General features: G+C 37.6%; 2 protein-coding genes, 1 long non-coding RNA gene, 2 other non-coding genes and 1 pseudogene across 8 annotated transcripts, besides 5 other annotated features; 4 read left to right on the top strand and 2 right to left on the bottom strand.

The window, feature by feature from the left end:
• Window positions 6,126-6,175: a silencer, noted in NCBI's record as "silent region_19808". NCBI's record gives its function as "represses an Ori minimal core promoter by ATAC-STARR-seq in GM12878 lymphoblastoid cells {active_cell/tissue: GM12878}" and the evidence as "EXISTENCE:reporter gene assay evidence [ECO:0000049][PMID:35858748]".
• Window positions 23,357-128,887, top strand: MIR31HG (MIR31 host gene). Of its 4 annotated transcripts, none has more exons than NR_152877.1 (4): window positions 23,357-23,407; window positions 105,863-105,986; window positions 106,120-106,256; window positions 127,211-128,887. It is a non-coding gene; the product is annotated as an MIR31 host gene (long non-coding RNA). The 4 variants fall into 4 exon arrangements; NR_027054.2 differs by having other exon boundaries at window positions 23,357-23,666; NR_152878.1 differs by lacking the exon at window positions 106,120-106,256.
• Window positions 23,796-24,582: an enhancer, noted in NCBI's record as "NANOG-H3K27ac hESC enhancer chr9:21558572-21559358 (GRCh37/hg19 assembly coordinates)". NCBI's record gives its function as "activates a minimal SCP1, AML or CMV promoter by ChIP-STARR-seq in naive H9 embryonic stem cells {active_cell/tissue: H9 hESC(naive)}" and the evidence as "EXISTENCE:reporter gene assay evidence [ECO:0000049][PMID:30033119]".
• On the top strand, window positions 58,773-58,848 carry LOC124900282 (small nucleolar RNA SNORD55/SNORD39). The gene has a single exon (XR_007061913.1). It is a non-coding gene; the product is annotated as a small nucleolar RNA SNORD55/SNORD39 (small nucleolar RNA).
• Window positions 70,970-71,040, top strand: MIR31 (microRNA 31). The gene has a single exon (NR_029505.1). It is a non-coding gene; the product is annotated as a microRNA 31 (primary transcript).
• Window positions 77,778-78,313: an enhancer, noted in NCBI's record as "NANOG hESC enhancer chr9:21504841-21505376 (GRCh37/hg19 assembly coordinates)". NCBI's record gives its function as "activates a minimal SCP1, AML or CMV promoter by ChIP-STARR-seq in naive H9 embryonic stem cells {active_cell/tissue: H9 hESC(naive)}" and the evidence as "EXISTENCE:reporter gene assay evidence [ECO:0000049][PMID:30033119]".
• Window positions 95,286-95,875: an enhancer, noted in NCBI's record as "OCT4-NANOG-H3K27ac hESC enhancer chr9:21487279-21487868 (GRCh37/hg19 assembly coordinates)". NCBI's record gives its function as "activates a minimal SCP1, AML or CMV promoter by ChIP-STARR-seq in naive H9 embryonic stem cells {active_cell/tissue: H9 hESC(naive)}" and the evidence as "EXISTENCE:reporter gene assay evidence [ECO:0000049][PMID:30033119]".
• Window positions 100,842-102,316, top strand: IFNE (interferon epsilon). Its single transcript, NM_176891.5, has one exon. The coding sequence runs from the start codon at window positions 101,461-101,463 to the stop codon at window positions 102,085-102,087; it is 627 nt and encodes a 208-aa protein (NP_795372.1). The 5' UTR covers window positions 100,842-101,460; the 3' UTR covers window positions 102,088-102,316.
• Window positions 116,963-117,042: a silencer, noted in NCBI's record as "silent region_19807". NCBI's record gives its function as "represses an Ori minimal core promoter by ATAC-STARR-seq in GM12878 lymphoblastoid cells {active_cell/tissue: GM12878}" and the evidence as "EXISTENCE:reporter gene assay evidence [ECO:0000049][PMID:35858748]".
• IFNWP19 (interferon omega 1 pseudogene 19) lies at window positions 127,087-127,716 on the bottom strand (annotated as a pseudogene).
• A 12,951-nt stretch (window positions 128,888-141,838) lies between the features above and the next one.
• On the bottom strand, window positions 141,839-142,716 carry IFNA1 (interferon alpha 1). Its single transcript, NM_024013.3, has one exon. It carries the CDS (start codon window positions 142,645-142,647, stop codon window positions 142,078-142,080), a length of 570 nt encoding a protein of 189 aa, NP_076918.1. The 5' UTR covers window positions 142,648-142,716; the 3' UTR covers window positions 141,839-142,077.
• Window positions 142,717-144,179: the final 1,463 nt, after the last annotated feature.

Genomic DNA, 144,179 nt, shown 5'->3' with positions numbered 1-144,179 from the left:
ACAAGGTTGCAGAGAGCAAATGTGAACTTTCCCTCCAGCATCTAGAGAATAAAGGCCAAGCCAGAAGGTTTTTAAGTTTATATGAACACATTTGATTTTGCATTCTCATCTGAGAAACTTTAGATTACTGGTTTGGGAGATGTCACTATGTGTCCAGTTGGAAATGTAGTCCAATGCATGGCAAATATAAATTAATGTATGTGAAAATATAAACTAGTGACAGCAAAAAGATGTACAAAACACATGTGTTCTAGTATAATTCTATCACAGGGAGATTCTGCTTTTGTTTCATTTTCTGTTTTTATGCTTTCTAATAAGTTGTTAAAATTTTCAAATAAAGTAATAAAATGCATTCCTGGCTTATTTGGTGAACTATAGGAAGTATAATAACATGATAAGAAAGAACTAAAATTTAATTCATTAGCTCAAAGTTATTCTTAGATACCTCTTATAACCCTCCAGTAAGCAAAACAAAACAAAACAAAAATACAAAAAGCAATCCTCTGAACATTATGAAAATTTTCCCTGGGCCCAGGTGCAGTGGCTCATGCCTGAATGGAAACACTTTGTCAGGGGGTGAGAGGGGAGGATAGCTTGAGGCCAGGAGTTCAAGACCATCCTGGGCAACATAGGGACACCTTGTCTCTACAAAAAATTAGCCACGCATGGAGGTGAGCACCTATGGTCCCAGCTACTCGGGAGGCTGAGGTGGGAGGATTGCTTGAGCCTGGGAGGTCAAGGCTACATTGAGCCTTGATGGCACCACTGCGTTCCAGTCTGGGTGACAGAGCGAGATGCTGTTTTAAAAAAAATCCCTATAGTGATATAAGGTAAATAAAGTGAATGCTTTCAGTTTTTAAAATTTAGTTTCTCCAACATTTTTTGACTTTTCTATTTGTCACTTTATTTTTACTCTTTTTTCTTAAAAATACCTGCCATGCAGGGTGAAACCCCGTCTCTACTAAAAATACAAAAAATTAGCCGGGCATGGTGGCGGGCGCCTGTAGTCCCAGCTACTCGGGAGGCCGAGGCAGGAGAATGGCGTGAACCAGGGAGGCGTAGCTTGCAGTGAGCCAAGATCGCGCCACTGCATTCCAGCCTGGGCGACAGAGCGAGACTCCCTCTCAAAAAAAAAAAAAAAAAAAAAAAAAAAAAAAAAAAAAAAAAAAAAATACCTGCCATGGTCATAAATTGTAAATCATCAGGGAGAGAAGATGTGAATTAAAGGCAGTAATAGTTGGTAATATTTTTGATACTTTTCAGAATAAGCTGAAAACTGAGGGAACAAAAGGAGAAAGGTAAAAAATAAAAGGTATTTAATAAACTGTAACAAGCAAGATATTTACGTCAATCAAATTACAGCTACACTTTAGGACAGCTTCAAATTTCATAACACTCCTCTAGATCATTTCCAGTGGCTTTTTCCCCCCACACCAGGTAACTGAGCAGAATTCTGATTGTACCAAGCACTTCTATGTACACATTGTAAGGTTGAAACAAGGGTATGATCCGCCAGATACGTGCGCATGTTGGGAGGCACGTGAGTGATTGGAAAGGGTGGGAGCAGAAAATTATGATTCCTGTCCCAATGCACAATCTCAGGAGTGGTTATTGCCTTAAAGACTTAATCAGTATCGTTCATGATATCCTTTTTTTTTTTTTTTTTTTTTTTTTTTTTTTTGAGACGATGTCTCGCTCTTGTCCCCCAGGCTGGAGTGCAAATAGCGCGAACTCGGCTCACTGCAACCTCCGCCTCCCGGGTTCAAGTGATTCTCCTGCCTCAGCCTCCCGAGTAGCTGGGATTACAGGCGCCTGCTACCATGCCCGACTAATTTTTGTATTTTTAGTAGAGACGGGGTGTCACCATGTTGGCCAGGCTGGTCTCGAACTCCTGATCTCAGATGATCCACCCGCCTTGGCCTCCCAAAGTGCTGGGATTACAGGCACGAGCCACCGCACCCGGCCCGTTCATGAGATTCTTTGTGCAAGTGTTTACTTTGGCTTTTACTTGTAAAACAACAATGATCCAGCAATAAAATACCTTACGTTGCCTATGCTCAGAAGAAGCCAGGACAAGATTTCTGTCACTCTCTAGGTTTCGTTTTTAAACTTCCTACAACCCTGTCTTGAGAGAAAATTAATTTACTGGGGCAGTGATAGGGGACATTCCAAAAGATTCAGAAAATATACAAATATACACATTGATTAAAAGACATCTATATTACCCTAAGATTTCTTTTTGCTTTTCTTCATTTTTGTTTCAATTTTGTCTCTTCTTTTCTTTCTTCTCTTCCTTTATTTTCTTTTCTGTACTTTTCTTTTTCTCTCTTTTTAATTTTTGTATTCTCTTTGATCTTCTAGATATGAAAGACTTGTAAACTGGAAAGGTGGCTTTTACCAATGATTGTCCACCCATTCAGACATGCCAAATAGCTTGCAGAAAGTTATGTACACAACCAGGTTAGAAAAGAGGGGAACCTGACAAGGTAAACCATGCTGGTAAGAAAAGTGAACTGGTATTCCATAGTTCACTTAAGATGTAGTTTTTAATTGAATAGTGGTACCATAATTTGGAAACTCCAAACACTCACCCGATGTTTAAGTGGTTGGTTTCTTTAGGAATAAAGAGCCTCCAATGGAAATAATTTAATGTGCCTGAGTCAGGTCGGCTTTTGGAAATAATTAACAAAAACAATCTAAAATCTGACCTGGAGGGTCCCGAAGAAAGATTAGTCATGCACAAATTGAGATAAGTAAGAACTACCTGTTTCTCTTGCAAGTACTCTTCAAATTGGGATTTTTGTCTAGTTTATGAAAATAATTACCTTTTTAAAAAAGACTCAGCTCCATTTTTGGCAACTGACATTTTGTAGATCACAAAATATAAATTCATGTTCTACCAAGTAAAACAAATCAAGTAAGTGAGAGATAATTTTCTCTTTTGCCACTTTTCTCCAAAATCAAATTTCTCAGTTCTGCAAAGCTTTAAAATTACACATTTTAAAAATAAAATACAACTGTACAAGAAAAAATGTGAATTATAAGAGCATTAAAGCAAATTTATAAAGGTTCATTTTACTTAGTATTAGAAACAGTTTTGCTTCAAGAAACTGGGATATTTTGCAGAGTTAAGTGGTCAGTAATCTGCCTAGTTTGAGAAAGCTGAATTAGCAATTCCTTCAGGAACAAATGGCTTACTCTTGTTATTTGAATGTTCTTTTTTGAAATATTTCATCAGCATCATACATACACCATTTCTTCATCATTTAATGATACCATGGTGTGTTTTAAGAACCCTTGTATCTATACTTTGTTGGCTCAGTAAATACGTTATTTTCTCTGAATCTACTGGATCATTACATAGCACATTTGTAGAGTTTATTTCACCCATACCTCAGTGCTAAATGTGATTATTCCTTGTTTCCAGGGAAATTTAGTATTGGAGAAGCACAGCAGGCGAAGCTAAACCTAGTGGTAAAATTAGATGGACACATAATTCTGAGTGTTTACTCAAAGGGTTCCAGTACTGCTTTATCAATGCAGGAAGAAAGATTTAATCTTCTCTGTATGATCAGCGTCTTTCACAATACCAGCCATACGTTTGATTCTTGAGAATGTTTGTTGGATAAACGAATAATATAAAAATTCAGTCATTATATGTTTTTTTCCATTCAGATATCAGTCTGGCATGCTACTGAGGTTAACACCAGTGTAGGGTGCTTGCATTCTGGTGAACACATGTTATTTCTCAGGAACCACAGAGTCTTTCGTGGCCTGACACAGGAGGTTGAGGTGGAGTAGAGTCTGGCATTAGGTGTCTTCTGTGTGCCAGTACCAGCTCAGTACTTTACCTTTGCTTTGTGATTAGCTGGACAAAAGCACTTCAAGGAGAGCATGATTATTCCCACTTTACAGATGGTTCAGGACTGTTTGGTCCCAAAGTCCTTGCTAAGGAGAATTTGTTTAAGAATAGAATTTAAACAAACGTTATAACAAGTTAACATTATTTGGCAGTGGCTGAGAAGTTATCAAGCACCAGAGAAGAAAGAATTATGTGAATCTTATTAATTTCCTCTCCAGACTCCATTTAACAAAATGCACACACACACACACACACACACACACACACACACATACACACATGCACAATATTAAAACAAGTCTTGGAATTCAGCCTTTGCAGGCCCCAACTCATACCTCCAATTACATTTATAAGCCCTTTTTATTACAGAAAATGCATTTAAGAGGAATTATGTAAGATTTATTTAAGGCGAAACCCATGAAAACTTTTTTTCTTTTCTACTTTTGTTTTCAAGCTCAGGTCAAACTGAAAGAGAAAGTAAATCAGGCAAAGAAACCTCTTTATTTTTCATTACAGTAGCACTCAAATGGTATATGTAAAATAAGCTAAATTTTTAAGGCTTCTTTGTAATTTTTAAAAATCACAAACAATATTAAAATTCCAAGTAGATTGGGATGCATACTCACTTATAAGAGTTATGACAAAATGAGGATTAAAATATTTATATACAAAAGGATTACACAAATTTAGAAGAAAATCAGTAAGACCATCCTGCATAAGAAAGATGAGAACTGACAGTTAACAATAAAGAAAGATAAATGGCTTAATAAACATTGTAAAATCTTTAACATCACTAACAATTAAAAACAAAAGTGAAGACAATAATGCAGTTATATTTTCTCCAATTAAGCAGCAAGGTTAATTTTTTATTTTTATTTTTTTAATGCACAATACAGGTAGAAGTGTAAATTAGCCAACAAGTTTTGTAAAGCAGTGTATAAATATGTATCAAAGAAGCTTTAAATATGTTTCTAGAGTGCTAATCTAAGGAAATACTCTGAAATGCAAGTAAATATTTAAATATAAAGGTATTCTTTGAAAATATTCTTTTATAAAGTAAAAAACCAGGAAATTCAATGTCCTCAAATAAGAAGCACATATGAAAACCATTTAATATGCTGGAAAATAAATTCTTGTGACCTAATAATAATAGTTATAAAACAGGCTATATAAAACTACATGACAGTATGATTTCAACCATGGAAAATGATACTTAGTGAAAGATGTCAATAGCAGTGATAACAATGGTTATCTATGCTTATTTCAATTATTTTTACTTGCTTCACTTTGTTTTTCTGTATTTTCCAAGTTTGCTGTCATCATTAGAAAAAAATTATAGAAGAAAAGAGAAAAACCAGAACAAAAGCAAAACTCTCATCATATAGGCTCAATTAGATGCAGAAAGAGAAGAGAAACTTAATGCTGGGCATCTCAAGTTGACGTGAGTTTCCTTTGTGGTCCAGCTTCTGTATAGCATATCTAGCATCAAAAATCCAACCCAAACCAGGTATTGATTTTAGTCGACCACCAGATCTATCTGATACAAAACAGAATGACAAAGTGACCATCCAAGTAAATACATCATTAGGATGCATCAATCTAATGTCCAGAACAAAGGAGGTGATGGCTCAGCCTACTGTGGACTCACCAGCCCCTGTCTGGATGGTATGGTTAGCGCTGTGCACCTGAAACAGAATGGTGAATAACTACAGTCTGTCCAGAAGAGGGTAGCCATAATGGCAAAATGTCTTGAAACCCTATGACATTGCTGCTTAAAACTCCTCCCTGTTTTTTTATTATTTTTGGAAAAATGTCCCTAAGTCTACAAAACCCAGCTTCATCTGGGAAGACCCTCCCTGACTCAAAAGTCTATTCATGCAGTTTTTGTTTCAATTCCTTCTATAGATCAAGTTACTCCTCACTTCAAAACTTAGAATCCCCTGGCTCGTACTTTGAATTATTTTTTGAATGAAGGAATGAATTCTGTAAAGCCTGTCTGTATATTTTTATGATCACCCTCCCCTTCTACATCTTAATTTCTACATAATGTTTAGAAAATGAGATTCTAAATCTGAAAAAGAGAAAACAGGTGGGAGAGGAGGGGATATGATTCCTTCTGTTTAACTCCATTAACTAGAATTAAGATTAATTACAGTTCTAAAACCATAAGGAAGAACGTTCTAAAAACTACATTTAAAAACTAGTATTGGTGCAAGGAACTCCCCTGTATGAAGTGTGTGCAAGTCATATTTGAGCATAAGCATGGGTTGGAGTTATCATAAAGGGGATTTTTCTGTCAGGTAGCTGAGTTTCATTACTCTCAAGAAATTACTTCAAAGTACGTGATTCTGTGACTTAGCAATCTCTTTGGCTATAGAGGCACTACATAAGGAAGAGAAGATTTAAGATGACAGGAGGCATAGAGCTAAACAAAGAAAAGCTTGGGGAAAAAAAGGAAATGTAACACTGTCTCAAAACATTTGATCTCATCATTTCGAGCCTTCTCTGAGGCTAGGGTTGGCAGGCCTCCCAGAGAAACCAAAACAAAGCAACGTAACAGGGCACCACAAAACAAAAGGGGACCTAAGCTGGGCAATGAGAAGATGAAAGCACTGTGTCCAGATTCACTGAAGAGAGAGACGAGATATGAAAGGCAGCCTTTCTCTTTAGGGTCCTTTTCAATTCACTTAAAAGCACACCTTTGAAATGAATGTCCTCAGCAGAGAGAGGGCCGTTCCCTGAATCCAGAAGTTGAGGCGTTAATTACCATGGCTAAAGGAATGTGTTGAAATGTCAGTGCAACTGCTTTCTCTATCTTCACTATCCTTAACCAAAAGTTGTGTCATCAGTCTGGAATGAGCAATGCCTGCTCAACAAACCCAGCTTTTTTCCTTCTCTTTGTATTTGCTTATTCACAGTTCAGAAATTGTCCAGTGACCTTCTTACTGTCTAACCAAGGGAATTCATATTGTTGTGGAAAGGAAAACAACTTCCATTTGGTTTGAGTGAAAGATCCACATGATGTTTCTGTTTGAGACGTGAAAGATGAAAACTGAGCTATACTGTATAGCTTAACCTTATTAAGGGGTGATTTGTTTCCCAGCTACAGTGTGGAAACTCCTTGTGAGGTAGAACACAAATGTTTTACCTTTTTTGACTGCTGCTAAAAGGTATTTATGTTTTTTGGGTGCTATGATGTTTATTGGGTTCTCACTATGTTTCAGGCAATGAGCCGAGTGATTTGTATGCATTATGTCCTAAATCCTAACAATAGCCTGGAAGTAGATCCAATTATAGCCCTTTTCACAGAAAAAGCCTAGAGCGGGTAGGTTGCTTACTTCAAGTCTACAAGCTTCTAAGAAGCAGAGCCAGTTATATATTTGAGAGTTTCATATATTTGCACATCACCTGTCCGCTGTAGTTCAGCATAAAACATTGTCATCTGCTGCTATGGACAGATAAATATCCTTCACACTTCTTGTTCATTATGACAGAAGCAGGTACAGTAAAAACAAATGATGTTCAGAGAATGGTTCATATCAACTGTATACTCTTTTTTGCTGTAAGAATTGGGAAAGGCCAAGGTGGGCGGATCGCTTGGGCCCAGGAGTTTGGGACCAGCCTAGGCAACATAGGGAGACCACAAATCTACAAAAAATTACAAAAATTAGCCTGATATTGTGCCATGTGCCTGTAGTCCCAGCTACTTGGAAGGCTGAATTAGGAGGACTGCTGGAGCCTGGGAGGTCAAGGCTTCAGTGAGCAGTAATCATACCACTGTACTCCAGCCTGGGCAACAAAGCAAGACCCTGTCTTACACACACACACACACACACACACACACACACACACACACACAAAATTGGGCAAGTATGATAGTATCAGAATTAGGAAACACATAATATTACATTTATTTTAACTTTGTTATTAAAAATTTCAAGTACATTTCAAAGTAGAGAGAATATTATAATAAAGCCCCACATATTGATCACCTAGCCTTAATAATGATAATTTTACTGTATTTCCTTTGGCTACTATCTCTTTGCTCAGTTGTTTTAAAGTAAGGTCCAGATACCATTACCTCAGCCTTTAAATTCTTTAGTATGGATCTCTAAAATTTGAAGACATTTTCTTACATACGATTCACTCCTAAGAAAATTAACAAGTTCCTTATCATGTCATACCCAGTTGGTATTTAGATTTCCCATATGTCCCCAATTTTCCACCAGTTTTTTTTTGTTTGTTTGTTGTTTTTTACAATTGTTGAAATAAGTTCTGCATGATAGTGATGAAAGGGATTTCAGAAAACTTACTTCTACAGACAAAGCAAATGTGGGATGGATTTGGAAGCAGAGAAAAATGGGATGGGTACCTGTCCAGGACTTACCACATGCAGTCTGGGAACTCAACTTAAGTCACCAACACTACTCTTAAACCCCACCTGGGTCTGAGCTTAAATGAAAAATCATAGCATGAGGATTAAAATCATAGGCTCTTTAATCAGAATGCCCAAAATTCTCCACTTACTAGCTGTGCAACCCTGGGCAAGTTAATCTCTTTGTGCCGTAGTGTTCTTCTATGTAAAATAGAAATATTAGTATTTATCTCACAGAGTTTTTGAAAAAATTAAATGAAATAATATGAAAATTAAATGACATTGAACAGTGTCTGGCATACTATATGTGCTCAATAAGTGTTAGCTGTTGTCAGCATTATCATTGTCATCATCATTGTCATCAACATCACCATGATAGTTATCATGATGGGGACTGGCTCCAGGCTAAAGACTGATCCTGCAGCTGATCAGTATACAGGAGTAATGAGAATGGAGAATGGGATCAGTGACTTCATACATTCTTTTTCCAAATTCTTTTTTATGTTGTCATATGATCCTTTTCATGAAGTTATTTTAAATCCACCTGCCTAGGGCTGGTGAAAACAAACATCCCAACAAACAACTTACTGTCTTAAGCTAGTGTCCAGCCCCTTTGCGTGGGTCTTCTCCAACCCAGCAGCCACTATCCAGGCTCTGCAGAGGAGGAATCTTTTTGTCCCATCTAAGCAAAGGTTTTCATGCACTCCATAAATGCCACCTTGGCTTACTTAGCTCTCCTAACCTCTTTAGCCTATGAACCTCAAGTATCATTTTCTACCACTTTCTAGCCTTGCCTTTTCACCCATTCATCAACTCAGTTTCTTTGAACTTGGACCATCCTCCCCTTACTCTCTTATTTCCTTACTGTATCTCAGCAGAAGCAAGTAATTCAACAAGCTGTATTGAACAATCTACTATGTGATAGGCACCATGATCATCACTGAGAATACAAAAATGGATAACACAACATTTGTACCCCTAAGGAACTCAGAGCCTGTATGCTATCACGTGGATAGCCACTTGCCTGGTCTGTTTTTGCTTCACGGGTGTGTCACAGACAACAAGATGTGAGAGTCTATATTATTGATCATCATTAGAAGAGGTAGAGTGTATTAAATTACACATTTGGTCATCAATTTAAAAAATTTTCCATTTATTGCATTCATATTTATGACTGCCATAAAATAATTTTGACAGTTTATTTTATGAGGAAAACCAAACTCAGTGTTATAGACTATTAGATTTACTGGAAGAGTAATGAAGAATTCTAAATTTGAACTGTCTAGCCATCACAAAGTAAAGGGGAGCTTTCCAATTATACATATGGCCACCAATTCTGCAGAATTCCTATAAAAATCAATTATTTCTCTTTCTTCCCAGCACTCATTTCTGAGCCTTTGTTGGTCATGCTGTTGCACAATTACTTCACCAAAGTGTACTACTGTCCATATTTTCAGCAAATGAAAAATTAAACGCAATTTAAGATGAAGTGACATCAAGAGGGAAGCAGAAAGACTAAAATTGTGCAAGCCTCAAATATTTTCTGGAAATAAATGACCCAACTCTGGATTTAGCTGGTCCCTTCCATCCCCAGATGCCTTCATTAGAGGTTTAGGACTGTCACGTGCCATCTTCCTTTCCTTCCATCTTAGGAAATTGGTTCCTTTTACCTACACTATTCACTTCTTTTATACATATTGACTGATAGTACATAAGAAGCTTCATCCAATTCCTGATTTAAGCACTAACTTCAAGAGTAGAAAAAATGATTTCAGTACTAGCCTCACAGGTAGAAAGGATGATTCATTCATTAAGCAGGGGTCCAGCAGAGGTACCAAAAAATGAAGAGAGAAAGCAAATGCAGAGACTGAAGAGTTCTAGAGTGGGCAAAATAGGATGTACAGAGAACATGAGACAGGTCAAGTAGAACCCACAGGGTGTCAATCAAAGGTTTTAGTTCCCAAGAATGGGCTGGCTGGAGCTGGTGGTATAAATTCTGTCTCTAGAACATCCAAACTGTGTTTTTGGCCCTTAATTTAATTTAGTTCATTTAATTTTAAAACTCAGACCAAGCAGAATATGTTGACTTATGGGTACTATCCCTGGAACAGACTGCCTACATTTGTGACCCTTTCTAGTTGGTGGCTTTAGATAAACTATTTACATGTCTGTGCCTCAATTTCCTCATCTGAAAATGGACATGACAGATGTACCAACTGCATGGAGTTGTTGTGAGCATTACTTTTGAGAATGAGTACAGGTACTCAGGGTAAAGCTCTTAACTACAGTGAGGGCTCGTTAATTAGCTGTTAAAATCTGAAAGAATATAAACTTGCAGTCTGCAACCATACTTTCCATCACAAGGAGAAAGTCATTCTGTAGTAGGAAAGAATAAAGTCAACACACAGAGATGAAGAGAGAGAGAGGAAGTCTACATTTGAGGAGTCCTTGGCCTTAGTTACTTCTGATGTTCACTCTACTCCTGCCCATGCAATTTGCCTACATGAAACAATACATTTTTAAAAATTTTTATTAGGATATCTTCAGTTGGGTTTCTGTAAATTGCAGCCAAAGAATTCTGACTTATAAAACCTAGTTTGTGACAGATGCAGAGCTATGTTTTAAATGTATATTTCATCTTACAATTCTCAAATGAGCCTGTTATGGGCAGGGAAACTGCAACTCAGAGAACCCTCTGCTCCACTGCTGCCCATTTTAAGTAGAAAAGCAGCATCAAATAGTGCTTAGAGGACACTCTGGAGCCAGAGCTACTGGCTCTATTGCTTACTAGCTGGATAATCTTGGGTAAGTTACTTAACCCCTAAGGGCATTCATTTTCTCATCTGTTAAAGGGGAGATATTAATAGGACCTACTTCATAGCATAATGTGAGGATTTAAAGGCAATTATATGTAAAGCACTTAGGATATACTGAGAACTCTAAAAATATTAGCTATTATTATCATGGAGACTTTTCATAATACCTTTTATAAAACTTTGTCATTCTCTGACTGCTCATCCAGCTTTTTCTTCCCAGATGTATTACACTTGACACAGTAAATATTTATGTACATGTATGTCATTGTCCCTTTACAAAAATGTAAGTTTTTGTTCGCCACTTTCCTAGCACTTAAAAAAGTAGCTGAGATATAGTAAGTGCTATCATAAGTACAAGTTGAGAATGAATAATCAACTTGTCAAAATTCTATAGCTAATTAGTAGCTGAGCTGAACAGGATTCCAGTTCAGGGCTGATTAGCTCCAACTTAAGCACTTTCTACTATAACATAATCTGAAATTTCCAAGTTTGTAGGTTATTAATATGTAAAGTGTCATTTTAAGTAGGAAAATACTGCAAGGAGAAACAGTATGGTGTAAAGGTAAGAACATGGAGTCTGTAGACATCGGGTTTTATCAGAAATGAGTTATGTGACTATAAGTTGTTATATCTCATTAGACTTTATTTCCTCATCTGTAAAATGAGAAGGTTAGATAAAATCATTTCTATGATTTCTCTCAGTTCAATTTTCCTGACTTGATTCCACAGTTAAGTAAACCAAATTTGTTAGCAAATAGTTTTTTACCATGGTATATTTTTATATTCAAAGCATCTCTCTCTGTATTTTCTCCTGCTACAGTGAATAAAGAGAGAAGCTACAAAATAAATTACAAAGAGAATTTGGTAACAGCTAGCAATCTAATTGTGCTGTAAGCTACATTGATTTTTGTCCTTGAAATCATCTTCTAAAATCAGAGTTATTCCAGAGAAATCACTTTCTGCTATGACACGGGCCCAAATGCTAAGGGAGTATTATCACCAGTGACAGAGAGAGGTGTCCGGGGGCAAAGCCGAGTAGGAACCTAACCTTCTAGCAAAGGTTGCCAGTCTTCTTAGCTCACTCCACTCAACTCCTCTTATTCTTCAGATCTTTAACACAAAAGAGAATACGATAAACCATTGTTTACCTAGTTAAGTGTGTTCTCCACCTAGAAGCAAAGTTATTGTGAGGTCCTAGCTTGCATTTTTGTATTCTTAGCCAGTGTTTAGTAGAAGGCAGGATACATATTAGATACCTAGTGAGTAATGAATTACTAATGAATTGTTTTCATCTCTGGAGTTCTATATGATCTGCCAATTGAACACCACTCTCCTAGTCTCCTCCATTCCACTTTCAATGATGTTTCTTTTTATTATCATCTCCTTTGCCTTTTACTTTATGTATGGCTCTAAACGAAGTTCATTCCTCTGGTCCTGACCACCTCTCATGTTCCTACAGAATAATCTCACCCCTTGTTACTGGCAGTATTGTGCTTGTTTCTATCTTTTAAATTCTGATTTTCTAAAGGTAAATATTGTACATTCCAGATATTTTTTGGTGGAGGTGGGAGGGTGGCTTGAGTATTAGCAGTGGTAAAGAGATAAACACTGAACAACATAAGGTGAAACGCAATACTATTTAAACAGACTTGCCTTTCTATTTCTCAGTCCACTGCTTGGATTTTCTTCCATTCTCTTACTTTGTCATTGAAAAGCTAAGCAATCCTCTTATTTGCTCATTTCGTATCGTATCAGTAAAAGGTTTATTTCTCCAAAAACACAGGAAGAATGTATGCATAAAGAATAAACGTGAAGTAATATTTTGATTATACTTACTAAAAGTAATCTGAAAAGCAGACAAGAAAATGAAAAAGACATCCCACTTGTGAGCTCTATTAGAATTCACGATAATTTTTTAAAAAATTAAATATACAAAGAAATAGAGGAAAATGACATTGTTCTCTACAGAGGTAACTTATTTTGGCAAGAGTTTGGCCTTTAGATAGCCTGCTTGGGCCCATTCCATCTCCAGTTTTCTGCAATTCCCCCTTAAAGTTCTTTAATGTTGAACTTGTATTATAAATGTATCTTAAAATATTTTGTTTAAAATAATCTGACAAACCAAAGTATGAAAACAACGCATTTCTGAGAAGGCACTTAGAAAACCAGAATTTGTACACCAGTGGAGAAAAAGAATGATGTCATATTAATTTAGCAAGCTACAGTTCTCTTAAATGCCAGAAAGAGCAATATCTTAACAAGTGAAGAATGTGTTAAGAGTTGGTGGACTAATATCAAATCCAGTGATTTAATCTAGTTTGAGCAAAGCTTTAATATATTAATTCCAAGATATTTTTTAAAAATAAAAAACACTTTCATTATGATTCAATAATTGCTTTCATATTTTTATTGCTTAGATGCATTTAAAATGAGAAAACTAAAACTAAAACTAATTTGGTTAGAAGATATATTTCATTCCAAAAACTCTCATCGTTTTTCTTCACAAATGTTAATATGGACTAAGACAGAAAAATTATTCCTCTAGAAATGCATATAACTTAATGAATGTATATCCAGTTTTCTCCTAAAATATTTTGGAAGTATGATGGGTATTTACACATAATCACATTAGTATACATAAATCTTGAGAGCTTAATTACAGGAAAATAAGAAATGTTAGAAACTAGTGGATACCATCAGCCTTGTGCTTTGCTGCTCTTAGTGTTTCCTCTGTTGTTATTCTTAAAGCTAGAAATCTCCCCCAAATATCTCTAGGTTCCATCATAGCTCATTTTATGAATTAAACTAAATTACTTTTCAATTTATCTCATTTTCCAGGCTGCACTTACTGCAGTGTTTAAGCCTTCAAGAGTTTACAACCTTATGTGCAAAGAAAAACATCTTCCCATCTATCTTAAAAACCACAATAAATGCTGGTTTGCATAGTGTTCAATAAAAGCGCATTTATTCAGTATTCTGTTAACTGGAACTCATTAATAAGCACTTATGTCCATGTAGGGTACCAAAATATTCAATTGTCAAAATGACACCTCTATGGTATTTGGCATTTTAGAAGAGTTAGATTATACTTAACATAAATTATTCTTTAAAAACTGGTAAATTTTACATATTATAATTATTATCACACTTGTATATTCATTCCTGATTTTACCCACAAATAGCTTTTTCTGTTGTTCTTTATAATTTCATGGATTCTAGGATTCAGAGAACAAATCTCTACCCTTTGTAATTTTATACATTTCAATCATCTTGCTGTTCCTACTATTTGCTCCCATTATCTTCTTAGATCTTTTTATGCCAGAGTGCATACTTTATGACTGCTATACAAACTGTGTATTAACACATTTATATATGCACACACTTTTTTATCTTTGTTCGTTCTCATAAAAGTTTTCATTTTCTGTTTTTATATCCTGCTTTTATTTCCGCATGTCAAGCTCTCATCATATTTAAGGATATTGTCCAAAGTGATGTGCAGGGAAGAGGAAAAAGCTGAAGAAACAATGTCGGGGAGGAAAGAGAATAAGCCTGCTTGGCAAACAGTCCACTTTTTAACCTATGAGTGTATACATATGTCTATAAATTTAGTACTGATTCTTAAGAGAAACTTGAACAAGCAAACAAAGTAGTCTTGTGTTAAGTTTGCATATTGTATTGTTTTGGACGAAAAAGACTCGATTGCTTTGAATTCACATTAGGCAATAAAAGTTTATTTTGATATTAGAAATACAATATATAATGGATTATACTAGCCTTTTAAAGAAGCTTTGACATTTGTTTTCTGTACATTAGGTTCTGTTTCAACTTTAAAACACACTCAGGTGAATGATGGCTTGTAACCTAATAGTTACATAGAAAACTGGTTATTTTGTGTATCGAATCTGAATTTTCTTCTTCTCCTGAGTTTTTCAATGAGCAGTTAGGTGAGATGGTACTTTACATGGTGATGTAAGAGACTTTAAGGAAATGCAATTAATTTGTTGGGAAAGATCGACTTAGTAGTTCCTTGACTTAGAGCCTTATGAGCTGGAGTCAAGTGCTGATTTTGCCATGTGCCATGTGTCATCTTTGTCAGCTACCTAATTTAGCTGAACCTCAATTTCCTCATTAAAATGGAGATTATGATTCCAACTTAAAGCATTTTTGTGAGGTTTACATGTGAATGGAGCTTGAACCCTGCCTGGAAGAAGAAACTCAGTGATGAGCTTTTCCTTTTGAAATCTTCCAGAGTGATGTGGGTTGAGTTTCAAAGTATATTTCAAATGATGAAAATAAATTTTCAAATAACCAAGTTTTATATAAGCAATAACTGTTTTCGTTACTTCAAAGCAAACAGGATACAAATTCATTATTTTTTAATACCCTGAATAGGAAAGAAAGACACTTTCCTGTATTATTATTCTATCTTTTAAATTGAAGATGAGTTCAGGAAACAATTTCCCCATGATTTCCAAGGTTATGTTAATTAAACATTCAATAAAAACATGCTAACAGAGTGTTTAGCAAAGATGGTTCTGAAAGTGGGAAAATGCCTTCCAAAGACAAAGAGGAGTCAAAACATTCTAATGATGTCACAGCACTCCTCCTTGTCCTCAGCAACGTTTTCTTTTGCTTCCATTCCCAAGTTGAACCTCTCTTTCCCTTACTTTTCCTTTTTACCCACTGCCTAAAACCTAATTACAGACTAGGGTTGATGTTTAAGTTAGATAAACAGAAAAAAGTCACAACTGCATCTTGATTTACCTCTTGATCACCTAATGTTCAATAATGTAGAGAATTTATTTGATACTAGGATAAAAATCTTGCTCTTCGACCTGTCTTCAGGGCCTAGTATAATGCCAGGCACATGGGAGGGATTCAACAAAAAGTTATTGAATCTAAGGGTGACATACATCTGGCATGCACTGATATGACTAGGTATGTAAAATATTGGTACTGTTCTGTATATATTGTTATATATCTTTATTGATATAGTTCTGCATAAACAGCTACTGCCCCACGGACCCTCCAGTGCCCCTCTTGCTTTCCTGGCCCCTTACCTGGGACACTCCTGTTCCTTGAGTCAGTAGCTTCTGACAGATCAGGGGTTTCTAGACCTCACTCAAGAGTTCTGGCTGCCTTTAGCTCTAGGTGACCAGCATCTGTACCATTCTAGCTGTGATGTATTTTTAATATCATCTTTACTATAATGAGTGTTAGTTTAGCATTATCCACTAGCCCTGATGTAACAAAATGGGGGAAAAGTAGTGGTCTGAAGAGTATAAAAGGAGGAGAAGTGAAAACAGGGAAGGCAGGAGAGGTAGGGAAGGTAGAAAAGAAGCAGGAGGAAAACCTGGTATAAAAGATCACCACCTGCAGGAATTTGATTCATACAATCACTTTTCTCATTTGCTATCCATTGTCCAAACCATCTTCCCAGAATGCTACAGAAAGCTTTTTGAAAAGTATAGGGTACCTGTCTAGAACCAGAGTTGTAATTACTGAGTTTACTATGCTGATACCATTGCCTGGAAAAATATTATGCCAAATATTTCCCTTCTTTTGCCCTTTGTGTTGGCTTACTTTGGGTAAAATAACATTAGTCAGATTCTTATCCAACCCAGGTGAAATCCTCGTACAAAATACTACCAGGGAGTGTCCAAATTATTTCATTGTACTGGGATTCCGTTGAATTAAATGTTGTTAAAAATCTAGTATTGTGAATCTTTTGGTTACACGGAGATTTCTGTTTTGTCAAAATGCTATTACACTCTGTAATTTAGAAAGCATTAAAGAACCATTGCTGAATGTTTGGACTGCTTTTGTTTGTACTAGGGCTGTGTTTTGCAAACTGTGCCCTGCTACACTCTAAAAAATGTGGGAGTGGGTTTTGATGGTCAAAAATGTTTGAGAAATACAATGCATGTTAGCCTATTAATGGGTCTGAGGTTTAAGCCCAAGATTTCTTGAACATCTCTCTGTCTCTCTTTTTTTTTTTTTCATGGAACACTTCATATGGGATACCAAGTCTGATAAATGCAAATGTTGGATCAGAGTATTCATTTCTGCATTTATCGAGGACCTGCCATGTGTTTGGAAATGGGTCAGGCTGACAAAACAAAGAAAAATAAAGCATAGTACTTGCCGCTGAAAGGCTAGCAGAGGAGATGCAATGCAAAGGATATTACAGAGTTGTCTTGTTTTGTTTTTTTAATATGGGAAAACAGCAGACAAAGCAACTGAGCATGGGAGGATGGGGGTGAGGGCTATGTCTAGGAAAACTTCCCCAGGGAGAAAGTCTCACCGTAAGAATATATCTGTGCAAGTATCAGGCACAAGAGATTTACAAAAAACAAACAAAAAACCCAGCAGGGAGAAAAGGACCCTCTCACATATCCTAGCCACACAAATGCCTTCTACCTCAGTGTATTGGATATATCAACATGTCTCCCTTATGACTGCCAGTTCTCATTTCAGATAGTTTCATGGAAGGTGAGTCGTGGCCATAAAGATAATCTGCATTTTTTTCTTTAAAACACACACATGCACACGTTCATAATTTGGGTCTCAATTGGACATCTGCTTAGATTTTAGCTCTCTTTCCATAGCTGGACAGGGATTTAAGAAGTATGCCTTGGCTGTAAACTTGTTTTTTCTTGTATTCAACATGCACAGGGGCATGACTTTTTAACTAGTCATTCATCGGATGGGGAGTGGGAATGGATTGGAATCCTTGATGTGGTTCCAAACATTGCTGGCTTTTTCAGCCTTAAAACCAACAGCCCAGAGACATTTGACGGTCTTTGATGTGTTCTATACTGAACACACTAGGTGTGCAGCAACACCATTACAAAGGAAGGGAAATGGAACTGGTGTTTCTCTCAAGTCTCTCTCTCTCTCTCTCTCTCTCTCTCTGTCTCTCTCCTTTTAAACATAAATGGTGTGCCCTGCACTCTGCTAACAAATTTATAAATATTATTTTGTTTAATTTTTACAGTACCATATGAGCTATACATTACAATATTTTTACTATTTTTACTGGTATGCAAATGGAGGGACAAAGATTTTGGAAATTTAATGAAGGTAAGTGTCAGAGAGGAGAGTAAAAATGAGATGCACTTCATTCCAAAGCCTGAATACATTTTCCACTGCACTCACTAAAATGCCAGAAAAAGGATTACTGACACGTGTCTTGTACCACTCTAAAATAACACTATTGCATTCTAATTTAGTGTGCTAGCTTAATGACAAGAGTCCTTTACTTTAAGCAGGATGCCCTAGCACTTTCTTTTCCTGATGGAAGTACCTGGCCATTGTTCAAAATGTGTCAAAACAGAGTCCATCATTTATTTACTTTTCTCCTTTTATCTAATAAATGCATTCCTTGAAGGAATAAGTCCAATTTCGAGTAAAGAATGGATGGCTGGGATTTAGGGTGCTATTCAGAACTCTTCAGCAGCTGACCTGCTATCTTTGAGAAAGACCAATGTTTTCTTTACCTTTTGTTTTCTCTAAGTCCTTTCTCTCTCTCTCTTCTTAAAATGCAGATTCTGATTTAGTAGGTCTGGGGTATCATCTAGGGTTTTGCATTTTAAATGGTCTTGCTGATGCTGATCCTCTATGGAGTCTTACTGAGCAGTAAGACCCTAGTAGTAGTTCCAATTCTATATCTCTACCACAAAGCACTTTAGAGCAGCCCCTCCCAGAATCCTGTCAGATAGATCCTTTCCATACTCCATCTCACCACTCAGCTAAAGCCTAAACCCACACAATGAGGAAGCCATCACCAGGTTGACAGGTAAGAGGGAGTAAACTGACTTTTTTCCTTAGAATAAAACTATTAGTGATGGGGGGTTGGTATTATATAGTCCTCTATCTACTTAACATGTTGTGCGTCTCTATAAATTGTAAGGTGGGTTACAAATAATGAGTATGAATAATTTATCTCTTTACATTAGAGCAAACTTAAAGTTGTTAAAAAACATTGCTTTCACTTTCTTTCAAGAGAGGAGAAAGAGATAAAATCAGAGTTAGCAAGAACTAAGCATTGTACTATAACAATCTAATAATTGTTTGGAAGCCCGTGTAGATATATCCATATCATCCTAGTGTGTTGGAGTTGAGAACCACCACTCTTCCTCATAGAGACCTCTGAAATCCTTTGATTCTTCAAAATATGGATGATTCAAAGATGAACAAGGCCATTGATAAGGAAGACTTATTTCTGAGCCAGAGATTAACTTTCTGTATGTTAACAGCTCATGAGGGATTTTTTTTTTTAAGCAGCTAGTGTTGTTGCCTGTATTTTCAATTAAGACAAGCTTCATGACGGTTCCTAAAATGAGGGCTGAATGGGCAAGGTTGAAAAATTCTGGAAACCGATTTAGCATTCAATAAATTTATGCATACCTAAAGACAACTGTACAATCCAATACTATGTCATTTCATTTTTAAGGGAAAACTATGGCTTTCTCTAAATGTTCTTATAAAAAATCATACCAGGAATAAAACAGAATATGGCTCATATTTTCATATTCAGTTTTTTCAATAATTTAAATATTTCTTTTCCTACTTCTACTTTACAGAAGTTAGGTGAAATAAAATGTGTGTTTGACTAAACGTTTAAAGAAAATAATACTACCAGGCAAAATAACATTCTAAACTTAGCATGGAATAAAGATACAATGACGTAATATTTTCAGCTTGTTCCTGTTTTACCTACAATATTTATTTTGAAAAGCATGACACTGTCTCTTTTAGAAAAATTAATTTTCACCTTTCTACATGTACCAAAAATGCTTCCTTCTCACCTCGCTCTTCACAGTGAGAACTGTATTATTCAAAAGTAGCAGGCATGAGATTGTAGCTACAAAAAAAAAAAAGGCTACAAATGGAAGATAATCCATTTAAATGCTTTAACGTGCTAAAGGTTATATAAGGATAAATGGGGAATCACAAATATTTTTAAAATAATTTCAATATTTCATTTACCGTTGTTATATATTCTTATTTCAACTTTTATTCTTAATTATGAAACATTTCAAAATGATGCCAGATATTCATACACCCACCATCTAGTTTGAACAGATAATAACATTTGCATAGATATTTATAGTGTTGTCTTTTTAGCAAGTTTTTCTACGTAAAGAACTATAAAATACTTTTTAGCAAGTTTTCTGTATATAAACTTTTTATATATAAAGTTTTTCTATAACATGTCTACTATAAAGAAGACATTAAAATATTTGTCGATGTCATCAGTCAAATCACTTAAACTGAAATTATCTGCTAACTTCCACATAAAAGCTTATTAGAACTTCAAAAAATGCCAGAGAGACCGCTAAGAAATTCTTTCCAATGCTTCTTGCACCACCTCATTGTTCAAAAACAATACTAATAATAATCACCAGAATTTGGGTTTGCTTACATGCAAAAACATTTCTAAATAAGTAAACTAAAAATGAAATGGAAAGCACACTTTGTATACTTTCTGTTAATAATTTATTTTATAATTATTATAAATATTTATTTTGGAAAAAGATTGTTTTGGCATTTCTGTTCCCATTTGTCCTGTACTTCATGTGTGTGGGTGCATTTTATATTTATATTTATATATATATATATACACACACACACATACATATGTATACACACACATACACATATGTATCTTAAATACATATATTTAAACTTTAAATAAAATAAAGATTGTATTCTACTCTCTTCTGAAAGTCCTTGATTACCAGTGGATGTATAAAGACGTGATAACTAATACAGAACAAGTTTTATGGTACAGAAATTATTAATCACTAAAATAATACATTAAGCTTTGTAAGTAATATATTTAGAAATAATTTAAATGCCAGTAGAAACTTTGACTTATTTATTCATTTTAGGGTACAACTAGAAAATGAGTAGTGGTTCATCTTTTACTTGCAGGTAAAGGTTGAGGAGGAAATTCTCACATTCAAGATGATGCTGTCATTATAATGAAGTAAGATGGAACAAAAAGTTGTATGTGAAGTACCCTGGGCAAGCCCCTTTGATAGTTTTAGCTACAGATGCCTGTGTGTTTGCAATGTGGGCCTCTTATGGCTGTATTCTATTAGCTCTGGGTTTACTGTGATATTATGTATATTTGTCTTGGGCCAAACAGCTTGCTTGCCTCAGTTGAAGTCTAAAAGATACTATGGGCTTAAGACACTTTTTGTTTATTTGCTATTTGAGGTGAATTATTCCTTCTTTGCTTCTTTGCTATTCATAATATTATGATATATAATTTTGGCTATGCAATTGTGTAATCTTTTCTATAATATTATTTTGGGCTTCTGTATAAAAGCTTAAAAATATGTTCCACGAATGAGATGCTTATGCTTGTTTATTCAATATTTTTTTCTGTTGGACTTTGGACAAAGTCTTGCCTAGTGGGATTCACATATAAGGAAAGCTTTTTTTTCTTGTTACTCACAGAATTACGATGTTTAAAATAGCTATTTGAGTTCAATGATACTATACTTTCCATAATAAATTTAGAGTACTTTTTTCACTTCAAAGAATGCTTTTGAGTTTTCCATGAATAGGTTTCACTAACTACATTTTTAAAAAGACCTTAGCTCTGAGGTTTATCCTCTTTTACATCTTAAGGTACATTTTTCATGATTTCTAAAATATTTGCTTTTTAAAAATACTAGGACTGTTAATTTTAAAAATTCATTTTTCAAAATTTTCAGAAATTTTAATATTAAGAATCTGTTTAATTTTTTTTATTTCTTGGTCAAGGCAGTCATATGGTTTGAGATTTCTCAGTTCTTTAAAATGGGAGTTCATAAATTCAACCTGTTCTAAGCTAACTGTAGTGATTCCTAGCTGTCGTTTACTTAACACTATTAACCATTAAACACTACTGACATCTCAACTCAAAACATACACTTAGGTATAGGAAATAGTATACAAACATTTTATTTAACCATATCGTATGCAGAAAATTTAAAATTTGAATCTTTCTTATAGTCCTTGGACTCAAATCTTCATGCAAATACAATTTATATAATCAATTATATTTGACTTGTGTTTTTTAAAGTGGCTAAGGAAATGAGTACCAACTTATTAGGGAATATTTGATGAATATTTTTCGTTTTGGTTGAACAAATGACTACGTAGAGTTATATTTACTTCAAAATCAATAAAATACCACTATTAACCTTGCTCTGACGCTCCCACCCCCACCCTTCAACTCGTAGAATATTTTTTGGTGGTAACTAGACTGACCTTTGCCAAAATGTAATTACATTCAGAGAGAAATACAATTTTCCCCTTCAAATCCAGGTGAAAGGCTACCATGCTGGGCTTGCGGAGGGCATAGTTGAGTAGGACAGCCAGAACTTCTGGCTAGGTCATCGGGTCGGATTACCCTGCCATGTACCCCTCAGTATTTACTTCCAGAGATGGGCAACTTACTATAGTCTTCATGTTTAAGGAATTCAAACCCAAATGAAAAGTGTTGTGAAAGCATAAATATCTCTGCTTGTATACTACAGTACTGAATATGAAACCACATATTGCAATAAAAATAACTAACGATGGCCCATGCATTTCACAAGGCGCTCTCATACACCTGAAGGGGCAGTGGAAAGGTTCAGAGCACCCAGGCTGTCCCAAAGAGGGCGGAATCAAATCTGGGCGCAGGTGGGTACCCGGAAAAAATTCTTGGTGGAGATGGCATCTGAGAGAGGCGTCGAAGGACACGGAGGGTTGAGGATAGGAGAGAGGCCACTCCAGATGGAAAAACACCCTCGTTTTCCAAATGCCAGTTATACCACGGGGCCTGTGATAGCCGCCACGTTTCTAGAAGACCCCTAGAAGAGCAGGGGTCCGACCAAGGAAGTACTTCCGCTGTTCAATTTGCTAAGTTTGCATTCGGAGAGTACAAGGGCGAGCTCTGGCTCTTGCAGGTGGACTCCCTCTCCCTTAGCTCTGACTGCGAGAAGCTCCCACCCGCAAAGGGCTACTGTGCCAAAAGCGAGCGTAGTGGCCGCCGCTTCCCCCACAAAATTCCGTCACTCGGGAGCTGCGTTGCAGTGGAGAAACCTGGGTCCCGTCCGGGCCCAAGGGAGGAGGCTCAGCACGGCCGCTCCCGCAGCCCCGTCCAGGCGCCTCTTCCCTCCCCCTCCTTTCCGCGGCGGTCGCGGCGGCGGCTGGAGCGGGAGCCGGGGGCGGCGAGGGGCGGAGCCGGGGCGGAGCCACGGCGCTGGCGGCCCCGGCGGCGGCGGCAGGTGTGGATGGGGCGAAGGTGCGGGAACGTCCACTCCCGCGCGCCCCTCTCGGGGACCAGGGCGGCCTCCCAGGAGGAGCTTGGTGAGCAGCTGCGACCTGTGCATAACTTGGGGCGCCGCCAGGGGCTCGCAGGTTCCACGTCCGGCGCCTGGAGAAGGAAGACGCGCGTCCCCGGCCGCGGCGCCGAAGCCGGCTGGGGGACCGCCTGGTCCCGGGCCAGAGCTGGGAGGCGGTGTTCCGTGAGCCGCCTGGTCTGGGGTGCGGGGGGCGGGAAGCGGCCCCTTCGTGTGCGCTTGGGCGAGGCCGGGCGGCGCTTCTGTCCTCCTACTCGGACCCGCAGGTAAGCTGGGAGAGCCTTGGTCCCGCTGCGCGCTGAGCTGGCTAGGGAGGCGCCCCTCAAGGAGTTGAGGAGGCTTCGGGGCCTGGGCACACGGCAGTGGGCACACGGCAGTCGACACCCGGGTCCGAGGACCGCCGGCGCCCGTTGGCGCCCAAACGAGGATGCGCCGCGGGGTCCGGCGCATCCCGGAGCGCCGGCCGCCCTTGGCTCTTCGCGGAACCGCCGCCTCCTCTTGTCCAAATCTCAGGTCGTCATCCTGGCCCGAAGTCACAGGTTCGCTCTCTGTCCCTAAACCTCGAGGAAGGAGTTGTGTGTGTCCATGAGCGTGTTGGCGGAGAGCGCTTTCATACAGCGATGTTTGAGTTGAGCTCATTTTACCACCTAAAATTACTGTCACTTTAAAACTTAACTAAGCTTTCCCTTCTTAGAAGAGAAATTAGGCTTGTGGTTTACACCCATGGCTAGTAGGATTAAAGTTTGTTTTTGCCCTGTACAGCTGAGAAAATGTTTTGTAAAATCCTGAATTTTCCAACAGTACTTCTAAAAGAGCCTCCGATTCTCCAGCGAGACAATGGCAGTCATTAAAAAAAACACAGCGGAAATGTTCACTTAGAGCGGCTTCACTAGGAGAGAAGTTAAGGAAACCTTAGGCAAAAGTGACCCCTTAATTGACACCTTACAGGACCGTTTTTTTGACCTTGTATTAGTGGTAATAGGACTAAGAATGACAGCTCAAGAACTATACCTGGTTTGGAACTGAGGCTGTGGCCAGACGCCCCTCACTTTCCGGGGACCTCTAGTTTCTGGAATCGGGCCTTTGAACTTCCTTATTGAAATCCTGGCAGCTTTGAAGTGAAATTAGGAAAATGATCCTATTTATTCGCTGGAGTTTATTAACTCTGCATTAAAGTGTTTATCTCCTGGGCCAAAATTGAAACAATATTGTATTTTGCATTTTGTTTTAAATAAATTTTTACCAATTCAGGTAAAAATTGGATTTGAAAATGACAGTTAAGTCTAGGTTTATTTGTTGTCGAGTTTTGTATGAGGGGGCTGACTTTTAAGTTGTTTTTTAAAGTCCAATCCTGGTTATTTTTCATTGTCTTCAGAGGTTAATCTTTAGGTGAGAACTTTATCTTGATTTTAAGGCAAAAAAAGTAAAAAAGGCAGTGATTTAAGTCACCCAAAGAACTATAGTTCCTCCTTTCTCTTTTTTTCCTTAACTTGAGACAGAGCTTCCTGAAAATTGGGCAGCTGCTTTAATCTTATCATATAAAAAATGTTTCAAGTTGAATTTGGGGCCCTAAAATGGAAAATTTTGATTTGTGTTTGTTTTAATAGAATCATTAGACCTTATGGAATTATCAGCTTGGAGTGTTTATTTTCTATTTATACCATATTACTACTTTGTTGTACATGTTAATATTGCTTAGATGATAGGTAAATGTTTAGAGAAACCAGACTTTAATAAAGTACAGAATTATTCATTGGATGAAATTTTATAATTTTTCAGTCTTATAAATTCTGAAAAGTGTATAACAGAGACAAAGTGTTTAACCTATAATGTGGATTGTTGGCCCTTTTTGGAATTTTAAACGAGAAGGGAGGTATGAAATGCTTTATTCTATATTTAAGCATCTTTTTAGAAGTGGAAATAAATTGGAGGATCACTTTTATGTACAGTGTAATGGCTAGATAGCTATTCTAGAAACTACAACAAATGCTTGAGGAAGTAAAATTAGAAGGTAGTATAAAATTGTGTATTATATTTTTACAATTTCAAGGAGATTGCATACTTATAAATTTCATATCCTCAAGTGAAGAGTGTTGAACTGAATAAAATAGAATTTTTCTACATACCATGTTTTTCTCAGATTAAAAAAAATAGTCATCTTGGTTTGCCTAAAAAACTAAGCTGTAGTTAAATTTGGTTGGTACGTATTTGGGATAATTAAAAATACTTTAATTCATGTACTTTAACAGTTCTTTTCTTCAGTAACAGGTTTTTATAAGAAATGTTTTACTTGAAACATTGACATTTAATGACAGATGTCATTATATTTTTCATATAATTGCCACAGTTTTTCTTCATTGTGTGTATCTAGGTAGCTTTGGCATATAAACATCGGGGGGGCTCTAAACAAATTTTAACTGTAAAAAAGCAAGAGATGCAATCCCAGATTATTAACATTTGAGGAATGAAATCCAGCTTTAAGATAAAATGGCTTTTTGAAGACACTTTAAAATACATATAATGATAGGATTCTTAGAGAGTAATGTTTTTGGTAGTTCTTTTAATCATAAAATGAATTAACAAAAGAATTGATGCTTAAGTTTGAACAGCTTCTTGGTTTCACAACTATTTCCTTAGAAATAATCTCCCAAGTGATTCAGAAATTTTTATGGAAGTGAGGAAAAAAAACAGCAACTTTTGTTGGATCTAGGGTAGGTCAATCTTAACTAAGAAACAGCGAAATTTGATCTTTGTGTTATAAACTGTAGTTTCACTGAGGACTTCTTAACTATGTCATCTTTTTAAATACAATTAAGTGTTTAGAAAGTAAGTCAGTTATTTTATTTGTACAATATAAGTGCTTGCTGTATTTATGGATATTGAGGCTTTTTTATCCACATCTTATGTGAGAAGGCAGTCCAGGAAATTATTAAAATAATTTTGGTAAGAGTCTAGATGAAGGGGAAAAATCGATTGTATATATGTGTGCTGGTTTGCAGTATGGAGGGGAGTAAAAAGAGTCTGAGAACAAAACTTACTTTCGGACTTCCTAGAAGTTTCTGCTTTATTATGTAATTGAATTTTTTTGTCAGGATGTAGTTATTGGTTGTACTAAAATACAGCAGACAACAGAAAAAATAAATCTCATTTGAAAATCCTTAATCATGGCTTTATCGAATACACAGCTTACTCTATTTTGTCTAAATACCAGCTTCCAAGCTGTCAGCATTAATTTAGAAGCCAATTTCTAAATTAAATGTGTTATTAAGTAATTTCCATTTAAGAGCAATGTCCAAATAGCACTGATTCTTTAAGTAAAATAATAATTATATTAATAAAAATTATACTTTTGGGCAAATGGCAGGGGAAAAATGCCATTTTTATTGGCCTTGGAAACATTTATGCTAAGCAGTTTGTGGCCCAGTTTCCATTTCTGTGATTGTGCTGCCTCTGACAAAGGATCGACTACTGAGCGGTGAAAGATTGTATAGGGAAAATTAATAAAACCTGCTACGTGGGTTGATCATAGTTCTGCCTGATAAGCCTGAGTCCATATGAATCTGAGCCAGTTAAGAAGTTCTGAGTCTTAATTCCCCACAGCTCTTTCACATTGATTCCTGTGAGTTAGCAGTAGTGAAGGAGTCCCCTTCTCTGCCATTTGCAAAGCCAACTTCATGATCCGCAGCAAATCAAACCCACGAAATGTTTTGGTCTTGTCCAATTCAGCTTTACTTCCTTGCCAGGGGCATAACAGTTGAAGTTAAAAGACTTAGACCCAAATGGGAAAATTAGTGCCATTTGTGTATAGGCAGTAGCCTTGTTCATACTACTTTCAACCTAATTAGAAAGAAATAAAGTATGATTTGATTGTAAGTCCGCCAGGGTAGGTAGCATATAGGGGAGTGTGGCTCAAGAATCTAAGTTTTTCACTTATTTTGAATTATTAAGAGTTTGCGTTATAGTTCTCTTTTTTGTTTTACTTCTATAGAGTGCTTCTACAATTTGGAAGAGGGGAAAAGTACAATAAAATGGCAAATATTAAAGTGACCAAGAAGGCATAGCATTGGTTACAGAAAAGTTCTTTCACTTCTCCTTAGGTAATTCTGTGTTGGATTTTCTTCTTTGTATTTTAAATCTAGGTTCTTTGCTTAGAGGTAATTTTGATTCTGAGGAGGGTAGCAGGAAAGGAAAATGAACTGCATCTAAAAACCAGTGTAATCCGACAACTGACGTCTTATTTCTGCCAAATTTCAGGTGGACTTGGGCCACGTTAGTAAATTGGATATGTATAAAATAAGATAAAGAAATCATCTCAGAAAGTCCTGCTCTAGAAGCTTCTAGTATGTGAGGTGAGACTATTTTAGAGTCCAAGGTTTGAATACAAGCAAAGGATTGATTTCCCCAAAAGTCAAACTGGTACGATCTTACTATCTAAAATAACTTGAGATTTTTGAGTTATAGCACATGTTGAAGTAGAAATTCCAGTCATAAAGTCATTATTGAATGATTATCCTGGGGAGTTTTGCCTCACTGATCAAACCTTTTACTGATTATCTCAACTTCATTAACTAAATAAAAAATTTCATATAAGAAGCAGTGGACTAAAGCACTAAAAGTGTGAGTTCTCTGAAGTAAAATCCACATAAAGTAAATGAAGCCTTAAAAATTAGGATTTAAGTAGCTTTTAACTAGAGTGGTTTTTGAAGTAAAAACTGGTAATATTGTCACTTGACATTTTCTTTTCATATTCTGTGCCGTGACTCAAAACTCATTTCCTTTTTATAGGTGAGAATGGAAGTAGATAAAATTTGAAAACAAATACACAAACCCCAGCTTTTTTGCAGCTGGACTTTAATAATTTTATAACATGGCTGCATGTTTCCTAGCACGTTAACAGTGATAAAATTTTACATTGCTTTTTATGCTTTTGGAATTGGGATTAGGATGATATAACAGAATGAAAACTGCAACATTAATTCACTTTTCAAATGAATATGTTTATGCAAATTAAATGGAGGTCTTGAAAAACAGTAGTTTGAATTGTAATTCAAAGTAAAAATTACAGGTTAATACCTGGACTGATATGTGTTAAGTAGCTTTCTAATTGCTTCTAATAATCGAATAATTAGAATTTTATCATAACTTTTTAATCTCTGGAAATAAATTTCTAGTTTTTATATGAGGAAAAATTTAATGACATATTAATGTTATTAAGTATTAAATAATATAAGCTAAAAGATATTTTCTTTCAATACCCAGAAATGACTGAAAATATTTTTGTAGACAAAAGAAGACTGTATGGAAAGGTAACGGAAAGAGATATAAAAGACTACCCAACTAGATGGTTTTTTGAATAATAAATCTTTAATATAAATTTTATTTTTGCTGCTAAGAGGTTTTCAAATTCTGGAGAAATAGCCATAAATCTTATGAACTGACAAAGATGATCAAAACATTTTAAAGATTCAGCTTCCTTTTAAAATAAATGTATTTATCAATTGGTCAAAGCTAATGTTCTGTATTTCCTTTTGTAAATTAACACACTGTCAAAAGGAAATATAAAAATGGAGAGCTAGTTATAGCCCAGTTAAGAATAATTTAAAAAACAGATTTATTTGAAAAGTAAATTTTCCTTTTGAAGATGTTCGTTATGCTAATCGTAAGTGTTGGTGGCCTTTTTGTTTTGCAAAATTTATTGAAGTAGAAATGATAAGACCACATATTTCAGAATAATGGGCAAGTTACTATGTGTTAGATAGTTCTATTAGCTAAGCTATAAACATAAATTTTACTGGAAATATTAAAATATAAATGGAAATAAATTATTAAAATATAAACAGAGCCACATAATTGACTGTTGTCTACTTTTATTTCAGATCACATCTAAAATACTAACTAGAACTAACACAAAACTGTTTTCTAAAACTGCCAGGGTGTCAGCTTCATCCAAATATTTTGTTCAAAAGTAAATATTAAAATAAAATGCATCCAACTCTTCTGATTGTCAAAGCAGTGATAACAATTATAGCGCTTTCTGTTGATCATTTCCTGGGTTCCATGCTTTACTTATATTACCGCAGATAAGCTTCAAATAACCCTCCCATCTAAGCGCCATGATTGTTCCTATTTTACAGAGAAGAAAACTGGCCTAGTGAGATTAAAGGGGTCAGACAGCTAATAAATGGTGTAGTACTGGGACTCCAATCCAAGTCTTTCCTATTTCTATGTCTCTGCTCTTAATTACTTTGTTATATATCACATTAATTAAGCAGAATATCTGTGGAACTCTTCTTGAAACCTGTTTGGGAGTCATTTGTACAGCATTTTGGATGTCCTCAGCTATAGCACATATTTTAATTTTTATTTTTAGAACTAATTCAAAGTCCTTCATGTCCAAGTCTGGCAAAAGACACAGATGGTATAGGTAGTAATTAATGTTTATGACCAAAAGAGGCAGATAGTGTCTTTAAAGTACTAAATCTGATATTTAAATTTTCTCTGAAGACCATACTAAAGGAACCATATAGATCATTGTTTTTAGAGCCATGGCACTGGAATTGGAATATAAGTATAGTCTTCGAGGCACCTAACCCAAAATTGGTGTTCATTGAACATTTATTAAAACAATGAATGAGACAATGAATAAAAGGATAATATGTCTTTGCCTATGAAAATTATAATATGTGCTTGCAAAGTATAGTAACAAGTGTGGGTAGCTTATCATTAAAAATGATAATTCCCTCTTCATTATTATCACACCTGACCTTTGGCGTGGATATATAGATCTTGTGTGTGGGTATAAAGTCTGTTGAAGTTGTGGACTTGAGACAGAACTGTCAGAGCCAGCCATAATTAAGATGTGTGCTGAAACAAGATTTCATAGAACTAAATTCACAAGAGAAAAAGTAAAAGCCAAAGAATAAGGTGGAAATGTTGCTTTGCTAGTATTAGCAAATAGTATTCACAAATAGTATTAGCAAATAGTATTTGCAAATAGTATTTGCTAGTATCCTACTATTAGAGGAAGGGATCTGGGTTGCCATGCTGAATCTCTAGTGTTTACTCCCATGTGGCTTTGGGTGAGTTGCCTGGGCTATCAGTGTGTAAACTGAGGACCCACTTCAGGGCTGCCTAAGAGTTTTTAAAATCTTCAAGGTCTCCTTGCTAAGTTTCACGTGACTGCTGTTACTGTAACTCTTCTAGGGAACTTATGGGAACTCCACATGCAAGGACACTACCATTCCATACACACACACACATCCATATCCAGGTGAAGCACTACCGGGACCTATGCTTTCCCTTTGGCTCTAGTCTACCTTCCCTCTCAGAGCTTCCCCACTGCTTTCTATCCCTGATGGCAGAGGAAGTTGGAACTAGTTTTTATTTTGTGGTGGTTAATGATCCTGCACTCCTGAATAGGGTAAATGCAAAGGCCCTTTTCAGGGCTCACATTTTGCAGTGTCTGAAATTCAGCATGGGGACACAATAAAAGAACCAAAACAGAGGACTAAGCAGTGAACGGAGTCAGTTTGCAAATGAAACAAAACAGTGATTAAAATGCAAAGAAACAAAAGGAGCTTTAATAGCAAAAACATTGATAACAGGGTATGTTCAAAGGTCAAAGCAAAAAGGTTAAAGACAAAACTAGACAAATTTATATGATAAATTTTATAATGGAAAATGGCTTTTAAATAGTAAAAGTAATTAAAGCTTTAGATTTTTAAAATCAGAATTTTTCTTTTGAGGCTCACCAGAGCAGAGTGGTTATATTCTAGGAAAGCAAAGCTTGTGCATGGGGGGAGAGGTTGAGAGCGGGATGATGTAAACCATCATTCTGGGACACCACCAAAGACAACCAAACCTCAACATTTTGAAAGAGATTCTGAACAAAAGAATATTCTAAAGCAGTTTGAAAAGAGGAAGCCATTGTCTCTTTTTGTGTCTGGAAATGAAAAACAGGGACTACATTTAAATTCATCTGAAACATAAGGTTTCGAAAGAAAAAAAGACAAACAAGTTTGTCATCAGAAATAGAGTTAGTGGAACCTATGGAATTCTAGAAAATGACACTAGTTTATGCATAGTCATGTATGAGAGTGAACAATGAGGAAATGAGCAGATGTTGCTTATCAGTTACCACGGCCTGTTCAATCTAAGCAGTACCTGGGTTAAGAGGGTTGCTGAGGACAGAAGAGTCTTAGCATACACCTTGGTTTCTCCCTCCCTGACCCCAAGATTACAGATGCCATGCAGAGTCATGAAATGGGTATGGACTTTAATGGATTAAAAGAAAGGATAACCTATATGTACACTGGCTATTCTTCCAGAGTAAAAGATTCCAGTTATACAATTTAAAATATCTTAAGGTTGTAATATGAAGAAATCGTGCCCTGGACAATACGAGGCATACTCATTTCACTTTGTATCCCAGAAAAGTACATCTCTGTCATGCATGGAGGATTCAGGCCAAACTTTTACCAGTGCACTCAGGGAGGAAGAGTATAGTGAATGACAAATAGTACACATACCCTGCAGTTTAAATACCTTCCTGGCCCCTGTCAATGATGGCTGAACAATAAGGTGGTATAAAACACTTACTTGGAAACCCAAACGAAAAGATAAATGTTTATATTTCATTTTTAAATTTTATTTTGTATTTTGCTGTTGTGCATTTGACTTATCAAAAATGGCAATAACTGAGATGACTCTGCTCCCATTGGTCTTTGTTTAAACTGTCAGCACTCACGGGATGTCTGATATATGTGCATTTTCCTCCCCAAATAGAGTTTTAGTTCCTTGAGGTAGCAATCCTTTCTTGCCGTATTCTGTGCTGATTTTATTTAGCACCTAAAAGATAATTGAGGAGATAATACTGGTCTACACTTTAGGTAGTTGAGATTTTTAAAAAATTGCACCATATTGTTCTTTGCTAGTTTTGCTTTCTGTTTAAAAAGTTAGACTGCATTTGCAAAAACACAACAGATAAGGCTAGTTTTTATATCATGTTCCTCTTGATTTCCCACATTGGATATTTGAGCTTCCTTAGTAACAGGAATTTGGGGAGCATAATTATCCTGGGAATTGTCATAGCTCTTCATTTTGCTTGACCCTGGTGTCCTTGACATCTGACAGTGCATGTCTTTGAGGTCTGCAGTGATATGCTACAACCAGGAGCATCAGAGAAGCTGAGACTTTCTGATCTGGAAGGGCTTTTTTTTTTTTTTGCGTTGGTGATCACTGAGGCCAAGGAAAGTCAAGGGCCTTACCCAGCTTCATGGCAGATAAGTGATAGACTCAAGAGCTGAATCCTGTTTATAGAGTCTCAGTATATGCCCTTTCACCACACCGGCCTTTCCCTAAAAGTGTTCAGTCCTGCAAGATTCTGCATAGGATTCTTTGGTCAGATCAATGTGAAATTCTCCATGTCCTATATTTTTTGCTTATTAGAGATTCCAAGCATTTACACAACAAAGAAACTTGTCTGATTTTAACCTACCATTTTCCAACTTTATTTTAACACAGAATCCTCTTTCACCCCGAGAATTCACCTAATAAAGGGTCATGCCGCATGGTGGTAAGCTTTGATGATGATGATGCTGGTGGTGATAAGAGTGACATTTATTTAGCACCTACTTATGTCATAGGCGTAGTTTTAAATGCTTTACATAAATCAGACTCAATCCTCACAACAACACAATGAAGAGGCACTATAATCATCTTTATTTTACAGATGAGGAGACAGGATCAGAGAGGCAGCTGGAGTATAGTAGTTGTGTTGTCCACGAAATATTATTGCACTGAAAACCAGGGTTTCTCAACCTTGGTACTACTGACATTTTGCCCATATAATGTCTTGTTATGGGGGGCTGTCCTGTGCATTGTGGGATGTTTAGCAGCATCCCTGTCTTTTACCCAGTAGTGTCAGCCAAAAATGTCTCCAGACATTGCCAAATGTTCCCTAAATTGTTCCTGGTTGAGAACTAAAGTTATAACAAAAATATGCTTTTTTTGAACAACCTTCTTAGTAACTTTTACAGTGACTCATGGTCATGATTGGGCAAATTACACATTGCAGGTTTTGTGACTACGTCAAGCAGCGTACACTTGTGTGGGGGTGCATGTGAGTTAAACCTGACCCGTACTGTTCTTTTCCGCTCCATTTCCTTACACTACTTCTGCTGAGAGCCAAAAGGCCAAAATTGTTGATTCTGCCTTCAAAGTCTTTTAACTGCCCGATGCACACACCCCCAATTTATATTGTTTCCATTTTTTATTTCCTCTTGGACATGAGCAATATAAACACACACACACACACACACACACGCATACACACGAGAGAGAGTCTTGTTTTTTCTCTGTGTAATAGAGGACTTAACGTATCTGAATTACTCTACAGTAAGAACTTATGTCGGAGCCAAGATTAACAGCTGCCAAGAAAAACATACCCAGCAGTGAATAACTCACAAAGATTTGGCAAAGAAAAAGTAAAGTTATGTGATGAAGTATATTACTAAGTTATAGGGTTTTATTTTTCCAACACGATAACTTGTTAACAATTCACACACTTCAAATGGGTTTGAGGCTTCTGGTCATTGTTTCTTTGTAATTTAAATGCCATTTTTAAGAGCAGCTGAGGTATAATAAAGAGCAATGAAATACCTAGTTTAAAATCCTGGCTCTGCCAAGCATTTACTAATTGTGTGACCTCACTTCTTTTTTCCAAGTGTTTGGTTTCCCACCAGTAAAATGGGTTGATGATATGAAACTAAATAGATTGTTGAAGGGTTGAAATAAGAAAATACATGCACTAATATCCAGTCCATGTTTTGGCAGGTCCTTCTTTCCAGTTATCAAGGGACTCTATCATGATTTGTAATCTTTTTTGGTAATTCCTTAAGTGTAAACTAATTGTTTTTGAAAATAACAGAGGCACCATCAAGTAGCCTAGTACAGGTAACTGTTATTAAAAGGTGGAGTTTGGAGAGCAGGGACGGTACATACAGTACTCAAAGTGATTGAATTTTGAAAGCTTTATATTTAAAGATAGCAAAGTAGCCAAAAGATGGAGTGCAAGGAGCTACAGAGGGCCTTCAGAAACCGAAGCTTACCCTCTGATCTTCTTAGTGGTCGTTTACTGATTCACCTCTTAGTGGTTATTTGAGTGCCCGCTCTGTTCTGGATGCTCTGCAAGCACTGGGGGTACAAACAGTGCAAAATAATAAAAATAGCTACTCTGTCCCTGCACTTTGTCCTCTTAAAACTTAGGTGGTGACTGTGTCCCAACTATAGTTGATACTCGCTGCCTGGAATGCTTGTTTGAAATGGGTTCTGAAGCTTAGCTGAACTTGCTGGGAAGAATGCTGGGATTTATGAATAATATGCCATGGGCAAGAAGATTTGATAGTCTTCTGGTATAATGTTTTTCAAAATGTGGATCTGATTCATTAGTGTATCATGAAATCAGTTTTGTGGGTCACCATGAGCATTACTTAAGAAGTTAAATAGAAATAGAGAAATATCATAGTGCATTGCACATAGCGGTAAGTCTTGCTTTGTAAAAGTTTTGTTTTAGTTATGTATGTATTGTGTACCAGGTCATGATGTAAAATGCATATCCTACAATGGTTCATGTAAAAAATGTGAGTCTAGTGGCTATATGAACTCCTACTCCTTTCTCTCTACATTCAAACTTTTTTGCTTTTTCTGAAATGACATGACACATTTCATAGTTTGAGCCCTATTAATCCAAACTATAGGATGACATATTCATTCTAGTAGCATTCTTCAATATGCAATATGTTTATCCTTTGAGTCTACTTTTATTTGAGTCTTTATAGTTTGTCTGGGATGGTTAATAATTATATTTATAGTCAGTTCTGGTGGGAGGCAAAAATATTCAAGTATTTAGAAACTTAGGTGCTGGAGTAACACTTGCTTTCCAATATAGACCATACCACTTTAGAGTGATGCTTTTTTACTGCATGGCCGGATGATCATATACACGTGGCAGAATTTGTAGAAACAGCATTAAACACAGAAAGTAAAAATGTATGTATATTGCAGGTGTTGGGAGCATGTCCACTGTGAATGGTTAGGAACTGCAAGCCCTATTTTATTACTTGATCTTTATTATAGATTTTGTATTTCTTGTAGGGTAAGAGGTCTCACTGAAGACTTGTTTTTATACTTTTCTGAATTGGTTAAATGAAGCTATTAGACTATCCCGTCTAGTTTAATAAAGGTTCCATCCAAATTTTCATATCCTATGACTCAATGGTTCTTTCTTCAATTGGATTATGATCTTCAGTGTCCCTCTTAACTTTTCTTCTAATGTATTATCTTGAAGGCTTTTCTGCTTCCAGTTGGCTTGAGTGGTAACTATACTTCCAATTAAAACATGAGCAAAAATAGATGCTCTGTTCCTGACACTTTTAATCCCTACCTCCTAAAATCAGTGGCTGTAGGGAGATCCCTTGTCTGTTTCCTCAAGAACTGCTGAAAGTAGGACTTCTTTTTGAGAAGTAATTCACAAAGTGCCAAGTGACAAGCCATACTTGCATGTGAACACAAAGCGATGTTTATCTTTGTCCAAACAAGTACCTGTTATGGCATGCACTTTATAAAAACAGCCAGAAAAATGCACCTCAGTTAATGGGCACTTTAAAAGAGCATTCATTCATTTGGGTTACTGAGAAGGACCAACTCAGAAATGACCCTGCTTGCCTAAGAGAAATATGCCACACCATGATTTCTCTAACCATTTCAAGAGTTTGCTGCCCTTGATCCCTGAATGATTTTGATGTGTATTTTCTGTTCCATTCCTCTGTAGGTTGGCGTTAACCTGTCTAACCACTCATAGCTCTGCTGGACTTTTTATATGAGAGTTTTCTGCTTGGTTAGTTATGAGTTTAAAAGACTTGAGAATACTGGTTTTAGGGGAAGGTTTTGAAATTGCCACCTTGCATATTGTAGAACACTTTATCACCACAGTTAAAATTGTAGGGGTTACTAATTGAGGAATAATACAAATTATATTTCAGTAACACAGAAGATAGCAATTTATTATCTTCCTGGACTTGGGGATACTTTTATCAATTAATTTCAAACTGCGGTGTTTCAAATTATTGAAATTTATGAATATTTAATTTTACCTTTTAAGAGTTACTAATTCAGAAGCATGATCTTTTAATACATATGATATGAAATGTTTACAGATTTACTGGCAAAATACTGTAATTATGAGTCCCAATGGAGTAAATGCTTTTAAAAATTGTATTCACTTAAATTAGCCAGCTGTGTTCTGCCTTTATACTGTTAATATTATTTTTCTCAGATTGTTATAAGCAATGAGCTTTCATTAAATCTTTGGACACTAGATTATAAATTTAGGAATACCCTGCAAGATACAGAAAAGACTAAATAAATAATAGTATGCAAAAATCAAAATTATTATTTAAATAGACCTACTAAAAATTAATGGTGTTTTAATTTATTTTAAAGTTGTTGGCTCATCCTTTAAAATGTTTTAAAAAAATGTTTGACATTCATTATCAGAATGAGGGAAAATTTAAACAATTCCGTTTCTTCTTTTGCTAGTAGGCATATTATGCTAATAAAATTACTAAATTAAAAGTGTGTCAAGGATTTGACAAACTGCCATTTTTCTCCAGAAGTCAAGCCCCTAAGTGATTGTCTAGAGGCAAGAATTTTCTGATATGTTGTCTCAACAATGCTTCTCACTTCGTCTTCAGGTGCCCCAACCCGCAAGTACACATACTATGTACTCACTTGAAAATGTAAAAAAAAAAAAAAAAAAAAAAGTGCTTTAAGGAAAGGCCACACAGTACAAAGGCTTATTAGTAGGCAGAAATAATGGGGGTGCAGGGTGGGTGGGCATCCAACCTCAGGCTTAACCGTGGGTTATAATTTCCAGCAAGGAAATCACTAGGTTCTTCTAAATTCTTAGAATTAAGTTCTCACTACTAGATGCACCAAGGATTTTGTCTTTTGAGAGATCTACTATTTAAAGTTTTTAAAATTGTTAATAATTATATAAATCAAATTTCCATTGTCAATCTGAATCATGCTTTTTGATGATAGAATAAAAGAACTGATTTCCAACACTTGGTTATTTTAGGTAGCACAGATAGTGTTGAAGCTCAGTAGAGTCTGCTTAGAGGATGTAGTCCACCTCTCCTCTCCTTTATAGTTATTGGAATTGTGGTCACTATCACACCAAGCCTATCTGGTCCATTTCTGTCTCACTGCTTTTAAATGCAGTGCCTCTTTGATGCATTTAAAACATGCATGATGTACTTAGGGCCTAAAAGTTGTGAAGAGCAAAATGTGTGAAAATAAGTGCATTTGTTTTTTCATACATGCTTGTATGTACTTAGGGCCTAAAAGTTGTGGAGAGCAAAACGTGGTGTGAAAAGTGCATTTGTGTTTTGTTTGTTTGTTTGTTTGGCTTTGCATTTACTTGAAAGAAAATACAGACAATATTCGTACATCTACACTGCCTCCTGACTTTGGGGGATATTAGATAAAAAAAAATCACAAAAAAATTATAGAATGGCAACTTCTTGTGATTTTATTTTTATTTTAAGAATAATTATTACTCGACATTTTATTTTATCCTCAAAGTGCTTGGTCAATGTTAATTTACTTTTTACGACTTTAAAGGAACTCAACTCAGCTTCCTTTTTCATAGTGGCCCATTGAAGTCAAGTGGTATAAGATTGAGCTATAGTAGAATTAACAAAATATTCTTTTAGGATGCCTGGGATTCAAAAAACAGAGATCTAACTGGAGGAAAGTAATGTGCATCTAAGAAAGTAATTTGGTTCATGCTGAAGAAAAACTGAATTTATTGTCTTGGCCAAATAAATTCACGGCCAAATAAAATGTCTTAATGGTGAAAAAATTGCACTGGGTATAAATTTGATTTCTGTACTATTCAGGAGACTGTAGAGTGACACTTGACCTAATATCTGCATTAACCATTTGTAGATTTTGGCTCACATAGACATATTAAAGAATTACATTTTTCAGTGTAATATATATACACCATGGAATACTACTCAGCCATAAAAAAGAATGAAATAATGTCTTTTGCAGCAATGTGGATGGATTTTGAGGCCGTTATTCTAAGTGAAATAACTCAGAAATGGAAAACCAAATATTGTATATTCTCACTTATAAGGGAGAACTAAGCTATGTGTACACAGTGGCATACAGAGTGGTATAATGGACTTTGGAGGCTCAAGAGGGAGTGGGAGGCAGTGGGGGGTGAGAGATTTAAAAAATACGTATCGGGTGCAGTGTATACTGCTCTGATGACAGTGCACTAAAATCTCATAGTTCACCACTATACAGTTCATCCATGTACCAAAAACCACTCGTACCTTAAAAGCTATTGAAATAAAAAAAAAGAAAAGAGAAAAAGGAAACTAGGTGAGTTCATCTGAAGTGGTAAATTCTTTATAATTGAAACATGAATAACCTTACCAAGTTAATGATACTTAACTTCCCAGTTATGCCTTCACTGATTGTATAAGTCTGTTTTCATGCCGCTGATAAAGACATACCTGAGACTGGACAATTTACAAAAGAAAGAGGTTTAATGCACTTACAGTTCCACATGGCTAGGGAAGCCTCACAATCATGGCAGAAGGTGAAAGGCAAGTCTGACGTGGCAGCAGACAAGAGAAGAGAGCTTGTGCAGGGAAACTCCCCTTCTTAAAACCGTGAGATCTCGTGAGACCTATTCACAAGCACAGGAATAGCATGGGAAAGACCTGCCCCCATGATTCAATTACCTCCCACCAAGTTCTTCCCATAACATGTGGAAATTCAAGATGAGATTTGGGTGGGGACACAACTAAACCATATTACTGACATTGTCATAATTAAACCCAACCAAAAGATAAAAAAAGAATTATGGTTTTCATAGTTAACTTGAGAAGTAGCAAAAAATAATCCCAGAATTAACCCCTTGTAATAAAATAAATGATTGAAAATGCCTACCATTGAAAAATATTTTCAAAACAATAAATGCAAAAGTTTAGAACATTCTACAATTTTAAAGTAATTTAATTCCCATATTGAACTTCTGAAAGATTTGCTTTCATTGAAGGTTTTACTTTTAAGGTGATTATTCCAGTATAGCACTCATTATTTCCTGATTAATTGCTCACCAAACTGCAGATATTTTTGCAATACTTCATTTCCACCTGCGCCTAAACCCACCCACCCACACATGTACATACATGTTGGACAGGTATCAGCATGAGTTAATATTTAACTCCTGTGGCAATGAGGAAGTGCGCTAGTAGGTAAATCCAAAACCTTGAACACCACCAATTTATCTTAATCCTTTCTATGTAATGAGAACAACTGATAGAATACGATAATAGCATATATACATGAGAATACTATGTAGATAAAGTAACTAACCACCCATCAGGGTGTAAATTCCAGGAATATCTAAGAGGGTTCTTACTTACCGGAGCCTCAGTTTTCTCATTTCCTCCATTAAAGACAAAACAAAATACTAGCTCAATTTTTGTCACTTAGAATGTTTTTCATAAATGCTTATTCCTTCCAGTCAAAGTCAAGATCCTTGCAAGTTTCTATTTTAGGAGAAAGAAAGCAGAGCTAAATCTGTTTAGTTCCTGGCTGTTTCATGCTCGAGAACATTTGCATGGGGGTGTTTCTTTCCTAGAAAAGCTTCATCCTGCCATATCTGGTTTTTGAACTCCTGTTTAGCCTTCAGAATCCTGCTCAGTCATCACTTCCTCTGTGAAGCTTTCCATGACCTCCTTCCAGAAAAAAAATTTATGTCTTTTCCCTGTATTTTTGTATCTTTAGATATTTCTGGTTTTGCTTGTATCATAGTGATTCATTATTTTTTTATCTGACAACCATCTCCACTTGGTTGTCAGGTCAGTGATGCCGAACTGCTTCAAGTTCATCTCTGTTCTCTATTCCCTGATATATCAAGGTAAAGTAGTAAATCTTTGTTCTGAAGAAGTGAAAATGCTTTAGCACAGTAACTAAAAGATTTTTAAGATTCAGTTTAAAATGTAGCAGCTTTTTTTTTACTGTGCTCCATTTTTAAAAAGTAATGTTATCTTTGCTATAAAATACATCAGTTTAATGGCAGAAATTTTGGAAAACATACATTTGTAAAGAAGAAAATTAAATTATTATTCCACTACTCATAAACATTAGTATTAGCATTTTGATATAGTTCCTCAGTCTATTTACTTAAAGATGTAAATATATGTATACATACATATTTAAATAAAATTGAGATTGTACAGCCTATGATATTTTGTAACTGCTCTGCTTTTTGCTAAGTAGTTTGTATCTTCACAAATGAGTAAATACTTGTCCAAGACATTTTTTTATGCTTCATTGCATTCTATGATATGAACCTTTATGGTTTATGATAAATAATAATTTATTATTGAAAATATATTTTTTCCAGTTTTGTTTGCTGTTATGTCATTCTGCATAAGGATTATTATTTGTAGGATTGACTGTCAGCCAGTTTAGCCACACTGGTTGTTAAAATACTGAAATATTTCCATATTGATGAGAAAACAGTCATATCCTGTGTTTCCCCGCCTCCCTCTCCTGGACTGCTGATGATCCAGTAAGCTAAGGGCACATAGCAGGTGGTATAGGTAGCATCCTTTCCTATTAGTCCTGATTGTGATATATCTGTCCAAAGTCGTTAATAACACCCCTGAAATTTTGCGTGCATCTCGTTATTTCTTTAAATACCTAGAAGTAGAAATCCTTTTTTTTTTTATTATACTTTAAGTTTTAGGGTACATGTGCACATTGTGCAGGTTAGTTACATATGTATACATGTGCCATGCTGGTGCGCTGCACCCACTAACTCGTCATCTAGCATTAGGTATATCTCCCAATGCTATCCCTCCTCCCTCCCCCCACCCCACCACAGTCCCCAGAGTGTGATATTCCCCCTCCTGTGTCCATGTGATCTCATTGTTCAATTCCCACCTATGAGTGAGAATTTGCGGTGTTTCGTTTTTTGTTCTTGTGATAGTTTACTGAGAATGATGATTTCCAATTTCATCCATGTCCCTACAAAGGACATGAACTCATCATTTTTTATGGCTGCATAGTATTCCATGGTGTATATGTGCCACATTTTCTTAATCCAGTCTATCATTGTTGGACATTTGGGTTGGTTCCAAGTCTTTGCTATTGTGAATAATGCCGCAATAAACATATGTGTGCATGTGTCTTTATAGCAGCATGATTTATAGTCCTTTGGGTATATACCCAGTAATGAGATGGCTGGGTCAAATGGTATTTCTAGTTCTAGATCCCTGAGGAATCGCCACACTGACTTCCACAATGGTTGAACTAGTTTACAGTCCCACCAACAGTGTAAAAGTGTTCCTATTTCTCCACATCCTCTCCAGCACCTGTTGTTTCCTGACTTTTTAATGATTGCCATTCTAACTGGTGTGAGATGGTATCTCATTGTGGTTTTGATTTGCATTTCTCTGATGGCCAGTGATGATGAGCATTTTTTCATGTGTTTTTTGGCTGCATAAATGTCTTCTTTTGAGAAGTGTCTGTTCATGTCCTTCGCCCACTTTTGGATGGGGTTGTTTGTTTTTTTCTTGTAAATTTGTTTGAGTTCATTGTAGATTCTGGATATTAGCCCTTTGTCAGATGAGTAGGTTGCGAAAATTTTCTCCCATTTTGTAGGTTGCCTGTTCACTCTGATGGTAGTTTCTTTTGCTGTGCAGAAGCTCTTTAGTTTAATTAGATCCCATTTGTCAATTTTGGCTTTTGTTGCCATTGCTTTTGGTGTTTTGGACATGAAGTCCTCGCCCATGCCTGTGTCCTGAATGGTAATGCCTAGGTTTTCTTCTAGGGTTTTTATGGTTTTAGGTCTAACCTTTAAATCTTTAATCCATCTTGAATTGATTTTTGTATAAGGTGTAAGGAAGGGATCCAGTTTCAGCTTTCTACATATGGCTAGCCAGTTTTCCCAGCACCATTTATTAAATAGGGAATCCTTTCCCCATTGCTTGTTTTTCTCAGGTTTATCAAAGATCAGATAGTTGTAGATATGCGGCGTTATTTCTGAGGGCTCTGTTCTGTTCCATTGAGCTATATCTCTGTTTTGGTACCAGTACCATGCTGTTTTGGTTACTGTAGCCTTGTAGTATAGTTTGAAGTCAGGTAGTGTGATGCCTCCAGCTTTGTTCTTTTGGCTTAGGATTGACTTGGTGATGCGGGCTCTTTTTTGGTTCCATATGAACTTTAAAGTAGTTTTTTCCAATTCTGTGAAGAAAGTCATTGGTAGCTTGATGGGGATGGCATTGAATCTGTAAATTACCTTGGGCAGTATGGCCATTTTCACGATATTGATTCTTCCTACCCATGAGCATGGAATGTTCTTCCATTTGTTTGTATCCTCTTTTATTTCGTTGAGCAGTGGTTTGTAGTTCTCCTTGAAGAGGTCCTTCACATCCCTTGTAAGTTGGATTCCTAGGTATTTTATTCTCTTTGAAGCAATTGTGAATGGGAGTTCACTCATGATTTGGCTCTCTGTTTTTCTGTTGTTGGTGTATAAGAATGCTTGTGATTTTTGTACATTGATTTTGTACCCTGAGACTTTGCTGAAGTTGCTTATCAGCTTAAGGAGATTTTGGGCTGAGACAATGGGGTTTTCTAGATATACAATCATGTCGTCTGCAAACAGGGACAATTTGACTTCCTCTTTTCCTAATTGAATACCCTTTATTTCCTTCTCCTGCCTAATTGCCCTGGCCAGAACTTCCAACACTATGTTGAATAGGAGTGGTGAGAGAGGGCATCCCTGTCTTGTGCCAGTTTTCAAAGGGAATGCTTCCAGTTTTTGCCCATTCAGTATGATATTGGCTGTGGGTTTGTCATAGATAGCTCTTATTGTTTTGAAATACGTCCCATCAATACCTAATTTATTGAGAGTTTTTAGCATGAAGGGTTGTTGAATTTTGTCAAAGGCTTTTTCTGCATCTATTGAGATAATCATGTGGTTTTTGTCTTTGGCTCTGTTTATATGCTGGATTACATTTATTGATTTGCGTATATTGAACCAGCCTTGCATCCCAGGGATGAAGCCCTCTTGATCATGGTGGATAAGCTGTTTGATGTGCTGCTGGATTCGTTTTGCCAGTATTTTATTGAGGATTTTTGCATCAATGTTCATCAAGGATATTGGTCTAAAATTCTCTTTTTTGGTTGTGTCTCTGCCCAGCTTTGGTATCAGAATGATGCTGGCCTCATAAAATGAGTTAGAGAGGATTCCCTCTTTTTCTATTGATTGGAATAGTTTCAGAAGGAATGGTACCAGTTCCTCCTTGTACCTCTGGTAGAATTCGGCTGTGAATCCATCTGGTCCTGGACTCTTTTTGGTTGGTAAACTATTGATTATTGTCACAATTTCAGCTCCTGTTATTGGTCTATTCAGAGATTCAACTTCTTCCTGGTTTGGTCTTGGGAGAGTGTATGTGTCAAGGAATTTATCCATTTCTTCTAGATTTTCTAGTTTATTTGCGTAGAAGTGTTTGTAGTATTCTCTGATGGTAGTTTGTATTTCTGTGGGATTGGTGGTGATATCCTCTTTATCAATTTTTATTGTGTCTATTTGATTCTTCTCTCTTTTTTTCTTTATTAGTCTGGCTAGCGGTCTATCAGTTTTGTTGATCCTTTCAAAAAACCAGCTCCTGGATTCATTGATTTTTTGAAGGGTTTTTTGTGCCTCTATTTCCTTCAGTTCTGCTCTGATTTTAGTTATTTCTTGCCTTCTGCTAGCTTTTGAATGTGTTTGCTCTTGCTTTTCTAGTTCTTTTAATTGTGATGTTAGGGTGTCAATTTTGGATCTTTCCTGCTTTCTCTTGTGGGCATTTAGTGCTATAAATTGCCCTCTACACAGTGCTTTGAATGTGTCCCAGAGATTCTGGTATGTTGTGTCTTTGTTCTCGTTGGTTTCAAAGAACATGTTTATTTCTGCCTTCAATTCGTTATGTACCCAGTGGTCATTCAGGAGCAGGTTGTTCAGTTTCCATGTATTTGAGCGGCTTTGAGTGAGATTCTTAATCCTGAGTTCTAGTTTGATTGCACTGTGGTCTGAGAGATAGTTTGTTATAATTTCTGTTCTTTTACATTTGCTGAGGAGAGCTTTACTTCCAACTATGTGGTCAATTTTGGAATAGGTGTGGTGTGGTGCTGAAAAAAGTGTATATTCTGTTGATTTGGGGTGGAGAGTTCTGTAGATGTCTATTAGGTCCACTTGGTGCAGAGTTGAGTTCAATTCCTGGGTATCCTTGTTGACTTTCTGTCTCATTGATCTGTCTAATGTTGACAGTGGGGTGTTAAAGTCTCCCATTATTAATGTGTGGGAGTCTAAGTCTCTTTGTAGGTCACTCAGGACTTGCTTTATGAATCTGGGTGCTCCTGTATTGGGTGCATATATATTTAGGATAGTTAGCTCTTCTTGTTGAATTGATCCCTTTACCATTATGTAATGGACTTGTCTCTTTTGATCTTTGTTGGTTTAAAGTCTGTTTTATCAGAGACTAGGATTGCAACCCCTGCCTTTTTTTGTTTTCCATTTGCTTGGTAGATCTTCCTCCATCCTTTTATTTTGAGCCTATGTGTGTCTCTGCACGTGAGATGGGTTTCCTGAATACAGCACACTGATGGGTCTTGACTCTTTATCCAATTTGCCAGTCTGTGTCTTTTAATTGGAGCATTTAGTCCATTTACATTTAAAGTTAATATTGTTATGTGTGAATTTGATCCTGTCATTATGATGTTAGCTGGTGATTTTGCTCGTTAGTTGATGCAGTTTCTTCCTAGTCTCGATGGTCTTTACATTTTGGCATGATTTTGCAGCGGCTGGTACCGGTTGTTCCTTTCCATGTTTAGTGCTTCCTTCAGGAGCTCTTTTAGGGCAGGCCTGGTGGTGACAAAATCTCTCAGCATTTGCTTGTCTGTAAAGTATTTTATTTCTCCTTCACTTATGAAGCTTAGTTTGGCTGGATATGAAATTCTGGGTTGAAAATTCTTTTCTTTAAGAATGTTGAATATTGGCCCCCACTCTCTTCTGGCTTGTAGGGTTTCTGCCGAGAGATCCGCTGTTAGTCTGATGGGCTTCCCTTTGAGGGTAACCCGACCTTTCTCTCTGGCTGCCCTTAACATTTTTTCCTTCATTTCAACTTTGGTGAATCTGACAATTATGTGTCTTGGAGTTGCTCTTCTCGAGGAGTATCTTTGTGGTGTTCTCTGTATTTCCTGAATCTGAACATTGGCCTGCCTTGCTAGATTGGGGAAGTTCTCCTGGATAATATCCTGCAGAGTGTTTTCCAACTTGGTTCCATTCTCCCCATCACTTTCAGGTACACCAATGAGACGTAGATTTGGTCTTTTCACATAGTCCCATATTTCTTGGAGGCTTTGCTCATTTCTTTTTATTCTTTTTTCTCTAAACTTCCCTTCTCGCTTCATTTCATTCATTTCATCTTCCATTGCTGATACCCTTTCTTCCAGTTGATGGCATCGGCTCCTGAGGCTTCTGCATTCTTCACGTAGTTCTCGAGCGTTGGTTTTCAGCTCCATCAGCTCCTTTAAGCACTTCTCTGTATTGGTTATTCTAGTTATACATTCTTCTAAATTTTTTTAAAAGTTTTTAACTTCTTTGCCTTTGGTTTGAATGTCCTCCCATAGCTCAGAGTAATTTGATCGTCTGAAGCCTTCTTCTCTCAGCTCGTCAAAGTCATTCTCCATCCAGCTTTGTTCTGTTTTTGGTGAGGAACTGTGTTCCTTTGGAGGAGGAGAGGCGCTCTGCGTTTTAGAGTTTCCAGTTTTTCGATTCTGTTTTTTCCCCATCTTTGTGGTTTTATGTACTTTTGGTCTTTGATGATGGTGATGTACAGATGGGTTTTTGGTGTGGATGTCCTTTCTGTTTGTTAGTTTTCCTTCTAACAGACAGGACCCTCAGCTGTAGGTCTCAGATGGAAATGCAGAAATCACCTGTCTTCTGCGTCGCTCACGCTGGGAGCTGTAGACCGGAGCTGTTCCTATTCGGCCATCTTGGCTCCTCCGTAGAAATCCTTGATTAACAAATATGTGTCAGGTATCAGGAGTCTATCAGAAAATGGCTCATTAAAATTAGGATAATTCATGGAAGGTTCAATAAAGGAACTATTTAAAAGCAAAGAGTAGAGTGTGAGCAACCCTGATAAAAGCCAAGATGGTTTTCACCAGTTGGCATAAATGTGATGGGGGGAGTAATTACTGCAACCTGCAAGGAGACAGCCACTTTGAGAAGAATGGAGAATTCCAGTTGAAGGTCACAGTCAATCTGTGGCAGCCCCACCAGGAGTAAGCCCAGAAAATGGGTATACCAGCTTCCCTCCTTTCCTATCCTCTGGTTTCCTGTCAGGGCTCCTCCTTGCTGGCCCTGACGGGAAGTCAGAGGACTGGGGAATCTGCTTCTGTCATCCCCTGCAAGTCAGCCTCCTATGGTGGAAGGTTCATTTGGATGAGTAAACTCAACAGAGAGCTGGCACACATTTATCCTCTTTATTCCATAGTGAAAATTTGTCTCCAGAAAAATGTTTTAGAGCCTCAAATGTACTCTGTAATCTCAATGTGAGTTGACATTTACTTTACAGGTAATCAGAATTGACCTGTAAGGGGGTGTAGTCAGGTGCAGTGTTAAGAGGGAAAAATCACAGCAGTTATTGAGTACCTGACAGATAAAAGGAGAGGGAAGAGCCACTGTGTTTGTAGGTGGACCTTGGATAAAAGCCTTCTGCCCACAAAATAAACCAGTGGGAAGAGTAACTGCGGAGAGCAAGCATCATTGTGATTGTCTTAAGTTCTTTTCTATGTAGGCCTGGTGGGCCAGTTCCAGATATTTATGGGATGTTGCAAAATTATCTCAGAAGAGACCTTAAAGAACATCTAGATCGGCTGTATTCAAACTGGTTTTGGCCACAGAACTCTTTCATGAAGTGAAGTTTCACACAGAAGCCTAACATATAAAACAAATACAGGTATGGCTGCCTTGGTTGGGAGTGGTGGGCCCTCCACCCTCCTTTCTCCCTCAGTTCTGTACCCCGGGGACTTAGATGACTTGCCTGAACTCATACAGCTTGCTGGTTATGAAGTCATCCCCAGGACTTACAGTCTCCTGACTATTGACTCCATCTTCTTATATCTATAGATAGAGCCTTCTCCAGTAGTTATCACTTCATCATGGAAACTTACCCTCATTTTTCTTCCACTCAACCCTGTTGGTTCACCACCATGTCAACAATAATAAGCTGACTATATGTAACATCCATCCATCTCAAAGCCTTATATATGTGTGGTCTCTTCCCCAGCAGCACATTAGAATTCTGTGGGAAGCTTTTATAAACATAACAATGCTCAGGCCCTATTTCTAGAGATTCTGATTTGTTAAGCTGTGGTGTCAGGGTCCAAGCATCAGTAGGTTTTAAAAGCCGAAAGGGTTCTAGGAAGCAGCAAGGGCTGAGAACCCCTGTTTTGGCAGAGTTCTAGCAAGCATTAGTATTCCCAGAAAGAAGAAAAGATTGCTTACTTCCAACCCCAGGCAGCAGCTTATACTCTCAGCAATTCCATCTCAACCCTGTGGTCACTGATCGTGAATTTAGAGGTAAATGAAAAGTAAGCTTCTTGTATTGAAGAAGGATTGGAGTCTGATTTTATGACATGGAAATTGGGACTAAATTGATCCCAATTATGTTGTTTTTAAGACATTTTATTTATTGGAAATAATCTGAGTAATAAAACTCTAGTGAGAGGCCAATATCCATGCTTACAATGTGTGATTGGAGATAAAGAGTCCTATTTCTCCAGATTCATCCATTGATATCCCGTCATACACTTTAAGTGATTACTGTGTGTGTGTATATTGCTTGTACAAAAATAAATGTAGTTCTTAAAATTGAAGTTTTTTGGGGGAAAGTATACATTTTAACTAGGGGTGGTCATATTTTTAATATTTCTAAAATGGCTCCGTAGAATTAAGTTACAGAGTAGATTTTTAGTAGGATTTCTGGGCATCATTTAAAGAGAGTAGTATTTCTAAAAATATAAATTTTCCCCTTATAAATAAATATTGTGAAGGTTTAAATATGAAACTATTACATGACATTTCTATAATTTGTTACTTAATGTTTTAAATAAATGAGCAGTAAGTTCTATTTTTTTGTTTACATTTTCTTTTTACCAGCAATAGTTATGAAATCTATGCATTCTTAATTTTATGTTAACCATCCCATTGTGTTTGAAAAGTGCCTTACTACCTGTTAGCTTCTTCAAGTGTGGTCCACTCTTGATTCTTTATTTCAGGCGTTTAAACAGCCATTGTCCTTAGAGTAGTAGATGTTTTGCAGTGTAATCAATGGAAGTTTGCATTTTCTTCTGGATATCAAACCTGATAGAACCAAAGTTGAACTTTTACTTTTTAAGGATTTTTTTTTTCTTACTCAAAGTCCAATACAAGTTAGAGCTCCAGAAGAGAAAACTAATTATAAATTAATTAGGAAAGGATTTTTTCTCTATTTCTGTTGTAAAAGTGTAACATGTTTATTTGTCTTAGAATGCCATGTGTTAATGTCTGTCATGAGGAAATGAAATAGTTTTTCTTTTGGGCTTCTTGGTAAAAGATAATTCCTCTCAATACAGGCAGAAACAAACTAATTAAGAATATATAAATGGCTCTTCACTGTAAGAAAAACAGATTTGTGATAATATGTTCAGTTCTATGGCAGACAAAATTCCAAAGGGCAGGGACTTCCTCACCGTATGGGGGAATAAGCACTTTTTCCTTGTGATTATATCAGATTACCAAATGCTGGTAGAAAGATTAACATAAAAGGCTAGTGATGACAATTTGAGTATGAGATTGCTACTGTGGCCCAGAGGGCAGCCCCGTCAACACCCTGCCAATTCACATTGTTGTTTGGACTTTACTTCTCTTCGCTGAAGTTGGACTTGGGGCTTTTAGGTTTTCAAGTCTTCTTTCAGTCTTCTTGTTTCCTCTCTCCTGTTTCTTGAGTTATTTGAGCTGCTCGTGGGTGTTTTTAGGGAAATGATTTATAAACTTTAAGAGGTATTTCCAGAGCAGCTTAGCTGTTTAGAGGAACTATCTAAAAATGCACACTTTTACTTTAATTCTTGTTTAACATGTATTGATATTTTATCTCTAGGTGGGACTTTGGAGATACATTTACTGAAAGGGGAGCACAACTGGAGCAGGTACAAATGAAAAAACTTGGTATTATTTTGTTTTTGAACAACAGAGAATTCCCTTTCATGAATCAGATTTGGGTTATGAATCAAAATCTGTATCAGATTTGGGTTACAAAGTATCATTTCTGTACATTCTATATAAAGAGAATAAAATGAGAATGAAGATGCTTACCTTGCAGTGCTTCAGGGAGGATTGGAAATAATTCAGTAATGCCTGCATAGAGCAGAAACACTGACAGCTGTCACTGTTGTTGTTGTTGTTACAACTTTTGTTTTCTCCTCCAGACTGTCCATCCCTCCACTCCCAACCCTAGATTACTTGTAACCTGTGCACTCTGACTTTGACTCGGCTCCTTAATGTAGTCAGACCATATTTCTTCCTGAAACTTCCTCTAATATCTAGCTCTTCTTGGAGCCTTAGTGGTCTTGGATCTGAAAACTGTCCTGTCATCATTAGTGGCTCAGGGCATTAGATTTTAATTAGAACAATAGCCTCTGCAAAAATGTACAGTGATTGGGCCCAGTTTGCTAATGTGCCTTCATCAGCAACACCAAAGTGACCTGCAAGGGAAAGTTGAAACAAAAAACAAACATCTAGTAAATATAATTTATCATTCCTTATCTAGTCTATTCCTTTGTTGGAATAAGGCGTTTGTCATCATCATCATTATATTTGTATGTTTGGAATGCTGTCACAAAATAGTATAAACTGGGTGGCTTAAGCAACATTAATTTATTTTCTCATGGTTCCAAAGTGGCTTAAGCAACATTAATTTATTTCCTCATGGCACCTAAAGCAAGGTGCCAGCTGATTTGGTTTCTCCTGTCCTGGCTTGCAGATGACCACTTTCTTACTATGTCCTCACGTTGCCTATCCTCAGTGTGTGCATGTGGAAGGAGAGAGAGCAGAAGCTCTCTGGTGTCTCTTCTTATAAGGCCACCAATCTTATTAGAGCCAGGGTCCCACCCTTATGAGCTTATTTAACCCTAATCACTTCCTTAGAGGCCCCATCTGTAAATACAGTTATACTTGGGGTTAGGGCTTCAAAATGTTGATTTTGGGGAGACATACACATCCAGTCCAAAATGATCATATTTATCATCATTATCATTTATTTGATGACTTTTATCATTCAGAAGAATGGAAAAGGATAAAATAGATTGCATTTTAGGTTGTATTGAAGATCTGCTAGATGCTAACTGCTGTGGCAAACTCGTACGTACATTATTTTGTTTAATTCTTACATCATTTTATTCTCACAACCCTATGAAGTAGGTATTATTTTCCCGATTTGGTAGATAGAAAAGCAAGACTCAGGTAAATTAAGTAATTTGGTTATTATACATTGTGCAAGTATGTATAAGGGCTGAGATGAGAATATATCTTCTGTCATTCAGCCTGTACTCTAAACCACCACATCACAGAATTATTATGAAGACACTTAAGAGGGGTGGGATGACTTTGATTCATCTGGGGTGGAGACCTTATATATTTATAGCTGTTTGACTTTATTCTCCAATGTAAGGTTCGTAGTTGACTCCCAGTTGGCTTAAATCACCTCTCCAGTCCAGCCTCTGAGGGGAATTACCTGTATAGCATTTTACCAAGACTCCCAAGGTAGGGAAAACTTCCAGGATAGCTGGGAATCTCTGCCAAGATATTAATTGAACCTCTCCAAGGCAGCCACAAAACCACCTCCACTTTTTTCTTCCTCTCAGTTTTATATCAATCCAAAATCTCAGCGGTAGATTTTATTGGATGTAGAAACTGACTTTTTGATTCCCTCCACCAAAGCAAATTGGGAAACTCAGATGTAGGTCACACACTAAAAAAATACTAGGGAAAGCTCTGATTGCTATGAAGAGAGAAATTAGGGAAGGAGGAGGAGACTCAGTTGGCACAAGGTTAATGTAATTACATTGATAATGGTCAACTTCATGTTCCTGAATTGTCAAATAGCTTGTTTATTAGATTTAAAAAACAACATATTTTTAACTTTATTCTTTGCTTAATAATTTGATGTACTATTTTTGAGTAGATGAAAAGGAGAAAGGAATGAGAACACAAAGTATTGCTATTAGAAATAATCCTAGCCAGAAATCCACAAAGGTTTAGACACAGAAGAATTTGTCATCATAATGTTATTTCCACAGGGCCCCTAGTCTCCACTTGGTTTCTCATTTTTGATTTGTGCTACCTTAATTTTTTTTGTGGATTCACCACTTGAGATTTTTTGCTTTCTTTTCTGTTTCACATCCTCCCATAGTTTCTACAGAAGGTTCTGCTGCCTGTGTAGAATTTAGCATACCCTGCCACAATGGTTTGCATAGCAAGAGAGCTATATTAGCACAGCCTTTCTGGTGAGTGCTGACCATCATCTTCCTTGAAAATAGGCTTAGCTGTGAATAAACATAACAGGCACACTTTGTTTTATTGTGCTTCACTTTATTGCACTTCACAGATATTGTGCTTTTTACAAATTGCAAGTTTGTGGCAACCTTGCATCCAGTAAATTTATCAGAACCATTTTCCCAACAGCATGTGCTCACTGGGTATCTCTATCGCATTTTGTTAATTCTCACAGTATTTCATACTTTATTTTTATTATTATTATATCTGCTATGGTGATCTGTAATCTTTGATGTTACTATTGCAGTTGTTTTGGGTGCCATGAACCATACCCATATAAGACAGGGGACTTAATTGACAAATGTGTGTGTTCTCACTACGCCACTGACCACCTGTTTCCCTGTCTTCTTCCTCTCCTTGGGCCTCCCTATTCTTTGACACACAAGGATATTGAAATTGGGCCAGTTACTAACCCAACAGTGGCCTCTTAAGTGTTCAAGTAGAAGAAAAAGTCACACATCTGTCACTTTAACTCAAAAGGTAGAAATGATTAAGCTTAATGAGGAAGGCATCTCTAACACTAAGATGGGCTGAAAGCTGGGCCTCTTGTACCAAATAATCAAGCTTTTAGTATAAAGAAAAAGTTCTTGAAGTAAATTAAAATTGCTACTCCGGTGAACACACAAATGATAAGAAAGCAAAACAGCTTTATTGTGATATGTAGAAAGTTTTAGGGGTTAAACTGTTCTTGTAAAATTTCATTTAATAAAGGATTATATTTATTTGACAAAAAAAAGAGAAAGTTTTAGGGGTCTGGATGGAAGATCAGACCAACCAGCCATAACTTTCCCTTACGCCAAAGCCTAATCCAGAACAAGGCCCTAACTCTCTTCAATTCTGTCAAGTCTTAGAGGTAAGGAAGCTGCAGGAGAAAAGTTTGAAGCTAGCAGAGGTTGCTTCATGAGAAGGAGCCTAATGTAAAAGTGCATGGTGAAGCAGCAGGTGCTTGTGTAGAAGCTGCAATAAGTTATCTAGAAGATATAGCTAAGATAATTTATGAAGGTGGCTGCACTAAACAGCAGATTTTCAGTGTAGACAAAACAGCCTTCTATTGGAAGAGGATGCCATCTAGGAATTTCATAGCTAGAGAGGAGAAGTCAATACGTGGTTTCAAAGTTTCAAAGGACAAGGTGATTCTTTTGTTAGGGGCTAATACAGCCAGTAACTTTAAGTTGAAGCCAGTGCTCATTTACCATTCTAGAAATCCTAGGGCCCTTAAATATTATGCTAAGTTGACTCTGCCTGTGCTCTATCAATGGAACAACAATGTGTCTGGATGACAGCACATCTGTTTACAGCATCATTTACTGAGTATTTTAAGCCCACTGTTGAGAGCTGCTCAGAAAAAAAGATTTCTTTTAAAATACTACTGCTCATTGATAATGTACCTGATCACCCAAGAGCTCCGATGGAGATGTACTAGGAGATGAATGTTGTTTTCCTGGCTGCCAACACAACACCGTTGCTGTAGCCCATGGATCAATGTTTAATTTTGACTTTCAAGTGTTGCTATTTAAGAACTACATTTTATAAGGCTATAGATGCCATAGATAGTGACTTCTCTGGTGGATCTGGGTTGCATAAATAGAAAGTCGTCTGGAAATGACTTATCATTCTAGATGTCATTAAGAACATTTATGATTCATGGGGGAGGGTCAAAATATCAACATTAACAGGAGTTTGGAAAAAGTTTATTCCAGCCCTTATGGATGACTTTGAGTCGTTCAAGACTTCAGTGGAATAAGTAACTGCAGATGTGGTGTGAACAGCAAAATTTGAATTAGAAGTGGAGCCTGAAGATGTGACTGAATTGCTGCAGTCGTATAATAAAACTTTAATAGATAAGGAGTTGATTCTTATAGGTGATCAAGAAAGTGGTTTCTTGAGGTGGAACAACTCCTTGTGAAGATGCCGTGAATATTGTTGGAATGACAATAAAGGATTTAGAATATTCCATAAACTTAGTTGATAAAGCAGTTGCAGTGTTTGAGAAGATTGACTCCAGTTTTGAAGGAAATCTTACTATGGGCAAAATGCTAAATGGCATCCCATGCTATTTCTTTAAAGGAGAGTTGATTAATGCTGTTTTAGTTAAGAAATTGCAGGGAGAGAGCAAGATGGCCAACCAGATGGACCCAGGAAGAACAGCTACCACTGATGGACCAAGACACTGGCGCACACTCCTAACAGATATTCAGAGGGAAGGCACCGAGAGTAGATGGAAGGAAGACACAGAAGCTGGGCTGAAGTGGGAGGAAGCTTGGAATTCTGCACAGGATTACCATGCACCGGGACTCATTCCTGGCCCTTAAAGACTCCAGGGGAACTGGTGAGTTGAACTGGCAAGGAGCAAGCCACTTTCACCACGGGCCTCTGGCTGCTTAGAGAAGTGGTAGGAGCCTCATGCCAGCTGAAGTGGAGCCCAGAGCTCTTGGTGTGGGAGTGTCTGTAGTAGAGCACTGCCAGGGAAGCCCATCTCCCTAGGCTCGACTTGCTCCCATAGGAGACCTTAGCCCTAGGGGAACTGTTGGACCTGAACTCTGCAGGGTGGTCTTACCCACCATATGGCGCCAGTCTGATCTGAGCACCACTTGGTGTGCTGGCCTCTCCTAGGTCCCAGCCTGGCCACACCTACTTGCAGGGCAGCCTCGGGTACCCTGGGGGCCCACATCATAGCTTCTGCACTGGTGGACCCTGCCTGACTAGTGGAGAGCTCCAGCAGAGCAACCCCCACAGCCACACACCAGCCCACCCACACCCTCCCCGCACAGCCACTTCCCCAGGGCCCAAAGCAACCTCCCACATTGCTTTGCCAGCACGTGTGTATGGGAGCAGGTTTTGCCACCTTTGTTCTGTCAGTGTGCCTGTGTGCGTGCACCCTCCTCTGCCACTGCCGCAGTGGGGTTGCACTCTGCTCTTTCTTCCCCTGCCAGACCACCATTGCAGTCAGAGTGTTGGTGGACCCATGGAAAATCAGCCCCACTCCCACTAGCACCACATCCTTGCACCAACACTGACACAGAAGTGAAACTAGGCACAGAGAACAGCAGACCCTCCCCTACCCTGAGAAACCACCCCTTCATGCAGTTCACAGAGAATGCATACAGACCTGTACCCACCAGCACCCTGCCCCTATGCATCCCCAAGACAGCACAATCATGTGTAATAATCACCAGCAGGGGTCCCCAACCTCTGGAACCCTGCTGTCTCCACCACTGTGGTGAACACCTGCACGGAGGCAGGCACCCAGTAACCCACTGGTACCCTGTCACAGCTGATGAGCATGTACCCTGCTGCGCTGTCACTGCTGCTGGCATATGCAAATGAGGAAGAATGCTGCTGCCACTGCACTATGAGCACACAGTCCTGAGGTTGGGAGCTGAGTGTTGGCCCCCTAAAACCTTCCAGAAACAAACCAGTAGACTAAATCCACCTTATACCACAAACTCTCAAGGTCATCAAGTAAGATAAAAGGAAAATAAAAACATCCAACAGTCAGCAACTTCAAAGATTGAAGAAGCACCAGCTCATAAAAATGAGAAAGAACCAGCAGAAGAGCACTGACAACTCAAAAGCCAGAGTACCTTCTTTCCTATAAACAACTGCAAGTGTTCTGAACTGGGCTGAGATAGCTGAAATGACAGAAATAAAATTCAAAATATGGATAGGAACAAAGATCACTGGGCTTCAGGGCACATTGAAACCCAATCCAAGGAAGCTAAGAATCACAGTAAAACAGTGCAGGAGCTGACAGACACAATGGCCAGTGTAGAAAAGAACATAACCACCCTAATAGAGCTGAAAAACACACTACAAGAATTTCATGGTGCAGTCACAATTATTAATAGCAGAGCAGAACAAGAGGAGGAAAGAATCAGAGCTTGAAGACTGGCTTTCTGAAATAAGACAGTCAGACAAGAATAGAGAATAAAGAATGGAAATGAATGAACAAAACCTCTGAAAAATATGGAGTTCTGTAAAGAGACCAAATCTGTGACCCATTGATGTCCCTGATTGGAAAGAGATGAGGAGAGTATGAGCAACTTGTAAAATGTATTTCAGGATATCATCCATGGAAACACTTCCAACCTAGGTAGGGAAGCCAACATTCAAATTCAGGAAGTGCAGAGAACCCTAGTAAGGTACTTCACAAGAAGATCATCCCCAAGACACATAATTATCAGATTCTCCAAGGTCAAAATGAAAGAGCAAATGTTAAAGGCAGCTAGAAAGAAAGGTCAGGTCACCTACATAGGGAAGCCTATCACACTAAGAGCAGATCTCTCAGCAGAAACCCTACAAACCAAAAGAGATTGGGGACCAATATTCAACATTCCTAAAAAAATTCTAACCCAGAATTTCATATCTTGTCAAACGAGTCTTCATAAGCAAAGGAGAAATAAGATCCTTTCCAATCAAGCAAATGCTGATGGAATTCATTACCTCCCAACCTGCCTTACAAGAGCTTCTCAAGGAAGCTCTAAATATGGAAAAAGAGTTATCAGCCACTAAAAAACACACGGAAGTACACAGACCAGTGACGCTATAAAGCAACCACACAAACAAGTCTGCATGATAACCAGCTAACATCATAATGACAGGATCAAACCCACACATATAAATACTAACCTTGAATGTAAATGGGCTAAATGCGTTTGCAGAAGGTTAAAACTGGACCCCCCTCCTTATACCATATAGAAAAGTTAAGATGGATTAAATGTAAAATCAAAAACTGTAAAAACCCCGGAAGACAACCTAGGCAGTACCATTCAGGACATAGGCATGGGCAAAGATTTCATGCCAAAAGCAGTTGCAACAAAATAAAAAATTCACAGATGGGATCTAATAAAATGAAAGAGCTTCTGCACAGCACAAGAAACTATCAACAGAGTAAACAGACAACCTACACAATGGGAGAAAATTTCTGTAAACTATGCATTTGACAGCGGTCTAATATCCAGCATCTATAAGGAACTTAAACAAATTTGCAAGAAAAAAACAACCCCATTAAAAAGTGGGCAAAGGACATGAACAAACACTTTTCAAAACGAGACATACATATAGCCCACAATCATGAAAAATGCTGAACATCACTGATCATTAGAAAAATGCAAATCAAAACCACAGTGAGATATAATTCTCAATCAGAATGACTATTATTAAAATGTCAAAAAAATAACAGATGCTGGCAAGGTTGTGGAGACAAAGGGATGCATATACACTGTTGATGGGTGTATAAATTAGTTCAACCATTGTGGAAGAGAGTGTGGTGATTCCTCAAAGACCTAAAACCAAATACCATTTGACCCAGCAATCCCATTACCAGGTATATACTGGAAGGAAGATAAATAATTCTGTCATAAAGACACAGGCATATGTATGTTCATTGCAGCACTATTCGCAATAGCAAAGACATGGAATCAACCTAAATGTCCATCAATAATAGACTCGATAGAGAAAATGTACATATACACCATGGAATACTGTGCAGCCATAAAAAAGAATGAAATCATGTCCTTTGCAAAAATGTGGATGGAGCTGAGACCATTATTTTTAGCAAACTAACACAAGAACAGAAAACCAAATACTGCATATTCTCACTTATAAATTGGAGCTGAATGGTGAGAACACATGGACACATAGAGGGGAACAAGTCACACTTGGACCTACTGGAGGATGGAGGGTATGCGAAAATAGAGGATCAGGAAAAATAACTAATGAATACTAGCTTAATACCGGTGTGATGAAATAATCTGTACAACAAACCCCCGTGATACAAGTTTACCTATGTAACAAACCTGCCCGTGTACTTCTGAAGTTAAAAGTAAAAAATAAAAGGAATTATAAGAAATATTTAACACAAAAAAGATTTTAAAAAATGGGTGAAATGCCCCAATTAAGAGGCACATAGTGGCAAGCTGGATTAGGAACCAAGACTCATTGGTACGTTGTCTTCAAGAGACCCATCTCACATGCAGTGAGACCCATAGGCCCAAAATAAAGGGCCAGAGAAAAATCTACCAAGCAAACAGAAAACAGAAAAATCCTAATTTCAGACAAAAGAGACTTTAAACCAGCAAAGATTACAAAAAGGATATCACATAATGGTAAAGGCTTCAATTCAACAAGAAGACCTAACTAATCTAAATATATATGCACCCAACAGAGGAGCATCCAGATTCATAAAGCAAGTTCTTAGAGACCTATGAAGAGACTTAGATAACCACAAAATAATAGTGAGAGACTTCAACACCACACTGACAATATTAGACAGATCATCAAGGCAGAAAATTAACAAGGATATTCAGGACCTGAACTCAGCACTGGACCAGATGTACCTGATAGACATCTGCAGACATCTCCATCCAAAAGCAACAGAGTATACATTATTCTCACTGCCACATGGTACATACTCTAAAATCAATGACATAATCGGACACAAAACATTCCTCACCAAATGCTGTATAATGAGTACTAGGCTCATTATAATAACCACCCTCTCAGACCACACCACAATCAAATTAGAAAACAAGACTAAGAAATCCACTTAAAACCATATATTTAAATGGAAATAGAATAACCTACTCCTGAATGACTTTTGGGTAAATAGTAAAATTAAGGCAGAAATCAAGTTCTTTGAAACTATTGAGAACAAAGATGCAACATACCACTCGAGTGTGCAGTGGGGAAGCCAACCTTGGACAGCTGAGCATGTGAGAAAAAAAAAAAGATGCAACATACCAGAATCTGTGGGACACAGCTAAGGCAGTGTTAAGCAGGAAATTTATAGCACTAAATGCTCACATCAAAAGTTAGAAATACCTCAGTTTAACAAGCTGACATCACAACCAAAAGGACTAGAGAACCAATAGCAAACAAACCTCAAAGTTAGCAGAAGACAAGAAATACCCAAAATCAGAGCTGAACTGAGATTGAGACATGAAAAAAAACATTCAAAATATCAATGAATTCAGGAGTGGGTTTTTGAAAAAATTACTAAAATAGGTAGACTGCTAGCTAGACTAATAAGAAAAACTAGAAGATCCAAATAAACACAATTAGAAATGTCAAAGAGGATATTACTGCTGACCCTACAGAAATACAGATAACCATCAGAGAACATTATGCACATAAACTGGAAAATCTCAAAGAAATGGATAAATTCCTGGAGACATACATCCTCCCAAGACTGAGCCAAGAAGAAATTGAAACCCCGAACAGACCAATAATGAGCTCCAAAATTGAATTAGTAATAAATAGCCTACCAACCAAACAGAACTAGAGCCAAATTCTACCATATGTACAAAGAAGAGCTAATACCATTCCTACTGAAACTATTGCAAAAATTGAGGAGGGACTCCTCCCTAACTCATCCTATGAGGCCAACATCATTCTGATAACAAAACCTGGCAGAGACACAACAACAACAAAAAAACTTGAGGCCAGTATCCTTGATGAATATCAGTGCAAAAATCCTCAACAAAATACTGGTAAACCAAATCCAGCAGCACATCAAAAAGCTTATCCACCACAATCAAGTAGGCTTTATCCCTGGTATACAAGTTGGTTCAACATACACAATTCAATAAATGTGATTCATCACATAAATGGAGCTAAAGACAAAAACCATATGATTATCTCAGTAGATACAGAAAAGGCTTTTGATAAAATTCAACACCCCTGCATGTTAAAATCTTTCAATAAACTAGGTATTGAAGGAACACACCTCAAAATAATGAGAGCCATCTATAGCAAACCCACAGCCAACATCATACTGAGTGGGCAAAAGCTGGAACCATCTCTCTTGAAAACGGACACAAGACAAGGATGCTGTCTCTCACACCTCCTATTCAACATAGTATTGGATGTCCTGTCCAGAGCAATAGGCAAGAGAAATAAAGGGCATCCAAATAGGAAGAGAGGAAGTCAAACTATTTCTGTTTGCAGACAACATGATCCTAAATCTAGAAAACCTCATATTCTTGGTTCAAAAGCTCCTTCAGCTGATAAACAACTTCAGAGTCCAAGGATACAAAATCAGGGTACAAAAATCACTAGCATTACTTTAGACCAACGACAGTAACTAAACTAGAAATGCTTTATACCAGTTTGGCCAAGAGCCAAATCAAGAGCACAATCCCGTTCACAATTGCTACAAAAGAATAAAGTACCTAGGAATACAGCTAACCAGGGTGGTGAAAGCTCTCTTCAAGGAGGACTACAAAACACTTTTCAAAGAAATCAGAGGTAACAGAAACAAATGGAAAAATATTCCATGCTAACGGATAGGAAGAATCAATATTGTCAAAATGGCCATACTGCTCAAAGCAATTTATAGATTCAGTGTTATTCCTATCAAATGACCAATGACGTTCTTCACAGAACTAGAAAAAAAACTATGTAAAAATTCATATGGAACCAAAAAAGAGCCCAAAACGCAAGAAGATCCTAAGCGAAAAGAACAAAGCTCAGGGCATCATGCTACCTGACTTCAGACCATACTCTAGGGCTATAATAACCAAAACAGCATGGTGCTGGTACAAAAACAGACACATAAACCATTGGAACAGAATAGAGAGCCCAGAAATAAGGCCTTGCACCTACAACTATCTGACCTTTGATGAAATTGACAAGAATAAGCAATGGGGAAAGGACTCCATATTCAATAAATGGTGCTGGGATAACTGGCTAGCCATATGCAGAAGACTGAAACTGGACCCCTTCCTTATACCATATACAGAAATCACCTAAAGATGGATTAAAGACTAAATGTAAAACCCAAACCTATAAAAACCCTGTAAGACAACCTAAGCAATTCCATTCTGGACATAGGCAAAGATTTTATGATGAAGACACCAAAAGCAATTTCAACAAAAGCAAAAATTGGCAAATGGGATCTAATTAAAGAGTTTCTGTGCAGCAAAAGAAACTATCAACAGAGTAAACAGACAACCTACAGAAAGGGAGAAAAATTTTGCAAACTATGCTTCTGAGAAAGGTGTAATATCCAGCATCTATGAGAAACTTAAACCAATTTACAAGAAAAAAAAACCCCATTAAAAAGTGGGCACAGGATAAAAAGGAATGAGTTCCTGTCCTTTGCAGGGACATGGATGGAGCTGGAAGCCATTATCCTCAGCAAAGTAACGCAGGAACAGAAAACCAAACACCACATGATCTTATAAATGGGAGCTGAACAAGGAGAATGCATGGAAATGGAGGGGAACAACACACACTGGGGGCTGTCAAGGTGAGGTCAGGAGGAGGGAGCCATCAGGAAAAATAGCTAATGCATGCTAAGCTTAATACTTAGAAGATGGGTTGATAGGTGCAGCAAACCACCACGACACACATTTACATAACAAACCTGTGCATCCTTCACATGTGCCCTGTAACAAAAAAAAAAAGTGGGTGAATGATGTGAACAGACACTTTTCAAAAGGAGACATACACACAGCCAACAGGCATATGAAAAAAAGCTGAACATCACTGATCATTAGAGAAATGCAAATCAAAACAGTGAGATACTGTCTCACACCAGTCAGAATGGCTTTTATTAAAAATTCAAGAAATAGCAGATGCTGGCAAGGTTGTGGAGAAAAAGGAATGCTTATTCACTGTTGGTAGAAATGTAAATTTGTTCAACCATTGTGGAAGACAGATACCTCAAAAACCTAAAAACAGAAATACCATTCAACCCAGCAATCCCATTACTAGGATATAAATCATTCTGTCATAAAGGAATATAAACCATGCTGTTATAAAGGAATATAAGTCATTCTGTCATAAAGACACATGCACGTGTATGTTCATTGTGGCACTATTCACAATAACAAAGACATGGAATTAACCAAAATGTACATCACTGATAGACTGGATAAAGAAAAAGTGATACAGCTAAATCCTGGAATACTATGTAGCCATAAAAAAGAACACGTAGGAACATGGATGGAGCTGGAGGCCATTTATCCTTAGCAAACTGACACATGAACAGAAAACCAAATACCAGGTATTTTCACTTATAAGTGGGAGCTAAATGATGAGAACACATGGACACATAGAAGGGAACAACAGACACTGGGGCTTACAAGAGGGTGAAGGTTGGGAGGAGGGAGAAGATCAGGAAACATAACTAATGAGTACGAGGCTTAATACTTTGGTGACTAAATAATATGTACAACAAACCCCCATGACACAAGTTTACCAATATAACAAAGCTGCACATATACTCCTGAGCTTAAAATAAATGTTAAAAAAAAAAGTGAGAAAAAAAAAATTGCCAGAGTCGCCCCAGCCTTCAGCTGACACCACTGTATGATCAGCCAGTAGCCATCAAGATCAAGATAAGACCTTCCACCAGTAAAAAGGTTACAACTTGCTGGAGGCTCAGCTGATCATTAGCGTTTTTTAGCAATATTTTAAAAATAAGATATGTACTTTTATTTAGACATAATGCTAGTGCACAGTTTATAGACTACAGTGTAATATAACTTCTATATGCACTGGAAAGCAAATTTGTGTCACTTGCTGTATTGTGATATTCACTTTATTGTGGTGGTCTGGAACAGACCCACAATATCTCCAAGATATGCCTGTAGAAGCTTCTCTAGACCTTTGATATTTGGCTGGATATTATAAAAATAAACACACCCCATTCCTGAATCCAGAAGTTTTTCAATCACAGTGTCAATATCTGTAGGTCATGAGCGTGCCCATTCAGCATTTATTGGGCTTAATGTATGTGCAGATTCTTTGGTGGGCCTTGGGATAAAAAGTTTAAGAAGACATGTCCATGCCCACAAAGAGCTCAAAAGCTAGTGGGAGAGGTATGTGTACAGTGAGAATAGGGACTCTACATCAAGGTGTGTGGTGGAAGTGGAGAGACACAAGCAAAGAAGGGGGCACTACCTAACCATTGTCTTAAAGGATTAATTCTGGTTTGCCAGGTAGACCAAGCGGCATGTTCAGGGAGTGTTACAGAGTTAGGGAACAACACTTGGAAAGGGCTCAAGACTTAGCATTCTAAGGGAATGCCACTTGTGGGTGATGGAAATATCTGGAAGCCCTTGACTTTTGGATTAGTTGGGAAATTCCTCTGAAATGTGTGCATTATGTCTGACTTTGGTCTTAGTTGGGTCACAGGCAACCATTAGCCTGATAATATAAATGTTTTGTATTTTATGTGTTTCGACAGTATTCTGAAGCTTATTGACAAACCAGAAAACGGAGTCATTTATAGTTTTGTTGTGAATCAACATGGTGAATCATTGTTTAGTTTTGTTTTGTTTTGAGCTCAGAATGCTTCCTTTTGGAATGATGAAGCAGAATGACCATTTGAGGAATATTTCAGGGGCAGAAGAAATGGCAGGAACAAAGTGGGAATAGTATGCCAGGGGGTAGTGAGGAGATGATTCCAGCCCCAAAGAAAAGCCCCATTGGTCCGTAGAAAATAAGGGTGGTAATGTTGGAAGTTAGTTTGGGGGCACAGATAGAATGCAGACTCTGAGGGAAGACATGCTGAATTCAGATTCTAACATTAACTAGCACTGTGATTGTGAACTAATGACTTAACCTTTCTGAGGTTTAGTTTTCTCAGCTATATAGTATAAAATGGAAAAAAATTCTTCAACAGCTTTTCAGTTTGGAGTTAGGATTTAATAAAAGAATAGATGTACAGCTCTTGACAATGTATTCTAAATACATCTTACCTTTGGTTCAGACTTTGGAGGATATAGAATATGAATTTAATGTGTAAATCAACCATTACAAATATTTTATTTTTTAAAGATATGCACATGTCATAGTCCATTTGTGCTGCTATAACAAAATACCACAGGCTAGGTAATTTATAAATAAGAGAAATTTATTTTTCACAGTACTGGAGGCAGGGAGATCAAGGCACTGGCAGGTTTTGTGTTTGCTGAGAGCCAGGTCTTCACTTCAAAGATGGTGCCTTTTTGCTGCCTCTCTCTGAGAGGATGGACACTGTGTAGTCACATGGCCAGAAGGTGGAAGGGCAAGAGAGTGCTCCCTTCAACCTCCAGCCCTTTTATAAGGATTCGAATCTCATCCACGAGGGTGGAATCCTCATGACCTAATCACTTTTCAGAGGCCACGCCTCTTAATCCTGTTGCGTTGGGGATTGTCTTAACATAAATTTTGGAGGGGCACCATTTTTCAAACTAAAGCAGCACTGTACTAAATCTTTATGGGTGGTGGCTATACAGTAATGAAAAAGTCCTTTTGAAATGTCTTTTTTTGATGAAAAAGTGCTTGCCTGGGCCTTAGGAAGCACCATATAAATACTGGTAAGTCACTGAGCTCCTCGTGTCACTCATAATGGTCCCAAATTCTCTACATTTCCACACATGAAAACGTTGTTCACCCACTTTCAGAATGCTTTGGTTTCTTTCCAGAAGTGTTGATGGGTTTGCATGGATCTCTCCCTACTTTCACCACCCTCGTTCCTTTAATGTCAATAGCACACATTTTTTAGGTGACTGACTAGGATTTGGGTGGCAGTCCATGGCCATGAAATCCAGAGAAAGTAGAATGGCTCATACTTAAAGACAGAAATGGCTCTAGTAGAGAATAAACATTTGAATTAACTAATGTGATAAGGTACATGTTCTAAAGTCTAGTTCAATTTTTAGATTCATGGAAAATTCGTGAAGCAGGAAAGAACTCATCCTCAGTCTCTAAAGCTGATTTTAAATTAGGCATGTATACTCTTTCCTTCTTAGGCTTAGTTTCCTTAGAAGGTTCAATATAGTTCAAGAAGTTTCCACAGTGGGGCTGTATTTTGCCATCTAGCAAAGGTTCAGCAGAGCCTTCCTTCAGGTCACTTCAGCTACATAAGGCAAATGAAGTTTTCTAGTGCAACAGGGAATGATTTAGTGTTCAAGGAATATCATTCTTCACATAAATTGATGTCACAGATTCTTTGAATAGATGTTCCCAGTGGTGGCCTTAGACTAGGATTAACTCAGAGTCTCTCTGAGTCTGCATTTTTAAAGTATCTGTTGTGTTTTTGAGCTCCCTATCAGTGAAAGTCACCACTGCTCATGTAGGAGCATAGAGCAGAAAACTGTTTTTTTTCTTGGTTCTTCCATTTTCTTAGGCCCTCAAGCCTCAAGCAAATTTTTCTCTTCTGCTTTCCAAATATATCTTGAATCTGTGTGCTTTCTTTTTCTAATCCAAGGTTACACCATCTCTGCACAGACAGCCTTGGTGGCTCCTAGATGGTTTCTGTGCATCCGTTCTGGCCCCTCCTGTCCGTTTACCCCTATAGAGCAGCCAAAGTAATCTTGTCAAACACAAATCTTGTTGTTTGGCTTCCTTACAGCCCTTTAGTGGTTTCCCATCCATCTTAATAAGGTAATCCAAATTCATAGTACTTTCTCATGTAACCAGTACTGACTGATCTCTCTATAAGTCTCTTTCATCACAGTGTATGCTGGGTGCACAGAGATAAGTAAGGCTTTCCTCCTACTCTTAAGGAACCTATAGTCTAGCAAAACAGTTAATCAATGTTTACTCATTTATCCATAAATGTTCATTGAAATCCTATCATTTACCAGCACAGTGCAGAATAAGGAGTTGGTGACTTTGTTGTTGTGCATGTGATGAAATGGGTGACTTGAATTCACATGGCCTATTTGCTGTTCTAATGACAATTTTGACCTGGTTAGCCTAAATCCAAAGCATGTGGTTTTAATCATTATACTTATATCAGTTATTTTCTACAATAATACTGCATAGCAAACAACTAAAAATCCTCAAATAAGTTCAGCAGTGTTTACTGCTTACACATCTGGGGTGGGTCACCTAAGCAGCTCTATTAATTTTGGTTGGCTTTGCTCACATGTTGGGGTTGGCTTGCTTTTGGCTGATCTAGATGGGCCTTGGCTGGGGGGATAACTAGGGAGACTTGGCCATGTTCTTTGCGCCTTATTCTTTAGTAGAGTAGTCTGGGTATACGCTCATGATGACAAAGGATCAAGAGAGCAGGCAGGCCTAGTCTCACCAGTGCTTTTTAAGCTCTGTTTGCATCATGTCTTGCTCACATCACAAGCTGACCAAGACAAATTATACAGCTAACTCCAGAGTCAGAATATGTACTGCAAAGTCACATGGCCACGATTTGGATTCAGGGAGAATTCAGCCATCATTGTAATCCATCATGATGCTGTATTTGTTCTTATTATAGCTAGTGTATAATTTGATGATAGGATTTACCAAATTATGTGAAAATATATACTGTCACCTCCCACTTGGAAACCCATTATAGGTAAAGGCCCTGTCTTCAGCACGATGCCTGGCATATAATAGAAGACCAACAAATGTTAAATTAATGGAATTATTAGTAGGTTGATGACTTTGAGATGTTTACTCTAGATAAACTTTTTCAGCCTCAGCTTAGTCAATTATAAATAGGCGATAATAATATCTACCACTGCCAGTTTTCTGAGGATTAAGTATGGGAAAAATGTAAAAGTATATACTGCTTACTCAAAAAAGATAGTTACTTCTCCCCTCATCCCCCACCTTCCCTTTTCAGTGGGTTTTTATGAATTTTGGAAAATAGGAAATGCTTTAATTTTGGCCCATTTTAAGCAAGGGGTTATAGAATAGAGAGCTCTGAATTCAAAATATCTTCCATATTTTCTACTAATTGCTAGTTTAGTATAATACTTGTCTCCTAAAAATTGGGATCCTTTTGGATGCTTAAGCTTATTAACAATTTGCAGTTTGTCTTGAATCCTTATAATGTAGGGGTAGATTTCCTCTTCCTCATTCCTATAGACAACATATGTGAAGAGGAAATGGGAATTTAGAAGGGTAGTGGAGTGGAATTTTGGGAAATAGGGCATTTTGTGGGAGGACAAGCCTGGTGTAGGTACTGTGGTGTGTCTGTATATTGGGGGGTGTGGGAAGTTGGATAGGCAGAGGGAAGAGAGTGTGAGGTCTTCCAGCAGGCAAGACAGGGCTGGTGGGGCAGAGAATAAAAACCTAACTCCTTTTTGTCAGTTTTTCTATACTTTGTAGTTGCCCTGGGGATCGTTTCTGATACCTGATAGAGATATTCAGTTGTATTTTATTAGTATTCCTAAATTTAAAAGAGTTATATTCTGTCTTTGGTGGTGTTCTTCCATAAAAAAGATTATATAAAAATTAAAATTACGTATGCTATATATGTGTATACACACACATGTATACATATACAGGCTTGCTAATGTAAAGACACTTCAAAAATCTTTGATTTTATAAATTCTTTTCTTAGCCATTCCTATAAGCTGCCTTTTTTTACTCTAAAAGTATCTGTAATTATTTCAGTATTTCTCCTCAATAATACTATAGATGACTGTTTAAGCACAAATAAATAAAATATTTTCTATTGTAATTGTTTTTTCCCTCATTGGTACTTTTTTGTGCGATATGGATAGTGATCAAGTGTACAATGAATGGCATTAATACATGGAACCCTCCATAGGTTTTGAGTCCTTCCAGGGGCCATAATGTTGTCTTTGCCAATTTATAAGAGATTATATTTATTCATTCATTTGAATATATATATATGTATTTATTTATTTTGAATATATGTATATATAATTGTACTCCTTTCTTCCTGCAAACCACTCCCCACAGATGTAGGGCAGAGACACATATGGCTTCTATCAATTTAGGGAGTAGCTTTGAGCACATCCTATTAAATTGTCTATTCCCAAAGGCAATACCAACACATTCAGTGAATGTTATTTTTTCCTACAGTTATATTCTTGATTGGACCACAAAGTTTTTCATAATACTGTACATGAAAAATAGGACATTCTAACTTTTTATACATAATCAACCCCTACCCCAACCCCTTTTTAGAAAACACTTTTTTAAAAATGAGGCGTTAAGTAGATTGTATTTCAGCTCTGAAAAGCCACAGTGAGTGTTAGTTACTCCATTTTTTTCAGTTACTGTGATTGAGTTCTTATTCTTTATGTCTGTGTATTAATTGGGGTTGGTATAGCTAATTCCCCCTTGCCCTTCATATGTCTGGAACATGCTAGATTTGCTGCCAGAATACTTTTATATCAGTTATTTAGAAGTAAAGTCACCTTATTAATTTTAAATGAATTTAAAGTTAGAATAATTTGAAGAATCCTAGACTTTGAACTTTATTTTGTTAGTTACAATACTAAAAGTTTGAAATGTAAAAGAAAATTTTTTCTTTTAGGAAAAAAATTATAAATGGGCCCTGCATTCTCTCCAGGGCATTTTTTTGTCAGCATTTTTCAAGGTTTAACCTTAACTGCTAAGGCCTATAATCAGGTATATATATATATACCTGATTTGTTTTCCCATTGTAACAATTCCTGGTTAGGTTAGAGTTTTGCAAGAAATTTGTTTAAGGTATATGTGGTGAGGGTGTGGGTTTTACCAGTAACCTGGTGAAAGCCATGATTCTCAGGATATATTAGAGAAATTAAAGAAAGCACCTCAGTTTCAACAGCAACAGCTTCTTCAAAAGAGTACAGTTTTTTTCTAGACTTTTCAATTACACATTGAGAAATTATTTGATAACCTAAAAAGTAAGTTTTCTTCCTCCTTTTAAATATTCAGGTATCTGCTACATCTGACTGGTAAATCAGATAGTTGCTGTTATTCAATTTTCTTTACAAAATGAATCTGAATTTTTTTTTGAGAAAAACCTCGCTCTGTCATCCATGCTGGAGTACAGTACTACAGCCTCAAACTCCTGTGCTCAAGCAATCCTCATGTCTCATTCTCCCAAGTAGCTAGGACTACAGGTGCATGCCACCACAGCTGGCTAATTTATTTTTATTTTTAGTAGAGATGGAATCTTGCTATATTTCTCTGGCTGATCTTGATCTCCTGGCCTCAAGTGATCCTTCCACCTTGGCCTTCAAAAGTTCTGAGATGTACTCAAGACCATGCCTGGCCTTGAATCTGAAATTTTTATGTGCAAAATGGAACTGAAAAAAGTCACAAGAAATTACTGTTTTCAAATATGTACCATATACCTTCTAAAATGATGCAGCTTGTACCTGCCTCTTAATTATGAATATCAGATATTAGTAATATTTTTTAAAATAATGAGTTTATTGGAGAAGCTTTATTCAGTTAAATCTTCTCAATTCAGAATTTTGTTACCTAACCTGTTTTGCATTTGCCATTAATTTTGATTCAATGCTCTGTACTTAATGATCCCCAAATTCCTAAATACCCTTACATTAATAGATCATGCAATTAAGTTGAATTGTATCCTAGGAAGTCAATTAGTACCTCTTCCACAAGTTACCTAGCCTCAGGACAAGATGTTACAGGCTTTTGTGCAATAGAACACTCATAAGTTCCTACCCTCACAAGAACAGACACCACATACTGTATATGCGTGGGTGACTGCATATGTGTATATCTAGTACCAGGCTTAGGTAATGCTGGACTTTTGTTTCTGGCAAAGGCAATTGATACTAGAATCATATTTAAAAGAGTATGCTTCTTCCTTATCTATACCTTGGTAGCACTATATAACAAAATGTTTTACCTTTATAGGTTACCTTACACTCCATTTTGGGTAAATAATACGTATTACTTACTAGTTTTTTAATAGAGACATATTAAAGAGGAAAGCAAACATAATTTATAATCCTATCCAATTTTTTTATTTAAAATAATAAATTGCTCATTTATCCTTTAATAAAAAACATGTATGTATGCCCTCCAGGTATGTGTCTGTGTATACATTTTCACTTGCACAAAAGTTATACATAATGTCATTATTCTTATGCCTTACTGTTTTGTAAGGACCACCAAATATTCTGTTGTATAACTATATTATTTATTTAGCCTGTATCAATCATACTGATGAGTGTTCAAGTTGTCTCCAATCTTTTACTATTAAAAACAGTGTTGCAGTGAACATCCTTGGACCTAGAACTTAGTGGTACTTTTGCAAATGTACTTGTGAAATAAGTTTCTAGCTGGGAATTTTTGGCTCAAAAGAGCATTATTTTTGGCAGGGCATGGTGGCTCATGCCTGTAATCCAAACACTTTGGGAAGTGGAGGCAGGAGTATGGCTTGAGTTTAAGGGTTTGAGACCAGCCTGGGCAACATAGCGAGACCTTGTCTCTACTAAAAATACAAAAAAAAAAAAAAAGAGTGATGGCACACACCTGTAGTCCCAGTTGCTTGAGAGGCTAGGGTGGGAGGATTCACCTGAGCCTGGGAGATTGAGGCTGCAGTGAGCTATGGTCGCACCACTGCACTGTATCCTGGATGACAGAGCAAGAATGTCTTTAAAAAAATCCAAAAATAACATTATTTTTAAGAGCACATAAAGCAGTGAACTAACTACACACTGCTGAGCCACAGTTTGTTATTGTTTAAATACATCTGAGTGGCAGAAATTGACCAAGTAAAGTTATTAGAGTAAAAATAAAATTGTACTGAGAGTCACTGGGATATTTTGTGGACTATAAATATGGTGGTAATAGCCTATAATTAACTGTCATCAACTTTAGACATTATTGATTTAATAAAATTTTTGTCACAATTTCATCCCTGTGGTTTCACAAGTAGTCCATAAACATTCTCGAGGTTCATTTTAGATCAAAGACCATTAAAAAAATGGAACTACCCACAAACCTCCTGTGCCTAACTACATCTTCAAAAGCGGACACTCTAAGGAAGACTATGTTGTTATGATCAGAAATAAGTGCGCTTTCAATTAATGAGTGTGTTTTCCCTCCCTCAGGTGAAAGGAAAAATTTTGGAAAAGTAAAACACTGAAGAGTCATAGTATTCTCCTGTAACTTGGAACTGGAGAGGAGGCAAGATGCTGGCATAGCTGTTGAACTGGGAACCTGCTATGCCAACATATTGCCATCTTTCCTGTCTGACAGCAGCCATGGCCACCTGCATGCCAGTCCTTCGTGTATTGCTGTGTATGTGCGCCCTTCCTTGGATGTGGATTTCCATGACATGGCCTTTCTCACCTTCCTTACTTCCTGTCCTGCTATGTATTGTGTCCTACCATGAATTCACTCCATGCTAGCCACATTGGCCTGTATGGCTATTCCTTGGACACACCTAGGATGTTCTTGCCTCTTAGCTTGCCTACCTTTCTCTCATCATTTGGGCCTCAGCGAGGATATCATCTCCTCAGAGAAGCCTTCTGTGACCATGCTATCTAAAATACTCCAGCACTTCAGTCACCCTTTATCCCATTACTCTGCTTTTTCAGAAACATTGGTGCTCCCTGAAACGTATTTGTTTACTTGCTTAGTGTCTTTTCTCCCGCACTACCATGTAAGCTTCTTGAGGGTTAGGGACCTTGTTAGGGATAACCACTGTATCCTTAGAGTGTGACACATAGTAGGTTCTCAATACATATTTTTGAAACTCTACCCTGATGCAAAAGAGATATCAAATAATTATAGTTTTTGCATTATAAATGTCTTTGGTGAAATCCCTGGCACAAAACTAATAATAAAGAAATAAACAGATAATGTTGAGTTCTGGGCCTGCAAACCTAACTCTTTAAAGCAGTCACAGTAAATGTGTCATTGGATCCATAGACTTGTGGAAGTCAGCATATTTTATTGGGAAAAGCATGAGCTTCAAAGTAAAACTTATGGTCAAATCTCATTACTGGTGCGTTCTTAAGTCATTTAACCTCTGAGCCACAGTTTACACAAATGTAAAATTAGAGTAATAATAGTGACTCCATAGGACCCTCAAGATAAGGAAATAAGGTATTTTAGTCAGATGATTCTTATCACATGTCTAAAAATTTAGTGTCTCTAAAATTCTTGATATATGCATACCAGTAGACACTCAACACATTTATTTCACTACTAAGAAAAAAGTTTTCTTTAGTTAGAGACAAGGGATTTTATGTGAAATGTGTGGAAATTCTATGCCAGAACGATAGTACATGTAGAATTCTTTGTAAAGATAGAAATCTTGAGAGACCAAGGAGTTAATTGTCAAGGATCTCAAGTTCTTCTCCTGGTTAGTTCACATTCCTCATCTTCCTTTGTTTCTGGAGTTACTCATTATCTGTAGATCTCTTTTAAAAGTGGTTTTTACACATTCACTTTAAAGAGTAAGAATGTTCAGTAAATACAATTGTATTTTAATGTTTAATAAATACTAATGTTTAATAAATACTGTTTGATGTTTCATGTTTTTAAGCATTGAAGTTTTAATAAAAAGCTTTGCTTTTAATAAATAAAATTTCATGTTAATTTTAATGCTTTTCCAAGAAATAAAGTAGCAGTCACTATTCTCGATTGTCATTATTTATTATTACTCAGGGTATTAAAACATACAGAAAGATCACATTATACCTTCATTTCATGCCTCTTGGAGTATATTAAACTAAGCTGCTAATTTAACAAAAATGTGTAGCACAAAAGTGAGGTAGTTTTAGTCTACAACTTTTATAAGCATCTCTTTATATAAGGATAATTTGTTTAAAGACATCATTGTACAAGCTGATCTTGCCTATGAAGGCTTTTAAGAACTCACAAAACAGCTTTAGCTGAAAATTAGATTCACAGTGCCTTATCCATTCGTTATATTAATGGTAATTTGTTGCAGGGTCAATTGGCCAGGACATACAGTTTATTACAAGAACTGGTTTATTTATTTTACCTATAACTTAGTTTTAAAAACTTGTTTCATCAGTTTATTTGGGCTTCTTTTGCCTTTTGCAGAGTTCCATGTACCCTCATCTACATCAGTTACAGACATATCCAGTGCCCCCTTGACCTCAATGTAGTTGATGAGCTGGGTTCCATGTGTGGAAATGAACATTGCTTGCCAAGCGCCATCCTCCATAGCTGAAACGTGTTTTACTCTAATTACTAAACACCTGAAGCTTCTTTTTTGATTCGAAGTGAACAATGTTTGTGGGGAGAAACCCAAACCCCTAAAACTTCAGATTTAGGAACATCAGTGTAAGAGACTAAAATAATAATTAATATTCTGAAGTGTCCAATAACTTCTTGAAGTCAGTGGTTTTTAAACTTCATTGTTGTATTATCACCTAGAGAGCTTGTTTAAAAATGCAGATTCCCAAACCATTCCCTAGACATTCTATTTAATGCATCTTGACTGAGACTTCAAATCTTCATTTTTAATAAGCATCCTCCTATTGATTCTGATCCAGCTTGACAACTGTGCTTTGAGGCCGGGTGTGGTGGCTCACGCCTGTAATCCCAGCACTTTGGGAGGCTGAGGCAGGTGGATCACCTGAGGTCAGGAGTTCGAGACCAGCCAGGCCAACACAGTGAAACCCCGTCTCTACTAAAAATAGAAAAATTAGCCAGGTGCAATGGCACGCGCCTGTAATCCCAGCTACTTGGGAGGCTGAGGCAGGAGAATTGCTTGAGCCAGTGAGGTGGAGGTTGCGGTGAGCTGAGATCACGCCACTGTACTCTAGCGTGGGTGACAGAGCGAGACTCCATCTCAAGAATATGTATATATATATGTATACATATTCTCTAGAATATATATATGTGTGTGTGTGTATATATATACTGTCCTAAGTCTTATACAATTCCCAGTATAGAACTTGGTCGTGGTCTTAAATGCAGCCTGCTTTCCGACTGTATCTGTGCTTATGAAAAACTGGAAAAAGGCTTTGTAATTGTCCTTCTTACACTGAGCCTTACATAAACAGCCTTATAACTATTCACAGGAGCACTCACTGCACCATGTATGGGGTGATGGTGATACGCTTCCACAGAGTTTTTAACTTCAATGCTTTTTTTCTCCATTGGCTCATATTATAATTTTCAAGATGTTTTCTTTTCTTTTCTGATTGCCTTGATACTGACCCAAATCCTTTACCTCTAAATATTCTTTCTCTAGGATTTTTGTCAAATTGTAAATGATATATGAGCTCTTTTCGGCTACAGACTAGGTCGAATTATGCAGAAGGAATTTTCAAGATTTTTAGGACTCTTACTGTGATAAGTCTTTCTGTAAACTAAAGGATCATATCTTGAGCTATTTCTTATTTTTGCAGATTTTAAAAAATTTGAGATGTCTTTTCCTTTATGAGGTAGTGTAGTGTAGTAGTAGGAGTGTCAGAATGAAATGCACAAAGATCTGGGTCCTAGTCCCATTTCTGCCATTTTGTAACCATGTACATGAGTTGGGGCAGATCGTTTAATCTGTTTTCTTATTTGTAAATTGGGGGTAATAGTAGAAGAGATTATATGGTGTATTAGAAAAGAGGGAAAAGCAAAATACAGCTGTGAAAACTATGTAAGCAAATTGGAAGACAATTTATAAAAAAAGTTGGGTTTTTTTAGTAATTGTATTTAAATTTATTTCAGTGTTTTATTGTTTTATGTTGTTTTTGTCTAACTTAAATGTGAGAAAAAAAGCAGAGTTCTGGATAGAAGGCAGATAACCTTTGTTCTCATCCAACCTGAAGCACTTATTTGCTAAATAATTCCAGTCAAAAACAGAAGAAACGTGGTATTTTAGTTTTATCTTGAGGAAAGGTCCTGCTTCTCTTACTCTATCTAAAAGCCTAGAAATAAAATGATAATTATTCTATGACTCATATACTTGCTTTTTATGTTATTGGCTTATTATGAGACTCAAATCAGGTAAGGTATATAAAACTGCTTTGAGAATGGTAAGAAGCTGTACAAATAAAAGTTCTAAGATATGGCTTATAAATTCTTTTCAACCCTCCGTTTTTCCTTTCACTCCTACAAAAGTTTGCTTTTGAAATGATTAAAATTTTTAAAAAATTAAAATATTTTATTCTAAGCCTGGCTATACTGTTTTAATTTGTAGGATTTTAATCGTTTACCATTGTATTTGTAGCAGCTAGACTGATAGGAGATTTGTGTTGTTGAGTCCATCCCCTTTCAGGTATCTCATCTAGGAATGCAGAAGCAGAAAGGTAGGGCAGACTGGCTGGATCCACTAGAATGGATTTCCTACTGAATCAATACTTGTCTCAAAACCATATTAAAGCGAGGAACAGTGGCATGCACCTATAATCCCAGCTACTTGGGAGGCTGAGGTGGGAGGATGGCTGCATCCCAGGAATTAAGGCCAGCCTGAGTAACATAGCAAGACCCTGTCTTGTAAAACAAACAAAACCAAAGCATTAAAACCAAAGTACTTTTAGTTTTCACTGAAACCTACATGATGTTCTTATTTCTATATAATGTTTTGTATATTAATATACATTAGAAAAATACACAGCATCTCCTTTTAAAAGTAAATTTGTTTTAATATTTTTAAAATTAATTTAAATAAAATGTTAAGGCATTTATAGTCAAGGAATATGACAAAAATTGTGAAAGTGCTGCTCAAGTAGCCAAACTTTGGGAAATCTAATTGGAATGTGGGTAAGCAAGATCCTCCTGTCGCGTAGCTGGGGGAGACTTTATAGATAACACGTTAGATGTTACCTAAGGTTTCTTGAATGCATGGTTCAGTTTAAGAAGTATGTTTAGTTATTACTCTTGGATGAAGAAAATATTAGTTTTAAGTGAGTGTTAATGGACTTTGCCCATGAACTGCATACATGGTCATATATTTTTACTGTTAAGAATTACTGATATGTCCCAGATGTAAAGATCATAGTTTTTATGTCCTTGAGAGCAAAGCCCAGTTGGTAAATGATAAGAAAGTTCATTATAAGTTCATTAGTCAATCTGAGTAAGTATTTGAGTAAGTATCAGGGCAGGTGTGTGTCCTTATTTGAAGATAAGATTACCAAAGAGTGGCAGTTTACACTGTCTGAGCAGGCACATAATCTACATGTATCCAACAAAAGCAGAAACCCTTTCTGTCAATAAAGTTAATTTGATAAGTTTAGGAGTCAAAATCTGGAAGTCCAAAAAGATGCATAGTGAGGAGAATCATCAAGCATGCATGAGGAAACCAACTGGGATGGCATTACAGGAAAATGATGTAGTTACTTGGAAGCAAGCCACCTTCGTGGTTTGCATTCTTTGGAAATATGTTCTATCTAATTGCTGAACTTTGCAAAAAAATGAGTGATTTGACTTGCTGATTCCAAGTTAATTACTTGGCCATTGAAAGTTTTTATAGAAGAGCATTCATGGAATTTGTGTGACCCAGAATGATCCCTGCCTGTGTTTTCTCACCTGCCTTTCTTCTTGCAAACCTTTCCTGATTTGTAAAACGTGTATAAGAAACTCAAATATTGGACTTTGGAGACTTGTCATAAAAAATTGTGTTGAGCTATTGCAGGATCTTGGAGAGACAGAGGTTATCTTGGGAAGGAGATCCAGGTCTAGTGTACTTGAAAAAACAATCGGTACTTGAGAATGAAAAAGAGGTAAAAAAAACAAAGGAAGCAAATATAATTGGCGGTAAGGTCACAAATCCAATAATAAGAGAAAGCCCATATATTAAAATTGAAATATTAGAGTCTATAGATGCATATTTCCCTAAATGTAACACATTCAAAGTTATTACATGGTGCTTATAATTATTTTGAATTAGATAACTCTTCTCTGCATCATTACCTGAATTGAATATAAAAGTTCTAGCAGTTTTATTAGAAGCACAGAAAGCCTTTTCCTGACTTCCTGTGCCATGACCTAGATTTTTTCAGTTATTTATTCATCATTCAGTATTTATTCAGCACCTCCCATGTACCATACATAGTCCGTACCTTTCTATGACTTGCAGTCTAAGAAAAAAGATAACCATTGCAAGTTTGATTATTATGGCGAAGGACTTTCTTGTTTGTGTATGGAAACATAACAAAGACACCTAATTTAGACAGGAAGTGGTAAAGGAAAACCACTTTAAGGAAGAAATATTATTTAAGTTCAGGCAAAAAAAAAAAAAAAAAAAAAGGGGGGGTCGCGGGGCAGGGGAAGAGTATCCCAGACAGCATATGTGAGAGCTGTGAAGCTAGAAATCTTGGCACATCAACAACTGACATGTCTGGAGTGTTGAGAATAGCGGTGAAAAGAGGAAATGGGGTGCGCAATACACGGACGGGGCCCAACACAGGTCTCCTAAGCCTTATGAAAAGTACAAGTAATATCATAAGTTAGATGAGGGGCCATTGAAGGATTTAATGTCACTGTCTCATGAAACAAAACTTTTTTCTTGGATATTCACATTCTCTCCACAGGTTTATTCACTTCTGCCCTCTCGTGTATCTAAAAATTAAACTTCCCTGGATGCTGTCACTCCTCTTTGTTACTGGCCCATCCATCATATTCTCTTTGTGCCCTAACTTCTAGCAAAAAGAGCTAATATTTATTGCATCTGTTTCTTCATGACCCGTTACAATCTATCCTCTGTTCTCATAATTAGATTGGAACTGCTGCTTCCAAAGGTGAGGTGTTCATGACTGAATCATCAGCGAACCCAGTAGTCACTCGCATTGTTGACCATTAGTTCCCTCAAGGCTCCCTTTTTGATGTTCATGGCACTACTCTTATTCATCACATTTCTAACAACTGTCTTCTCAGTCTTCTCTCTGACTAGTCACTGAATTCACCCTTCCTCTTAAAGCAGATTTTCAATAGTTTTCCAATCTTTTAAATCTTGATTTCTCTTTCTTCCTAGGGCATCTGTATCTACCATTTGGTTTTCAGCTCTTACACACACTGAAGATGTGCTACCTAACATTTTTAGTCCAGACTTCTCTGCTTTACTGCAGTTTTGCATTTTCTAGCTGCTTTTTAAATCCCCCCAAATGGCTGTGCCATTTGTACCACAAACTCAATCCTTAGAAAACCAGAATCCTACTGCAATCTAAATGGCTTCTTGTCTTATCTTGGTTAAAAGCTTTGCCAAGCATTCACATTGGGAACCTGAATGTTACCTTTCATTTTTTTTCTCACCTACTCTCACACCTCCTCCCCCCATCTAATCATGTGTCAAATCCTGTTGACTACATCTCTGCAGTGTCTCTCAGGTAGTCACTGCTTCCCATTACTGCTGCCATTGCCTTTGTTCATACCCAGCTCACAAGCAGCCAGCTTAAAATCTTCTAATTCATCTCCCAGCCTCTATTTCCTGCCTTTCTCCCAATCTGAACCTGTTTTCCATGTCTGCTAGAGTTATCCTCCTAAAACATACATTTGATGATCTTAGTGTCTTGCTTTTTTACTTAATAAAGTCATAACTCCTTAGCCTTATAATTAATGTGCTCCACAAATTTGCACCAAACCATTTTTCCTCTTGCATCTCCCAGGTACCTGTGCCCTAACCAAAGCAGACTGTTCTAAAAATCTAACACACATTTACATCGTCATGCCATTTTGTGTATTTTTCCATGTTTCTCTTTTTACTGAAGAACTGCCCATCCCATAATGCCCAGTGAAGATTACATTTCTTTGATGAAATCTTCCCTGATCCTCTTAAATAAAATTGTTTTTTTCCTATGTGTCCCAAAAGCATTGTATGTGATTCAATCATATAAAGCATTTGTTTCTGTAAAACATCATTGTGCACCTGCCGTGTTTAAAGGGCAGAATTTATTCTTCAGCTTATTCGTGGTTGTGAGGGAGAAAAAAGAGATCCTCCTCTAAGTATTGTTTGAAGATAGAGTGCATGTCTTCTCTGTATATTTTTATCTTCACAGTATCTAGTACAAAACCTTGCACATATAACACATTTGTTGAATATCTGTCATAGCAATTATCATTTGTTCTGTTTCATATACAAAGTACTTCCAAGGAGTCAGCTTTTAAGGTGTAAACACACACACACACAGACACACACGCACACACACACACACAATGCTGCAGTTGCTTTCAATAAATGAGGACATATTTCTCTGCTCAGGCTTTCCAGCAGTGCTTTATTATATAAGCTATTCTGGTTAGCTCTATTTTATGGATCAGATGCTTGCCCTGGCTACCTTGAGGAGAAGGGGTCCAGTGTAAGAATTTGTAAGGCCTGGGACCAGATGATGTCAGGAACCAAAGCAGCTTTAAGGGTATGCTCTTTTCCTCACCTGTCATTTTCTTTATGACTATGCTCAATGCTTCCCTGCTCCCCTCTGAGAGTCTTTTTCACTTTATCTTTTTTTTACTCGTTTTTCTCTTACCATAGACTTGTCTTAGAGAGAATTGTATGGGTACCATCATCTGTCTCTACTTCATGACCTTTCAGCTTCACCTCCCACCGTTAATTGTAGCAGTCTTTACCTGTCCCAGTTACAGTTCCCAAGAGAGAAACTGATGGGCCCAGTTCTCCTTTTGGACCAGTCCTCATTATAGGTTTCTCGCATAGGCAGCCCTTTGGTCATATATACCACCTCTGGTCCAACCACCTCCAGCCTGCTACACAACGTGGCTGGCTCAGTCATAGGAATTATGAATGGGGTAGTTCCTCTTCATAAGGGATGTGAGCCTTTTCTGCCTACACTCACCAAATGCCATCACTGGATAGAAGTATTTATATATCTAAGTACACTTAAAAAATTTGAATTATTTTCCTACTCTCATATCTTAACAGAACTTCCACAAACACTAAAATAGTTGTATTGATTTAAAAAATTATGACCCCAATTATTGATTCTCTCTTTTTCATAATGTGCCTTGTCCTTCAAGCCACACACTTAACAAGATTTAGGATTGCTAACATTCGAAAAAGTCTTAAATTTTAAAGATTCTTTTTCTTTATTCTTCCTCACCTTTTCTAAATAGAGCCCATGTAAATTCCCAACATTTCGTGTTTGCCCTCTCTTTTACTATCTCTTATTTTATTGCTTCCAATAATTTTAGATGAACTCTGGAGAAGATGTGAGGCTGAGTCTCTTCACTTTGCGCTCAACTTTAGGTCAAGTTCTTTTGACACACCACAAATGGATTTTATGTTCAGTGATTTGCTGAGTGAAGAAGTTAGAGAAGCCATGAAAATAAAAAGGATTTCTCTAGATTAAAGTCATCCAGTCTAATAGTCTGTGAAATTTCCAAGATTTTTCAACTTTGATTTCATTCCTAAGTTATGTAATACCAAATATCTCAGTAAATCATTTTATACCTATAGCATGAATATCCCATTTCTAATTTAATCTCATCTTTTGCTTGTCTTCATGTGCTCCTGAAAACAGCCTTTTATGGCTGTACCCAGAATCAGTTTAGCATTCCTTTATCCTAGTCTTCTTTAATTTTTTAAACATTAATGGACTGTTTTTAAAAGTAGTAATCAAGCAGCATGCTGATAATGCAAAGTCTTCCATGGCATTTCTCTTGCCTTTAGCTAATATTTGTAATTCTTTGTTAATATGTTTTGGTATGTGTGTTTTTTTCTGCAGCTGTTAGGACATGGCAAAATTACAGTTGAGTCTAAAAACTAGCAACTTCTTGTTCTTCTCAGGAAAGCCAAGAAAAACGATATAATGAAACATTAAAACCAATCTCTAAGGAATCAAATGTGGAATATCTAGGTTTCAGTGCTATCATTGGTAGGCACTCAGTAAATATTTGTTAAAATGACTGACAGAATTTTTATTAAGTGAATAGAATTTATGATCATTTCAAACCCTTACAATCTAGGTTTCAAAGGCAAAGCAAGTAGGTAAAAATCAAGTTTCTTTTTGGAGACACATAAGGCACAACTAATGACAGCACTGACTTCCCGAAAAGTCTCGAAGTTAATTGTGTATCACTCACTAGAACGTCATCCTTTGAAAAGACAGCCAACGACATCCACATTGCCTTGCATGCAATGCCCTACATTTCCACGGACCACATCCAGTGTCCTCATTTCTGTTTGAGGCCCAGGGGAAGCATGCCTGGTCTTTCTCTTTATTTCACAGCTTGAAATTACCCATCTGCCAATAGATCAATAGTATTAGTCTATTGTCTTGTAACTTCTTTAAGGGAAAGAACATCTAGGAGTCATGGTGCTTTTAACAGAACACGATGAAGTATTGCTATGACAACCTTAATTGTATATTATAGGCAAATCAGATACCACCTTGAGAAGACAAGATAAACAATTGCCTGCACTAATGGCTTAAGACAAATTTATGAGAAAAAAATGCTTATAATTTAGAAAGCTGTATCCATTAACTTGTGTATGAATTGGAAAATGCCTGCTTTTATTTAATTTTAGCAGTAAAGCACCTAGCTTCAACTTGCAAAATATTTGTTCCATTAAATCTGAGAACCAATGATCTTAGTGATTTACCTCCTGATAATTAAACAAAATGACAAATTAATCTATTGTAAAGTCTAATGTAAAATTTTTTAGACTTTCAGAAAATGTATCACTGCTTTTTTATTTTAAGAAAGTGCTTGTGTCTGTATTTATATCTCAACAAATTATAAAATGCTCTGTACCTATTGCCTCTCTTTTAATGCCCTTGGCTTCCTACCACACTTATCCTGTACCATGCACATATGTACATTTTCCTTTCACCATCAGTATGTAACTTTCTAGTTATAACCAGATATGTTAATGAGAAATAGACATTAATTAGAAGTGGAAAAGTTCAATTTTACTAATCTAAACTTAAACACTATAGTGTTCAGTCTTATATTTAAGAAAATAATCACTGTTTTTTTACTGTCTGGGATGGTGATGTGAAAGCCAAAATAATGCGGAGTTATGATTCAAAATTACACCCTTTTAAAAGTCCATGTGATGCAACCTCAAAGTCTTGAAGTACCACAATACTTGGTATCTAGGCACTCAATCCTAAATAATAGCTGTCTGGCAACTATTTCATAGTGTCTGTTTTCTGCCTTCCATAATAGAATTTGTTTTTTTTAATGCTTTTTTCTGTTTGGTACATAAATATGTATGTTGATGGTTCAGAAAGAAAAAAACAACTCTGAGGGCCTCAGAAACTGAAGTAATTAAACCATTTTGAAAATTATCGGTGCACCTCTAGCCAGGAGTTGATTCATTTCAGGGAGATCTTAATCTTGTCCTGACCTTCAGAATGGATGAGATGAGTAGGAAGAAGCTCAGTTCATATTCCCAAGGCAAATGAATAGTTTCATTATATGACCTGACTGTATCTACAGCACAGACTCAGTGACAAAGAGGACATTTGTTTCTGTGTGTTAAGATGTTTTTAAGAACCTTTATTCCTGCCCCAAACAGGAGAACTGTTGAACTGTCACCACACAGGATGCTTATCAAAGACACTGACATCTTTCCAGCCTTCTTCACCTGTGCCCCAATTGCTACCTGTTGTTGGGTGTGTGTTACCACTTCCAAGCCATCTTCTCTTGAATTTCAAGAGAAGCCACTCTGAGCAGCAGTCTCTCAGTTTCACGACTTTAGAATGACCTCTTTCATTTTGCATTTATACGTGACCAAAGGTGGCTCAGATTGGGTTTCCCAGCTTCCTAGGTTAGTCAAAGTGAAGTTTGACACCGAGAGATGGGGTCAAGCTAGGGTGCCCTCAGGAAGTTAATCAGGAAGATTAATTGGCCCAATATTTAAGTGTAATTAAGCCCAGAAAAAATTGAAATTGTATCTAAGTACATCTGTCTAACACTCTTCCCTCTTTGTACCCCAGGCACACCAGTTTTAGTCTTTATAATGAGCTTTACAGATCTAATATTACACTTTTAATTAAGATTTTTTTAAGCAGCAATATCTTGTCTTAGTTTTAGCTGATTTATTTAGAAAGTACCTTGTTTGAGATGGCAATTCTTATGTTAGCCCACAAGCGTATTTTTACCTGGCATTCAGATGAACTTGGGTTTCTGGCATAGCATTCTATAGGTCATTTGGATAGCCTCCCATCTGGTCTTTTGATACCACTTGCACCAATCTCAGTATTTCCTGTAACCATTTTAGACCGTAGCCTTCACACATCCTTTTGGTCCTGGCTGTTGACTGTGCCAAGAAAAATGTGTAACCAGGTAGTTAGACTTCGTTGCTCAGCAAACTCATTAATCTCTGGACCAGGTCAGGCACCAGTCTTCATATCTGATTTTTGGTAGTTACACAAAGTAAGCAGAATTGATTTTAGACAACTCCGTCATTTGGTAATTGCTTAGAGCCTTGAGAAATGTAGGCCAGATTAAGAAGGCAAAGGGCAAAGGTTCCAGTTCTTTAATATTATATCGTCTTCTCGTTTATTTTTCTCTTTGCTCTACCAAGGAGTGAAGTCAACTGAGTTCTTCTCAAAACTCAGATTAATGAATTCCAAATGTGACAAAAACCCTGTGAGGTTACAATGACTTCGCTGGTGTTTGTCTCTTTTAATCTTTCAAATATTTCTTCAGGAAAGGAAGAAGTGACAAGTCTAAACTGAAGAAGTTGACATCAGAGGGCCAGTGGAATGGAATCTTAGTTCAGTTCCCACAAAAGGAGGATTTCTTGGTACCAAGAGATAAAATAAATATGAATTGGGGGGCTGGGGCAGGACTTCAAAGGGTCAGAGAATAAATAAATATTAAATTACTAATGTCTTTACTAGGCAATTTATACATGTTATCTTCTTTAGTCCTTATAATTACTCTGCAAGTTAATCATCAGCATTCCTCTTTTACAGAAATGGAGCCTTACTAAAAAGTTAACTCTCTTCCCAAGCACTGTACATTTGGTAGGCTAGATTTCAGAGCCACTATTATCTTAGTGTAAAACACTGACACATCCAGTATGTTGTTTCTTCCAAGAGAAAAACAGAGCATTAATTCCAAGGTAAAGTTGACTTGCTATATTTCCTAAATTATATTGGTAGATCCTTTTCTGTGATGATTTCCACCTAGAATGCCTGTTACCTTTTTTAGGTCAGAAGAGCAGTATTCATTAAGACTTTGCATGCTATTCAGAGAAAAATATGTTCATTGATATCATCTGACCCACCCAGGACCAACCCCCTACACACACACACACACACACACATGCACACACACACACACTCAGACACACACACACCACATCACACCACACCATAACTTTTCCTGAGCCTGGGTCAGGCCTTCTAATCAGCAATATTTCTTTAGTTTCTTGAATATACATGAGAATTTTAGGGTTTTTCTCTATCAGCTATGGAAAAAAGATTTATGTGCCTATGTGTCAAGCAACATGGTAATACTTTCTTACCTGTAGTATCAATTATTGCTTTGTATGAAGTAGGCCTTTCTATGTTGATTTAACAGATGAAGGAATAAACTCAGTTTCCGAAGACTCATGTAGGTTTACCTAGTTGATAAGTTACAGAGCTAGAATTTGAGCCTCTGTCTATTTTGATTCTAAAACTGTTCTTTTCCTTGTGTCATGGCCATTTGTCCCTCTACTCATGGTCCCTCTGTTTGGGGTGACATGCATGCTTTTGTTGTTAGCTGTGGCTTTTTACAGAGCACCATACAATGGAATGCACCATGGAAAACGATAATACCTTACAGTCACATGGAGCTGACTTTTAATTTTATTTACTATCAATTGTCTTTGTTTGTTGTATTTGGCTATCTAATGACCTTTACAGATATTGTATTTTATATCTTGAACATTTGTTTCAAGATTTCATTTATTTTTATACTTAATTTCTTGTATATCTTTGAATACATGGAGCCTATTTATGATAGCAGTTTAATATTTTTGCTAATTCTATCATCTCATTTATTTTCTATTAATTTTTCTCCTGATTATAGTTTATATATTCTTATTTCCTGTGTCTGGTAGTTTTTTTTAATTGAATGCCAGTTATTGTGATTGTATGTTTTTGTGTGACGGATTTTGTTGTATTCCTTTAAACAGGTTGGATTTTGTTTCAGTAGGCAGCTATGGTAATTGTGGATTAGTTTGATTAAAGTCTTGTTTTTATGTTCTTTTAAGACAGATCTGTAGTAGTCTTTACTTTCGGGCTAATTTAGCCCCACATTTAAGTTTTAGCCCTTTTAGGGTCTTTTGCCCTGTGGCTGGTGGGAACTTGAACAATTTTCAGTCTTGAATGTGCGCTTAAGTTGTTTGGCTTAAAGCTCCCCAGCAATTATTCTTTCTTTGGAGGTTGTACTTGCTGGGCCTCATAGGGCTTTACCCAGTGCATGTACACATTAGCATTTACCAAAGACTCAAGGGGACCCTTATAAAAAAATTCTAGAACTCTTTTTCTGGGTAGCTCACTTCTTTTGGGTACTCTGTCTTGCAAATTTCATATGCTTTGGCTTCCTCAGACTTTTATCTCTGTCTCCTGAACTGAGAGAGATTGCTCAGAAAGGGTCCTCCTCCCTGCAACACAGTCTAAAAATTGCCCCCAGGCAAAAAGCCTCATTTGTTTCCCATCTCTCAGGGATCACAGTCCTGGATTGGCTATTCTTCAATGACTGAAAATAGTTGTTTCCTATATTTTGTTTAGTTTTTAAATTGTTTGTAGAGGGAGGGTAATTCTTGACCCTGTCAGTCCCTCATGACCAGAAGTAGAAATCCCAGCTGACCATGTTTGGAAATGTTAACTTTTCTAAATCATAGGTTTCTTTTATTTTCATTTTTAAAATGATCTTATTATCATAAGACCTGCCTCTCAAGAATATTATAAAGATTAGAAATAACATTATATTTATTCTCTCAATAATGCACACAACATTTGGATTTAATATGTCAGTAGCTCAGTTTCCTTATTTGTGCAATGGGGATAATAATAGTACTTCATAAGGTAGTTTTGTGGATTAAATAAATTATTAATAATATTTGTGATTCCTTTAGACAAATGCCTAGCACATAGTAAGAGTATTAAGTGTCAATAAAATAATTTTGGACAGCCAAGGGTGTGTTGTCTACTCCCAGAAATAAAACAATCTCATGGTTAATCAACAGTGAACACACCTAGAGTTAGAGAACATTCAAACTATCTCTTAACTTCTTTTAATGAGATGTTTTTCAGTCCACAGAGATCCATCTCAGATGGTTGTCCAGGGTTTCATATCTCTCATCTCCCCCACTCCATTTTCCCTCTGTCTTAATCTCTCCTCCCTTTTCTGTTCATGTTTTTGGTTCACTCTTGGACACATGATGAAACATTCTCAGAATCATGATGGTCATACTTGCCTACATCTTTTTTAGAGTGTTCATGTACCTTTTAACATTTACCTTTAAAAAGCTTAGGTTTTTAAATTTTGTCACAATGGAGCATCTGTAGGATAAATTTTTCTCTTGATAACTAGGCCACTTCTTGTAACTTTGACGTGTTGTTATGCTAAGAGTCTCTGTTTCTTTACTATATTTTACCGGAGAATCCTGCTGAGGATTAAGAGGGAAAGAAAAGAATTAGATGATGAGGACCAAATACATAAAGCTCTTCAAGAAGTGTCTTATACATAATATATACTCAGTAAGTAATGGCTGTTATTTCGATATCACCATTTGAGTGGACATACAAGTGACACTGTACATCTAACAGTGTGACTTGTGTATTAAATATTACATTGTACGTAAAGTGTTAAGACTAAAGACTAATATTAAGACTTAAACATGAGCAGAGGGTTTGGGGAGAACTACGTTGCCCCTGAATTTGATAATCTATGTACAATTCAAACTTATGTGTTGTAGATCATGGGGTCTAATACTTCTACAGCTCTCTTACCAATATCCTAGAATCCCTTGTTTCATTGTCATTCAGTTGACTCTCACCTGCCAAAGTCCCAACCTTGGATGGACTGTGAATCTTCTCTGCTTATTTAAATCAAGACAAATTGGTGCCTCTATTAATTTAGTTCACCAATCTATGTAAGCAGATACTCAATATTGCTCTCCTGTCTTTGTCAACTCTCCCTCACATTCTTTCTATCACAACCCTAAAATTTGCCCCCTCCCTTCAAGTTTAGAACACCTCTTTCTCCTCTATTGAATAAGTTCATTTATTCATTCAATATTTATGGGATATTTATTGGGTGTCTACTGTATTTTGGGCTGGAATGTAGTGTGCTACACTGTGTGGCTGCACTGTAAGCAAAATACAGAAACGGATAGGACCCTCTGAAGGGAGAGAGAGAAATTAGTCAAATGGTCACAAATCTTATAGACTATAATGATAGCTATGAATGGAGCTATAAGCCCATGTGTAAGAGCATGTCAGCTGGGTGAAGAGGAGTTGAATTGGGAGACAAGACAGGTTTCAAAGCAAAGAAAATAGAATGTGCCAGGGCACATGTTAATCTCATAGATGGTCCATCACGTGCTCTAGTCTTCCACTTCAAGAAAACAAATAGAAACCACCAGAATGAAACACTGAGCTTCCTCTTCTAAACCTGCACTCAAACCTGTGTTGATCCTATTCTTTTCTCCTTCCTGTTACAGACCAAGCCCAACATGAGGCTCTGGTTCCATTTCTTCCCTACTCTACTGGTTTCTTCTAATCAACAGAGAATATTTCTCACTTTAAAAAACAAAACAAGATAAAAAACAAAACTTGCCAAGACTGAACCTCTCACTCCTATTTTCAGTTAATTTTTCTCTTCGATGTAGTGATCAAATTTTTGTGGGCATATCCTATATCATTTTGTTGTTTATTTCCATTTCCTCTTATAAGAATTGAAATCTGGCTTCCACCCTAATACTCCATTGAAAATTCCGTTTGCCAAAGTCACTGATAATGTCCATGTAATTAACTTCAACATATGTTTTCAAGTACTTACTTTTCTTGCCCACTTAGTGGTGTGTGACACTGTTACACAATCCTTTGTTCTTGAAAACTGGTTTTCCTTCTGATCTAGACACTCTTTTTTTTTGAGACGAAGTCTTGCTCTTGTCCCCCAGGCTGCAGTGCGATAGCGCAATCTCGGCTCACTGCAACCTTTGCCTCCTGAGTTCATGCGATTCTCTTGCCTCAGCCTCCTGAGTAGCTGGGATTACAGGCACCCACCACCATGCCTGGCTAATTTTTGTATTTTCAGTAGAGACAGGGTTTCACCATGTTGGCCAGGCTGGTCTCGAACTCCTGACCTCAGGTGATCCACCCGCCTCAGCCTCCTAAAGTGCTGGAATTACAGGTGTGAGCCACTGCACCTGGCCTAGACATTGTTTATTTCACTTTTTGGTCTCCTCTTCTACTCATTGCTTAAATATTGGTGTTTCTTGGGGATTGATCTTGAGCAATTTGTTTGTGTCATTCTGTATACAGAAGGTCAATAACTTTAGAAAAAAAGAGATGCTCGTAATTGATTTTACTCTGGTATACATCTGCATTATAGAATGCTATAACAGGGGTCACCAATCCCCAGGCCACAGTCCGGTACTGCTCCATTGCCTGTTAGGAACCAGGGCCACACAGCAGGAGGTGAGCAGCGGGTGAGTGCGCAAAGCTTCATCTGTATTTACAGCAACTCCCCACTGCTCACATTACCTCTTGAGCTCTGCCTCCTGTCAGATCAGTGGCAGCACTAGATTCTCTCATAGGAGTGCGAACCCTGTTGTGAACTAGGCATAGGAGGGATCTAGGTTGCGTGCTCCCTGTGAGAATCTAGTGCCTGATGATCTGTCACTGTCTCCCATCACCTCCAGATGGGAAATATAGTTTCCCTCCAAATGAGAAAGATAGTTGCAGGAAAGCAAGCTCAGGGCTCCCACTGGTTCTACATTATGGTGAGTTGTATAATTATTTTTAGTATACATTACAATATAATAGTAATAGAAATAAAGTGCACAATAAATGTGATGTGCTTGAATCATCCCGAAACCATTCCCCCACCCTGGTCTATGGAAAAAATTATCTTCCACAAAACAGGTTCCTGGTGCCAAAAAGGTTGGGGACTGCTGTGCTATGTCATTTGCTTATACTCTACTATTTCTCCCCTTTTACCCTACCTAATCCAATCAAACTCCATTCCAGGGATCTTTATCTCTGTTTAACTGAACAGGGCCTGGAGCAATGCTAGGACCATAATAAGCAATCAATAAACATTTCTTGAATGAATTAATAACATGAGGACCAATACATGTCATCTAAGTGCTTCTAGAGTATGTACACACTTGGTTCTTCTTTCTTTGAATTAATTGACATTTGTTGAAAAAGCAGTTAATAGAAAATGGGCTTCATCTTATTTCCAGCTGTGACTGATTAATAGGGGCTACCCTCAGAGCATTTTGAAAGTACTTACCTAGAGCTTGATGGAACAGACTGCCGTTATCTATTAATAATATCATTTTAGCATAAATGATATTTTAATAATAACATAAATAATAACATTTATTATGCATGGCTTACATGCCATGCACTATACTAAACATATTAGGTGGATTATCTCAATTAGATTTCACAACAACTCCAAGAGACACCATTATTATACTTGTCTTAACATTGATGAAACTGAGACACAGAGAAGTTAATAGCTTGCTAAAAACCACACAGCAAGCAAGTAGTAGAGTTGGGGTTTAAACCTATTCTGTTGCACATTAAAGCCCATGTGCTGAGTATCATGTTATACAATTTTCATGAGAAGTGGTGGTCTTTTCCTTTCTACTGTGCTTTTGCCATTCTTGGCCTAAATTATGAAGAGGGAAAGGGAGAACAGTATAGTTGATGATAGTGTACAAAAAGAAGGCTATTCTGCTCTGTTAGACCTCTGTCATCATGTCTCAAATGTGGATTATTTAGTTAAAAAATACAAACACACTTTTTATCCTTTGAAATAATCATGAAAGTTGAAAATACAGGAGAGAGAATCTTATTTTTGAAATAATTTAAGTTGCCAAGCTGATGCACCAATACTGTCAAATACTTTAATGTGTGTTTCCTACCAACAGAGATATTTTCCCTGCATAACCACAACAAAATTCAGAAATTAACATTGTTACGTTAGCACCATATGATACTCAGTGTTCGTATTTAGATTTGTAGTCCCAATAATCCAATAATATTCTTTTTTTTTTTTGAAATGGAGTCTTGTTCTGTCACCCAGGCTGGAGTGCAGTGGCATAATCTCAGTTTACGGCACTCTCCACCTCTCAGGTTCAAGCTATTCTCCTGCCTCAGCCTCCCAAGTAGCTGGGATTACAGGCACCCGTCACCACACCCAGCTAATTTTTGTATTTTTGGTAGAGATGGGGTTACACCATGTTGGCCAGGCTGGTTTCAAACTCCTGACCTCAGGTGATACACCCGCCTCAGCCTCCAAAAGTGCTGGGATTACAGGTGTGAGCCACGGTGCTTGGACCCTATAATATTCCTAGTAGCAAATGGATCCTGTTCAGAATCATGCTATGCATTCAGTTGCTATATTCTTTAGTCTCTTATAGTCTGGAGCAGTTGCTGGGTCTTTGTTGATTTTCATGACCTTGAACGATTACAGGGCAATTGTTTTACAGAATATTTCTCCTCACTCCACTCAAGTTATGACTCCCCACAGCAGCCCCGCTCCACGGATGCTCTAATCACTCTTAGGCTGTGACACCCATGCCAGGTTCTCTCTCCACATAAACAGTCACCTTTGCCTGTCTGAGCTCCAGCAGTGTGGCTTCCTGCCCTTTCCAGCAAAATGCTTACATTGTTTTGTCCATCTATTGTCTTTAGGACTGAATTTTTCAAAAAGGGAAAGGGAAGCAGAGATTAGATATCAATTTAAGATCAATTCCAGCTCCAGAATTCTATGATAGATAAATTAATATGGTCAAATATTTGAAAGTTTATGCTCAGAAAATGGAGTAGAGCTGTGTCGATACCATTGGGAAAAATAACCATATCTGAAATAATAACTGAGGCCAGAGCAAAGGGAGGCGCTGAGTAGCTTGGGATAGGGCTAGATGTGGCACCCTGTGTGTGGCACGCTGGAGAGTCTGGCCAGAGCACAAGATCCCAGAGTGGTCAGAGAAGTTAGAATATGTTTACAGACGCCCCCACCCCCCGACCCCCAGAAAGGGAGAGGAGGTAGTAGATGGCCAGAAAGCAAGGCATGTCCATTAGAGTGGTCAAGGCAAAAAAGGAAAATATAACAATACTAACCAGCAAGTATCTTAATATGGATTAGACAGACTAGTGAGCTAATGTGTTATGGGAACAATACACCTGGTCTGAGTAATGTATTGCTGATCATACATTATCAGACCACTAGATACCATTAATTTGTGATATCTTACCAACAGCAAAGTTTATCCCAGGCTCTAAGTAATTGATATTATGCTGCCATCCTTTGGTTGAATTTAAAATGCCTCGTTTACTAACTGGAACTGTTTTTGTGTGTTTTAAACAGAGGGTATCACAATTTTAATTACATTTTTTAGATTGACAGTAATGATAAATAATTTATGGAGACAAGTGAATAAATAAAACTTGATACTTATGTAATAAATTTAAAAGTCATTGAAAAGCCCATTCTAGCTAAAGATGAACTACCAGTCGTTTGTTTAATTTATTTTAGAGACTTCGTCATACTGACTGATACTTAAGATTTAGCCCTTTTTTCATCATCATGACACTTTCCATTGTCTTTCTCTAAGCAATGTAAGCATGCAGTGAATTTCCTTAATACCATCCTTAGATTCAGACAAGAGTGACCTATGCTCTACTCTAGGTCTTGCCCTTTTGAGAAACCTGAATATCAGACATGATTCAATTTATACAACACATGTGTATGCACACACGGAAGTGCACATACACACACATGCATAGACACACACAACATTTTAAAAAAGCATCTAGTACCCACATCACTTAGGATCTGGTACTCAGTGCTCACATATGGCCCAATAACTCTAAATATACATGCTCATTAGTAATTCCATTTGGTACCCAGGGAGATATTTCTCCACATCTCTTGCTTTCAGTCCCCTACAAAAAATTGACTGTACCTGATGCCATGAAGGAGACGTTGCCTTGGAATGTAGGGGATTTGAGCTGCAGAGGAAAGAGAAGACACATTAATTGCCTAGTAAACCCTTCCTCAAGGACAGCAGGAACGCAATAGATTCTTACAAAATGAAATACCATGTCTCAATAGTCCCCAGTGTCCATTCTCTTGCTTGTCTTTACGTAACAATTAGTGATTCAGCTGTTTGGTGGTCTCTTCACACGGACGCGCATGAAATTTGGTGCCTTGACTCGGAACAGGGGACCTCCCTTGGGAGATCAATCCCCCATCCTCCTGCTCTTTGCTCTGTGAGAAAGATCCACCTACGACCTCAGGTCCTCAGACCAACCAGCCCAAGGAACATCTCACCAATTTCAAATCCGGTAAGCGGCCTCATCTTACTCTCTTCTCCAACCTCTCTCACTGTCCCTCAACCACTTTCTCCTTTCCACTCTTCAATCTCTCCCTTCTCTTAATTTCAATTCCTTTCATTTTCTGGGAGAGACAAAGGAGACACGTTTTATTCATAGACCCAAAACTCCGGCGCCGGTCACGGATTGGGAAGGCAGCCTTCCCTTGGTGTTTAATCATTGCAGGGACGCCTCTCTGATCATTCAGCCATGTTTCAAGGGTGTCAGACCACGCAGGGACGCCTGCCTTGGTCCTTCACCCTTAGCGGCAAGTCCCGCTTTTCTGGGGAAGGGGCAAGTACCTCAACCCCTTCTCTCCTTGTCTCTACCCCTTCTCTGCTTTTCTGGGAGAGGGGCAAATAGCCCTCAACCTCTTCTCTCCTTGTCTCTACCCCTTCTCTGCTTTCCTGGGGCAGGGGCAAGTACCCCTCAACCCCTTCTCCTTCACCCTTAGCGGCGAGTCCCGCTTTCCTAGGGGGCAAGAACCCCCAACCGCTTATTTCCATGCCCCAACCTCTTATCTCTGCGCCCCAACCTCTTATCTCTGCACCCCAATCGCTTATTTCCATGCCCCAACCTCTTATCTCTGCGCCCCAATCCCTTATTTCTGTGCCCCAACCCTTTCTCTGCTTTTCTGGAGGGCAAGAAACCCCCACCCCTTCTCCGTGTCTCTACTCTTTTCTCTGGGCTTGCCTCCTTCACTATGGGCAAGCTTCCACCTTCCATTCCTCCTTCTTCTCCCTTAGCCTGTATTCTTAAGAACTTAAAACCTCTTCAATCCTCACCTGACCTAAAACCTAAATGCCTTATTTTCTTCTGCAATGCCGCTTGACCCCAATACAAACTCGACAGTAGTTCCAAATAGCCAGAAAATGGCACTTTGAATTTTTCCATCCTGCAATATCTAAATAATTCTTGTCGTAAAATAGGCAAACGGTCTGAGGTGCCTGACATCCAGGCATTCTTTTACACATCAGTCCCTTCCTAGTCTCTGCGCCCAGTGCAACTCGTCCCAAATCTTCCTTCTTTCCCTCCCGCCTGTCCCCTCAGTCCCAACCCCAAGCGTCGCTGAGTCTTTCTAATCTTCCTTTTCTACAGACCCATCTGACCTCTCCCCTCCTCGCCAGGCCGAGCTAGGTCCCAATTCTTCCTCAGCCTCCGTTCCTCCACCCTATAATCTTTTTATCGCCTCCCCTCCTCACACCTGGTCGGGCTTACAGTTTCGTTCCGTGACTAGCCCTCCCCCACCTGCCCAGCAATTTACTCTTAAAAAGGTGGCTGGAGCCAAAGGCATAATCAAGGTTAATGCTCCTTTTTCTTTATCCCAAATCAGATAGCGTTTAGGCTCTTTTTCATCAAATATAAAAACCCAGCCCAGTTCATGGCTCGTTCGGCAGCAACCCTGAGATGCTTTACAGCCCTAGACCCTAAAAGGTCAAAAGGCCATCTTATTCTCAATATACATTTTATTACCCAATCTGCTCCCAACATTAAATAAAACTCCAAAAATTAAATTCCGGCCCTCAAATCCCACAACAGGATTTAATTAACCTTGCCTTCAAGGTGTACAATAATAGAAAAAAGTTTCAACTCCTTGCCTCCACTGTGAGACAAACCCCAGCCACATCTCCAGCACACAAGAACTTCCAAACGCCTGAACCGCAGCGGCCAGGCATTCCTCCAGAACCTCCTCCCCCAGGAGTTTGCTGCAAGTGCCAGAAATGTGGCCACCAGGCCAAGGAATGCCTGCAGCCCAAGATTCCTCCTAAGCCGTGTCCCATCTGTGCGGGACCCCACTGGCAATCGGACTGTCCAACTCACCTGGCAGCCACTCCCAGAGTCCCTGGAACTCTGGCCCAAGGCTCTCTGACTGCTTCCCAGATCTTCTTGGCTTAGCGGCTGAAGACTGACGCTGCCCGATCGCCTCGGAAGCCCCCTAGACCATCACGGACGCCAAGCTTCGGGTAACTCTCACAGTGGAAGGTAAGTCTGTCCCCTTCTTAATCAATACGGAGGCTACCCACTCCATATTACCTTCTTTTCAAGGGCCTGTTTCCCTTGCCCCCATAACTGTTGTGGGTATTGACGGCCAGGCTTCTAAACCTCTTAAAACTCCCCAACTCTGGTGCCAACTTAGACAATACTCTTTTAAGCACTCCTTTTTAGTTATCCCCACCTGCCCAGTTCCCTTATTAGGCTGAGACATTTTAACCAAATTATCTGCTTCCCTGACTATTCCTGGACCATAGCCGCATCTCATTGATGCCCTTCTTCCCAATCCAAAGCCTCTTTTGCGTCCTCCTCTTGTATTCCCCCATCTTAACCCACAAGTATAAGATACCTCTACTCCCTCCTTGGCGACCGATCATGCACCCCTTACCATCTCATTAAAACCTAATCACCCTTACCTGGCTCAATGCCAATATCCCATCCCACAGCATGCTTTGAAAGGATTAAAGCCTGTTAACACTTGCCTTCACTTAGACTGACCCTGACACCCATTAGGCTCAGCAAATTACCTGGGCTATACTGCCGCAAGGCTTCACAGACAGCCCCCATTACTTCAGTCAAGCCCAAATTTCATCCTCATCTGTTAGTCATACTCCTATTCACCGTTCTCAACTACTCATACATGCCCTGCTCTTGTTTACACTGCTGGTTTACACTGTTTCTCCAAGCCATCGCAGCTGATATCTCCTGGTGCTATCCCCAAACTGCCACTCTAAACTCTTGAAGTAAATAAATAATCTTTGCTGGCAGGACTATGCTGAATCTCCTTAGGCACTCTCTAATTAGATGTCCTAGGTCCTCCCAATTCTTAGTCCTTTTATACCTGTTTTTCTCCTTCTCTTATTCCATTTAGTTTGTCACTTCATCCAAGACCGTATCCAGGCCAACCAATCATTCTATATGACAGATGTTTCTTCTAACATCCCCACAATATCACCCCTTACCACAAGACCTCCCTTCAGCTTAATCTCTCCCACTCTAGGTTCCCACGCCGCCCCAATCCCGCTTGAAGCAGCCCTGAGAAACATCGCCCATTCTCTGTCCATATCACCCGCCAGAAATTTTTGCCGCCCCAACACTTCACTATTTTGTTTTATTTTTCTTATTAATATAAGAAGGCAGGAATGTCAGGCCTCTGAGCCCAAGCCAAGCCATTGCATCCCCTGTGACTTGCACGTATACGCCCAGATGGCCTGAAGTAACTGAAGAATCACAAAAGAAGTGAACATGCCCTGCCCCACCTTAACTGATGACATTCCACCACAAAAGAAGTGTAAATGGCCAGTCCTTGCCTTAAGTGATGACATTACCTTGTGAAAGTCCTTTTCCTGGCTCATCCTGGCTCGAAAAGCACCCCCACTGAGCACCTTGCGAACCCCCACTCCTGCCCACCAGAGAACAAACCCCCTTTGAGTGTAATTTTCCTTTACCTACCCAAATCCTATAAAACGGCCCCACCCTTATCTCCCTTCCCTGACTCTTTTCGGACTCAGCCCGCCTGCACCCAGGTGAAATAAAGAGCCATGTTGCTCAAAAAAAAAAAAAAAAAAAAAAAACAATTAGTGATTCAGGAGGGACTCATAAATTATGATGGGCATTGGCAATAGTTGTACATGGAGGCTGGAAAATATTTCTCAATATTAATCAATTTATTTTACTCTTAAATCTTAATTTATGTTGGTCTAGACATATGCTGGAAGTGTGATACATTTTTTTTTACATTGTTATCCATATGAACCTTGTAAGATAGAATTGCATGTAATTTTACTTTTATAAACATTTTTAATGCTTAATACGTTTTTAATTAAAAGGTTAAGTATATGCTTTATTTAAATACTGTCAGTTTAAATTTGATATTAATTATACCACACATGTTGTCTTTTAATTTTGATAGATAACATTGTATAAAATATTTCATGTTTTTTGAAAATATAAAATATGTAATATTTTTAACATTTACTTTAGATTACATTTTTTGTGAAAACATTTTCAAAATTTCTAGACTTTGAATACAATTATATTTTGTTTTTAATCTTTTAGATCAGGGTTCAGCAAACCTTTCTGTAAAAGACCAGAGAGTAAATATTTCAGGTTTTGTAGACCATATAGTTCCTATCACAACTATTCAGCCTTGCTATTGTAGCATGAAAGTGCCATAACAAATGAGCATCATTGTGTTCTAGTAAAACTTTATTTACAAAAGTAGGTGGTAGGCCAGATGCAGTGGCTCACGCCTGTAATTCCAGCACTTTGGGAGGCCAAGGCGGGCAGATCACGAGGTCAGGAGATCGAGACCATCCTGGCTAAAACAGTGAAACCCCATCTCTACTAAAAATATAAAAAAATTAGCTGGGTGTGGTGGTGGGCGCCTGTAGTCCCAGCTACTTGGGAGGCTGAGGCAGGAGAATGGCGTGAACCTGGGAGGCGGAGCTTGCGGTTAGCCGAGATCAAGCCACTGCACGCCAGCCTGGGCGACAAAGCAAAACTCCATCTCAAAAAAAAAAAAAAAAAAAAAAAAAAAGAAGAAGCAGGAGGTGGTAGGACAGATTTGGTCCATAGGCTATAGTTTGCCAACTCCCACTTTAGATTATTTATAATGAGAGAACCTCCACTTCTAGTCATGAGGGACAACTAGATTTATCATCTCACTTTGAACAACTAGAATACTGAGTAAAATATACGAAAAATAGTTTTTAGACATTGGATAACAGACAGCGTAAGATAATGATCCTTGAGAGAAAGGAAAGAAATACAGTAAGCCCTACAATTGCTCCAGCTTAATGCTGGATAGAAAATTGGCAGGCTGCAGCACAAAGAGGAGGAAACTCCAACAGACCAGTGTTCTCAATGAGTTGATATGTCATAGTTTGGAGTTCAGGGAGGCAGAAAAATATTGGAGAAGATATTGCTGCACAGAGGGAAATTGGGGAAGAATGAATGAGAGCTACGAAGATCTGTAAAAATGTCTTCAGGAGTCTTTAGCTAATGTGTGGTTTGTGTATGTGCGTAAAGGAGTTACCCGATTAGGAAAAGAACACCCAGAAAGGAGCAGGCAGTACAGGCTGTCCCCAGTGCTAACACAGGGCTGGGGATATTTCATGTTTCCAGCAGCCAGAGGGCAAAAATCTCCAAATTCAGAGAGCATTAAGTAGAGTCCTCAAAAGACTATATTCTTGGTTACAAAGGCATTGCCCTAAATTATAAAGTCTGCTTCACTCATGCTAACAAAGCCAATGTCAGAGGAATCCAATTCCAAGTAACTCAACTATACCCTAAAACAAAGTTCAACTGTACGTAAAGGACTTAACAAATCCAACTCCCATTAAAGTAAAATTTACAATGCTCAGAATCCACTCAAAAGTTACCAAACATGCAAAAGACATAGGAAAATAGGACCCATAAAGAGTAGAAATATAATTGACAAGACCAGACTCAGAAATGACACAAATGATAGAATTATCAGAAAAGGAGATTAAACACCTACTATAAATGTACTCCATATGCTCAAGAATGTAGAGGAAAAGATGAATGTGATGAGGAAAGAAATGTAGATATGAAAAAGAAACAAATTCAACTTCTACAAATGAAAGTATAATATCTGAAGTGATAAATATACTGGATGGGATTAACTGTAGATAAGATACTACCAAAGGAAATACCAATAAGCTTGAAGGCAGACTTAGAAACTATTAGAAATAAGACAGAGGAAAAGACTAAAAAGTAAATGAGCAAAGCTTCAGGGAACTGTGTGATAATATTAAACAGTCAAACACATCTAGAGATGTAGTCCCAGAAGAGATTAGGAAGGAGGGAATGGTAATAGAAAAATGTTAAAAGAAATAAAGTCTGAAACTTTTTCAAATTTGATGAAAATGATAAAATCATGGATTCACAAAGCTCAAAAAAAACCTTGTAAAAGAGACAAGAAGAAAATCACACCAAAGCACATTATTATCAAATTTCTAGAAAATAGTGATAGTAAATCTTAAAAGCTGCCAGAGAAAAAGAAGAAACATTATGCACAGAGGAATAAAATTAAGAATGACCACAGTCTTCTCTTCAGAAATTATGCAAGCCAGAATAGAGTAGAGCAACATCTTTACAGTTCTTAAAGAAAAAATATATCAACTTAGAATTCTATACCCAGCAAAAATATATTTCAAAAAGAAGACACAATACTTTTTCAGACAGACAAAAGCCAAGAGAGTTTATTTCCAGGGGACGTGTAATATAAGAAATATTAGTGAAAGTAGTGTAAAGAATGAGAGAGAGGAAATATAAGGATACTGTTATAATATCCCTACACTGTACCTTAAGTGGATTGTAATATTATTTGAAGGTAAACTGTAATATGTTAAATAAAGATGTATATTTTTAATCCTAGAGAAACTGCTATGAAAACAAAAAGTAAAACAAAGTGGTATTACTAACAAGCCAATAATGGAGATAAAATGGGCAATAGAAAACAACAACAAAAATTCAATCCAAAAGAAGGAAGGAAAAGCTTAAAAGTGAGAAAAAGAACATATGGGCAGTTAGAAAACAAACAATAAAGTGGTAGATATAAACTGAGCCATACTGACAATTACATTAAATTTAATGACCTAAACACTCTAATAAAGCAAAGATTGTCAGACAGAATAAAATACAAGGTCCAACTATACGCTCTGTACAAGAAACTCACTTTAATATAATAACATGAATAAGTTAAATTAAAAGATGCAATAAAAGACATATTATGCTAACACTAATTAAAAAAACAGAAATGATTATCAGAGAAAGTTGATTTAGGAGTAAGGAATAATGCAAAGGATACAGAGGAACATTTTAAAATAAAGGGGTCAATTCATCAAGACGACATAATAATCCTAAATATGATGCACCTAATACTAAAGTTCTAAAATATATAAGGCAAAAACTGATAGAACTGAAATGGGAGATAGGCAAATCTAAAATTATACTAGGGATTTCAGCTCTTCTGTCTTGATAGTTGATAGAACAAATAGACCATCAGAAAGGATACAGAAAATTTCAAACACTTTCAATCAGCTTAACCTATTTGACATTTATAAAACAGTCCAACCAACAAAAGTAGAACATTATTATTTCAAGTTCACAAGGAACTGTCACCAAGATAAACCATATTCTAAGCCATAAAATAAGTCTCAATAAATTTAAACTACATTCTTTAACCACAACAGATTCAAATATGAAATCAGTAACAGAAAGGCATCTGGAAAATCCCTGATCATTTGGAAATTAAACAACATTTAGATCATTTTTGTCAATTGAATGAAAATGATGAGAAAGCCTTATAGATCAGAGCTCGTTGTTATTAGATGGAGTAACTTCTGATATTCTTAATTTATTTTTATATTGTTTTCCCGAAGCTCAGCATTAAATATTTAAAGATTTTTTGAGACTAGTCAAAATTCTACTTTCCAGATAGATTGAGCATAATGTTATGAAACAAGTGTTATTCCTTTCGTATATTATATATTATCATATGTCTTTTCTCTCTCTTTCTCTTTCTCTCTCTCTCTCTCTCTCTCTCTCTCTCTCAGATAGGGAGGGAAAAGACCCTCTGTGGAGCATGCTGACTGAGTTTATTTCAACTTATTAATACTAGACTAAGTGACCAAACATACAGCTGAGCTGGTATATAATGAGACCATACATGTTTACAGAGTGCCTGTTTTTGACATTTAGGGATTCACCCAGCTGCCTGCAGAGAAATGATTAAAGATAAGACTCAACATCTTGTATTACTTTGTGTAGAACATATTAATTTATTCCAAGTCAACACATATTTATTAAGCAACTACTATAGTTGTATAGACAGCAAAGAAATCAGTAATCAGTGTTTATTTCACACTCTGAAGAGACTTTTAATCATGTAAGTACATAGTCAAGTATAAGACAGAACAAGAAAGGTGTCTTAAATAAGGTAGGTACAAAGTGTTGTGGGGATCCAGAAGATTATGGCTCCTTGGGGGAGATCTGGGCCTTAAAGGACAAGTAGTCTTTAGTCCTTGCACAGAAAGGTTCTTGAGGTAAAGGAGGCAACAGTTGATGTTTCAGAGAAAGCATCATCAATAAACACACACACACACAAGTGCTAGCTGTATTAAGGGAATACTAAATCACTTACTTTATCTGGAGTTCAGATTCCTTCACACTATATTTAGAGCAACAGTGGGATAAGATTGGAAAGGTATATTGGGGGCTTATTCAAGAGGAACTTAGAATATGGAACTGGGTATTTGTAATTCAAAGGACATTGTTAATGTAGAGATGTTCACATTAGTTTACCAGAGCTATCACTATTCTAGGGAATATACGCTAACCAAATGCCCCCAATCTCTCTTCACATATAATTTTGTCATCTATAATGGATATATATCATTTAATTATATGGCTGTACCAACATATATGTAATCATTCACCTGTCGTTGAACCTATAGGTTGTTTCTAATATTCTGCTTTGCAATAATATTATAACACTCTTCTTTTGCTAATTTTTTTGCATTGCTTCTATAGGCTAGAATCTTAGATATTAAACTGATAGGATAAGATATAAAATAATTTAAGATTGCTGATATATGTTTTAAAATTAATTATTTGCTCAAGCATTTGTGACAATTTACAGTTCTAATTGAGGTTTTAAATTTAGTAGTTTGTAGGTATTTTAAGTTTTGCCCCTGAATTCTTTATAGGTGCTGATAAGCCTTTGGTAAGTTTTACTCCATGAAAGACTATTACTGAAAAAAACGTAATCTCAATAAAAGAACTTTAATAAGCTTGACTAAATATTTAGAAAGCACATTGTGTTCAGTGAAACTTTGTATATAATGAATAGAATAATAAAAGATTATGTTGGATGACTAGTCTGTAATTGCCTCAAGGAAAGCATACAATGAATAAGTTATTTTGGTACTTCCTCAAAATAGCCAACACAATAGGGAAATGGAGAAAATGTACTCTGAACACCATGAAAAGGGAACCTGAAAATCTAATGTGTAAACTTGGAGAAATGACATTAGAAAACGAAAGCAACAAAAGAGAACACTCTCCAAAATAATCTGAGATGCATGAAAGGCAAACATTCACTAGAGCTGGAATTTCCCTAAGTCTATGCAGGGATAAGTAGCATATTTGACCTTCACCATGATTATCAAGCACTTCTTTGGAACTGTGTTGGTGCTGCTGGCCTCTACCACTATCTTCTCTCTAGATTTGAAACTGATTATCTTCCAGCAAAGACAAGTGAATCAAGAAAGTTTAAAACTCTTGAATAAGTTGCAAACCTTGTCAATTCAGCAGTGTCTACCACACAGGAAAAACTTTCTGCTTCCTCAGAAGTCTTTGAGTCCTCAGCAGTACCAAAAAGGACACACTCTGGCCATTCTCCATGAGATGCTTCAGCAGATCTTCAGCCTCTTCAGGGCAAATATTTCTCTGGATGGTTGGGAGGAAAACCACACGGAGAAATTCCTCATTCAACTTCATCAACAGCTAGAATACCTAGAAGCACTCATGGGACTGGAAGCAGAGAAGCTAAGTGGTACTTTGGGTAGTGATAACCTTAGATTACAAGTTAAAATGTACTTCCGAAGGATCCATGATTACCTGGAAAACCAGGACTACAGCACCTGTGCCTGGGCCATTGTCCAAGTAGAAATCAGCCGATGTCTGTTCTTTGTGTTCAGTCTCACAGAAAAACTGAGCAAACAAGGAAGACCCTTGAACGACATGAAGCAAGAGCTTACTACAGAGTTTAGAAGCCCGAGGTAGGTGGAGGGACTAGAGGACTTCTCCAGACATGATTCTTCATAGAGTGGTAATACAATTTATAGTACAATCACATTGCTTTGATTTTGTGTATATATATATTTATCTGTGTTTTAAGATTGTGCATATTGACCACAATTGTTTTTATTTTGTAATGTGGCTTTATATATTCTATCCATTTTAAATTGTTTGTATGTCAAAATAAATTCATTAATATGGTTGATTCTTCAAATGGGTGTATTTTCATACAGGCTGGCTGGGTAGATACAATAAAATATGCCACTAATGTAAAAATACTTTCCTTAACATAGAACTCCATTGCAATGATTTGCTTATTTGCCAGAAATTGCTAGAGACAATGAGAAATATTGGGAATAATTTGCATTTTAAGATTTGAAAATATTATTACACAGTGAATATTTACATTACAGGAGACACAATAGAAATATGGTGAAAGGACATGAACAGTTTGCAGAGAAAAAAAACTACATTAAAAGAGGTTCAATCTCACTCATGATAATAGAAATACAAATTAAATAGCATGCATGCCATTTATAGTACAACCACTATGGAGGCAATTAGGTGATATCTATTACAGATGCATGTAGCCTTTCATCTATAAATTCTAGGCCTGGAAATGTGTCCTATAAAAATACTTGCCCACAGCTGGGCGTGGTGGCTCAGGCCTGTAATCCTAGCACTTTGGGAGGCTGAGGAGGGTGGATCACAAGGTCAGGAGTTCGAGACCAGCCTGGCCAATATGGTGAAACCCTGTCTCTACTAAAAATACAAAAATTAGCCGGGCATGGTGGCGGGCACCTGTAGTCCCAGCTACTCGGAAGGCTGAGGCAAGAGAATCACCTGAACCTGGGAGGTGGAGGTTGCAGTGAGCCGAGATCATGCCACTGCACTCCAGCCTGGGCAACAGAGTGAGACTCTATCTCAAAACAAAACAAAACAACAACAACCACAACAACAAAAACTTGCCCACGTGTGAAATAACTTACAAACAATATTATTCTCTGCAGCACTATTAGTAATACCAAAAGTCAAGAAACCATCTCGATTTTCCTAATTAGAGACAGTTGAGGCATATTCATATAAAGGAACACTATTCAGCTGGAGAAACAAATGAGACGGTATTTCTTTTTAAAAAGTTGAAAATAGGCAAGATACAGAGCAGTGTACATAAAATGCTACATTTGGGGTGAAAATGTTAAATAAAACTTACGTTTGTCCTTACTGTGTATAAATAAAGAATAAGAAATAAATTACAATGATTACCTGTATTTAGGAGAAGAAGGAAGACTGAAGAAGGAGATTAGGGTGGGAGAGATTTTATAGCTCCTCTAAAAATTTTTATATTAAATTGTGTGAATATTACATATTAAGATAATAATTTAAAATGTATCTAACGAGTCACAGTTATCAGAAATATGCATGAGGGAGTCTGGCTGGTGAAGGTCAAAAGGAACAGGAGACTGAATTAGCCTGCCCCTGGTTGGGATGTCTGCTTGGAGGAGGGCTGGAGAGAAGCACACCCGTGCCAAGGGAGAGGGTTCCTGCTCCTGGGAGATGCCAGTGATGGAGGGATTCCAGCTCTTCTAGCCAGGAACTCTCAGAAGTCACCACGGAACAACGTGGGGGCAGAGAAACTAAAGTTGAGGCTTGGTGGCTATCCCACTTTCGTCCACTGTAAGGGAGCAGAGCCACAGCCCAAAACTCTGATGCTAGTTCTACTACCATGTGTCATGTTCTACGTCAGATGCATTGCATAATTGGAGGTAAAAGTTAGTAGTAAATGTAAAAACTTAGGAACGAAGCATACTCCAGTTCAGTTTAATTAATGCAAATGAGTAATGGCTGCTACTTTAGACTTGGTTTGAAAGGGAAGAGTAGGAACCGAATAGGATCCTGAAAGTGAGACAGTCACCTGCAATAGTGAAGAAGGGTAAGGAAGCAGAGGCTGTCAATCAGAAGCAAGTCTTTGCTGACTTCACATTGCAGCCAGGGGTTGATCTGTTTACCTTCAAATTCACACAAAGGTAGTGAAGTGGAGGAAGGAGAAATACCACAAGGAACTGCAAATATAAGTTACTTTTCTTCTCATGGTCTAGAAAATTTTTTGTTGTTCTTTAAACCAGGAAGTTTTTGGAACCAAATCCTTCATTTAACACATTATCCAATTTTCAAATTGACCTTACCAAGTGCCTTCTGTAATTATTTTTTTCTCAAGTGAGAACAAGACTGTAAAGGTGAAATAACATGCTCAAAGTAATGTAGCAAGCCACAGAGCTTGCAGATACCAGAGCAAAGATCTTATCCCAAGTCAGCCTGACTCAAAAGCCTGCACTGTGTTGTTGACAACTCAAACCTGAATAGCATTGTGAAATATCACTGCAAAATAATAATAACAATAATAATAATTTTCTCCTAGCTTTCTTTATTCAAGTTTACAATGGTCTCTGAAGTCTTGAATTAAAGAAAAGATATTTTCCTTTCTCTTGACATTGCTTCCTTAAGAACTGAGAACAGAATGGAGGAACTGTCAAATGGAAACGTTTAGAAAATAATACTCATATTTAGAAGTTTAAACTAATACTTTATATACTAATGTTTTCCCAAACATTTAGGTTTATTAAGTTGATATCCTGTTGTATAACCACCTCAATGCCTAGCACAAAATAAAAAATTGTTACTTCTAAATATGTGTGCCCTTTTAAAACTCCAAAACCAGAGTTCTAAACTTGGGAATATTGGGAAGGAGAGACGTATTAAAAGATTGGACTCCTGGCTTAGTAGCACATGGAAAGGCTTGGAGTATGGGTAGGTTCATTTGTATTTGCAGGCTGAGTTATATTTTTGTTACATCTATATGTATTGAGCTAAACAAATCATTAAATCCAAAAGCAGGTTACAAAATAATAACAGCATCATCATATTTTCTACAAATAAAACATTCATGAAAAGTATATGAAAAGAAATGCATGAAAATGTTCATAGTACTACTGTCTTTGGGATAGAATTTACATTCACTTAAACTTTTTGGATTAAATATTTCTCCCATGAATAAGGATTCCTTTTAGAACCAGGAAAAAAAAATTATTATATTTTTGAAATTTAAAAAAAGAACAGGCTGGGTGCAGTAGCTCATGCCTGTAATCCCAGCACTTCGGGAGGCCAAGGCAGGCAGATTGCTTGAGCCCAGGAGTGTGAGATCAGCCTAAGCAACATGGTGAGATCCCATCTCTACTTTAAAAATTAAAAACAACTCTTGTAAAGGGCACCTGCTGTAAGTTAAGTCCCACCTCTAACATGAATCAGAATCACCTGGAGGATTTGTTAAAACCCTGATTGCATGGTCCCATCCCACTGTTTCTGATTCAATAGGTCTGTGGTATGGCCTGAGTAATTCCATTTCTAACAGTTCTCACATGATGCTGTTGCTGCTGGTCTTGTGACTACACGTAGTAAGCCGTACCCCTACTTCTTGATAGCCTTGGTAAGTTTTTAAGAGATGAAGGCATAGTTTTTTTAAGGCTACTGATCTCATATTTCTTATGACATCTGGAGAAAAGTTAGCACCCTAGATAGGAGTTAGTTGATGAAGATATATTTTTTTTCTATCACTGCCTTTTCACAGCAGCAAATCAGACATTTTCCTTATTAAAGAAGCTGTATGTAGCAACTGTCATATCCTAGGTGCACCCCATGACAATATCTGCCTTTTAAGGAAAATGGACTAAAGCAAGTTTTGTTTTGTTTTGTTTTCTCTAAGGTTTCTGGTCCTCATACCGTGTGGTTGAGTGAAATCAAAACTTCCACGATAGCAATGCTGATTGGACAAAGAATGTGTTGTGGACACAAAACCAAACTCTGGAGGACAGAGGATTCATTCCAAGGTGAAAAATGGCAAACTTATCCAGTGATCTCCTCTATAGAGAAGTATAAATGTTTGGTAAATAGAGTTGGGGGCCATTTGTGGAATTGCCTTTGGCTAAAGTCATTTAGCCCAAGTTTTCTACTCCTCCCTAGGGTCTGCTTGTATTCAATGACTGGTCTACGTGGGGGTGTGAAGTCCCCTTACTCCACCTGTGAAGAGTCTTCCCAGTTTCAGACCACCCTCCCAGCCTCCTGTTATTGGCTAAGGCCATTTTGTGACTACACTGCAGGTTAGCTTTCCCCTTTGCCTAATCGTCCTGCCTTTTCTTCTCACAAATGTGATTCCATAGCTCTCTCCAATAAACTTGCATAAGAATCCTCATCTCAGAATTTGTTGTCTGAGCTTCAATTTAGGGCCACAGAAAACCTAAGCTCATAAGCTGTTTCTTTTGCTAGCTACATATTCTTTCCCTTATATGTGTTAATAACATTTCTGTTATTCATGATTCACTTAAAATTTTTCCCTTCACGGAGAGCCTTTATAGTCTGATTTGTCTGAACCTATTTGCTACTTGCCCATAGCACAAATCTTACCATGTCACTGACCTCATTGTACTGTAATGGGTTACTTCTCTTTCTTCCAACTAGAGTATTACCTACTTTGTAGTAAGGACATGGCTTCTTAACTCTTTAGCACATTATTCAACATTTAACAGGGACACTCTAAATATTGAATGAATGCAGACTTTTTAAAATATAGCATTAAAGGAAAGAAGGGAGATACCAGTACCATATTGTCATGGCCAATTAGACATATGAGGAGACTGTCTAGAAATGAAGCCTTTCTTGTTTGTGTGGTGTGCTAAGAAGTTAAGTTCTGATGTTTGTTTTTGAGACTCTCCATTATTCCTGGATGGACCATTTAGATATGCTACTTCTTAGAGTGAAAAATGAAGTATTTATCTTTTTCCAGTGAAATGGTGGGTTTTACACTTATATAGCAAGGGCACAATAAAATAAGAACATAATGTGTAGGGCAGAAGTCCAGATGGGAGCCTCTCTTCTAACTAATGGTTCTGATCATCTTAGACAATGCTTTCCTGAACTTTTTTTTTTTTTTTTTTTTTTTTTTTTTTGAGACGGAGTTTCACTCTTGTTGCCCAGGCTGGAGTGCAATGGCATGATCATGGCTTACTGCAACCTCCGCCTCCTGGGTTCAAGCGAATTTCCTGCGTCAGCCTCCAGTGTAGCTGGGATTACAGGTGCCTGTCACCACTCCCAGCTAATTTTTGTATTTTTAGTAGAGACAGGGTTTCACCATGTTAGCCAGGATGGTCGTGAACTCCTGACCTCAGGTGATCCACACACCTTAGCCTCCCAAAGTGCTGAGATTACAGGTGTGAGCCACCGTGCCGGGCCGACCCCACTCTTATGATGTGTCTTTCCTCCCAGTCAGCCGGGGTTGATGGTTGGTTATATCTTCAACTGCCAGGTAATACAGAAACCATTAGCACCATCTTGAGCAGTTCTAAAAGGATCTGTTTTTTGCTCAGCTTTTTAAAAAAACTTAAATTATGAAAATATTAGAACAGTACATGCCAATGGCATAAATGGCTCAATTTTACAATTTTATAAAATATAACACTCTTCCCATTATTCTAGTCAAAAGGCCACTCATTTGTTGTCCAAAATAGGTGGCCACTAGCTATTAATAAAGATTTGGTGGCAATTTTCTTCATTTCTTTGGATTTTATACATGAAGCATTATGAGTAGGCAGAAGATAGCCAGCATGTAGTAAGTGTTTAGAGGTAAGTAGCTAGGGTTACGTAGTAAGTATGCAGGAAGGGACCATAACACAATAACAGTCCTATGAATTTTGCCTTCAATGCAAAAAGAATCCAGTTTCTTAGAGGTGTGAAAAGCTGTTCAGTCAATTTAGGTAGAGATGTTTATCTCTTGGAAAGGATGAAGTGAGGTTTAAATAGAACAAAGGACAGGATTCCGTTGACTAATAAATCATGTAACTTTAGTCTACATAAGAGAGGTAAGCATACATTGTTTTAGTGAAATTTATTCCAAGTTATGTTTCAATATAAGCCTTACACAAAATAAAATATAGATCCTTGGAGAAAATTTAATTACTCTAAGTAATTAACTCTAAGATGAACAATGCAGTTACCAATCTGTATGAAAACATTTGGGATCAAAGTGAATTTATTTTGAAAGCACTGAGAATTGAATTCTTAGCTGGTGTATTATTCAGTGTATCAGATCTTTTTAAAAAAGTAATAGTTCCTAATCCACTCTCATTACTTTAGACGGAGGAATGAGTATCCGAGAAAGAGGCTAGATGAAATTGGAAAGAAATAAGCATATTTCCAGACTCAATGGTGGGATTTGAGGAGACATACTTTGAAGGACCCATTTGTGCCTAGTAGAGGGGGAAAAGAAAGATAATACACTCTGTGGATGGGATAGAGATCAGGAGCAGAAATAACTAAAATAATAAAAATGTACCTGAAATGCCTCTGGCTAAGTGGGTTCTTATTATGGGTTCAAATTAGAGAGGCAAAGAGAGGATTCTGTACATTTCAGCATTTATGTTGCAGCAGTCTGCAGGAATTGTAATTGAAGACACAAGATTAAGAGTCTCATCAAGAAGGGATTTTAGAGACTTCACTAGTAGGTTCATGCTGTAATTTCTAGCACAAAGTTTCCTTGGAGCACTTGGGACTGTCTGAGGGGTTGAACATAAACAAAATAAAACAAAACCAAACAAACAAAAAACACGTACGGTGTGGTGGGGAGGGAGGGAAGGTGGGTTACTGGGCAGTGGGAGCCATAGGGCTTAGGGTTTCAGGGCATGTATGTTGGGGAGGGTGGGAGAAGGTGGCTGAAAAAACAAAACACAACATGTGATGTTGAACACACACACACACACACACACAGAGTAGAGTGCAAAGTTTGAGATAAAAGATTTTTTTTCCCTAAATCATCTCTTTTAGATTGCCATGTACTGTCTTCTGCTACTAATAATGCCTGACATATTAAAAATCAAACAAAAAAAATAAAAAACACTAAATGACCTTCTCGTGCTCAACACTCAGGTAAATAGCTATGAAGGTTGAGCCAAGGGGTAACCTTAGTGTTACACCCATGGCTTTGTCAAAGTTGGCCTTCTACTGCTAAGCAGAGTTATTGTGACTGGACCAGGTGTGGATATAACTCTTTTCTTCCTTAGAATGGGTTCCTTTTTAGGATAAACAACAAACCCACTCTAAGACCATGATGCAAGTCCAGACAGGTCTAAGTCCAAGGACAGCACAGTTTAGGCTCAAGCTAAGGATGTTCAGTACGTGGGAAAAAATGTAAAATATAATCCATTATATAAATATGTCTAGACAATTCATATGATGTCATCAGATCCTGGATATACAGCCAATGAGCTGTGAAACCTATATCCAATAAAATCATGTTTTTGAAGAAATAGATATACCCCTACTGGAGTATTAAATCTGCTCCAGTCCCACTTGCTCCCTTGACTGGGCTCAAGGTTACAATCTGGACAAGAATGAGATCTTCAAGTGCCTGTATGAGAATCTTGCCTCTGTCATGACTAGAAGACAGGAAAGAATCCAGATTTCCTTAGGGGCTGATGGAAGATAGCTACCTGCCGACAAAAGATCATGCTACTGTGTCCCCTGCGAATAGCACCAGCAGATATTCAAGCCTTTTGTGACACAGAGATCTCATGCTAGTTGAGATGAAACCTGGATGGAGAAATTTCTTACTGGGCCTCACCAGTAGATGGACACCTAGAGGAATTAGAGATAGGAAACAAAAAGAAGCCTCCCTCCTGAGAAGTGAGCATGTTATTCTGCTTCTCTATGCCTCAGGTCATTCAGCTCTTGAGTATAATAAAAACAGCCCAAATCATTGGATGGTTACGAGGATGAATTGAATTATAAACACTTCAGAACAATGCCTGGCATGCTCAATAAGTAGAAAACATTATACCTAGTATACCAAAATGTAGGAAACAAATGCAAATCTATTAAATACTAGAAATATGTGTATGTAAAACATTTTTAAATCTTCAGACAGGAAAGCTCTTTCTGAGTAATACGAAAACTATGGCCACAATGGAAAAAAGAAATACATTTTAACACATTAAATGGAAAAAATAATCTATCCAGCAAAGGGCCATAAAGAAAATTCAAATCACATGGAAAAAAAACCCTTAAAATATGTGAGTATTAATATTTTAAATAAAAAGTTCAAATATTTTAAGAACCTGATAGAGATATGAGTAAGAAATATAGAGGCAGTTTACAAGAAGCCTAAATAGCTGTGAGTGGATAATATGCCAAATAATATGCCTCTCATTTCAAATAAATGAAAGATCTGATGAACAACAAAAAGATTACTTGGTGATGGTTGGGGTAAGAGTAGATACAGTAGAAGTATAAAATTTAAAAACACTTATAGTTAATTTAGTAAAATCTACCAAAATTATTAAACCACCAGACCCAGAAAATGCAGCCCTAGGTATTTATATTACAAAAACACTGTCCATATGCCAGCTCAAACATATATACAAATTTATTTATTGAAGCCTTATTTATACAAAAGACAGTTGTAGTGAAATTAATATGCTATTATAGAGGATTGGTTAAGTCAGCAATGGTCCCTTTGTATTACAGAATACCATACAGTCAATCAGTCTAATTAGGTAAAGAATATTCATTTACATCCAAACTTGTTCATAGTATGTTGAATGGTGCTGAGTGAAAACGCAAGTTAAGGAATAAGAGTGATTACATTGATGAGGAAACAGAGGGTAGAAATGAAATTTTAAAATTCTCTTTTAATTTCTGGAAACTAAATATCTCGTTTTCTCTTTTTTAAATTCTTAACTATCCATTTAAGTTGACTCGGATTGTATCCAGCATTTCTATTTTCATGAAGCAAGGGAGATTTATCATAGCTTAGTTTCTACTGTGGTTGGTACTGGAAGACAACACCTGCCTTTGGTATCACCAGGGGACGACGTGGAGGGACCACTTCACTGGCCACTATTAAAAAGTGAAGGTGAAACAGATAGAATATTGGATAAAAATCATATTTTCTAATAAGTAAATATGAGAATTTTAATATGTTTCTCTTTTAAAGAATAAACACAGTGATAGAGCTTTAGAAATAATTAAAATTCCAATTCCTGGAAATTGATGTCCTCTTTACTATATGGTTTTTTCATAGTCGTTTATGGATGAGTAAAGCACATTCTTATTTTTTTCTCTAGCACCATTCTAGATCTTGGAGCTATGTTTTTGCACCTCGTGATATTGACTTATTTTCTCTTTAAAGCAAAAGTTTGCACTAAGAAAGCCTCCTTTAACCCAACAGCTTGCTCTAAACTTATCTTTAGCTGATCCAGCAATTGCTGAATAAGTTACAACAGCAAGGTCTCCACAAATCTCTATTCAGTAGGAAGTCACACTCTTGGATTAAATTAAAATGAAGGAAAAAACTGCTTGAATGTACCTTATAGAAGAAAGATATTGAGAAAAGGTCCTTTGGTACAGAGTCAGAAAAGATTTCCTACTTGTAGGGATTATGAACCCAAAACAGACCTCTAAGAAGGAGGCATTTTGGATGAATAAGAATGGTCCCATGACAATAATCTCGAAGCCCATTGTGATGTTCTTAGACTAACGAGGTCAGGAAGCTCAGAAGGTAAGGAACTTATTTACGTCTGTAGCTTATTTGCATGTTACTTGAAGTATTTGCTTGTTTTGTGTCATTTTTAAGAGTAGACACAACTTATTAGCATTTGGTAAAGTCATTTTATTTCACTTATGATCTGAAGAAAACCCATAGTTTTGGCTTAAAGGCATAAATTCTACCAATGGATTTATGCTTTAACTGGAAGTAATATATTTGAAATATATCTTGACATATTTTCTATTCTTTGAAATCTGATTTTTCCTTGGTAGCTCTTCACTCCCTTTCCCAACCCACTCTCCCTCCTCTCCCTAGGGAAGGAGAAGTTAAATGTACATAGGAAAGGGGAAGAAGAGGAATAGCCACAATTCCTATCACATAGGAATGTGAGATAAAGGCCTTTCTGGTGCTGGGTAGCATTCATTAGCAGAGAAAGAGAGGAGGGAAGATATAGAATAGTATGGAGTAGCAGTGTCCTCAATAACCTCTTCCCCTGGTGACACCTTGGCAGGGGCAATGGATATCCAGATTAATCCAAGGGTGGGGTATTGTTCCTGGGTTTTCAGGGTATTGACTACCATATCTCTAGGAGACAAAGCATGTTATTCCAGTTTCCAAATGTAATTCCTATGTCAGATTTATGTGGGCCAATGGTGAGATGAATGGGCTCTATCAAGTACATTCAAATGCTAGGCCCTTTCCATTTTCTTCAATATGTGGTGTCCAAGGTTGCCATAGAATGGAAAGTGAGAAAAGAGAATCACCCATGAGAAATTTACATGAGCCAAGCCATCAGAGGGCCATGACATCTGTCCATATTGTATAGGTAAAAACTTAGTCATATGTCCTTGGCTAACTATAAGGAAAGCAGGGTGTAGCCCTGTGTCCAAAATGAAAATAAATTGGATTTGGTGCTCACCAGCAGTGACTTTGCTACATATCGACCTTCAGGTCACCAAATATTAATGTTTCTCTTTGCCCCCCATGTACGGCACGCTTATTCTAACTTGAAGGGACCAATCCAAAGTATTTTCTAGTAATTCCATCCAGCTCAAAGCTCAGAGTCTTTGGGTCATATGGAGTCCTCTTCATAATAGCTGGATATGACTCTGTGTAGTCTGAATGTAGAATGATCACAACAAAGACATGCATTCAGAATTGCCATGAATGGGAAACACAGCAGTTTTTATATCCTACTCGTAGGATTCTGAATTCCCTTGATTCTCTTTTAGCTCTCTGCTTGCATACTGAAAAATACTTTCTTGAACTCATATCTTTCTAAAGTTACTTGCCAAATGCAGTCAACAATTTTTCACACCTACTACTAATATCGTTTTTCAACCTCTACCCTTAGAGGTACAAGCTCAGTAGGCATATAATCTGCTTTCTAAATTAACGCAAGTTACAATTTTGTAAAAGTTCATTGTTGCCTAACATAAATAATTTGTATAAATGAAATTATTTATTACAATGAAATTATTGACTAAAACAATATAATACACATAATTGAATAAAACATGACTGAATCGTAACTTTTGAAAAATTTTTATTCATTCCTTTCATTTATTAACTTATACGCAAGTATTGTACGAATATATGTACAATGAAAAGACAAAAGGGACAAAATTTATTAATGAGCAATAGGAACAGAAATGATCAATAAAGTTGTATTCACAGGCTTTCTGATTACAGGAGCTTTCTCTAAGGAATATAGTGAGCTTTCCTGATTGATTCTTGGCCATGATGATGTATGGCATTGAAAAGAAAATAACTGGAAAGAATTTAAAGTCAATAGAGTTTTTCACAGTGAAAAGGAGGCAGGAAGAATGGGTCCAGGAAAGGACATAGGGGGAGGAAGAATGAGTCCAGGAAAGCAGAGGCATCATCTTGTGCTGATCTATGCCCTAGGTGGAGCAAAAGGTACAGCCCATCTCCTAGCATAGGTCTCTTTCCTAAACTTTCCCCCATGCTGATTTTATCCAAATGCATATGTTTAGCCTGGAAGTCATTCCCATGTTAAAAAATTATATATCCAAGTGCTCTCCATTTGAAACCTTCATTTTAGACCTAAACTCAAAGTAAGGTTATTCAAAACCAATCTCCTGGGGGAAAAATGATTTCTCTTATTCTTTTCCAGTTCTGTTAGTTGCAGTTCACATTTATAGGTTCTCACATAGTCATTCTTGACTCCTCATTTTCTCTCACATCACATCTCCAGTCTGAGTGCAATTAATGTTTTTGCACCATTAAGAGTTTCCAGGTAGGAACTTCATATAGCTCTTTATTTTGAGCATGTGTCTTAATCCACTGAGTTATAGTAACAGATTTTTTTAGAATTCTTGGATTTCTAGAAAAACAATACTCAATTAAGATTTAATATTAACCTGTCTCTAGATTATTTTTCTGATATTTTACTTGTAGCTATACGTAGATAATTTTCTATCTGTAGTAACTTTTTTTTTGTTTTGTTCTAATTCAGCCCTCTTCTATAATCAGTTTTATACTAGTCTCAAAAATAATTTTGGTGATTTTCTAATTTTTCATTTCCCTTGTCAAAAATTGTTTTTAATTGTTAAGAATTCCTTTTAATTCTAAAATAAGCAGGCGCTTCAGCATCAGTGTTTTTAAAACTTTTCAGATAATTCCAAAGTGAAGCCAAAGTGGAAACCACTGCTCTAGGAGATTGTATAAAGGAATTGTGAAACAAGTTATTCCTGTTATAATTAGAAAACTTCTCTCAGGGATCTGCTCCATATGGAGGTGTTTTGTGGTCACCTAGGAGAGATTATCAACCCTTGACCAATGATTGGATGTTTAGACCAATCCAATGGTGCCATTTGCCTACCAATGAAGTTTGAAATTTTACTACTCACATGCACTGGAACAATGTTTTTTTAAATTTTTTTTAATATATTTTCTTTAGATCTGAATCTGGATTTTGCCAGAGACTGGGTTTTGTTGTTGCTGCTATTGCTTTTCTTTTTTTTTTTTTTTTTTTTTTTTTTTACAGGGATTAAAGGGAAAGAGTCAGGTAGTATGCATAGCTTGAAACTTCATGCTGTTAGGAGGTGGGACTGTGATCGGGTTCCCCCAAGTAGACCAGGGTCTGCGGGGTTTGGAATTCTCACAAGTATGAGGGGACAGAAGTTGGGTGTAGCCCAGCTCTCTTGTTGGTCTCACAGCTGGTAGGGTAGGGGAATAGGTGGGATGGGACCAGAGAGCCTGTCAGAAGTAAAAATCAAATATGAGATCTTTCTCCTTATTACAAAAAGACTCTCCTGAGGATTCCACCTGTTTGCTTCTGGCTTTGTTCTTCACTTGTGGACAGAATGTTGTCTATAGAGATGAGGCTATAGAAAAACAAGGATAGGCATCAGCCCGCTTCTTTATGTCCTGGCCAATGACCACTATATGACCAACATTCAAAGGGCAAAGAATAAGCTTCTCACAGATTGAAGAAGACAGGATATACAATGTTAATGGATTGGAGGTTTCAATATTGTTAAGATGTTGATTTCTCAAAAAATCTCAATAAAATTGTAACAGATTTTTCTATGGAAATTAACAAGAAAATTCTGAAATTTACACTGGAGTACAAAAGACCTAGGCTAGACAAGTTTTAAAGAAAAGAACAAATCCAGAAGAGTAATACTAAGCTAGTCTGTCTGGGACAAAGATAAAAAATAAGTGGATCAGTAGAAGAGCATAGAGCCAAAATACAGGCCATATTTATGGTCACCTGATTTGTAATTAATATGTCACTGCAATTCAATAAGCCTAGAAGGTTTTTCTTAAATGTTGTGTGTCAACTGAATATCCATGTTACTCCCACCTCACTATGTACAATAAAGATGCATCATAGACCTAAATGCAAAAGCTAAACATATAAAAATGCTAGAAGAAAACATAAGAGCATATCTGTATGACATGATATTTATGTACTTGGTTACTGTAAGCAGTGTTTCCTTAAATAGGACAAAAGTGAAGTAACCATCAAATAAAATTTGATAACTTAGTCTTCATTAAGATTAATAACTTTAAGTGAATAAAAAGATCAGCTTCAATCTGAAAGATGTTATTTACAATACATTTACCCAACAAAGTAGTTGTATCTAGGATATATATAAAAATAACTAAAATAAAAAGAGAAATCAATATCAATAAGAAAAGGAGAAAGTGCTTACCAAAAAGAAAGATTGGAACAGGAATTTCACAAAAGAGACTATCCAAATGGCTCATAAAACTTGAAAAAAACAACACACTCAACATACATGAACAGTATGGATGATTTCACAGACATAACATTGAGTGAAAAAGCTAAATATAAAGAAAAACTAAAATGTGTTTTCATTTATAGAAAGTTCAGAAACTTCAAAAACCAATTTATGGTAATAGGAGGATACAAGAGTGGCTAGATTTATGATGTGATGTTCATTAAGAGGGAACAAAAGGAGCCTTATTTTTACCCTACATGACCAAATTGTCTTCATGTTATAACTTTAATTCCTCTTGCTTGTTTCATAATGTTTTACATTGTTATTATTTCACCACAATATTAAATATTTCAGGGGAAAGTAGACATTGCTGCCTTTTACCTAATTTTTTAGAAGAATATTTTTGTTTATAATTTCACTTGTTTAAAAAGAAACATGCCTGATCTCATTTGCACATATCTGTTTCTCATTAATTTGAAGTCTTAGAAATTATGACTGAATATAATTTCTTTGCAAATATCTCATCAAAATATTTGAGATGATAGTTTATTTTTCTTATTCAATATTGATGAACAGATTGTTTTAAATTGTTCCCAGTAGTTGGATCAAAAATCTATGTTACTGATCACCTTATCAATTGGAAAAACTAGTGTGGAAATAATTTTTAAAAATGTCTTCTATGGGTCTTTCAGTTTAAGTGGTAAATATATTTATGGGAATCTAGAATAAATAAATAACACAGAATAAAGTTTTAAAAGGTAAGCATAAAATCAGTGATATTAGCCTAATACTAGTTCTAGATTGTTATTTATTATCTAATCTGACCCCATTAGACCTTCCAATATAATTGTTTTTTAAGGGATATTTGGAAGCTTTTCCATCCTTATTTTTTATAACTTAGCTTTGTTCTCTGGTGTCTCTTTGATGAGCAAGGCATTTAAGCAGTTGAGTGTTGGTTAAAAAAAAAAGTCTTGGCTGGGTTCATTAATGATGAACATAACATGGCCTTATGTTAATTAACCAAATGTACTTACTAAGACACATGAATATCTAGAGTTATTTTGTTTCCTTACTGTTGATACACCTCATGTGCAAACACATTCCAGTGATGAATGCTAAATGTTATTCTGCCCTCTACTGGTTCAAACTGGACTCTCCCATTTAGATGCATTCCAGGAAAACAGCTTCAAGGTAGAATCTTTTTTTTTCTTTTTTTTTTTTTTAAGACAGGATCTTGCTGTGTTGCCCAGGCTGGAGTGGAGTGGCACAATCACAGCTCACTGCAGCCTCAGCCTCCCCAGGCTCAGATGATCTTCCCATCTTAGCCTCTCAAGTAGCTGGGACTACAGGTGTACACCATGCCTTTTCTATTTTTTGTAGAGAAGGAATTTGGCCATGTTGCCCAAGCTTATCTCAAACTCCTAGGCTCAAGGGATCCTCCTGCCTTGGCCTCCCAAAGTACTGGGATTACAGGCATGAGCCACCACACCCAGCTAAAGGTAGAATCTTAATGAACATTTCCCTTTATAAGCAAAACAAGTAAAACACCAGGAGAACAGAGCATGTGACCCCACCCACCCTGGCCACTGGCACTCAGGCTGTCAACAGCTGCCAGAGCTTCTGACCCAGTGTTCCTAATTCTGTGGGAACTTAAACAGTGGGTGCAGCCTCCTGTTTTCCCAGGAAGCATCTAGACAGCAGGGCAGGCATTCCCATCCACCCTTGCCACTGGTAGCCCAGATAAGCCATGTCCACTAGAACTTCTAGATTGGTGGTCCTATTTCTGCCTGAATTTGCAAAGCGGCACAGGTTCCTGTTGCCCCGGAAACACCTGCATGACAGGGAGGGTAGCCCCACCAACCCCCACCTCTCATAGCCAGATGGCCCACACCTGCTAGAACTTCCAACCCAGCGGTCCCACTTCCACCTGAACTCTGTGGACAGGTGTAACCCTGTGTTTCCCCAGAAAGCACACAGACAGCAGATTAGGGCTGACCTGGCATGGATACAGCATATCTGCCAATGGTGGCCCTGCCTAAGGGAGTCCTGCGGATCAAAACACCCAAAAAAAGAAGCACAGGCATGTAGGCAGTAATCGGGGGGGCTCCTCCAAGACCCAGGAGCAGACTAATATTGAAGCCTGTCAACTAAACCCAACTTATACCATAATCAAACCCCCAAGGGCATCAAAGAAAAAAAGAAAATATCCATCAAAAGGACAGAAACTTCAAAGATTGAAGGAACATCAGCCCACACAAATGAGAAAGAACCAGCACAAGAAAGAACCAGCAAAAAAGCCAGAGTTCCTTTTTTTCTTTCAAACAACTGCACTAGTTCCAAGCTGAGGAAAGAATCTCAGAGCTCAAAGACTGCCTCTCCTAAATAACTCAGTCAGACAAAAATAAAGAAAAATGAATAAAAAAGAACAAACAAAACCTCCAAGAAATATGGGATTATGGCAAGAGATGAAATCTATAACTCGTTGGCATCCCTGAAAGAAACAGGGAAAAAGCAATCAACTTGGAAAACATGTTTCAGAATATCATCCATGAAAACTTCCTCGACCTCACTTAGAGAGGCCAACATTCAAATTCATGAATTACAGAGAACCCCCACGAGATATTACACACCATCCTCAAGATATATAATCATCAGATTCTCCAAGGTCAAAATGAAAGAAAAATGTGAAAGGCAGCTAGAGAGAAGGGGCAGGTCATCTACAAAGGGAACCACATAAGGCTAACAGTGGACCTTTCCACAGAAATTCTGCAAATGAGAAGAGATGAGGGACCTTTAGGTAGCATTTCTAAAGAAAAAAAAATTCCAACCAAGAATTTCATATCCAGCCAAACTAGGCTTCATAAGTGAAAGAGAAATAAAATTCTTTTCAGACAAGCAAATGCCAAGGGAATTTGTTACTACCAGACCTGCCTTACAAGAGGTCCTGAAAAGAATGCCAAATATGGAAAGGAAAAAAACATCGCCAGCCACTACAAAAGCACACTTAAGCACACAGACCAGTGACACTATAAAGCAATGCACAAACAAGCCTGCTTTCTAATCAATTAATAGCATGATGACAGGGTGAAATCCACATATATTAATATGAACCTTGAAAGCAAATGGGCTAAATGCCCCACTTAAAAGGCACATTATGGCAAGTTGGATAAAGAAGCAAGACCCAATGGTAGGGTCTCTTCAAGAGACCCATCTCGAATGCCATCTGTATGCTCAAAATAAGGGCTGAAGAAAAATCTACCAAGCAAACAGAAAACAGAAAAAAGCAGGGGTTGCTATTTTAATTTCAGACAAAATGGACTTTAAGCCAACAAAGATCAAAAAAGATAAATAAGGTGAAATGGTTTGGCTGTGTCTCCATCCAAATCTCATCTTGAATTGTAGCTCCCACAATTCCCATGTGTTTTGAGAGAGAACTGGTGGGAGGTAATCGAATCATGGGGGGCGGGTCTTTCCTGTGCTGTTCTCTTGATAGTGAATAAGTCTCATAGTTTTATAAGGGGGGTTTATAGATTCTGATATAGTTTGGCTGTGTCCCCACTCAAATCTCATCCAGAATTCCCACATGTTGTGAGAGGGACCCAGTAGGAGGTAACTGAATCATGGGGGCAGGTCTTTCCCATGCTGTTCTCATGATAGTGGATAAGTCTCATGAGATCTGATGGCTTTATAAGGTGGAGTTTCCCTGCACAAGCTCTCTCCCTCTGCCTGCTGCCATCCATGTAAGATGTGACTTGCTCCTCCTTGTCTTCTGCCACGATCATGAGGCCTCCCCAGCCACTTGGAAGTGTAAGTCCATTAAACCTCTTTCTTTTGTAAATTACCCAGTCTCGGGTATCTTTATCAGCAGTGTAAAAATACACTAATACAGATTCCAGACCAAGTTGACTCTATTAAACAAAAACAAAAACACATATTTGTCCTAAACTTATAACTGGATAAATACTGAATATTATCATGTAGTATGAGGACGTTTTCACACTACTATGAAGAAATACCCACAACTGGATAATTTATAAAGAAATAAGATTTAATTGGCTCATGATTCTGCAGGCTGTACAGGAAGCATGATGGTGTCTGCTCAGCTTCTGGGGAGGCCTCAGGAAACTTACGATTATGGCCAAAAGGGAAGCGGGAGCAGGCACATCACATGGCCAGAGCAGGAGAGTGAGTGAGTGGGGAGGTGCTGCACACTTTTAAGTGACTAAATCTCGTGAGAAGTCACTTATTATTGTGAGGACAGCACTGAGAGGATGGTGCTAAACTATTAATGTGAAATCAGCCCCAATAATCCAATCACCTCCCACTAGGTCCCACATCCAACACTGGGGATTACAATTCAACATGAGATTTGGATGGGAACACATCCAAACTGTATCATGTGTGAAGTATTAATTTATAGCTCTAATCCTGAGCCTTGGTTTTACTTTTTTATTTTTGCATAGGAAGTTAAGCTGCCTCAGTCCTCTAGATTCTTTCTCTTTGTATGGTATTTATGGGACCACCTTTGGCAAATCAGCTCTTTAGTAACTGGACTCTGTCTTATTGACTGCATTATCCTCAGCACCAAGTCTAATGTACTCAATAAATAATTTTTACTAAAGCAATTTCTCAGATTTCCTCCTCATACTAAAAGGTGTTCATAAGTGACCACATTATTTTCCTTCATTAAGGCCATATTTGCTAGGATTATAATAGACAATGGCTAATATTTCCACTCTTCTCTTACTGAGTGTCGATAATGCTTATAGAGTTAATTGCCAAATGTGCTAGATATCTAGTTCCTTTAAGAAATATATGGCTGGGAATTCAAATGCAAGAGCAACATAATTTTCAGCTTTTGCATAGTACTATGTTAAACTATATTATGACTTCATCTCTAGTTTGCCCTCTACTTTTTTATAATAGAAATTAACCAGCCTGGTGTCATGTATAGAGCCACATGTCTAAACTAACTCTCCCTGATTCACACAGCTCACAGTAATTAGACACACTACTTTTTGAAGGTAGTAGTTCTGTGTCTCAAAATCATCATTTTTCCACCTTTCTTGCCTTTGTCAAGTGAGGCCGACTTCCCAGAGTGTGTGTGTGAGCTGTAAATTCATTTTCCATCACTCAGAAACCTAGGTTTCATGTCATTTGATGACATTTAGATGATACCATGATAAAATCAACATGTCTATATGAGGGTAGAGACCAGAAGGGAGCCGTTTTTTAAATAAACCAAGTAAATTTTAGTATTCATTATTTTTAATGATTTAACTCTTTATATTGTTAAACAATTAAAATGCTCAAAGTTTTGAAATTGAGACCAGAGTTTCCATAGTAAATGAGCTTTCTTTCTAAAAATATATTTTGCAAAATTAAGAACTTTTATTAGTTAATACAGTCAACACATTTTTATTGGATTTTAGAGTTCAACCTAATCATCATATCTTTCGAATGCAGGATAATTCTGCCAAAGCTATTTTTCTTAGTCTGTCAAACACTGGGAATGAAATGTTTTTCCCTTGTTCACTCAGATTGTTGGACCAAGTGAACTAGGAAACAAGTTGGGGTCATATGTATATTCCCTTTTCATGTGATATTGTACTGTGCAAATTTGTTTTGCCATTCCTGGACTTTTTTCATTTTCATTTTCAGCTTATGTCAATAAAGGAATGTAAATATGATGAAAACAAATGAAATGTACATTGTTTCTAGATAGTGTTGGGCAACACCCGGTGTCTTTCTTTCTCATTTCATTTTCCCAGAAAATAAAAGTGGTCTGATTTCATATCCCAATGCATGAAAACAAAAAGAAAACAATGTGTGTCTAAATGAGACTAGAATTTAAGAAGGAACACAATAGAAATTAGAAAATCTTTAATAAATGAAAATTAAAAGAAAATATACCAAAACCCATGCAATACAGTGAAAACAGTGCTAAGTGGGAAATTTACAGCTGTAAAAGCTGACACTAAAAAAAGAAGAAAGAGTTCAAGTCAACAATAGAACTTTGCACCTTAAGTAACTAAAGAAAAGTACAAACAAAACCCAAATCTAGCAGAAGAAAGGAAATAATAAAACTGGAGCAAAGATAAATAAAATAGAGAATAGAAGAGCAATTTTTAAAAATCACTGAAACTAAGAGTCGGTTTTTTTAAAAAAAGTTCAACAAATTGACAGACCCTTACTAGGATTATTTTAAAAAGAGAGAGAGAAGACTCATAAAACAAAAATAAGAAACACAAGAGGAGACACTACAACTGATGCCACAGAAATAAAAAAAGATCATAAGAGACAACTATGAACACGTATACTCCAACAAATTTTATAACCTAGAAAAAATGGATGAATTCCTAGAAACACCACTTACCAAGACTGAATCACAAAGAAATAAAAAATCACAATAGAACTATAAGGAGACTGAATCAATAATTAAAGCCTCTGAAAAAAGAAAAGCCCAGGACCAAATGGCTTCACTGGAGAATTTTACCAAACATCCAAAAAAGAATTAGCATGATCCTTCTCAAATTCTTCCATAAGATTATAGAGGAGAGAACACTTCCAAACTAATTTTATGAGTCTATATGGAGGCAAAAACCCTCAGCAAAATACTTGCAAACAAAATTCAACAGCGTATTAAAAGGATTATACACCATGGCTACATGGTTCAACATATAGAAATCAATGTAAGAAACTAAATAAACAGAATGAAGGGGGGAAAAGCATGATCACCTCAACTGATGGTGAAAAACCATTTGACAAAATTCAGTGTCCTTTCATGATTTAAAAATAGGATCAATAAACTAGGAATAGAAGGAAATTACCTCAACATGATAAGGGCTATTATATGAAAATCCCTCCATTAACATCATACTCAATAGTGAAAACCTAAAAGGTTTTCCTCTAAGCTCAGGAAAAAGGTAAGGATGCCATTCTCATCACTTCTACTTATCCATAGTATTTGAAGTCCTAGCCAGAGTCATTAGGCAACAAAAACAAATAATAAGCATCCAAATTATAAAGGAGGAAATAAAATGATTTCTGTTGGCAGAGGACATAGTCTTATATGTAAAAAATTCTAAAGATCACACACACACACACACACACACACACAGAGTGATAACTTATAAATGAATAGAGCAAAGTTTCAGGATACAAAATCAACAAACAAAAATCAGTCGTATTTCTATATACTAACAATGAATAATCCTAATAGGAAATTAAGAAAATACTCTCATTTACAATGGCATCAAAAAGCATAAAATATTCAGGAATAAAATTAACCGAGGAGGTGAAAGACATATCCACTGGAAACTATCAAATACTGCTGAAAAAATTAAAGATGACAAAAATAAATGGTAAGACATTTATTTATATCCATCATGTATTGGAAGACTTAACATTGTTAAGATCTTCATGTTCTCCAAAGTGATCTACAGATCTAAGGCAATCCCTATCAAAATCACAGAGGCATTTTAAAAATTTATTTATTTTATTATAATTTAAGTTCTAGGGTACATGTGCACAACGTGCAGGTTTGTTACATATGTATACATGTGCCATGTTGGTTTGCTGCACCCATTAACTCGTCATTTACATTAGGTATTTCTCCTAATGCCATCCCTCCCCCATTCCCCCACCCCACAACAGGCCCTGGTGTGTAATGTACCCCACCCTGTGTCTAAGTGTTCTCACTGGTCAATTTCCACCTATGAGTGAGAACATGCGGTGTTTGGTTTTCTGTCCTTGTGACAGTTTGCTTAGAGTGATGATTTCCAGCTTCATCCATGTCGCTACAAAGGACATGAACTCATTGTTTTTTATGGCTGCATAGTATTCCGTGGTATATATGTGCCACATTTTCTTAATGCAGTCTATCATTGATGGACATTTGGGTTGATTCCAAGTCTTTGCTATTGTGAATAGTGCCGCAATAAACATACATGTGCATGTGTCTTTATAGGAGCATGATTTATAATCCTTTGGGTATATACCCAGTAATGGGATCACTGGGTCAAATGGTATTTCTAGTTCTAGATTCTTGAGGAATTGCCACACTGTCTTCCACAATGGTTGAACTAGTTTAAATTCCCACCAACAGTGTAAAAGCATTCCTATTTCTCCACATCCTCTCCAGCACCTGTTGTTTCCTGACTTTTTAATGATCGCCATTCTAACTGGTGTGAGATGGTATCTCATTGTGGTTTTGATTTGCATTTCTCTGATGGCCAGTGATGATGAGCATTTTTTCATGTGTCTGTTGGCTGCATAAATGTCTTCTTTTGAAAAGTGTCTGTTCATATCCTTTGCCCACTTTTTGATGGGTTTGTTTGATTTTTTCTTGCAAATTTGTTTAAGTTCTTCATAGATTCTGGATATTAGCCCTTTGTCAGATGGGTATATTGCAAAATTTTTCTCCCATTCTGTAGGTTGCCTGTTCACTCTGGTGGTAGTTTCTTTTGCTGTGCAGAAGCTCTTTAGTTTAATTAGATCCCATTTGTCTATTTTGGCTTTTGTTGCCATTGCTTTTGGTGTTTTAGTCATGAAGTCTTTGCCCATGCCTATGTCCTGAATGGTATTGCCTAGGTTTTCTTCTAGGGTTTTTATGGTTTTAGGTCTAACATTTAAGTCTTTAATCCGTCTTGAATTAATTTTTGTATAAGGTGTAAGGAAGGGATCCAGTTTCAGCTTTCTACATAGGGCTAGCCAGTTTTCCCAGAACCATTTATTAAATAAGGAATCCTTTCCCCATTTCTTGCTTTTGTCAGGTTTGTCAAAGATCAGATGGTTGTAGATGTGTGGTGTTATTTCTGAGGCCTCTGTTCTGTTCCATTGGTCTATATCTGTGTTTTGGTACCAGTACCGTGCTGTTTTGGTTACTGTATCTTTGTAGTATAGTTTGAAGTCAGGTAGCGTGATGACTCCAGCTTTGTTCTTTTGGCTTAGGAGTGTCTTGGCAATGCAGGCTCTTTTTTGGTTCCATATGAACTTTAAAGTAGTTTTTTCCAATTCTGTGAAGAAAGTCATTGGTAGCTTGATGGGGATGGCATTGAATCTATAAATTACCTTGGGCAGTATGGCCATTTTCACGATATTGATTCTTCCTACCCACAAGCATGGAATGTTCTTCTATTTGTTTGTGTCCTCTTTTATTTCATTGAACAGTGGTTTGTAGTTCTCCTTGAAGAGGTCCTTCACATCCCTTGTAAGTTGGATTCCTATGTATTTTACTCTCTTTGTAGCAACTGTGAATGGGAGTTCACTCATGATTTGGCTCTCTGTTTGTCTGTTATTGGTGTATAAGAATGCTTGTGATTTTTGCACATTGATTTTGTATCCTGAGACTTTGCTGAAGTTGCTTATCAGCTTAAGGAGATTTTGGGCTGAGACAATAGGGTTTTCTAAATATACAGTCATGTCATCTGCAAACAGGGACAATTCGACTTCCTCTTTTCCTTATTGAATACCCTTTATTTCTTTCTTTTGCCTGATTTCCCTGGCCAGAACTTCCAATACTGTGTTGATAGGAGTGGTGAGAGAGGGCATCCCTGTCTTGTGCCAGTTTTCACAGGGAATGCTTCCAGTTTTTGCCCATTCAGTAAGATATTGGCTGTGGGTTTGTCATAAATAGCTCTTATTATTTTGAGATACGTTCCATCAATAGCTAGTTTATTGAGAGTTTTTCACATGAAAGCCTGTTGAATTTTGTCGAAGGCCTTTTCTGCATTTATTGAGATAATCATGTGGTTTTGTCTTTGGTTCTGTTTATGTGATGGATTACGTTTATTGATTTGCATATGTTGAACCAGCCTTGCATCCCAGGGGTGAAGCCAACTTGATCTTGGTGGATAAGCTTTTTGATGTGCTGCTGGATTCAGTTTGCCAGTATTTTATTGAGGATTTTTGCATCGATGTTCATCAGGGATATTGGTCTAAAATTCTCTTCTTGTTGCGTCTCTGCCAGGCTTTAGTATCAGGATGATGCTGGCCTCATAAAATGAGTTAGGGGGGATTCCCTCTTTTTCTATTGATTGGAATAGTTTCAGAAGGAATGTTCCATTAATTCTGTTCCATTAATTCTACTAAACCATATATTCCATCATTGGTCAAGGTCACCAGTGACTTCTGTTTTCAGATTCACTAGGATAGTTTGGTCTTCCTTCCCTGAAAGTACCACCATCCTTTCCTGATTAGTCTTTCCCTGATTCTTCCCTATTTTGTCTTCTAACTGCACTGGCTATCAGCCTCAGGGCGTTTTGCAGACTCTACTCTTCAGCCCTTCCTTTAACTGCTGAGGGTCTGCAGGATAAAGTTTATGTCCTCATCACATTCTCCCCTCTATTTATGTGACTACATCCATTCCCGTACCCCGATAATCAGACATAAAATAAAGAACCCCAAATTAACACCTTCCCCCATGGCATTCTAGACACATAATTCCCACCTGCCAATAAGACGTGTACTTACATATCTCCCATGCACCTTAGGAAGGATATCTAATATTTTTTCCTTCCAAGCACCATTTATACCTAAAGCTTCTGATGTGAGAACATCACTTTTCTTTACTTCTCTTTGTAGCATTTAACATAATTGAAATAATATAAATATTTGTCCTGTTTTTACGTCTCTTTCCCTCTTAGACTGAGAGAAACTGTGTTTGCTTTATTCACCTGTATTTCTTTAAGAAAACCCCACAGTTTGCCATTTACTCAATTTATACATATAATAGGAATGAAATGAATGAGTTAATACATTTTACCATATTTTCAATTTGGTTTACAAAAAGAGAAAGTAGACATTGTTTTTAGAATAGAAACATTTACAGAGTTTTCTTTGATATGAATTTAATAAAACAAAATGCAAACTTAATATGAAAAAGTGAATGTTTTATAAATTTTAATACGATGTGAAGATGAAAATATAAAATATATAAATATCATAAATACAAGGCATGAAAAAAAAGAAGGAAGATAAATAAACAGCATCAGGGCAGTTATCTCTGAGTTACGGATGCCCCAGGAGCTGAATGTTTTTGACATAAACTTGCTTTATGCTATTAATAAAGTATTTGCTAAAACTAATTCAATAATTTCTGATGAAACAGAAATGAGCTTTTTGAATATCCAAAGTCACATGTACAAGTGTGATATGGCAGATTAGTCAATGAGAATCATTTCATGATGAGCCCAGGTCTTCATCCTTACTTCTCAATCTTTCTTGCAAACTTGTGGATGAAAAGGATCTCATGATTTCCACTCTGACAACTTCCCAGGCACAATCTTTATTTCTTCTCTTTCAGGTAGAGATGGATTCCTGGAAATACCTCCTCAAGGCCAGTGTAGAGCCCTCAATCACCCACTGCCCCCAGCTTCTCCTTCTCCCATCTCCTGCACCAAGCAGGTCTCCAGGTGTTCCAGCTGCTGATGACGTAAAGTGTGGAGTTGGTCCAGGAAGGTCATGTTCCATGCAGCAGAGGAGCGCTTTGTGTGAGAAGTTGAAGACCTGCTGTAACACATCATAGAGGAAAGACATAGCCTGGGCCTTCTGCAACTGGCTGACTTCCACCTTCTCCTGGGGGAATCTGAAGTCACTTCTGTCCTTTAGACACAAGAAGGGAGAGATTCTCCTCATTTGGCCCAAAAGCACCAAGGTGTTCCTGCCTAGCAGGCCATGGTTCTGAGGCAGGTTATATCCTAGAGATCCAGAAGAGCCACAGCTGCACACCTCTAGGGCTGCCAGTAGAGGGAAGAGGAGGGCCATTGAGAAATCAGGATGCTTTTGGCCTGGTTGAGCTGAGGTCTTCATAGAACCTTGGATCCTAGGTTCTATGAAGACATTCTATCTATGCATGGCTTTAATGGAGCACAAATAGTTTTCATTTTTCTGAGCATTTCTCTAAATTTTTAATTCCATTTATTGTTTTCATTTACATGTCTTCTATATCAGCATCCACAACCTTTTGGCCACCAGTTTGGTGGAAGATAATTTTTCCACGAAAAATGGGGTCAGGGAGGGAATGCTTTCAGAGGCATTAGATTCTCATTAGGAGACCACAACCTAGATCCTTCGCATCTGCACTTCACAATAGGGTTCCTGCTCTTTTGAGAATCCAATGCCACTGCTGATCTGACAGGAGGCAGAGCTCAGGCGTTAATGCTTGTTGGTTGGCCTGCTTGCCTCCTGCTGTGCGGCCCTGTTCCTACCAGGCCAGGACCAGTACCCCGGTCCATGGATGGGGGTTGAAAAACCTTGTTCTATATGACCTAAAAGGAGGTCATCACTCTACACTCTTGATTTTTGCAATGGATGTTCAATATTCCCAGTAAACTTAAGATATATCAATCCAAATGAATATTGATCAATCAGATGAGAAACATCTTTGTGCTACTGTTAGAAGTATATACTTTTAGCCCAGATCCTAGCCTCCAGTTTTACCCTCCATTTTGCATAGGAAATCAGGATCCCTGGGCCCTATGGGTTTCTGTATTCAGTTAGGAAATTACCTATCTCTGGAAATTAAACTTTTTAGGACTATCTTTGTTTGATATTTGATTCACAGAAGACGTTGATGGTTATTAGTGAAAGAACTTCTCTGGTGCTTCCCTCCTTCTAGAATATATTCATTCAGGTTCATGTGGTTATGCTTCCCTGGGGGCTCAAGCTTAGATCAATGAACATTGCCTTTTTTGCATTATTTTCTTACTGGAGAAATATAGCACTCCTCAGGCTGCGCCAATACCCCTAAAAGAAATTCTGTTGGTTTGTTTTTTTTTCTTTTTTAAGATGCATATGGGTGTGGAAATTTTAATCTTAAAATAATGTTATTTCCTCAGCAGTGATGATTCACAAGGTATTTATCACATCAAGTCACTCCCTAAATGCAGGCTCACCACATCCTGATGACTTTAGAACTCCTTTTCCAGGGAGGTTCTTGCTTCTTTGTTGCCAAAACAATAAATCCTTTGTGACCTTTGTCCTTGCTCCTAGAATATTTGGGTGAAGGAGTATATGCTGTCAGTGGTGACCTCCTCTTCTTCTGACCCATGCCCTAGGTATCAAAGTCTCAACAGCCCTAGAACGCTGATAACAAAGGTTTGTTTTGTCTAAGTAGGTAAAGGAATTATCCAATTGTAATCATTTTATCTTCAGTAGTTAAATAATTTTTATTTCACCAAGTACAGCTTTTATTCTTTCTTTAACTCTTTTGCTATCTTTAATTCTTTTAAACTATTAACAGTTTTTATGCTTAAAATTTATGAGCTATGCACAGGAGAGTCAAAGATGCTGCTGCCTCTCTTTAGAGGCTCATATTACAGAAACTGGCGACCCTCAGTTGTTCACTAGTTCAGTGTGATCTGTTGAAGTTTCTTACATCTCTGTCTACATGAAACTTTGACGGTGCAGGGCAGTGAGCCCCATGCTATCACATTAAATAGTCATAGCCATCTTTCCTTTACTGATTTGTGATTCTTCATTTTAAATTTAAAGCTCAACAACAAATGAATTTTTAGAACACCTTTTTAACATAGTGGTTTACTGGGCAGTTTGTCTTGCTGCTACCACATTATATTCTAATTCATGATGAAGTAACACAAACAAAGGAAAGTAAAAGAAAGGCAAAAGAGCTACACTGCTTTTCTCTATAATTTCCAAAATTCGTGTTTTTCTTGTTTCTCATTTAAACTTTTGTAGAAAGTACTACTTGACAGTTGTTTGTAGGGAGAAAGAAAACAGAAGCAATTCTGATTGTCATGAAATTGAAATAAGGGGAGTGACTTTCCCCTTACTAACTGCAAAGTGTAAGTTAGCAAACTTCAATGCAGCAAAAATTGGGGACTAGAGAGTTTTCGAAGATCAGCTACTTGACTTTCTTTCACTTAATCCACATGTGATCAGCTCTGGAGAGAAGGCAGAAGTCACACCAACCAACTCCCAAAAGATTGACAACCAGGCTGCAGTTGCTAGAACACCAACAATGCTCTCTGGCAGGGTGTTAGACATTAAGCTTGTCTGAAGACTCTACCTAGTTAATAAATCCACCCAGGCAATGATAAGATAGGCTTGAGGAACCTGGAATTAATAGAAATAGAATTGGATGATCCCAAAAGTTTCTATTTTAATCTGGATGATGATAATAATAATACTAATATTAAAAATGATAACACCAACATTTATTGCATGCCTAATAGGAACCATCCACTGTTTTAAGATTTTCTTTTTTGAGACAGGGTCTTACTGTGTCACCTAGGCTGCAGTACAGTGGTGCGATCACGGTTCACTGCAATCTGACCTTCTGGGCTCAAGCAGTCCTTTTACCTCAGTCTCTTGAGTAACTGGGACCACAAGCATGCACGACCATGCTTGGCTAATTTTTCAAATTTTTTGTAGAGACAGGGTTTCAACATGTGCCCAGCCTGGTCTGGTGCTCCTGGGCTCAAGCGATCATCCTGCCTCAGTGTTCCAAAGTGCTGGGATTACAGGCATCAGCCACCATGCCAGGCTGTTTTAAGATATTTTTAAAATACTAACTCTGTCTTCTCAGTAACACTATTTGGATTACACCCTTTTATACAACTGTTTGGAGAGAAATATAAATCTGGAGGGATGAACTATTCTGACCACACCAATTGTGCAAGGTGAAAACTTTAGGGAGAATCAATATAATGGCTTTTCTGGAAGGGTCCTTTAAAGGAAGTGGGGGATAGATATGAACATAGAAAGTAAAGAAGAGGACATCAAATCAATGGAGCAGGGAGAGTGAGATGACTAGGATTCTGAGATGCATTTTGAATGTCAAATGGTTGCTGTCTATTGCTTTACAGAGCAACAGGGGGTGTAGTGTAAATGAATTGAACTGACTGCCTTAAGTTCAGTGGAAAAGTAGATGAAATACATTCCTTTTTTTTTTTTTTTTTTTTTTTTTTGAGAGAGAGTCTTGCTTTGTCACCCAAACTGGAGTGCAGTGGCGCAATTTCAGCTAACTGCAACCTCCACCTCCTGGGTTCAAGTGATTCTCGTGCCTTAGCCTCTGGAGTAGCTGGGACTATCAGTGCACACCACTATGCCCGGCTAACTTTTGTATTTCTAGTAAAGACAGGGCTTCACCATGTTGGCCAGGCTGGTCTTGAACCCCTGGCCCTAAATGATCCGCCTGCCTCAGCCTCCCAAAGTGCCAGGATTACAGGTGTGAGCCTCTGCACCCAGCCAATGAAATATCTTTTAAGTAGTAAAATGAAGTAGATTTGTCTGCCAATTAAAAAAATAAATCATAACATTTAATTAGTGATTTCTTCAAAAATATACTAAAACAACTCTATTAACCTATCAACTGCAAACTCCTAGAAGCCAATTTATTTTTTACTCTTGAGTTTTCTTGTGTATTTAAGAATAAAGAGAAAACAACTAATAATTTCTGGGACAGCCCAGCCATATGGACTCTGACTTTCTCCTCCTTCAGGACTCACAGGTCAGCCTGCTGCTCTTATTGCCAAGGAGAAGGATATTTCTATCCCCAGCCCATTCAGGACTTAATCTTGTGTACTGATTGTGTCCAGTGAAGAATCTCTTCCCCTCTTTCTCTTTCGGTCCATTGGTTGAGTTGTGAGTGCTGAAAAGATCATTCATATGACCAAGATTGTGATGCTTAGATGTTTATCCCCAGCAAACATGTAAACTATAGAAATCTCAGTTGTCTCCACCAAACATCTAAACTGTATAGCATCTAAGCAGCCTGAGGCTTTCACCAGATGCCCAGTCTTCCAGCCAGCAGCATTGTGAGCCAAATAAACATTTTTTTCTTTATAAATTACTCAGCCTCAGGTACTCCTTGTTAGTGAAAAGGAACCCAGGTTCAGCTGCTCATCTCTCGAAAACCAAACTCAAGAGAAGAGAGATGTTGAGGGGGAAGCAGATTCATTAGGAAAGCCTGCAAACTGAGAAGACGGTAGACTAGTATCTTCAAATACCATCTTAAGGCAGTACAAATTTCAGGCTCTTTTTATGTTAAGGGCAGGCAGAAGAGGAGGGGGGTCAGGATAAATAGGTGACCATCAATAGCAGACAACTGGGCACCAGCACAGGACCAAGGAATTTGAAAAATTCTTTGTTCTTTGTCAGGTCACAATGCTCCTATGAATCTTTAAGGTAACCTAGTTAGTTGTTTACATTCTTCTCCTTTAATCCCAGAGTTAGTTTTAAAAATTACATGATTGCTGTTTTTGCACATTATCTCTGCTCTAAAATCATCCCAACCTACGTGCAAGAATGGGTGTAGGCCCCGTAAACAAAATGGAGTTAGTTATGTTAGGTATTTTGCTGTCTCACTGCTACAATTGCAACACAAAATGAATGCTTTTAAAGGGCTGCTTGCCAAGGAAGATCTGGCTTTAACTACAGATTCAGCCACATTGCTTAGTATGGTTGTCTTTGGCTGTCTATGGTTGGCATTACAATAGATGATATTTTCCAGTCATAGTAATAGAAGGTTTTATCAAAAAATAAATGTTTACAAAGTGAAAATTGTAAGGAACACCTCTTACAACCAAGCAGTTCCAAAACAAACAGAAACAAATATGGTGGGCGCACTGAGCACTTTCATGCATTGTTGTGCATCTATATAAGTGTCATATGCTTTATGAATTTTTGTTTTGCAATCATTTGTACTCCTTCATTCATTTATTCATTTTCCAATCCACTTATTCCGTTTCAGGGTCAAGGGTGGCAGGAACCTATCCTCACAGATCAGGGTGTAAGGTGGAAAACCCCACTGCACAGGAAGCTATTTAATCACAGGGCACATTCAAACACACACACACACTCACTCACTGAGACTGGAGAAATTTAGACAAACCAATTAACTTAACATGCACATATTTGGGATGCAGGAGGAAACTGAAGTACCTGGAGAAAACTCATGCAGGCATGGGGAGAACTCCACACAGACAAGGCCCTGGTGGGCACTCAGTTTCTTCTCTCATCAGTGTTACAAGGAAATGACATAGAATGAAATGTCATTATTGGGAGGTCTTCCTGTGACCCTTCTGTTCAAGAATTGTCTTCGTATTGTTGGTCTTTAAAGGAGGCTGCATCGTGAGCAGAATTTAAGAGATCCCTTGTACTGCATTGTCCCCATGAATAATTTTCCCTGCACTGTGATGACTTGCTGGGTTCTAGGGAGAAATCAAAAGTTTGCATCTGGGAACGGACTAACCCCCATCCTTCCCAATATTCTGCAGGCTGCTGTGGTGTCAGTGTTACCGATGCCATGGACACTGATGTTGGCCACAGCTCAACAGAACTCTGTGTTCTCAGAATCCACTTCATCTTCTCTCCTTCTGATAAGAATGATCTGAACAGTTGACTTAATGGTGCTCGTTGGTATTATTCCATCTGCTGAGTACCTGACACTGATGTCTATGCTTTAAACATCTCTGTCCTCCTTCCACGTTCTCAGGCTGCTGCTGGCTTTTCCAGCTTATTCCAGTGCATGATGTGTGCTTTCATTGTTTGAACAAATGAGAGTCCTGTGCCTGGTGCAGTCTCTTCCTGAAGGAGTCAGAACGTGGAAGCTTCTAAACAGAGTCACAGATGAGCTCCTGCATTCTTTATCAGCTCAATGGACATAGAGGTATAGGCAGGACTCCCTTCATTTACTGCATTTTGATGCCAGACTGGACATCAGTGGGTCTACACCCCTACAGCTCATGACTCACCCGGCAGGAAGGGTGGAAGTAAGGCCACACGCACACTCCTGCTTCTGAGGCTTGAAAAACAGGACTATCTCCAGAGGGTGCTGCATGGTGATACCTCGCCATGTCTCTCTGGGCACCAGGCACTGATCCCTGCCTCCCCACACCTTTTCTCAGGTGGACTAGATGTTCCTGGGTGGAGGTGGGCCTGGGAGCAGTAAAACCTGTCTCCTCAGTGGGACGAGGGCAGGGCCAGCGGCCCAGCACTCAGTGCCCCCACCACTCCCCCTGCCTAGGTGCCTCCAAACCTGCTACTGGGTTCCCCAATACTGTAGATTATATATAACAAGTTGAAAACTGTGAGATATGAAATGAGATATGGCTATAGAGATTTTTCAGGGGAGGGTGACAATATGAAGCCAAATCAGAACTTTTACATATAAATATGGTAAAAAGTATAATATAAATGTAAGGAAAAAATTACATTAAAATGTAAGCAGTTACCCAAGAATGGAAGGGGTTCTAATATTTGAAAGGCTAATTAGGCAATCACAAAAGACAGAACCAAGTGAATTAAAAAATGTTGATGTTGTCCTGACGCTAAACTGGTTCCCTACAATTGGTGGAGGAGGAAAGGAAAAATGGTTTAACATGTAAATTAGGGCCCTCTAACCCACGAATAGAAGAGAAACAATCTAATGGTTGGGTTTCTAACCTGAGTCAGAGTTGAGAGATCCCTGCTAAATTGAATGCCTGCCTGGCTGCCTGAGCAACTGACCATGATTACTTCTTTAATTGCAATATTGCCAAGATGCCTCTCAATTCTACCCTGTTGACACCTGTGGCAGTCACTATATTCTCTGAAGTTACTTTATGTTAGTGCTCTCTAAAACTATTGAATCCAGATGGAACTGATGCAAGCTCATTCCTTATTCAAAGGGAAAGTAAGAATTTTCTCAATTATAAAGTCGAGGGGCATGATCTGATAGGAGGAGTAAATTAGTAAAACTGACAACTTACGCTAAAGAGTTAATGTACCTTCAATCAGGACAGTTTTCCTGATTTCCCTTGAAGTGCCACAGTCAGATGGGGTGGCTCTCACTTCCACGTGACCTGCAGTAAGTAGAGTGAGGGACGAGTCAGGAGGTCCTGGGAGGCTGCATAGGCTGGAGGCAAGGGACACCTCCTGCCCCTTTCTCTCCCCAGAGCTGCCCATTGTCCAAAGAGGACATGTCCTGCCTGAAGCTGGGAGTATATCCCCTCTCTAAGACATGAAATTTAAAGAAATGGGCTCATTCCAGTGTTTGGGTCAGTTCTTTCCAGGAAATTTCCTCCTTTTAGCTCTGAAGAAAAAGCTGGTGGAAGGCGACAGACTTATACAGAGAACAGACTTGCCCACTGTCTCTGGTCTTGGCAGGTAGGTGGCTCTCTCACAGTGTGAAGTTACCCTTGATACCCCAAAAGCCAAAGAGATCAGGGAACTCAAGGCAAGGGAGAGCAGAGCTCCAGATGCAAGAAGGACCCACCCATGACTCTTGGGGTTCCTGAGGAAGACAGAGGACTCCATGTAGTGGGGGGGTCTGTGGCACCTTTTTTTTTTTTCATTCTTCAAGGAATCCCAGGCTTTCTAGAAGTCTTCTCTACATCCCTTTATGTGGTAGCCAGAACTCTGATGTTTCTGCTTAGTAATTTTCCAACCACTGACCACTAAATGCAGAGGCAGGGGCTTGTCGATGATAAGAGAGACCTAGATGGAAGATTGAAGGTGGCAGAAGGAAGGAGGGACAGAAGTAAATGGAAGAAAAAGTCTTAGAGGAGCCAGACTGGGTAGGTCTTAAGCTTCCCAAAAAGGCCAATGAAGTTTTACTCTTTTTTTTTTTTTTTTTTTTAACCGGTAAAAATCCTGCCTACAAGAAAGGAAGCAAACAGAGGAATCAAGTTTATAATAAAAAAAGTTTAAGTTTACTGAAAAAAATTCCCATGGGATAAACAAGAACCTAAGGAGAAAATCAGAAAGACTCTTAAAAAAATGGTAGCCTGGATATCAGCTTTAAATTAAGCTATTATTTGACCACAGAGCTCTTTTAAAAAAATACTTTTAAATCCCTTATCAGATTTCAGCAAGAAAAAACAACCAATATTTCTAATGTTTGAAACTTTCTTTTTTTTCTCTTCTTTTAAAACAACGATACCTACCAAGCGACTCAGAACCAAAACCAAGTCTTTTGTGACTTAACCAAGGATACATGAGACATCATTAAAGAAATGTAAAGATGCAGCCCTCTCAAAATTCAGAGCTACCCCCACAAATAGCCAAAAGAAAGAAAGATTTAGATGCCTTGAGAGCTGGCAATAGGCAATATGTAAGCTTTTAATGGGAGCCTCCAACATTTGTTTAGCCCCCTTCACACACCAAAGTGTGTCCTGACAGGCAGCAAGCCAAGTTGGGTTCTCAGGACACAAAACAGGAAAATGACAGCTGTTCGTTGAAGGGAAAGGATCAATAACAAATGAGTCCCTGAAATCCAAATTTACATAAGAGAACAGTTCAAACAAATGATCTCCTGCTGACCTGCATTTGGAAAGTAAGATATAAAGATAAATTTTTACCTTTAGTTCTTGACCAGAAACTACAGGCAGAGATTCAGAACTCACCTTGGTAAAAATTCTTACCTTTATTTGCCAGCTCTTTATCAGTTGTCCCAGGACCTCATCAATAGGTGAGTCAGGTGCTTCAGACATCCCATCTTCATCATCAGAACTATAAGGGCAGAAATAGTGTGATCTCTTTCCTTCCTATCAAAAGGGTCACAGCTGACACGGCTATAATAAGGCAGGTTAACAAGCGAGAAGCATAGCACGTTTATTTAATCATCGTTTTATATAACTATGGAAGCCTTCAAAATGAAGACCCAAAGTACAGGAAAAAACTATCCATTTTTATGCTTACATTCCATGAGGAATGGGCAGCTGTGCAGAAATGTGATTAGACAAAAAGGGCATCATCTAATGCTAATATTCTGAGTAGGGGAAACCCAGCAAGGCCTTTCTGGTCAGATACTTCTTGGCCTCTCCATGCACCATTCCTTCCTCTTGGGTATGTGGCAGAGCTCTTTTTGGAATGGGGGTCTTAGTATCTACAATCAAACAAGGCAGGTCAGAGAATTTCTTTATGGCCAGTTCAGTTCTTACACACAAAGGTAAGGGAAAGTTCAAGTAATGTTTATAGGTTTTTATGGCTGGCTTTGGAGAGAAAGGGCTCTGGTTTCTATTACCAGCCTTGGGAAAGAGAGTTTCTACTTTTTATGGCTAGCCTCGGGAGATGAGGGGTGACAAACAGGAGGGCAGGAGAAGGCCAGAGAGAAACTTTGCTTCTGAGGCTGCTTCTTAGATCTTCACTTTGGCGTATTATTTTCCGAGCTTCAATAGGAGTGAAGAATGAGATCCAGAAAAGCTGGGGAAGAAGGAGAGAACTGTGCTGGGTATTGGAATCAGCAAATGAATAGTATGTCTATGTCTATTTCACTTAGGTTTAAGAAAATAAACTCTTCCAGATTTTTCTGTAAGATACTGTTTCCTGACTGAATATACAAATGAGACTTATCTTCAGTATGAAGGGTGACTTATTTTTCAGTTTTCTCCAGAATACTCCAAGAATTCTGCTTTTTATATTATATGTGTTACAGAGATTTAGGAGAGTATTCTCTTTTCTGTTCTTTCTTTCTTTTTTTTTTTTTTTTTTGATGGAGTCTCGCTCTGTCACCCAGGCTGGAGTGCAGTGGCGCCATCTCAGTTCACTGCAACCTCTGGCTCCAGGGTTCAAGAGATTCTCCTGTGTCAGCCTCCCAAATAGCTGGGATTACAGGCACCCATCACCACGCCTGGCTAATTTTTGTATTTTTAGTAGGGATGGGGTTTACAATGTTGGCCAGGCTGGTGTTGAATTCCTGAACTCAAGTGATCCACCCACCTCGGCTTCCAAAGTGCTGGGATTACAAGCATGAGCCACGGCACCCAGTCCCTTTTTTAATGTATATATATAAAGGAAATAATAATCATATATTTATAAAATAAGAAAATAACTGTAAATATACATATGTGTGTATATATGTACATATATATATCATAATGTGTGATATACATATGTGTGTATATATGTACATATATATATATATATCACAATGTGTGGCCTGAGGGATACATGAAGAGACTCCTCTGCAATTTCAGGCTCTTCCTTGCTGCTAACTCAAGAATTCACACAGACATCCTGTTGGAACATCTCAATGAAAATATATTGCTGATTACAAAAATACACCTCAAATCATACCAGAATTGATACACTTTGAATGAATAAACCTCACTAGCTCTCTGGTAACAATACTATTCTTTCACACTCATTAGCTCTTATGAGACTTCTCTCTTTTGATACCAAGGCAGAGTTTTTACTATTAAGTGGAAGAACTGTCAAGATCATAATTCAAAGTGACAATGAGAATATTATTTTATTTGTTAATGTTTGAAGTCTAATAATAGGAATGATCTGTGAAACTAAAATTGTACTATTAATAGCTGTTTAATGCACTATTAAACACGAACTTGTTCTGGATACTATTAAGTTCCAGTCAAGATTGGTCGGTCTGCCTGTTCCCTGGAGTCCCATACGTGGTATGTGGAGAGGGTGATCCTAGAGGCTGGTATGCACAGTGGTCTATAGGCAAGGAATACATCTCTCTCTATATCCTTATAACTGTCAGTTCCAAAAAATGCATGCCCTGATGGTAGCCAGAAACTGATTCTCTTTGTATTAGACCAAGGGTAAGGAACAGGCTTATGACAGCATTAGCATCTTTTCTTGCCAAGAAGTATAATTTTTGCAGCATAAAGAGAAATGCCCAGAAGTGATGGGTTTCTGCATAGATCAGAAATCAGCCCTCCAGTCTTGGTGGCTGCCCTTGTCACCTTTGGTTACCAGGTTGTGATTCCCTGAGAGGTTTTCAGGAGACTGCACATAAACTACATTCTGCTTTCTCTTTCCTTTTCATTAAGTTACTATTACATCATACTCAGCGGAAATTCAGGAAATCCTCTCTTGCAGGTAGTTCTGCAAAACCTAGAAATTTTATTTCACTTCTGCTTAGCACTTGTGGCATTCTGATCTTTAGGGAAGCCATCAAGCTGAAACCACAACAGAACAGAAAACAGCTCTGTGTGAATGGGCAGGAAGGTGAAGGGAGTAAAGCCAGAGAGAGAATGTGCCAGGTGCCATAATCAGTCAAGAAACATCACATGTCTTCTGCGCATCAATCTGCATGATTATTCTCTTGTCTCAGGTATTTATACAAGCCACCATTTCCTGACTGAATATAAATAGGACACTCTGAAGTGAGGAATGACAATTTTTCAGCCTCTCTACAGTTCATGACAGAATCTGTGGGTTTTTTTTTTTAGGCTGCTTCCTTTGAAGGTCAATTCCTGAAAGGTATGACACCACAGATCCTAAAAATTTTACAGAAAGACAAATACTATTCCCATCTACAGCTGTATGAAGAAAAGGAGGAAAATACTTAACATCGTTTAACTCCTTGAGTGAGGTGTGATCTCAGCTTACTGCAATCTCCACCTCCTGGGTACAAGCAATTTTCCAGCCTTAAGCCTCCTGAGTAGCTGGGATTACAGGCGCCCACCACCATGCCCAGCTAATCTTTGTATTTTTAGTAGAGACAGGGTTTCATCATGTTGACCAGGCAACATGGTGGAAGATACTGTGGTAGGTGCTTTAAACTGCATGTGTTCCTTTATGATCACAACTATATAAATTTTCTGAATCCATTTTATTTATGAGAAAACTCAGGCTCAAAGAGATTGAGTTTCTTAACACCACACATACATGTAAGCAGAATGAAATTTCAATGTCAAATTCTTTGTAATATAATGTAAATTATGGGTGATTTTGTCAGTTTTGTATTCTGAGTTTCAGTTATAATTGTTTTTGTTTTTTTTTTTTTTTTTTTTTTTTTTTTTTTTTTTTTTTTGAGACGGCTTGCTTGCTCTGTCGCCCAGGCTGGAGTGCAGTAGCATGATCTTGGCTCACTGCAAGCTCCGCCTCCTGGATTCATGCCATTCTCTTGTCTCAGCCTCCCCAGTAGCTGGGACTACAGGTGCCTGCCACCACGCCTGGCTAATTTTTTGTATTTTTTAGTAGAGACGGGGTTTCACTGTGTTAGCCAGGATGGTCTCGATCTCCTGACCTCGTGATCCTCCTGCCTCGGCCTCCCAAAGTTCTGGGATTACAGGCATGAGCCACTGCACCCGGCCCAGTTATAATTGTTAAATCTTTTTTTTTCCTTGTGAATTCTACACAACTCTTTCTTGCTCTCTGAATTTCCATGGTTCATACTGTATTTTCAGCTGGTTATGACCAACTTTTTCTTTATCTTAAGTATTGAGACAGAGATTCGTTGATTCCCTTTTCATTATTAATTTGTGAAGGAAGTTTTCAGTCTTTATGTTGATGGTAATTTAGTTATTTTTGGATTGGCATAAGATTGTAATATTCATAACATCAGGAAAAATTGCCAAGAAGTAATATATGAGCTCTACCAGAAAATAAAATGTGTTAAAAGCTGAAGTAAAATTATAGTAAACCAGTGTTACAATTACGCAAGTTAAGTAACTTAATTAATAAAGCCAGTAGGTCCAGGAATCATTATATTATCAGTATTAATTAAATATTGTGATGACGGATTGAATTAGTTTTCTATTCCCACCTACAGAATTAAGGCAGCTTACTGATATTCAAAGTAGTATTTATTTAAAAAATGAAAAATTATCATTGTAATTAAATATTTTAATTTAACATAAATATACTAAACATATCAATATGGTTGCCAGTACATCAGTTACATGAAATCTATCCGGAAAAAATATACTGCAAAAAAGAAAAAAAAACTGTGTACAAAAACAATAATCCACATTCTTTTCAAATTCCATTCTATTTCCATCTTCACTTCAGAGTCACTAACTTCTCTTACTTGGATCCTACTGCAGTATGACTTCTACTTATTAATTCCACCAAACCAGCTCTCTCACTAAGATTGCCAAGGCTATCTATTTCCCAATTACTGGGCAGTTTTAATCCGTATCTTGGGAAAATCTACTGATTCATCTTCCCCGCACATTTATCTTCTTAAATACACTTTTATCACAGTATCAGTCCATTGTTGCAGTGCTACAAAGAAATAGCTGAGACTGGGTAAATTATAAGAAAAGAGGTTTAATTGCCTCACAATTCTGCAGGCTATACAGGAAGCATGGCAGCATCTGCTTCTGGGGAGGCTTCAGAGAGGAAGGTAAAGCGAGAGCAAGAGGAAGGGTAGGGGTAGGTGCCACACACTTTTAAACAACTAGATCTCAGGAGGGCTCACTATCACCATGACAGCACCAAAGGGGATGGTGTTAAACCATGAGAAATAGCCATGACCCAGTCACCCCGCACCAGGCCCTACCTCCAACACTGGGGATTGCAATTCCACATGAGATTTGGGCAGGGACACAGATCCAAACCATATTAATCACCAATCTCTCTTGTTGTTAGTCTAATATAAGGGACACCACCTCTGGTTCCTCTGTGTCTCTTCTCTTCCCTCACTTTAAAGGTGGAAGGTCCTCAAAATCCTGCTTAAGTCCTTTTCTCTGTCTACACTCTCTCCACACATGAGCACTTCCATTTCTGGGATTTTGCTTGCCATGTATGAACCCCCAGCAACTGCATTCCTTGTAAGTTGCAAACTCATATATCCAACTGGCAATAGACATTTTCTACTAGATGTTTACCAGTCAACTTTTGAGGATATCTGTTTATTTTTATTTCCTCACCTGTCTCAGTTTACCCGCTGCTGAGAGAAATCATTAGTTGCTCCTTCTTCTCATAGTATTTAGGATAACTGATATTAAGTATGATTACCATCTTTAGTTTTATTCCATACAAAAACCAAATATGCAAGAGAGTAGGAAGTAGATTTATTGTATTCAGCTTTATATCTTGAGTACAACATACAACCTGGTTTAGAGAAAGGTCATTTTTACTTACATCTTACATATAATAATGATAAGCAAATAAAATATACCCTTTATTCTCTAATCAGGTTGCACAGTCAGGCTAGGAATTTCATATTAAAGAATGAACACATACAGGAAGTTCCTATAGTAAAAGTTTAATGAACAACACAAAATAATGGATTGAGTAAATATAAGGAACATGTTTTATTACACTAACCACAGTGTAAAGGTGCACATGACGTTATATGAACAAAAATAATTTAAATCTTATGAATAGTTAAATAAATATTTAAATAGATAAATCAGTTTATCAGCATGGTCATAGTTATAGCAGGGGTGAGAGTCTTTGAAATGACAGAATTCATGAAAGCGTGACCTGGTGTATGAGTCAATAAGAATTGTTTTCATGTTGGACCAGATGTTATTCCTTCCTCCTTAATCTTTCTTGCAAGTTTGTTGATAAAGAGAGGGATCTCATGATTTCTGCTCTGACAACCTCCCAGGCACAAGGGCTGTATTTCTTCTCTGTCAGATAGAGAGTGATTCTTCGGAAGTATTTCTTCACAGCCAAGATGGAGTCCGCATTCATCAGGGGAGTTTCTCCCACCCTCTCCTCCTGCATCACACAGGCTTCCAAGTCATTCAGCTGCTGGTAGAGTTCGGTGCAGAATTTGTCTAGGAGGTCCTCATCCCAAGCAGCAGATGAATCTTTTGTGGTAAAGAGGTTGAAGATCTGCTGGATCAGCTCATGGAGGACAGAGATGGCTGGAGCCTTCTGGAACTGGTTGCCATCAAACTCCTCCTGGGGAAATCCAAAGTCATGTCTGTCCATCAGACAGGAGGAAGGAGAGATTCTGCTCATTTGTGCCAGGAGCATCAAGGTCCTCCTGTTATCCAGGCTGTGGGTCTCAGGGAGATCACAGCCCAGAGAGCAGCTTGACTTGCAGCTGAGCACCACCAGGACCATCAGTAAAGCAAAGGGCGAGGCCATCGTAGATATTGCAGATACTTCTGGGCTTGCTGAGATGGGTGACTCTGAACCTTGGGCTCTAGGTTCTCTGAAGGCCTTGCTTCCTGCAAATGCCTTAAATAGGGAACATACTGATTTCCACTTTCTTAATGCTTCTGGGCCACTTTCCATTTCTGTTTTTGCTTTCCTTCATGCACTCTTTACATGAGTTTAGAGCCGTGTTTCTCAAATGTTTTGTTTTTCATTATTGTCTTCCCCATCTTGTTCCCAGAGACTTTTTAGATATCTTTTTCCTAATTGAACCCACCGTGAAAATTTAATAACACAGATACAATATGTATCTATTTATATACTATATGTATATCTCTATAATCAAAAAGTACAAAGTTTAATCTTTGTATTCAATGCAGGTTTAAAAATAACCAAATGAAAAATTTAAGCTAAAAGTTAAATTTAAAATCTATTCAAATTTTTCTTAACTTTATAACTAAATTTGCTTATGGACTTCAACGTAATTTATTTACTGATATAAATTGTACTGTAGGCCTGGCGAGGTGGCTCACGCCTGTAATCCCAGCACTTTGGGAGTCCGAGGTGGGTGGATCACGAGGTCAGGAGTTCAAGACCAGCCTGGCCAAGACGGTGAAACCCCATCTCAACGAAAAAAACAAAAAAAAAACAAAAAAAAAATTAGCTAGGCATGGTTGTGTGCACCTGTAATCCCAGCTACTCAGGAGGCCGAGGCAGGGAATTCCTTGAACTCATGAGGTGGAGGTTGCAGTGAGCCGAGATTGTGCCACTGCACTCCAGCCTGGGTGTCAGAGTGAGACTCTGTTTCAAAAAACAAACAAACAAATAAATTGTAGTGTATCAAATTACATAAGCAAATTAACAAATTATAAACATTTTCTAATGTTTATAGATAAACATTTTCTAAGTAATGAATACTTAAAAATTATTTGAAAGTGATAAACACTTAAAACTTTAAAATATTTTTATCATTTATTTTTAGTGTTCTTACGTTTTTTTAGATCTGATTACTCCTGAATTTCACCAAACATTTAAACAGAACCAAATCTTTGAAAAAATTAAGGAGGAATACTCCCAAACTCATTTTATGAAGCCAGCATTACCTTGATACCTAAGCCAGAGATGGACATTACAAGAAAAAAAAAAATTACAGCCAATATTCCTGATGAACACAGATGCAAAATCATCCACAAAGTAGTTGCAAATGAAATTCAAAAGCACTATAAAAGGATCATTTATTATGATCAAGCTTGATTTATTCCTGGGATGCAAGAATATTTTAATATGTTGGAATCAATAAATGCCATACTCCTTATTTACACAATAAAAGATTAAAAATCATAACTATTTTTATGCATGCCTAAAATTATTTTGACAAAATTTAAAATCCATCTCTAATACAATTTATAACAAATTAGGTATATAAAGAATATACCTCAGAATAAAGAGACACATTCCTTATTAGCTATAAGATAAGCCATTAGCTAACACTATAGTCAGTGGTGAAATGTTGGAATCTTTTT

This window comes from Homo sapiens, chromosome 9 (assembly GCF_000001405.40).
Source record: "Homo sapiens chromosome 9, GRCh38.p14 Primary Assembly".
NCBI lineage: Eukaryota > Metazoa > Chordata > Mammalia > Primates > Hominidae > Homo > Homo sapiens.
Note: the sequence above shows the minus strand (reverse complement) of the source record. Positions and strands in the feature narration are given on the sequence as shown.

Excerpts from the sequence above, each read along its gene's own strand:
- IFNA1 (NM_024013.3), bottom strand. The coding sequence starts at position 142,647 with ATGGCCTCGCCCTTTGCTTTACTGATGGTCCTGGTGGTGCTCAGCTGC.
- IFNE (NM_176891.5), top strand. The coding sequence starts at position 101,461 with ATGATTATCAAGCACTTCTTTGGAACTGTGTTGGTGCTGCTGGCCTCT.